General features: G+C 32.1%; 3 protein-coding genes, 1 long non-coding RNA gene and 1 pseudogene across 5 annotated transcripts; 1 reads left to right on the top strand and 4 right to left on the bottom strand.

Annotated features, from left to right (window-relative positions):
• Positions 1 to 6,507: 6,507 nt before the first annotated feature.
• On the bottom strand, positions 6,508 to 10,983 carry LOC114754678 (galactan beta-1,4-galactosyltransferase GALS3-like). The gene is made up of 2 exons (XM_028943478.1): positions 9,644 to 10,983; positions 6,508 to 7,046 (listed from the first exon to the last, which is right to left on the bottom strand). The coding sequence occupies exons 1-2, from the start codon at positions 10,825 to 10,827 to the stop codon at positions 6,701 to 6,703; spliced, it is 1,530 nt and encodes a 509-aa protein (XP_028799311.1). The 5' UTR covers positions 10,828 to 10,983; the 3' UTR covers positions 6,508 to 6,700.
• Positions 10,984 to 34,262: 23,279 nt separating this feature from the next.
• On the bottom strand, positions 34,263 to 37,292 carry LOC114754621 (peroxidase 7). The gene is made up of 3 exons (XM_028943416.1): positions 36,888 to 37,292; positions 35,668 to 36,010; positions 34,263 to 34,672 (listed from the first exon to the last, which is right to left on the bottom strand). Exons 1-3 carry the CDS (start codon positions 37,290 to 37,292, stop codon positions 34,263 to 34,265), a joined length of 1,158 nt encoding a protein of 385 aa, XP_028799249.1.
• Positions 37,293 to 45,701: 8,409 nt separating this feature from the next.
• LOC114754646 (pentatricopeptide repeat-containing protein At5g55840) lies at positions 45,702 to 89,343 on the bottom strand. The gene is made up of 10 exons (XM_028943439.1): positions 89,302 to 89,343; positions 89,134 to 89,205; positions 74,478 to 74,536; positions 74,083 to 74,207; positions 72,628 to 72,697; positions 72,344 to 72,428; positions 72,159 to 72,266; positions 51,156 to 51,279; positions 47,051 to 50,582; positions 45,702 to 46,076 (listed from the first exon to the last, which is right to left on the bottom strand). The coding sequence occupies exons 1-9, from the start codon at positions 89,341 to 89,343 to the stop codon at positions 47,305 to 47,307; spliced, it is 3,963 nt and encodes a 1,320-aa protein (XP_028799272.1). The 3' UTR covers positions 45,702 to 46,076; positions 47,051 to 47,304.
• Positions 89,344 to 103,362: 14,019 nt separating this feature from the next.
• On the top strand, positions 103,363 to 107,062 carry LOC114754677 (uncharacterized). Of its 2 annotated transcripts, none has more exons than XR_003741227.1 (3): positions 103,363 to 103,697; positions 105,048 to 105,142; positions 106,436 to 107,062. It is a non-coding gene; the product is annotated as an uncharacterized LOC114754677 (long non-coding RNA). The 2 variants fall into 2 exon arrangements; XR_003741228.1 differs by having other exon boundaries at positions 105,048 to 105,147.
• A 16,469-nt stretch (positions 107,063 to 123,531) lies between these two features.
• LOC114754645 (probable histone acetyltransferase HAC-like 1) lies at positions 123,532 to 129,398 on the bottom strand (annotated as a pseudogene).
• Positions 129,399 to 144,179: the final 14,781 nt, after the last annotated feature.

Here is a 144,179-nt window from a genome sequence, read left to right as displayed (position 1 = left end):
GGCCAAAAAAATTAGAACGTTTTGACTTCACAAAAAATGTATTATTAGCCTATGAGGTCATAATGACTTTTTTTTTTTGGGTAAAACAAAATAACCATGTATTCACATTATCACATACGGAGGCTATGGCAAGAAACGCGAGCTTTGGCCACTTAAATAAGTAGTTTTGAGTTTTGAACTATTCCTCTTATTTTTAATAAAAGAGCTAATCAAGGAGTTAGTTATGATCCTAAATATAAAATCTTAATTCGTTTCATTTCTTATATTTATAATTTATTTTAAACTAATTTATCAAATATATAAATTGATATACAGTCTAATATTATACGAGTGTTTTAAAGAGATTAGGTATAATATTCGTTAGAATTAAGCAATTATTTAGTTTTATTATTATTTCGAATAAATTAAATATTTCTTACTTTAAATAAGAACTACTTTAATGAAAGTGCATCTTTTTTATAGGCAACAACATAGCTTGGAAGGGTATACTCTTTTTAATATATATATATATATATATATATATATATATATATAAAGAAGGTTATACTCTTTAACCTCAATTTCAAGCAAAGTTTATACTCCATTATTATTGCTGGGTTGAACTTCTTGTTCCTCACCCATGAAAGCTGGTTCAATCAAAGTTTTTTTTTTCCCCCTCAGTTGACGTACGATTCAGGAAATTGCCTGAGAGGATAAGCAAATTATTTTTTATGTAATTGGTAGGAGTTAATATAATTTCTTGTCTCTCCAATTTACTCTCATCTTGATTTTAATCTCTCAATCTTTTTTTATTCAAAATATTGATCCCTATAATTTAATAAAAATCTAGATCATTTTGTCCCTTAAAAGATTAAGATATATATATATATATATTGTTTGAAATGTGAGAAATTAAAACCAAAATTCATACAAACTTAAAAGATCAAAGATTATATTAACCATAATTAGTATAATGTATTGAACCAAAAAAAAGTATGGTGTAATAGGGCGCGATGAAATTTATGGATTATACAATTTTTTTTGCCAACGGATTGTACAATATTTCGTTTCTTTGAAAAATTTAAGTTACATGAGTTTTTCAAAAGAATATAAATCAAACCAAAATTTTCGAGTAATATCATAAATTTTTTATCTGTAAAAAAACTAAAAATATATTTAAACACTTTTTAAAAAAATGTTATAACATGAAATTATGTTATCCTAATTGAATCAGAAATTCAACTAATAATCCGCTAAATTAAATAAATTTATTTTAATTCAAAATGTTCCCAGAAGTAAAAATCAGTGAAATTTGTGTAAGAACTGAAAAACACTAGTGTAAATTGATTAAAAAATAAACAGATTTTTATTCAATATGAGTAATTCGATATTATTGTCATCAATAATATATTGGTAAATAAATGTATGCTAATTTAGAAAACGGCTCACTGTTAATAAATTCATAAAAAATACTCCCTTTGGTTTTATATATAAGCTTCAAAAAACTGAATCATATTTAACAAACTAGAAATTAAAATTAGTTAAAAATAATAAATATGTCAGAAATGGATTTTCCCCCCTAAATTTGCCCTTATGTTTATTAAGAGAGTAAATGAAAGGTAATAAATGAAAAAAAGATGAAAGAGAATATATGAGGGTAATATTAATGAGAGAGAGAGAGTATTAAATATAGTCAACTAAGGGCAAAAGAGGAACAAAGTAATAAATACTCAGACAAATTCAAAAATGAAGCTTATATTTTGGGTTAGGTCCATCTCCAAAAGTAAAGCTTATATATAAGACCGAAAGGAGTAATACTTTTACTCTTTAATATAAGAGTTAATAGAATGATTAAATTTGGTTATAAATACTACCTCCGGTCCTAATTATAAGAGCCAGTTGACTAATTTAAGGAGATTAAATAAGCAAGTTGAGTTAGTTTTTTCCTAAATAACTGTTATCTTTCTTAAAATATCCTTATTAATCAAGTATATTGACTAGAATTATCATTGTTAGAAGGACTGTTTTGAAAAAAAGAGTATAAATATGAGAGACAAAGTGGATTATGATATTATATTTAGGATCAAAATAAAAATCAAATAGGGTCTTATATTAAGAACCGGAGGTAGTATAAGATTTCAATAAACTTTATCTTCAATTCTTTCCAAACTATCCTCACTAATTGTAAGAGCTTCTTACTAAAAGTTAACATAATGCACATGATTAAAAAGAATAACTCAAGAAGACGAACTGATATATCCCTATGTTATACCATGTTTTTATATAGAATTAAGGGACTTTATACTATTCAAAGGGCTTTAAAATGAAGTAAATAATCAAATTTTAAATTAAAAAATTATATAAATTACTTGTTTAAAATGCATTTTTATTATATTTTTATAATTTTCCTTTTGGAAGTTACCTTTACTTTGATTTCAGGGAGTATTTCATTAAATAGAGAATGGACCCAGATTTTAAAATTGAATTTTTAGAAAGCTACGAGCATAATTTGGGAGACGAGATTGAAGCGTTACTGCAATGAAACAAGATAGAACAATATTCTACCCTCAAATTTGGTTAGAGTAGCGACGGGCAAAACATTAATTTCACGAGCCGAGAGCAAAATGGTCATTTTACATAACTAAACTTTAAAAACAAAAATTTGGGTCCCGTGGAGTCTATATTTAGTCAGCCCATTGGAATTAAGAAAGAATTTTCTAATCATCTAATTGAAATTATTAAATATCTAATCAAAATATCTCCTATCTTTCTTCCTAAGTCAAGATGTCCCATATCTTCCAATTATTCCATTTTTTCTTTCATGTAATTCATTAATTTCGAATTATTCACTTTTCCCACAACTTAAATCATGCGAAATCATCTTTGAGTTAGTGACTATTTTTTGTTTTATCCACTTGGAAATTTCTGCAATGTATTTGGCCAAAATGGAGATCAAGGAAGCCTAGGAGAAACACAAAGCCATCTACACTTACACATTCAAAAGCATATATTTGGCTTCTCCTTTGCATCTAGTTGTTTATTATCTTCTTATTATTATTTTTAATCATTATGATGTCATCTAGTTATATGTGTGGCTAGTATTCTTCGTTCCTAAAAACAAGATAACGTGACTTGAGTTCCTGTTTATATTATGGAGTTTGTTAATTTTAATATGTCAATCCACGTGTGTTGCTTTTATTAATTTCCTAGGTTATAATTTTTATTTTTATTTTTATATCGATTGTTATTAAATTTGTATTTTAGTTGAATAATTATGTTTTGAAGTTTTCAATGAATATATTTTTAGTTTTCTCATTATTTATATATGTTCATATTATAGTTTTTTATTTTGATTTGTACAAATAGTTCATGTTTTAGGATTCTCGGTAGATAACTCTCTTTAAGAAACAATGTATAATTGTTTGATTGAATTCACAAGCTAAATGATTTCTTTAACCAGCAAACTAAGTACTTTTTAAATGATTAATTGAAAGATGATTATATACTAGCTTTTTAGGTATAATTATTAATAATTAATCGTGGTTTAGATGTTATCTAGGGTATTTTTTTTGACTTAGTAATTATTTTTATACAAACTCTTCATTCTTTTGAACTGTAATAGCCATTCATTAACGTTCTTAAAAAGTACATCATTCTAGTAAAATCCTAATTTCTTTAGCTTTCTTGAAATTTTCATTACTTTCCTTTTATTTTTTATAATTCATTTTCTTAAAAACATCAATTAACTTTCTTCCCTGCACTCTCTTTTTCTTACTTTGCATCATGTTTTTCTTAATTAAAAGGTTTTCGAAATTTTAACAAAACTTCTCATAGAGAGATGGCTTAGATTAACCTCTATACTATATATGATTAATTTAAATAATTAATTTGAGAGCTTACACAACAAAGTGATTAACTGATTTTCTTAATATTATTAAATTAATTATCTAATTCTTATATTGAGAATATGGGTAGTATAATTCATCTCAAAATTTGGATGATACATCAAGTGCACAATTTAGTTTTTGAAAAACTTACATATAACTTTTTAATAAGGTTGAAAACTAGACCAATCAAATTATTAAACCGCATGATGCAGGGATTCAAAGAGTAGAGGTTTCACCGTATTTAAACTGAAATATGCCTCATTATAATTATAATTATATAACATAATTAAAATACACAAAAATGTTCATATTTAATTTTAAAAAAGAATTAATCCAAAAGTAAATAAAACATTCATTTATAAACACACACATTGCAATAAAACAGAATTATTAAAGCATAAATATGATATAACGCTATTTTTTCTTTTGTTTTTTTACATTGAAAATGACATTGTTTTAGGCTCAATAAGATGAGAAAACAAATATAAAATCCAACCTGATTCATTCATCCAACTTTTTAACTGGACTCATCAGAAGGTTGGTTTTCTAATTCACCAATTCAAGTTAAATTTTAATAACATACTCCCTCCGTCGTTTATTATAAGATCCAATTTTTCGAATAAGTTTATTTTTTTTATAAGATCTTTTTTGAGTTTGTTTGAACATTTAATGTATTATTACCTATTTTACTCCTAATTTAATATATTTAATATATTTTCTTTCTTCATTTATCTCACTATTATTTTCTCACATCTACCTATTTATATAGGGGTATATTTAGAAAAAAATTATATTTACTACATATTAATTACTTTTAACTAATTTTAGTTTTTTTTAAACTACATAATTTAATTAAAAAAAATTTTATAATAAGAGGCGGAGTAGCACTATTTTCTAATTATGCCAATATTTTGTTAGAACTCTTTTTTCTTTTTTCGGCGGGAGTGAATACTTGCAGGATTCTTGCGAAAGTAAAATATGGCCTTTTGGGGGCAATAAAATAATGATGGGATAGGAGGGATAATGATTGAATGCGATGGAGTTAGCGAAATTTGTATGAAGTGTTAGTTAGAAGACATGACACGAGAAAGCGCGGAGATGACAGATGTCATGCACCCCCATGCCTTCTTTTTTGACTTGTCCAAAAGCAAACCCTTACTTTTTTTTTTTTTGCGTTCTCCTATTCTTTTCCATTTTTTTTTTTTTGGCCAATTATTCTTTTCCATTCTAGAGTACAGAATTTTCTTTTTCATATGCAAAGAATTACGCAAAAGATAGGGAAAGAAAAAATGGGGGAAAAATAAAAAGGAGGGGAATGGTATACATTTATTGAGGAATAATAATAAAGATCCCATAGAAAAATGAAAAAGATAAATACAAGGTGATGGTGGTCCCGGATTAAAGGAAACCTGTCTGCTTTTTGTAAAACATAGTAAATAATTGAATTACTATGTAAATTAAAAATAATAAATATGTAACAATGCAACTTATTTTTTTTTCCTTAAAAACACTCTTATTTAAAGAGAGAGTAAGTGAGTGGATAATTAATGCAGTGAGATTAATCAATAATTAATTTGTAAAAAAAATGAAAAATAATGCCTAAAATTTTAGATAGATTATTAATGTGTCATAGATACAAATATATAGATAAATAGAAATTAGTTCTAATTCTCACATGATGAAAAAAAGTAAAATGAATCAAGAAGAAAATGATCCGTCCAATCGTTATACATTGCTAAAATTTGAAAATAAAATAATTGGAATTTCTAAATAACCAGTTAAATCGCTATAGTAGTTAAGGTGAATATAAATTTTATTAGTAAAATAGGGCTTATAAAGAGTCCATTTATTTTGAATCTCCAGAAAAAATAAAAAAAAATGGATCCCAAATTTGTTATGGATAAGATGGGGAGTACTTTTTTGACCGGTAAGATGGGGAGCGCATAAGTAACTTATATGTTAAAAATAGATAATCTTATTTAATAGTCATAAAATGAGATTATATATTCACGGATATCTAAGTTTAGGTAAAGTATCAAAATATTGAATTATCAAAACAATGAAAAAAATAAAAGAAAGGAAAAGGACAAAAAAAGGGATGGTCCTGTGCTTAAAAGGAAGCCATACCCAGTCGTAAAGCAACAGAACAACGGTGCCTCTTCCCACTGTATGTCGCAACCACATGTGGTATGGGGACTGGGATTCCCTGGTCCCCCCACGCCGACACTATTAATTATATTTGTTTTATTTTATTCTTTTAATTTCATTTTTTTAAAAGAAAATTAATATGATAAGTTTGATCAGTTTTATCATTGGAATGAAACATTTAATTTCCGGAACATTCGTGCATGAATTGTATTTATGCACATACAAATTATTACAAATATCAGAATTTTATTTTTCTAAATAAATTATCACGCATTTTTCCCTACTATTCAATACAGTGTATGTACTACATATAGGCTGCTGGTCAAAAAGATGTACTGCATATAGGCATTTCTCTCAACTCTTTTCATTCATTTCCAACTGCAAATGTTATTTGACAAGATACAAATATCATAACTAAAAAAATAATTTTTTTTCCAGAGAGAACCAAAGGACACATTTGATATATAAATAATTAGACTAAAAAGAATTATCATAAATAATGAAACAATACCATATACCCCATCTGTTACCTATAACCAAAAAAAAAGCAAAAAAAAAAAACTACATACAGAGAGAAAAAAACTGAATGAATTTCAACTCTACCATAACAAAGTCAAATCATATATTTATACCAAAAAAGAAAAAGAAAAAGAAAAAGAAAAAAAAGTGAGGACTCATCATAATCGTCACTGATGAACGTTCTGTAACCTGGAACCGATCATTTTGAGCTCAAATTTCTTGATAACGCCGGCGATGTCTCTCATGGTGGTATCCAAAACGTAAGGGATTTTCTCGTGGTAGAGATCTGTGGAATTCACAAGCATTTTGCAGGTTTCTCTTCGGGCGGCTATGGTTCCATGGTAGTGATAGTATTTAATTCTGCCCTCTGTTTTGTGAGTTGTTTTCCCCATCAAGTTCTGCGACATGTGAACGCCCGTTGCGTACACATTACGAGGTTGTACCGCGTACTTTCGATCCCTCCTTATGCCTCTCTTCACGTCTTTGTACACTAACTTCTCAAATCCCCACTTCCTGCATTGTTCCAATTCTCTCGCAGTTATTATACAACACAAATACTTCAAAGGCAAAAACAGAGCATTTAAATGCACTTTTACCTACTGTTTCTGGTTCTGAGCATGAGAGCTAAATGAAAAACTTGTTTTAGTTTTGAATGTAGGACATTAATTTAATCAATCTCATAAATTTATAATTTATTCTCCGAACGGCCCAAATGATTGCTCGCACTAAAAAGGGTTCATTAATGAGGACAATTTCCCATGCAAATAGTTACTAAAAATATGCTTTACAAAAATTAACCCATAGTTTTTATAACAATTAATTTAACTAATTTTTTTAATTTTTCTAAATTAATCTAACATCTATACTTAAAGATCAGTCGAAATATTTTTTATGTAGGGAATAATTTGCACTTGAGCCGCAATAAGCAGAGTAACACTATCTTCTTTGGTTAGATAAATTGCTTAATAGAGCCTAAGAATATATTACCTCCGGTTCTAATTATAAGAACTTGTTTATTGCCTACAAACGAGGTCTTATAATTAGGACTGGAAGTACTACCCTTCTAGTCCTGTTTATAAAGCACTTTCAACATATTTCGCATGGGTTAAAAAAAAACTTTAAACTTCATTAACTCTTATTTAAAATACAACAACTTTCTAACTTTACCCATATTTAATTTATACAGCTTTTTTAAAAAAAAATCATCTACACTATAATAAATAAAAGACAAAATATACATCTATACTAAAAATTTAATAAGATGACTTATAAATAAGACAAAAAGAAAAAAACCTTCTCCCTTTCTTAACAATACGACCAAAGGAGTAATATGGTAAAGCTCAAAGTTGTAATTAAAAGAATATATATATATATATATATATATATTGTTCAAAATTGACTAGTGAAAACCGTTTGTTTTCAGAATTTGGGTTTGACCCAGAGGTCAAAAAAAAATGCTGAGCCGTGTCCTGGCTCAAACCTGTCCCGTGTTCCTAAATAATAAAAACATATAAATTTATTAAAAATATAGATTAGTTATTTCTGTTTGCAAACAAAAATGTAAAAATACATAAACAAATAGATTGTTTTAAAACATATTTTCTCACAACCTAAAAGTTATCATTTTCAGATTAAAATAGCTGCAACTTCAAGCATGACACAAATATAATTTTTAAACAGAGGAAACATTAAAACCCCCTAAAAATAGAAACAGAGCGAAACCCTCCTACAATAACACACAAACACACACACACAAATACACAGTTATACACAGATCTAAAAGTAGAATACGGGGGAGTACAGAAATCTACCACAACCTAACCTATGGTGATTCCAATTTCTCTATCCCTCTTCAATTACAAAGAAAATTCAAAGTCCCAAACGCGGTAGATGTTATAATCAGACAATCTGTAAATGCAACCATACATTCGACAGCTCAGACAATACCTTTGAGACTTTGTTTTCTTCAACACGTGACACCACAAATAAAAATCGAACCACCCACCACCACTACTTGCCAGATAGATGCATAACTGTTATTGTGGTGATGTTGATGCATCCCCATAATTAAAACCTATATTTAGTGGCACGCATGCCTACAAATCAGTCATATTCAATATTGATTTGTGGACATTGTTAGTAAAATGTCTTATTCTAGACCCAAATGTCAAAATAACCAATTCGACTCAAACAACATGGAAATCTCTTAATTAATGAGTAATGTGTAAGTTCTACCACTATGAAGATTTCGTTAATTCGGTTAATGAGTAACATACAAGTTCGTCTAAATGGCCAACTAGTTGATAAGGATATGACTCATTCTTACAAGTTACAGGAGTGTGAGTTCAAATCTTATTAATAGAAGCATTGAGAACTAAGAAGTGGAACTTAGAATCATCATGCGTAACCCCAAACCTAACTCACCAACACTTTTATATGCCTGGAAAATGTTAATCTAAACACAGCATGCTCATATTTCTGCTTTGGGTTTCTTTTTCTTTTTCAATTACTGTAATCCAAGTCATTTTGAAAATTTATACTGCATCCATCTATCTTACTAAAGAAGACAATATTGGTGATATTATAGAATGGTTGAGAATTTTCAGCAACACAGTTCAGATCATTGACCAAGCAAGAAGAAATTGTTATTTTTAACAATAAACATGGTCCGGCACTAGGGAATTTCTAAGACACACATGACAATAAAACTATTGTTTAATCCTAATTTTGACACTACATGTCAATGCGCGTTAGGAGGATAACACATGACACATGAATGGGTCTAATAGTTCCAAATTCATCAATCATCTTGTTCCCCGTCCTCTGCCTTCTCTTTGAAAAACAAGACAATTATAATCAATAATCAGTGCCAAATGCCCTTTATTGATTGTTCCATGACGTTAAGATTCAACAAAGAAAATAAATATCTATTTTGGACATAACCATAAACCCATCTAGATCAGCTCTGAATTTCAAATTGAATCTAACTCAACTTGTTTGATTAATTCAAACCCAAATTCGGTTCAACTCATAGCAATCAGACAAGATCTCAGATTACGAATGGAAACAGTAAGATCAGAGACAGATAGAATGACAGATTGTGAAAGTACCTGTAAGTTTTGCCGTAGTCTTCAGAGAGGCAAATCTTACTGCTCATAGGCATCTGTTCAAAGGTGAATTGAGAATACTCAGAAAGTGAATCCAGAGCTGTTTTGATTGTGCTTTTAGGTGGCACATAAATGAACTCATCAACATCAAAGAAGAACATCCACTTGGCCACAAACTTGTATCGATGTAAACAATCATTCACCACCATGAATTGATTGTGATAATACCCATCAAATCTCTCTTGATCCCTAATATCCTGCAACGTCACATACCCAAGTTCCATCCATGGCTTCAAAACCTCAAGAACTTGCTCATGGACCCCCCCTGCATCGTGTATCACAAAGTGCGATCTGGGTCCGAAGAGCCTGACATGGTAAGCGATCCATTCTCTAACTCTCTGGGGATTCAAGTTTCCGTACAATGACGAGCCACAGTAGAAGTAGTCGTACTTGGGCGGCGAGGTGAAAATGGAAACATCTAGACCTCCCGGCGACTCAGTGAGGACCTCCATTCTATCAGTGAGGTTAAACTTGGTGTCGCCGCCGCCGGATGTGGAGGCGTAGAGGACCAATTTTCCACCGGAGTTGTCGACATTGACGGGCTCCGAGAAGGTACAGTTCAAAATCACCACCGTGTAGACATGGCCGTAGCCCCAATCTGGAAGCATCTTGTACCCGACGGTGGTTATGGGCTTTGCGGTGGTGTTCACGCGCGGGGTCCACTCACACTCATAGGTCGGCTTGCTGTAGACATGGAGAGGCTTGGAAGAGAGTCCTACAATGGCGAATGTGTTCAGACCTCCTCTGTAAGCACCCATGGTGATGAAGTTATAAGCTGCAGAACCATAAGGATTAAAATCCCGCTTGATGATTCCATCGTCAGAGGCCGGCTGTGTCGGTGACGGTGACGGCGGCGGCGACGACGGTGGTATAGAAAGCAATCTAGATAGCTGGGTAGACTCCAAGGATTCGCCAGAAGAAGAAGGAGGAGGAGGAGGTGGGCCTTGGGGTTGGGAGACCCGTGAGATGCAAACTCGGAGATCAGAAGCAGAGAAGGTGAAGCGAGAAGGAATGAACTGAATAAGAGTCGCGATAGAACAAAGAACCAGAAGAGTTATGAGAAGAAGCTTGAGCTCAGCTGTATAGTTGGCTAATACACCAACAAACAGTTTCTTCTCTTTCGCCATTGTTGCATACAGCTTCTCCTGAATCTTCCCTTTTTCTCTGCTGTGAACAGAGAAGGTGGTGGGGTTGGCGAAAGAGAAGGGAAAGTGTTTGTTGTTTATAGTTGTTTTGTGGGGTGGGTCTATATAATGTGCTTTGAAGAATTTAGATTTAGAATTATTGAAGAATGAAATTAGGGTATTTGGGAGAAGAAGATTATGATGTCATATGATTGATGCTTGATTGAGGGCTGTTGTTGAACTGTGATATGAAGCCCTCCATCTAATATGATTTGTAAAGAAAATGAAATTATTTTATCCTTTAATTCAATTTTTTGTTAAAATATTAATTGATCTCTTTTAATTTTTAATTCTTCATTATTCATTTCTAAATGCTTTAAATGTTTAAATTATTTAAATTAAATTGATATTACATGAAATTTATTTTGTTATAAATATATAGATAGAATTATTTAAAATAATTGAAGCAAAATATGTAGATTGAAAAGAGAAAAGAAGAAGCCAGGAAAATGAAATGGAAAATTTTAGAATTTTCAATTTCATTATTGTAAATTTCTCTCCAAAACATAAATTGTCTAAAGTTCTTACGAAACATAAGGAAAAATGTCTATATTGAAGTTGATTTTCAATAGAAACAACAACGTTGAATTGGGTGTTTCCATACCACAATTACGCTATCTCTGATTAAAGTAGATTTGATCATATATTATAATGTAAAGATACTCTATAAACATAATGGGAAAATTCCTTAATTTTCTCTTACACTTATTTCACGCATGTGCTTGATTGGGGCGTTTGTGACAGCGGTAAAATCAACGATTTTCTCAACCCACCTTTAATTAAATTAAAAAGAAAAGCCTTTTTTTTTTCCAAAAAAGAAAAGCCATTAAATACGGACAGATTACAAGGAGAGAAATTTGCCAGGAGGAGTGAAAGACGGCGGAACGGGCTTGTTTATCTGAAAAAAAATAAGGGAGAATTACCCCCAAATTCCTTAGAAGTCATTCTACGCTAAAGTTCCCCAAAGTCGTCACAAGTCACAACACACTAAATTCAGAGTGTTAAAATTAAAGCATTCTTAAAAAATATTCATATTTAAACTTATGTTCTTCTCCTTATGAAGATAAAATTATACGATATCTCAATCAATAGCTTGTCAGTAAATTCCACATTCTCTTTGTTGTAATTAAATTTTTTTTACTTGGATAATTCTAATGAATTTGTGGTTAATTCTGCCTGATTTTTTTTTTTTCAGATAAATAAACCTGTTCCTGAAATTTTCATATTACACTAAATCCCACGTTCTCTTCATTGTAATTAGGATTTAAAGCAGAGCTACTAAAATACTCTCATTTTTCCGGAAAACAAAACTTACTCATATAATGCAACACTACTTCAAAACTCTTCCCAGGGAATTAGATATGGAACTTTCAATAGGAGCAACCCACCCATACAGGAATGGGCCTTGAAGGGCCACGCCCACAAGGGCTTTCCCTTTAGAACCACATAAAAGGGCCTTCCTTTTAGAACCACGTATCATAAACTTGCGATACTGTCAATGTTCAGATTTCAAACATGCCAGCTAAGGATCAGCCCACAGACTTTTTTGTCATTGTAAACATTTTTATTTTTTTAATTGTTTGAAATACAAAAAAAATAAAAAACACTAAATCCCCTATACTTCTTGATTTAAAACATAAATTTTAGTGAAATAAAGTGTTGAATTATTCTTCAAACTTTTGAAACTAATGTTTCATTGATGGCATATGTTCTTTTATATATAGGTTATTGGGACTTGGCTGATTTTGATTTTAATTGTTCTGGACTTCTAGCCTTTTGCTTAGCCTCTCTTGCAAATTAACGTGTATGTGCCTGTTTGGCAGAGCGTTTAAGGAGGAGAAAAGTAACTTATAGAGGTGATGTCATATATGTGTGTTAGGAAATTGCTTTTAAACAGTATATTGCTGTGCGTGTGCGTATATACATATTTCTTTGATCCTTAATATAAGATATATTTAACTAATTTGATTATATTAAAGAAGTTAGGTAAGTTAGTTAATCATAAGAAAAGTGACATATTTTTCCTAAAACACCATAATCATCTTTTTTAATACCACAGCTCCTTCTTCTACTTGATTATGGTTAATGAAGTATCCAAAAGGGTAATTTAAAAAAATTGATAAATATGAGAAATGGATTTTATATTTAAGACCAAAACCAACTCAAGAATTGAATCCTATATTAAAGATCGGCAAAGTACAAGTTTATGTTGTTTTAATCGATTAATTAATTGGTTCTGTGATTTGTTGATGCCGTGTATATATACAAGTTTAGGTGATGCAGGGACGCTCAAAAAGCAGCATCACGTAGCTTTAAAATATATGCAAAAATATGTAATGGTTCTAATGAAAAATGATCACATATTAGTACTAAAAATGACAGTGCTTACTATAGAGCCGTCGCATCTTGTTTTATTACTATGACAATTAGGATATAAAAACTGTCATGTATTTGTTTTAATACATGACAATTTTTTTTTGGCCATTTAATACATGAGAATTTTAAACCATCATGTATTCATCTCAGAGGATAAATGACGCGCTTATGCATGACAGCTACAACCATCATATATGCGCAAAATTAGCCAACACATATCGACAATTCTATGGTAATGTTTGGAGTTAAATTCTTTCTAAAATCGAAAAATCAACATTTTTCAGAAAAGGTGTCGATTCAACATCTAAACTTAATTTCAAAAACTTAAAAAAGTCACCTATAGCTACCACTTTATACTCTTAAGATGATAATATCCGTTACACAATAGCCTTAGTCGGATGCCAAATATTAGAAATGGCAACGCACCTAAGAGGGGTAAATTGAATGTTGGCAAATTTTAGGATTTTTTAAAAATCTTCTCACAACTGTGTTTTTAAGCAAATTCAAGATTTGAAACTTGTTTGCGAGAATGCTGAACCAATTTCATAAGTACAAAGTGTATATTGAAGCTTGAAATTGAACTACAAAGTTGTCAATACTTGGTCAAATTTTAACGCAAAATAGAGTATAAAATTGATGTGATGTAAGATCTGCCTAATTTTAATAAAGTTATATGATGCAAATTTTTTGTTATTTCTAAAAAATACTACTTTTCTTATAGGTTTTTTACATTAGGCATGCCAAAATTACACGTGTGTTTCATTCTCTTGCAGTCATTTCGAATGTCAATAATTTTTTTTTGCAGTTAATAATATAATTTCTTAAAACATAAATTCTCCATGTATTTATAGAAACAGTGGGAGCGGCGAAAGAGAAGTTTTTTTTTACTTTTATTTTTTATTTTTATGGGTGTCGTTGGAAAAACAATGGGAGGAGGGGGTGGAGAGAGTTGTTTTCTCTTTACTTCTGTTTTTTTTTGGCTGAGTGCTAGTGGACTTTTTACCGTTAAGAATGAGGAAGCAAACAAGATGATGACGTTGGGAAGCCCTGCCGTGCACGGTGCAACAGCCAACAGGTCCCACCGTCCCAAGGTCCAACCCACCAGTTATCTTTTTTTGATGTTTTTTTTTAAAAAACCAGAACAACCCACCAGTTGTCTCGTGAGGCTTCTCTCTCTCTCCCCCCTAAAAATTAGAGTATACTCAAGTCATTTTAAATTTAAGACTAATATGTATTAGACTGAAAGCGTTAAGATTAAAACCGTCTCAATAAGTATGCTTATCAAGATTTAAACTTGTGTTCTTCTCCTTATGAGAGTGAGACCACTTAACATTTCTACTAGTAGTTTGTTTGTTCTCATGAGGCTTCTCTATTTTAAGTAAGATTTGGTTAATATGCTCGTTTTATTTGTCAAATTAATGAATAATTAATTCCACACCCCTACTATATGTATATTATGTCATTTTTACTCTTGTCATTTTTTTTTTCTCTTCACTACTTACTATATCTTTTTCTTTAAAAATTTAGCTTTTTTAAGAAAAAGTTAATCAATCTAACCTTATAAATTCACGTTAAATTTTTTTATTACATCCTTGTAGTTTTAAATTCTCTAAAACCATCCTCATAAAATTTGTCAAATATTTTGATGTGTTATTTTGAGTTTTGATTACATATGAAAATTGTCAAATAAAATTTTTGTCATTACAATATTACATGATGCTGCATTGCTCGGGATGTGTTTGAAAAACATTTAAAAAAAATCCTGAGTTTTTAACGGATTGTTGTGATCATTTTTTACCCTCCTTTTTATATCCATAACGGATTAAATTGAAATCACATTAGATGACGTAGGATAGCATTCACTATAATTCTACGCAGGACAAAATTTATGTTAAGTTGCTTATATATATATATATATATATATATATATCTCTCTCTCTCTCTCTCAAGTTAAATTCTCCAATTACACTTGTGTTTTTATAATTGTGAGTTGTTAAAATGCGTATCACTTGTAAATTGACTTATGAACACTTGTAGATTTTTGTAACCACTCTTATAATTTACATTATGATTTATAAATATGCATACATACACTTATTATTTTACTATTGTTAGTTATTAACTTATAAATACACCTATGAAATGTGGACATTTGTTATATTGCTATAGTTAGTTATTAAAATGTATATATAAATTTGTAAATTTATCTATGAACTTAACCAAATGGATAAAGTAACTTAATCTAAGTTTGATTTCATGTATTGTATGTTAAAGTGCATCACATATTACTCAGGAAAATGACAAATAAAATACCTTTAAAAATACAAAATGCCAAATCAGTTACTGTAAAAATCAAAATACCATATCAATATAGGTGGACTAATTTGGCATTTACAAATTTGTGTAAAAGATAATAATGTCATCAAGCAATTAACAAAACAAAAAGGAAAGCAGAGATGAAGTTATGACAGTGAAAAGTGTGGGAGGCCGTAGGAGGAAACTCTAGAATTGGTAAAGCCGCCAAAGAAACAACACAAATTGTATTTTAATGCTAATCTTCTCCTCTTTTCATTGTCATTTAGGTGGGTTGCATTTGTAGGCAAGTGGGTTTTAGATGGGGAACGAGGTGAAGATGGAACATTATGGTAAAGTGATGAAATTCATATTTGATTACTTTTTCATTTTTCAGGTGTGCAGTGTCTGAAACTCTCATATAGACAAGGATGTTGGTATCTGATGAAGGGTTAGACTAGTTAGTAATGTGGCATGCTGGAAGCCATTTTATGGGTGGCATGAAGATAAATAGTAAGGAGAGGTGGAAGTCTGTAGTTAATAGCTAAGGTGGAGGTGTAAACAACTAATGTGTTGTTTGTAATAGAGAAGGATGGGTTTTGTTATTCATAGTGAGAAATAATTGGGGAACTAACAATTTCATGAATGCTTACTTGGTTTTTGTATATTTTTATGGAAAATGATATCTATTGGCGGGTCAACTTTTTTGAATAAATTTAATTGTTATTTTCATGTTGAAGGAAAATTTACTACTAGAAAAAAAGGTCTTCTAGACTAATTAAAATAAATATTTTACACCAAAGTCACGCCCGGTGTAGAAATGACTGATTTTTTTAAAAGTTTCCCTTTTTACACTAGTTTTATAACTAGTTTGGAAAAAGAAACTTTTTAAATCGGTTATTTTACCAACCAATATACCTATTTGAGATTTTACAGGAAAAAAAGTCCACTTCTTAGACCAGCTATATTTGTTATAGCAGGTATAAGAGAAGTGGGTATTTTTTAAGTAATTTTTTTGTTATATTGGCTAATTGTTTTTATGCCATATGTTTTTTTAAGTTTTATTTCTTTTGTTTGCTTACTCTATTTCATCACTTGCAAAGAGGTAAAATAATTTTTGAGTGTTGGATTTCATGGATGTAATTTAACTTGGTGTCTGTTTAAAACTGAAGGCCAGTTCTTTTTGCAAGGATTGGTGAAGCTGAATCTTGTACCTCTTGGACTGGATGCTATTGTTTAATAATAATAGGCACTTTGATTGTTAACATTAAAATTGAATATACAGATGTTCCCAAGCTATTGTTCAAGGGGGTAAAAGGGAAGAATCTTATTTGATGAAACAATTACAGAATAGATTTGATTTTGAATTGGTAAACAACATTTGGCGTGATTGATTATATTAATCAATTAGAGTAAGTTTTGTTCGCCAAGAAAACCACACTAAAGGTCTTGTTTCTCTCTGCTTTGGTTTCTTTTGCAATCAAAACCCACCCTATTCAATCATAATCAAACATATTGAATATAGTTTATTGCAAACCCAAAATTAATCTATTATACTTAATTTCTTTAAATAAGAATCATTCCATTTTTTGCCCCAACCAATAGCTTAGGGACATCTGCATGTTCTACTTTAACCCCACAAGGATCTAAATACCTAAGCTTAGTGAATCTAGTACCCAATCTAAGAGTGGCGACATTCAACCTTAATAATGCTCACAAAAAGAACTGGATGTTTGTTGGAAGCAAACTTTGTGGTTAAATTTCAATTAACATACATCTAACACTTAGAAAAATTATGCAAGCCCTCTCAAGCTAGGGGCAAAGCAACCAAAAAAAAAAGTGGAACAAATAGAAGATAACAATCCAACTAGCTAGTATATTCCATATCTATATTTCAAATAATATTTCAAAAATAACAAATAGCAATAACACATAAAGATGATGCCATCAACAAAAAACCAACAAGCACCTAATTGAGCTTTATACTATTATAAAACCATACTTCTAACCACTTAAAGCAAGTTAACAATTAAGTAATCAAGGAAGCTAACAATAAACACACTAGCAATAATGTTAGGGCTTAGGGCTCAGGCTTGACAATTGAAAGAATGAGTTATGAAACATCCATCATTTCATCCACTCTTAAGTATGCAATCGGAGGCATTACAGTTCAAGCAAACCATGAATTAGGCCCGTATATTAAACTCTTGTCTTTTAAATTATCGGGTTACTATTTATTTGATAATTTCATATTTTTGGTATAACTTTGAAAATTCATAACTAATAATAAAAAAATTATATTAAGGTGATTCAAGTCTTCATTTAAAACTCTTTTAATTCTCTACAGGAAAATAATACTCACTGGCTTTATTTACTTACTCGTTAATATTATAAAAATTTGTGAAGTTGCACTATTGATTTATTTAAACAATGAGGAGAGTTAAAGACATATACATGTTATTATGCAATGACTTTCCCTTAATGTTAATGTATGTTTTCAATAATGCCATTAATATTATGTAATGATGATATGCTTTCAAACTTAATATTTTCATAACATAATGACATATTTAAAAATTATCATATATTAATCATAAATCACATATGACTATGACATGCTTCAAATATTATCACATACACAATGAATGAGTTCATAAAGTTACATAAACATGATAAACATGTCATACATGCAAGCAAATACCAAGCATATTAGAGTAGGATAAAGTTTGCTACTTTAAAGCTTTAGCTCCTCTTGTTTCCTTTGCTTTCTATATCTAGAGCTTTACTATTGAAGCTCCCAATTCCACTTCCATAATGTCCAATGGCCTTAATTACATCAACACATTATTGGCATTTATTCAATGGAGCCATGATAACAAGCAACATTCATACTTTGCTCTCTTTAACATACCTTTAGTTTTTGGTCTTTCAATCCAATCTTTCTAGAATTAATTTCACATCCTATTTTTTCATAATTTTGCATATAGAATCTATTTTCAAACTCAAAATAGAATTCATTTCCAAGCTCAATATCAACAAAATCCAACTCCTTCTCCCTTGTACTAGCTTGGTCGAATACTTTAGGGTCTTGGGACAAAATTTCATTTTCAATTCCCATATTTCCAAACTTACTTTCTCACCTTTACCCTACATAATTTTTCATTCTAAAGACATTGGAAGCATCAAAATCATCAAAATCTAACCATAACTCAAACTTGAGTCTTGGCAAAAATTATACAAAGGTTAAGGAAAATTTGGATTCTTTCCAATTTCATTACAAAACCACTTGATTACTACTCTTATCTTTCTCTTATTCATTAATGTAAATTCAATCAATCCTTTTCATGGCTTAAATAATATTGGACAGCACCTTCCCTTAGGGTTTTAAACTTTCAAAACTCATCAAAAATCATAACCAAGATTTGTAATACATAGAGCATCATAAACTACATTAAAATCCGTAGTCTTACCTTATTTTGAAGCTTAGTTTCACTTAGTTTCTCTTCTTCTTCCTCCTCCTCTTTTCCTCCAAATTTTCATGGCCTCCCTTGCTTTCCCTCTCTTGGCCAAAAATCCTCCATTAAATGGGGGGAGAGGAGCTATTTATAATGGCTTACTTAAAGTTTTACCCTTAGGGTTAACTCAAGAGACCATGCCATGTGTCCCATATTTATACCATGTATTCAAGTGTCTTGCCAAGTGTCCAATTACCGTGCCATGTGTCCCTCTTCTAATTTCTCCCATGTGTTCTTAATCAAATTGAAGAGTAGTTTGAAATCTAAAGGGTTTTCTTTTCAATTTTTCCCTTTAAAAAATACTACTATTTTATCATTACCTCACATGAAAATAATAGCAAAATGGCAGGAAAATAGGGAGAAATTCATTGAAAATCAATCCCTAGGTCATTCCTTCATCAATCTTACAATATTGCATTATATCGGGTATTTTTTCAAGTCCTAACTACCTGACAGCACTAACATGTGCTATGTTACCCTTTTCCTGTAATTATTCTTTTTTTAATTATAAATAACTTCATGAGATATAATAATACCAAACATTAGACAAGAGAGCCTTTAGGGTTTTTATGCCTAAAGAAAAATATCAAATTATTCAATTTCAACATAACTTTGGCCAAATATTTTCTAATGTTCCCTAACTCTGAAAATTTATTCCTCTACATCATTCACTCTTTTTTATCGAGAAAAATTTCTTTAACTTTTCTTAGACCAAAACTCGACCTGTAGATATCTTTTTTAAAGATTTTTTTGGACATCCCCCTTTCTATAAAATTTGGCTTTAAATTATTTTAAAGCTAGCCTCTTTACTTTTAAGGGTCCAGAATGATTTTATAATCTTAATTTCTTAAATAATTAACTCCCATTTTGTTTGATTATTTGAGGCCTCCTCAATATTATTTTTCTATAATTACTTGTGAATTTTTAAATTTAGAAAAAAATCTGGAATTCGCTAGTAAATAGTAACCTAAGAATCAAATTTTAAAATTTTAATCTACAGGTTTATTTCATGATCTGCTTGAACCATAGCACTTTTGGACTCATACTAAAGGGGAATTAGCCAAAATTTTCATAATTAGCCAATTTACTAAAAATCCATTTTAGGGACATTTTCATTATTTTTAACCTTAAATGGGCCCTAATACCTCATTTTTCATTTTCTAAAATTGTCTTGGAATATTCAAGCATACTTTCCATCGTTAACCTTTCTGACCTTTTTAAAATTACAATTAGGTTCCTGTTAGGGTTTAGCTTTAAGATTCATCCCTTTAAGGTTTTTAGTATAATCTTTGGCCCATATTTATCCCCATTCCTCTTACTTATCTTATGAGACTTTACTATAGTCTCTAACTTCCTTATTCCTTAGTTTTAGAAAATGTTCACTTTGCAATTTAGTCCTTATAATCATTCTATCCTTTTTAAAGAATTTTTTGAGACTCTTGCCAAAAGAAGTCTGGTAGCCTGCCTATTTCAGGTTATTTCTTACATTTCTAGGCTTAAAATTTAGAATGTTGCAAGTTGCATGAGACAAGAAAGAGCAAAATATGGTTAACAGCTAAAGCATGGCTTAAACCCTTTGATGTTAATAGCGAAGATGAAGATCTTGCACAGAAGGAAAACAAGAATCAGGGCTTATCACAAGTGGCTTAAGGAAGAAATAAGACGGGGATGATGAACATACCTTTAGTGAGAATAGGACAACGATGGTAATGGGGATAGAAGGGAACGTCGTGAGCACTCCATGCCGTCGAGTGATACTAGCTTGAAAGAGAGAATACCTGTTGATTGTTCTATGAGAGCACAAAACTAAAACACGTAAAAAGCTACATATAGCTATGGCAAACTATTTACACAAGTTAGACCTAAAAATTGGTGTAAATATAAATTTTTACTCTAGAGGTTGAATAGTTGATATAAATGTTATTTAATACATCAAAGGTGTCAACAACTGGTGTAAAAGTTACTTTTATACACTTAGGTGTTTATAGCTAATGTAAATTTTAAACCAGTGAAACCTAGAAAACTCAAATCTCATTTATTTTGTTCTTAAACCAGTAAACCATTTACATGTAATTGAATAAGAAAAAAGCACAAAATTGACAACCACAATCAAAAACACAAATTTTTTTTTATTGATTCATCGGGGACTAGGTGGCCATTACAAAACATTTGAAAAAAAATTTACATTATATTTTATAATATATATTATCTTAAAAAGAAACATACTTTGTATTATTATGTAACCAGAGGAATAAGAGGAGGTATCTTCAAAGGAGAAGGCAGAGGAAGAGTCATCTATTAGATCATACTTGATGTCTCTGTCATCAAGTATAAGGTTGACTTTAGTGTTAAGGGCGTAGTAATTGGTAGCGAGATGTCGTAAGCACCACTTAATGGATGCGAATATCATTTGTAGCTACTTAAATGGCCGTGAAGGTGTTGGAAGAGGTGTCTGGGGAGGTAGGAAAGGAGGAAAGGAGGTAGAGACAATGGAAGAGGAGGGTGAGGAAACAAAGGATAAACATATAAGGTTTTTTTTGCACTTCACCATAGTCCCAGTGATGATGAAAGAAAATGATAGAGAAGAATAGTTGGTTTTTGAGTTTAAATAAATAGTAATAAAAACATGATAACCTTTGAGCTTCAAACATGTTTGAAAATAAAAGATATAGGCTTATCTCTTTAGTTTCTTGATGTTCGTATTATTTACAGCAGTTATTTATTATAATCAATATACATGACCAAAGTTTACATTGGTTTACAAAATGTTCACTATAAATAATAATATTTACACCAGATATGTGCTCAACCAGTGTAAAACTTATATCGCTATTTACAAAAATGTGACCACCTTATTTGTTACACCATTATCACAATGGATGGTATACATATGATTATGTAAATAGAGTTTTTCTAGTAAAGTTTGTAGTTAATAATAAAGGCGAAGTTCTATATAGTAGGGCCAGTATGAGGGTAAGAAGCATAAAAGAAGGGATTATACTTGAAGATTTGATAGCAGTGATATTATTATGGTTTGTTATTGATGGTAATAATTGTGAAATAAAATATAAAGTAAGCTTTGGTAATAGAACACCAATAAATTTAGTTGATGTTCAGTATAATGATAGATATGGGCAAGTATATGTGGCATGTAAAGGGAGTCAGAATATCGCTAAAATAATTGAAGACCTAGAAAGGTAAGTAATAATTTATCGGGTATGAAAAATAGTATTTCTTATACTATTATTGATATGGTTATTTAAGTTGTCGTTGTCTATATAGCACTGAGAGATTCTTGGGACTCTCATAACAAAAGTCTCTCTCTTTGAACAATTAGAAAGTGCATGAACTAGTGTGTAATGAAAATGTACTTATTTTGGTTCCTAACATATAAAGCTACTAGAGGATATCGTAACCTACATGCAGAGTATGTATTGCAACCACACTATATCCTGAGATGAACTTTACAAAATGTTTATGAAAAATAGTATTTCTTATACTATTATTGATATGGTTATTTAAGTTGTCGTTGTCTATATAGCACTGAGAGATTCTTGGGACTCTCATAACAAAAGTCTCTCTCTTTGAACAATTAGAAAGTGCATGAACTAGTGTGTAATGAAAATGTACTTATTTTGGTTCCTAACATATAAAGCTACTAGAGGATATCGTAACCTAACATGCAGAGTATGTATTGCAACCACACTATATCCTGAGATGAACTTTACAAAATGTTGGGAATTGCTTTTAGGATAAATCAAAATTTTGCCCCTATAGAAGAGTTTAAAAAGTCAGTGTACAAGTTTATTATAACATATAAGTTTAAGTTCAAATATGTGAAGAAGAAAAATTGGACAAGATATTAGTGAGATGTAAGATTAAAGGTTGTCCATGGAAGCAGTAGGAAAGAAGACTCATTTCCTATGTGTGATAATATTTGTAAATCAACATATGCACTATTTGCAAGATAATCTCCAAGTTACTTATGGTGAAAGATCTACTTTGACATCATCAATTATACTCAATGAGGTAAGGAATCACATTGACAAATGTCTAAATGAAATTATGAACACCTTTAAAAGAGACTCTAGTGTTAACATAACATATAAGCATGTATATTGAGCTAAGAAAAAGGTATTAGAGGAAATATATTGCAAACCTAAGCAATCATACACATTAATATCTTGGATTTGTCAATTGTTAAAGAAAAATGATGATAAAACTATAGCTGAATGGGTGGCAAGTAGGAATAACATATTTAAGCAAGTTTTCATATATTATGGCTATTCTATAGAAGGTTTCTTGGCTGGTGCTAGGCACCTACCATACATAGACAGAAGTCATTTGAGTGAAGAACATTGCTTTCAACTTTGACATATGATGCTGATAATGAATTGTTACATTGTGAAGGAAAAAATATACAAGGATTAGACATGATTTTTGCATATGATCAAAAATATTATTGGATCTATAAGTGATTAACTTTGATTAATAATTAATATTATAATATAATTTGTGTTGTTTATGTGATTTCTAACCATATGATAAAAGATAAGGGGTCATAAATGGAGTAATGCTAAAAAAATAAGCTTAGCATTGATAAAGGTGTTGGCTTTCTGTCATCTAATTACAAAAATGATTCATTGGCTTCTATAGATAAATCTAACTTGGATTTGGAAGAGGATGTTGTGACTATTAGGTACAAAAAGTATAATCCAGATGAGATATGCAAAGGCTGTATCTTTGAACTTGGAATGGATTTTACTTGGATTGATCAATTTAAGAAAATTGTAAGGGAATATTCACTTATGAATGGATAGGAGATAATATATATTAACAATAATAGTGTGAGGTGTCATGTGAAGTGTGTACGTAGTGAATGGCTAATATTTGTGAGTAGCGAGAGGGATTCTATGACATATCATATAAAGACTTATAATCCAAGACTTACTTGTGATGTAACTTTTAGTTCTAGGAATGTTTCATCTAAATGAGTTGTAGCGCTGGAAAGATCAAAAGTAGAATGAAGACAAAAATATGAGTTTTGGAGATGTAATATCTACAATTAGAGAAGATTATAGGCAAATGTGCTAACCTTAGGCTTATTGAGTATAAAGAAAGGCAAAAAATTTATTTAAGGTGATGTTTGTAAATGAGTATAAGAGATTGTGGGATTACAATAATGAGGTCCTTCCAAAAAGTCTTGAAACTACATTAAAATTTTTTGTCACATCGTCTATTTATTGATAGACGGCCAAGATTCAAAAGATTATATCTTTGTTTGGATGCAATGAAGATAAGATTTTTAATAGCATATAGACTAGTCATTGGCTTAGATGGATCTTTTTGAAGGGACCTTGTGGTGGAATATTGTTAGTTGCAATGGAAAGTAATCTGATGAGCAATATTTTTCTTTCAGAATAGCTATAATTGAAAGTGAAAATCGAGATTCATAATCATGGCTTGTAGATCATATTTTAAATGACATAGGAAGAACACAAAGAAGGGTCTTTATTTCTAACCAACAAAAGGTATTTAATATGTATTTCTATTTATTTTAACTATATAAATTTATGTCTCTAGTGCTTTAATAATTTTTTGTTATAGGGATTAATGCCAACTTTTGAGTCACTTCTTTTTGAAGTTGAGCATCGCTTGTATGTTAGGCATTTATATGCCAACATTAGGAATAGATATAATTGTGGAAATGTGATCAGAGATTTGGCATTGCAAACTATAAAAACAACATATGTAATAAATGGAAACAAAAAAAATGCATGAGTTGAAAAATAGATCTAAAGAGGCACATGACCATTTGATGAAGTTCCCTCCGCAATGCTAGGAAACTCCATTGAATATCTCATATTAAAGTCATCCAATGCTAGGCATTTAGAGGCTCAAGAACTTCCAATCATTGGTTTACTAGAATAGACTTACTCTTACATCATGACAAGATTTCAAGAAAATAAAGAAAAGTAAAGAAATTCAGAAGTTATGAAAGTGTATGCTCAAATCCAAGGCAAATATTAGATAGAGAAGTTAGTGAGTCACAAAAGTCAGTTGCATGACAAGTAGGAGAATTTGAATTTGAGATATCATATTACTCACATAAATTTTTAATTGACCTTCCAACTAAGTGCTGTACTTATAGATAGTAGAACCTGACTAGCATACCTTTCAGATTTGTTACAAATTTTAGAGTTGTGGTTGAGTATTTTAATTATTAGTCTACTTAAGATTTTACTAACATATTACTTATTACTAGTATCAATTTTAGGGATGCAATTAGTCTTATTTGTGCAAAATTGAGAAGATCATCATGATTTTGTGCATCCCTACTTAAAGATAGACGTTTATATTGAATGTTACTCTCCTATGGTGAAACCAATTGGATAGGAAATTTGGAAACAAAAAATAAGGAGGAAATAGACCCTCCTTCCTATTATAAAAGACTAAGAAGAGCTTCAAATTAAGAAAAACAGTATCTGGTAAGCCTTTCCAACATTATAAGGTACGATGGACAAACTCACATTTTTATTATACTTCTTGTAAAAACTATGTGCATAATAGAAGAACATGCACTTTAAGAAGAAATTTGCAGAAAAACTCTACTAGTATGACACTTCGATCACAACTTATGCAATAGAAGATCCTTCATATTTTGAACAACTTTAAGTGCATACTTTTATATGCATGCATGGTGTCTGTATTTTTGGAATAATTGTGGATGCACTTTGAACTTTTTATGATGTACTCAGCACTACTGTGGATGTATTTATAAAGTTTATGATATATTTGGGATCATTATCTTGAGTGAAATATTAATATTTTCTTATTTATTTTTTAAGACAAAATGTGACAATTTGTCCCCTTTCGTTATTTTCATTTGTCTCAACCCATACTCATCAAACAAATTATTATTAATTATATTTGTCTTTACCTAAATAGGCATTAGAACGGTATTAAAATCTACTAAATTCTTACCCAAAGAGGTATAACCCTAAACCTTACAATACAAAACTACATATTATTACATAAATTATACAATATCCAAAAATAATGCGCTTATAAATAGTCCAACTTCCATAATATAGTGCATCTTTGATTGATTTGATTTTTCTTGCTTCAATTTCTCCCATTCAATCTTAAACACCCCAATGTAATCATGGGTTTCTTCAAGTACATCTGCATGATCCCCTTGCTTTGTATTTAAAATGCAAATTAGATTTAGCCATTAGTGAAATAAACCATAACAACAATGCCATCTAATATATTCAATTAAGGCAGGATAAGAAAGATAAAATATTGAGCAATTTTTTACCAAAAATACAAGGCATCAATTCTGAAAACACCAAAACTTCATCACACTTGTTATCATACACCAATGGTCATAGCAATTTGTCCATATTTAATTCAAATCTTCAAATAATTGTAGCCATTAAAGTAATATCAAAACACACTTCCACTCAGCAACTAATGTCAGGTCATTATAATTTTGGAGAACTTCATAGAATAAGTCTAAACATACCAATCCACCTTCATTATCATGATCTAAATCTACAGATTTTGCAATTGGAAGAAGAAAAAACTGATGATATTTGGAACAAAATTAAGCTTCTAACTAAAACAAGTTTCACTTGAATTTCAAGACCATTAGATGGAGAGTTTTCTCAAGTTCAAATTCCCATTAGTTGAGCCTTGAGAATTAACAGGAATATCATCCAATTTGAATTTTAGATTTTCAAAATCATAATGACATTATCCAATCTAGCAACTCTGCAGCTATTTAGGCGAACGTTAAAATATCAACACCCATATTTCATTCCAAGAAAAAAAATATAATAACTAATAAAAAGAGTTCATAAAAATTTTGTTGATACCAAGTAATCAAATTGGGAAGTTGCAAAAACTATGATGAAGATGCATTATTTTATTGCAGCCACAAAATTAGGAAGTCTGATGGTACAATTAATTTAATTATTTATTGGAAACACAAATAATTTTGCAAAATCATCAAGAAAGTATAACCATGCAGGACCTAGATGAGAAGGGGGCAGAAAACACATAACTCACCATTTGAAGAGGCTATTGATAGAAACCATGGGAGCTAGAGGAGAAACAAGTGATAACCTTTGGATAAGAGAGTCACGATGGAGAAGATATGAGCAATAAGCCTAATTCCCTTCCTCAGCTGAGAACACGGAACCCTCATGATTTCTTCTGTGATTGGCTGTAAGTTCCTTCTCTAGTTTGTACACTCAAAGCCTTAGCATTCTTAGTTCTTTTTTCCCTTCCAGCTAATTCATTATATGACGTGTACACTGAGTCATAAGTTTTTTGCCAACTAAGTGACAGATCATAAAAGGCAAAAGTGTAAATGGCCCAAATATAAGAAATTAAGTTTTAAGTGAGTTAAAAGTTTAGGGATTGAGTCTCATCGAGTCAAATTTGAAGAATTGAGTTATAAATGAGTTAAAAATTAAAAGACCAACAAATTAATTTTTTTTTTGTTTTTTGCTATTGTCGTTTTGCAATTTTTCAGTTTTCACCTATTCATGGTCTAACTTTGAATACTAATTAAATACTACCTCCAGTCCTAAATAGAAAAGCTAATTGACTAATTTGAGTAGATTAAATAAATAAGTTAAGTTAGTTATTTGTAATAAATAGGTGTTATCTTTCCTAAAATATCCTTGCTAATCAAATTTATTGGCTAGAACTATCATTATTAGAAGGACTATCTTTAAAAAAAATAGAATAAATATAAGAGGCAAACCAAAGGTAGTACAAGCATAAAGTATGAGGACCAAATAATACAAGGCCTATTTGTTTACCTATTCTGAAAATAGTTTTTTGTTTTTAAAAACGAAAAAAAATCCTGTTTGGCAATTTATTTTTACTTAACTATTTTTTTTAAAAAAAATGGAAACTTGTTTTAAAAAACTAAAAACAAAAAACAACTTTTAGATGTTTTTTAATTTTTGTTTTGGATTTTCAAATTCCTAATTGAAAATTTTTCCCCACTCGACTGCTTGAAAAATTGAGACCTTTCCTGACTCTTCTTCTTTGCTCCCTTGATGGCCATTGGAGGGCAAGAGTGCTCGCCAGCTCCTCACCCTTGTGCTCACCTTCTCCTCGCCCTCCCCTCTCGATGCTCAGTGCTCGCTGTCTTCTTCACTCGGTGCTTGTTGTCACATCTTCATTTTAAACCCTATTATATGTCCTTTAGAATCATTTGAAATCGTTACACGATGCTCAAAGTAGGTAAAAACCAAGATTTAAATTTTTTATTTCGGTTACTATTCATGTAACCCCTAAAAATCGGGTTAACTTTGAAAAATCATAACTAAATGTAGAAAAATCGAAACAGAGTGGTTCCAAGTCTCACGTGAAGCTTATGAAATGATTTACATAGAAAAAATATTCACAGGTATCAATTTCTCACAGATCAATACCAATTTCCACGCAATTATGTACTGTTCATTTGGTAAATTCTAAAATTTTCAGTATTTTTGCCCAACTTTGAAAGGGCATAACTCTTTTCACAAAATTCCAAATTTAATGATCTACTACTTGATTTAAAGCTAAAAATATGATCTATTATTCTGCCAAATTTCAAATCCAGATTTGAACATTTGCTATTTGTTTCGTATGCACCAAGTTTGGTCCTTTTTAGTCAAAGGTTATCCCCTATTTACCTTTGTTTTGGCTCTTTCATAACCTTTTACCTATCTTTAATCATTTGGGGTTTAATACAAGCTTGAACATACATTCTACTATGCTTTCACATGTTTAAACATAGACATACATGCTTGGCTCCCCTTAGGAGCTATTATCCAACAAACATTTCCAAAGTCATAATATTACATAACAAGTTTCAAAATTTACACTAGGTTACATTAATTGTTCATTAGGCCTTTGGGACAATTTCTTTTCCTTTTCCCTTGCTTGCACTTCCTCCTAGATGGTGTTAAACATAAGAGTGAGATTTCAAAGAAATCCCAGTAGCATAGAATCACAATTATCATGCATTCCTGCAAACACTACGTGCAATGCTTTTGTGCATTTATCTTGTTTATATGTTCATGCTTTTATGCCATGGAAAGTAAGCTATCATACACATATTCAATGGACATAATACCAAGGCAACATAATTCAAACATTGTAATCAACATTTGCAATAAAGCTTAGTCACATCATGGCACACATTGCACACATGCACATTAACACATCAATGTAAGCAAGAAAACAATCAAAGTGTAATTCAATGCTACCTTTTGGCACTTGGTTCTTGATTTCCTTTAAGTTCAAGATGTTTTCTTGAGGATTTGGCAAGGTACCTATCAAACCAACACCAATGCTAATCATTCAACAATTATTCAAACACATTCCCTATTACTTAAACATTAAACCCTTTTTCTTTGGATTTTTTGGCCTAATTGTTTTCCTTTTGATTCAAGAAACCTCCTTGGCCATTCCTACATGGTTTTTCATGTAGAATTCAAATATCAAATCAAATTTTACAAATCTAATCCCTTTCTTAAGTTCTGGTCAAAACAGAAACGAATTTCATAAGGTAGATGTCAAAATTTCCAACTTTGATTTTTAATGCTTCCAAATTCAATTCCTCCCCATATGCCTACACAAAAGTACCCAAGGAACTCAATGGAAGCATCAAAATCCAATCATAAGTCCATATATTCAAGATGGTTGAACACTTCCTCTTAGGTTCATAAATTTCCACATTTGATTCCAATGGATTTGAACATACTTCCTTAGCATAGTCCTACATAAAATCACATTTTAAATCTATTGGAACCATTAAAACACATGGAATCCAATCCTATTCTTGAGTTCTTGGTTGGGCCGAAACATTTTTGTTGCACCCTAAGAGGTTTTATTTCCATAATCCATTCCAAAACAGCACCAAACACAATAACACAAGCTCATAATTCAAGTTACTATCCACTCCTAGGACTTTCAGCAAAACAGAACTAGAACAGCACCTCTTCCTCAATTTTGTCACGGTTTGGCCATTGAAAAAGCATCAAATTAAAGCCTAACCATACCTTAAGGAGTCTTGGATTAAATCTTGATGATTAACCTTGGATTGGAAGTGATTTGAAGAGTGTTTGGAAGCCAAGAAGAAAATTGTGCAGAACCTCCCCTCTATTGTCCCAATTCTGTTCGAATTTTGAGTGCATTGTGGGGGTATTTATAGACCTCATTTGCTGCCCAAAAACCTGCCCTTGGGCAGCTATTTATGCCCCAAATTAAGTGCAAAAGTCGGCCAAAATGAAGAATAAATCCTAGCCACACATGCTTTGACTCACTTTCTAATAGAGTTGATCCAATAGTTGAAAATTTGCCCAGCACACAAGCCACCTGTTATGGTCAAGATGAGCACAAATTTGGGCCTTGTTGGATGATAAATAAATGGTAAAAACTGATTAGGAAGTAATGGAATTGGTTAGGGTAATTTTAAAAATTATTTGGTCCCATAATACCCAATTTCTTGCCCCCTATTAGGGAAAAATAGCTAAGGGCTTCCAAAATTCCATTTATTTTTATGATAAATCCACATTTATTCCAAAAGTGTGATCTGGAAGTTTTGGGAATTTTTCAAGACCTCTAGATATTTATTTCACATTTTCTCCGAAATCGGGTCTATACCGATAGGAATTCAGAAATAAATTCCCCATAAATTATTTCCTGCATTTTCGATGCTTGGAAACAATTTTATAAATTCATATATATTCCTAGGGAGTGTATCCATATTTTTAATTTAATTTTTGGAGTCCTTAGGTAATTAAAATAATTATATCACTTTAATTCCCCTTTATTTTTCCCTATTTTCCCAAAAATAATTTTTTTTGGGAATTTTCACCAAAATTTATTTTGGGCTATTCTCACTCCCAAAACATCATAGATGACTCAAAAACCCCTAATTCCATCTTTTTCTATTTTTAGGGAAATTTTGAGAACTTTTCTCAAAATTACCGTTTTGCCCCTAGGGACCCGATAAAATCGGTTTCATCCCATTTTGGGTTTTCATGCTTTACTCATACCTTATGCTTATCAATCATATCTCATTTTGCACATTCCCATTACTAGGGTTCTAAATTTTGGGATGTTACACTTGTTGTCTTCTCTGCTTGGTGCTTTACTGTCTACAATCTCTTTCATTTTCCCTCCTTGGTCCTCAATCAGTGAATCATTAGCCTCTACTCTTTCCTTGTCTGATTATTTTAGTGGGGTTTCTATCTAAAACTTGATCTGCATCATTTAATAGATTTTTGTGTAACATTTGAGGTCTAAATATGAATGCCTCTAGAACGAGATCGTATTATTCGAAGAATCTTTAATCCTCAATTTTAATAGAGTCATTGATAGTGCTAGAGATTTTGTTAGGTATTTGGGTTTATATACTACTTACCTTTGCTGCATAAAAGTTGTGTTCAGGTTGGAGCTTAATCTTAGTATTTTTTTTTACATGTAAAGTTATCGATTTAAATCCCTCCCTGTATTCAGAGTAGGCTTGGTTAAGAGATACTCTGTTGCAAACACAAAAGCTAAGCGAGCTTTGATTGCTCATTGGTAGGGGATAGTAAAGAACCTTGGGAACTTTTATAATACTTTAAAAGCAAATCATGATATTAGAACCTCTTTTAACATCCTCGTCCTTATTGCAGCAATGGATTAGTTTTGCTTGCAAAATTTCTAGTTTCTTGCATAAATCTAAGTGAATTTTTCACACTAAATACATGACTATGATGAATCCATAGATGAATTCATGTTTCATGCATTTAGTTTAGAGGTATATGTAATTCTCATGGCAAGTATGTATATATTTTACTCTTGTATTTCTTATCTTTCCTTTTAGTCAGCTTAGTTTGACTGAAAATACATTTGCTCTGATTTTTTTATGCCTTGTGCTTCCTTTTGACAAGTTCCTCCATTTTCAGTTCAGAAGGTATTCACTCAAATATTTTCTTTATCAACGTCCACCTACTCAACAAATTAGTTTATTGACCTTGCATTGTTTATTGTATGGGTTATTGAAATTTTCATATATTCAGGTTAGTGCTTTGCATTTTTTTTTTTTTTTGCCTTCATGTGTAAGAGTGATGATAACCTTTGAGGCTACCTGCAAATGATTAATTTTGTTCCATATGATATGCACATCAACAAATGATTTTCTTTGAAATGATAGATTAATTTGCAAAGTATGTTGATCAAACTACTATATTAGTTTGTGTTTAATATTTGTGTTTGGTTTTAGCTATTTGCTGTAGGAAATGTAAGATATGGCCCTTACTTTGTTATGTATTTTCACAAAAATGATTCTTTTGCTAACATTCTTTATCTATTATAGATGACAACTAATGGAAATATAGAGCTAGAAAACTCACTTTGGCCAAAGAATGTTATTAAGTAGTGCATTGATATTATGATTGAAGAGGTAACCAAAGGAAACATGAACAATGGTGTGTTTTCATCTAAAGTTTGGAAAAACATCTTAGAAAAGTTGAATGCAAACTACCAACACTCTTTTAGTTTCAGCCAAATCAAGCAAAAGTTTAATAAATTGTGTGCAAAGCATAGAGAATTTTCTTAATTGTTACAACACACTAGATTTAGTTGGAATGCTGAAACAAACGCATTTACTGCTATTACAGATTGAAATGTAATTATAGAGGAGGGTTGGAAGAACTATATTGCGGTATGTAATTATATTTGGTAAGTGTGTATTGTTTACCAAGCCAAATGTCTTCATTTTCACTAAAATTGAAATGTTTACTTTGTAGGTACATCTTGAGGCTAAACAATTTAAGAAGCATGGACTAGAGCATTACAGATTGTTGGGCATACTTTTTAACAAAAGCACTGCGATAGGTGTACTTTATTATGCATCTACACAAGATCCACCAAATTTCGATGATGAGGTTCAACTTGAAAATGAGCATCCTCACTCTAGAGTCCATGTAAACCTTGATAAGGATGAAGATGACGTTGCCCCTAACATAGTTGAGTGTGTTACACATAGTATAAAATGAAGTATTGAATTCTCTGATAGAAAGAAAAAGAAAGAACCTAGGTCTATGCAAATAGGAGAAGTAATTCGAGCATGGGTTGAGGCATCTAAAGCTAGGGGTGAAGCTCAACTTGCTAAGGCTGAGAGGTGGAGGTTAAGGAGTCAAGCTAGTGTTGGAACCCCATCATCTATTAGTTGTTCTGTTGTTGATTGTGTTGTTGTGCTTAATGAGATGGATCTTCATAATGATATTTATGTCAAGGCAATGAAACAATTTACCCTCTCAGTTAACAGGGAGTTGTTTATAGTTGTGCTATGGAGAGGAAGAAGGCATGGTTGGAAAGCTTATAGAGATATACTACTTGTAGTTTTATATATGGTGATGAATTATGTTTAGTGATAATTTTATGTTAATGTGAACTATTTTAGGGAGAGTTTTATTGTTAGTTTATATGAACTATGTGTATTTGACGATTTGATATTAATTTATGCCTTTTGTTTTATTATCTTACAATAGTAGTTTGTATAATTTTCAATCATATGCCTAATTCGTTCTTTGTATTTTACAATTGATTGATTTTATATAGGCCATGATTATAGATTGATTTTATGCACAGTGGATGTATATACTTTTTCTTAATTATAATAGATATTTTGTTTTGTTAATAGTAGACAATTTTGTGTTGTTTATTTGTCATTCTATTTGATTTTTATTAAATAAGTTTTTTTACCAGCTTTATAAAGTTAGTTTATATTATAATAAGTTATTAAGTGATTAATTTTACACTTTTTAGGTTGATTTTAAGAATAATTTTTAAAATTAATCATCCAAGCAAATTTTTATGTTTTATTGTTTTTAAAAATAATTTTTAGAAACAATCAACCAAACATTTTTTTTTTGTTAAAATTTGTTTTCGAAAACAGTTTTTTAAAATTGTTTTGAAAATAAAAACACAAAAAACATATCCAAGCAGGCCCACAGTTATTTTTCACTTATTTTCTTTGAAGTACTTGACGCAATAATTTCATATTTTATAGTTCACCGAAGAAAATAGTATTGAGAAAACAGAAACGTAACTGACAGGATACAAAATTTAACAAGGAATTAAACAGTGAGAAAAACACTAAACAAATATAAGAACACATGAAAATGAATAAAATCAGTAAGCATTGACAGAATTACAGTTTGTTCTGATTTGTCCATCATCATCATCAGTAAGCACACCAACATTGCCAAGCTTTGCCATGGAGACAGCAAACTGGTGGTTAAAAGGCGACGGGTCTGTGCCGACCAAAGCCGAAACTAAAGGTGAGGTTCTTGAATCAGCGTGCAACATTTGATCTGAGGACAAGAGTGCCATGTTCTTCTTGAGATTAAGGTAGTAGACAGGGTCGAATGTTGTTGGTGTGGTAGCATCAAGATGAACATATTCTGATGCCCATCTGCACTTTCTTTGTAAGAAGTCAACGTACTTTGGATCCATGGATGGGTCTGCTTTTCCAGTTCCCTTGTAGTTGAAAATCCTATCTTGTATGGAGCCACAAGATGCCCTCCCAACGGTATGAGCTCCTGATGAGCACAAAAAGCCACATGGTCAACGTCAATGAGAAGTTATAGAGTTCTTTTTTTTGAAAAAATACATATGCTTAATGCTAATCCGATCCAAATTTCTCATTAGTTATGTGAAAATTACACAATTTTCTTTTCATAAAATAATGCTTGAATCGAACAAACATCTATCAAAATATACACAAAATTTTCTAAAAGAAAAATGAATGTGCATATGTAATTTCAAAAATTCAAGGTGGCCTAATGTCTTTATTATTATTATTATTATTATTGATATATTTTTTCTTCTTTTAAATTGAAGGAAGTTTGTATAAGGTTTGTGTAATTTGGTAAAACAAAAGGGAGGGGTCTGGGTAATTCATCAAACAGTGTCTTTCCAATTTAAAGCATCAGATATAATTTATCTATGTAGTTTATATGACATTTTGTATACAAAAATTTTAAAATATGCTCCTTCGATCCTTAATATAAGACCCAATTAGTGAGTTGGTTTTGGTCCTAAATATAAGACCCATTTCTCATATTTATCAATTTTTTCTAAATTACCCCTATAGATATTCTCTCAACTATAATCAAGTAGAAGAGAGAGAGGGAGTATTAAGAAAGATGATTATGGTGTTTTAGGAAAAATGTGTCACTTTTCTTATAAGTAACTAATTTACCTAACTTCCTTAATCTAATCAAATTAGTTAAATGGATCTTATATTAAGGACCAGAGGAGTATTACATTTTGCTTACCACCTAAAGTTGACCGAAATTTGATTATGTTTAGATCATCAATACATTTCGAACCAGTATTTTATTTTTCTAATTAATTTAGTCTTGAAAAAAAATTGACATTGACTCGTAATTATAGCCATAGACTACTATAAGACCAAACCCGCAACACTAAAATGCACATGGAAAAAATTTTATATCTTATGAAACATATTTATAGGCTAATTTGCAAATGCTGCATGTACAAAAGCTTTGTTTTATTTTTCTAAATTGGTTACCTGAGAGAACGACCAAGTCAAGCACGTTCAAACCCTTAGATTGGAACAATTCAAGCAAAGAAGTAGTGTCTTCACGACCCATCGGTACCGTCTCAGCCTCCTCGGCGATTGAAATCCGTCCATCTTTCCGGCCATAGGGCAGCACCCAATACGGGCCACCCAAAGCTACGGTGGCGTCTCTTGTTGCAGCGGTCAAAATGTCAGCACACGACACCGTTTTGGGACATTTCTTCTCCAGCTCCGCCTTGATGTCATCTATCACTTCAAAACCTCTCAATGTCTTGCTCGCATTTGCTCTCCTTTCACTCGTTTCATGGTTTAAGAGAATAGAGGCATCACATCCCTGTACGTTCATATATATATATATATATATATATATATATAAATTTAGAAATGATCATTATGAAACTTGAATAAAACTGTACAAAACAAACATTTTAATAAAAGTCTATCTCCTATCTGATAATTTTTTAAGGGAAAGCAATTTCACTGTTTTGTTGAGGAATAATACTATGATTCGAAATACCAACGTAATTAAATATTTAATTTTAGAAAATATTGTGTAATTTTCAAATAGAAATTGAAGATTTTCGTAATTCAACCAAACTAAAATATGTCAAAAGAAATGGACAAAATTAAAAAGAAATTTGTGCAAACTTTTTTTTTTTTTGGGGCCGTATACCAACAAGAGAGATTTATCTCACTCAAAATATAGAGGCGGCAAAAGATAAATTAGGTTTGCTTCATATAAAAAGAAAAATAGTCAAACTAATAACTGCTTATTTAATGAAATCTAGTGTACACCAACCAGATTGTTGGTGTTCACTTTTTTTAATCTTTAAAAAATGTATGTATAATAGGTGTTCAAAAAAGAGGGAAGATAACAATAATTTCATAATAGCTCTAATTTAATAAAAAATTTATTTTGTATTCATGAAAATAAACATTAAGAACTAGATGTAAATTCAGAACCATTATGTGAAGATTATGAAATAGCGGGATGAGTAACAAAAAATTACAATCTATATAATTAAACGATTTCAGATGAATGACTCGAAAATATGAAACATTTTATATTCATGTAAGTGGATAATTTATATAAATTCCTTAGACCCAAAAAAAAACTAACATTAAATTTGTGAAAATCATAATGTAAACAGAGTTATTAATAGATACATAGCATGTGATCCAATAAGGGGACGAAGTAATTTTAGTCTTACCCTCACAAAGCAATCATGGAAATGCAACCTCATGAGACTGGCGCCAAGTGTCCGATCCTTCTTAACCCATTCATTCACTTTCCGATGCACAATGGATTCAAACTCTGCACAAGTCTTGCGATAGTGACCAAAGGATAGGAGATTATCCAGAGTGATTTCATCCAAGTTCGGTGCCTCCAGGGTGAAATCATCATCATCACCACCATCACCATTATCGCCGCCACCTTCAGGCCATGAATTGTATTCCTTATCGCTGTCACCTTCTGACGGCGGTGAACTATATTTCTTATCTTCATCACCACCACTGCTATGAGCATAGTTATTAGCCGAGTTTGCCGATGAAGCTAAAACGCAGTAAAAGGCCAAAAGAAGAAGCAAGAAGAAGCAGGTGAAAGAAGATGACATGGTGATATTAAACTCACCGTCGTCACACCAAATAGATTGATCGATAGAGAAGATATGGACTGGGCACTTGTTGTCCGTAAGACATGTATGTATATATGTGTGTGTATATATATAGTGTTAGATTATTGTTGTTCTTTTTAATATGTAGCAAAACGGAAGACTTTGAGATATTGTGATTATTTTATTGGGACTGTGCAGAAGCAACGTAACGACGTGCGACGCACATAATAACTCGGGCAATATATCATGCTAGCATGTTCGCAAATTCAGATCAATTTATATCTCTCTCTCTCTCTCTCTCTATAAATATATATATATATATATATTTATATATGTATGTATTATTGTGGGTAATTTATTAAGAGATGCATACTTATAGGTTTGCATGACTGTTCTTTGTTTATTCTCTTTCGCTTTCACGGGTTCTTGTTTAGAAACTTATTTTCATGTTTCTCAAAGGAAGGAACGAATGATACCCAATAATATGTGTGTGTGTAGAGTAGTGAATATGTAATATAATGATTAGTAAATTATGCTAATATGTACCTCTTTAGTGCTAAATTGAAGAATTAGGCCAAAAATTTTATTTTGATCTTAAATAAAAGATCTCAATCAATTTTGTCTTTCAAATTTATAATTTTTTTAACTCAAAGTATTGACTAAATATAGTAAAGGCTTTTTATTAAGGGGTAAATATAATGGAATGTTCTAGGACCACATTTGTTAGGAAAAAATAGTTTAATTAGTTTTCTTAATATCCATAGATTAGTTACTTAAATTTTAATATTTGGAGGGAGTATTATTTTTCCAGTTCTATTAAAATATGATAGTCTTTGGGAGTATTATTTTTCCAGTTCTACTAAAATATGATAGTCTTTCTTTTTTTTACTTTTAATTTTTATGTCTACAAAAAGCAAATAAAAAAGATGATGAGCTGCACAAACTTGTGTTAAATTTACCTTAAATAATTGCTAATACTTTTTATTTTATTTTTAAGACTTAAACTAACTCATCCTGAAGACCAAAAAAGGAGCACAAAAATTCATACGCAAACACCATGGGCTATGTCACTGTGTGGCACTAATTTGTTCTTCTTCTTCTTTGACAGCTTATAGGTATTTCTCACTAGAATAGCTGGCGCAACATCTTGCCTAGTTATTCTGAGGCACCATTTAGATATTAAATATGGACACGTTTACTCACGGGGATTTCAATTTTGATTGGGATGGGTTCCAATTGATCATGATTTTCAGCAGGCCAAAAATAGTTTAAATTGTGCGTTTTTATTTACCTCGAATGTAATGTTTTTATGCCAAGTACATATATTCTCTTCTTGAAAGCAATACTATTTGATGTATTATGGACACCAAGAGAGGTTGAAGCAATGAGTGAGAAGCCCAACAATAATTTGGTGCGTGAGGAAAATGGAGGAAACGAAATTTTTTTTGATAAGTTTAATTTTAAAAAATTAAGAAGTGAGATTAAAAAATTTTAAATAGTTTTTTCTTACTTTTTTATCTTGCATATTTTCTTCATCAAAATTTTATAATCCTACTTTAACAATTTTTTTTTAAATCAAGCTCATTAAAATTTTTTCTCTCTTCCAATTTCCTCATACCAAACATAGGGCAAGGAAAGAATAATAGTTCAAAAGTTAGTAACTGCTGAATTAATATTACCTCAATCATGATTAAAAATATATAATTTAATTACAATAACAAAAAAAAATTCATATATAATTTTGAAAAGAATAATATCTAAATTAAAACAGACATAATTTATTATAGTGAAAAGAACATTTGTGTATAAATTGTATATAATTTAACAAAACAAAGTTACTAAAAAGGATAAAATACTATATTTATTTAAACTCAAAATAATGTTATCAAAAGATGGAGTCATCAATTCACTGAACTAATCAACTGATCGGAATTGGGTTTTGATGCCATGAGCCACTGCATAGGAAGAGTACTCAAAACAGTTCTAGCGTTTTAGCCTTTCACTTCATTCTCTGCCATATTCCAGTTTTCGAAACCTTGTAATTATTACTTTTTTTTTTTTAACCAGCCTTGTAATCATTACTTTCAGTCAATTAATATTGTTTTCCACTTGATAAAATGTTTCAATTTGAATCTTTAGTTTGCAGTTCAATTTTAATAAGAAAAATGGTAACAAAAAAAAAAAGAGTGAAATGGAAAAATTACGTACAGAAACCTATTCATAAAAATTATTATCAAAACTCATACTATTGTTGTTAAAACCCATAAGAATGTTATCATGGGGTCCTATTTATAATTTTTTTATTTTGTCGGTCTTTTTTTGTCACTTTTTCATTTTTATCTGCCGTGGCAACAAAAAATTAACAACTTGAAAACTTCACAAATGTTGCATCAAGTTTTTAACTGTAACATAATCAAGGGAAAATCTCAAAAAAGATATTTAAAATGTATTAAAAAAAAATTACAGAGCTGAATTTGCATAATATCATATTAGGATGGGTGGACCAATTTGAAATATTAAAATATTATAAGAGACGCTATTGCCCTTAAAATATGAAAGTGAATTATAACAATTTTTCAGGCATTACTTAAAGCAAATAAGATATTAACAAAATGAGTAGAATATTTTGATTACCCTTCTAATTTGCATCAATTACATAAATCTTCATTTTATTTTAAAAACATACAGTTTAGTCTAATCAATTAATACTGTTAGGAATATTTTAAAAGATTCTAAAAAAATTATTTTTCACTAAAATTTATATTAAAATAAATTTTATTTATTATTTTACCCCTCATTCTAATAAATCACTAAATTATATTTTATAGTTACACAAATTTTATTTAGTTAACGTAAACATAAAAGACTTGACTTGATTAAAAATTTGACCAATCATCTCAATAAATATATATATGCACACACTTGACTAAATACGTTTATAAATTCTTGTGAAAAAAATATGTTTAAAGTTTTTGAGTTATAATTTTAAAGAATTTATAAAATATTTTGAACTCTAAACAAAAACTATGTATTCAAAATATGTTTTTATAATTTAAAAAATTAATAAAATAAATAATTTTTAATGAATGTGATAAAAATTTAAACTTATAAAATTTTATGATTTAAATCAAAATTAATAAATTTTATAAAATATTATAAATTTAAAAATATAGAGTATAATTATTTTTTAATTTTATAAAAAATATTTATACAAAATATAAATGTCTAAATAATTGTTATGTTAAAAATGGGTATTTTGGTTAAAAAAAACATTAAAGTCAAACTTAGTGGTCAATTAATGATTTAGGTGGATAGAAATAAAATCTTAAATATAGAAGAGAGGTTTGTATAACATACATTTTAATTTTAAGGAAGATTTATATACGTTTTCAAAATAGAGGGAATATTTCTGTAATTGAGATAAAATAGGACGTGGCCGGTGTATTTTATTCTAACAAAAATTATTCCTCAATAACAACTTGTATTGATAGTTCACACTAGAATAAAATTAAGGTCCTAAAACTTGAAAATGGATTATAATAAACTATTAATAAAAGTTAATTTTTAGCTCACAATTGGGTAAATTAAATTCTTAAAATATGAAAGTGATTGACAATAATTTTTCAGGTATTAACAAAAATTGATTTCTTCATAACAATTTTTTATTAACAGTTCACATTTACGTAAAATTAAAATTCTAAAACTTGAAAGTAGATAATAATAAGCTATTAACAAACTTAATTTCTCAATAACAACTTTTATTAACAGTTCACACCTGCTAAAATTAAAGTCTTAAAAATTGAAAGTAATCGACAACAATTTTTCGGGTATTACTTAAAACGAATAAGTTATTAACAAAATTTGACTTCTCCATAACAACTTTTATTAGGTAAAATTTAAAGTTTTAAAACTTGAAAATGGATGACAACAGTTCTTCAAGTATTGCTTAAAACAATTAAGCTATTAATAAAAATTAATCTCTCAATAACAACTCTATTTGCACTGTATAATTTTTTTTCATATAACTCAGGAATAGTGGCATCTTTTAACATTTTAATATTTCAAATTGGTCCACCCATCTTGATATGGTATTATGCAAATTCAGCATCCTGATTTGTTTCTTATACATTTTAAAAATCTTTTTATGGGGAAGCCTTAGATTAGAATCTACAAGCTGTTGGTTGAGGTAATAAGCGACCTCATTTCTGTAAGGAGAAAAACACATATTCAAATCCTAAAAAACACGCTTGTTAGAGGGAAAAAAAGGAGCAAAAATCCTTTGCATTCTAAAACTCAAAAAAGGAAACCTTGATAAAAAAAAAATATTTGTATTACCGGATTTGATTGCCACCATTTATTAAGATACGTTGTTTTCTTTTGTTGCTTTCAATTTTTTAGTTGTACAACACTGATTTTGTGCTGTGTGATCTATACTCATTCCATGTTTAGTAGGAACATTAACGGTTGCGTTAATTTTTACGATTTTCATCCAATTGTTTCTTTTGAAAAAAAAATCATGATTTTAATGGTATAAATAGGTAAAGAAACAAATTTCAAATTATACAAATATTCCCCTTAATTTTGATAATTTACATAATATTCTCTTATATTTTCAAAACTTATACAATCCTCCACAGAAACAAAGATCAAATTAAACAATTTTTGTTAATTTCAACAACTTACATGAACCTCTCCTAGCAATTGAAATGAGACTTTGTTAATGGTCAATATCAATATTTTAATGATTAACATTAATTTTAACAGTAGGGATTGCTACAATTTGAAACTTTTGGAATAAGTTCGTACTTAAAAAAACTTTCAAGTCACTAGTGCTTTTGATGAAAGAAAACTTTATGAGCAAATTTGTACCTTAATGTAATTTTTTTTTCGGTTTCATCATACAGATATAGAAGTATTTTGAACAAAAGTTCACATAATTTTGGTAAACATCATAAAGTACATACAACTGATTCATAAAAATTAATTACCACAATTTGCCTGCCTTTGGGAAATGATGCTATGCCGTCAACCCCCCGCCCCCCAAAAAAACCTTTTACCTTATAAAAAGATGAACGCTTTACAACTTAGAAGGAAATTATAAAACAAATTAAGCATTAATATATTGCATTCTCCAAAATGGTACCAAAGATTCATTATATTTTCTGTTTTTTTTTTTTGACCCTTCAAGATTCATGATATCTTTCAGTCATCAATTAGAAAATTGCACATGCTTTGTGAACATGCAGTTCTGGGGAACGCGTGAATATAAAGTCATATATAAACCCTTATAGGTTAATGTATTTTATTATCTATCAACCAAAAAGAACTAGAGAGAGATTTGGAAAGGCAAATTGAAATTGCTTCAGAATGGCAACAAGATTTTCTCAAGCGTTTATGGGGATTCTTACATGCTTTCATCTAGTTGTTTCAACCTCAGGTAATTATTCTAGCTTAATCTCAATTTTCAAGTTATGAATGGTTTCTCGTGTTGTCGATCAAATGTGCATATGAATAATAGGTATAAGGGGGGAAAAAATATGCGGGTCCCTGTAATTTTATGATATTTTTAAGGGAAAATTTCACTGTAGGACAGTAGAAGACAATTAATCTCAAAGAGCCCCCAAAACTTTCTGAAATCTCACTGCAGGACCAAGGGGCCAATCTGATATTAATTCTACAAATGAAATGACGCCACTACCCTTAGCATCAGGTGAACCAGTCCACATGTGAACGGACTGATTCCACGTGTGAATATATGTATTTCTTCTGCAAATTGGCTAGTTCCCCTTGCAAATGCGATCTCCTGCACTTGTTCCCTCACGGACACATGCTTCAGGTGAACCAGTCCACATGTGAACGGACTGATTCCACGTGTGAATATATGTATTTATGTTGCAAATTGGCTAGCTCTCCTTGTAAATGCGCTCTCCTGCACTTATTCCCTCACGGACACATGCATCCGGTGAACCAGTCCACATGTGAACGGACTGATTCCACGTGTGAATATATGTATTTCTTCTGCAAATTGGCTAGTTCCCCTTGCAAATGTGCTCTCCCGCACTTGTTCCCTCATGGACGTATGCATCAGGTAAACCAGTCCACATGTGAACGTACTGATTCCACGTGTGAATATATGTATTTATTTTGCAAATTGGCTAGTTCCCCTTGCAAATGCGCTCTCCCGCACTTGTTCCCTCAAGGAAGTAAGTTTCTACTAGGGGCAGTGGCGTCATTTCGTTTGTGGAATTAATATCAGATTGGCCCCTTGGTCCTGCAGTGAGGTTTCAGAAAGTTTTGGGGGCTCTTTGAGATTAATTGTCTTCTGCAGTCCTACAGTGAAATTTTCCCTATTTTTAATTATATGTAGTTTTTTTTATTAAATCCCCATACTGTTTTTAATTATAGGTATTCGTAATTTGTTAATTTATAAGAAAAATAATGTTGGTAGCTGATGATACAACTGACTTTCACTTAACATACACTTGAGCTAATTGTGCCACGTGAATATAAATAGAATAAGAATTAACCAGACATTGTATTTTTTGACATTTTAAGGCGACATTGAGTCCACAAAAATTCTGAATACCTGCAACTCTTTCACAAATACTTTTGGATCAAAAATGAACCTGAACCCCTCTATATTTTATATCTCCATAAATAAGTGCGGTCTATTGTGTCGAACAATGCAGGGCAATTACCAAGTGATATTGTTCCTGATGAGTATTTGGAATGTAACGGATGGGATTGCTCTGAGCCTTTAAAATGTGATCAAACTAGCTCTACCAAGGGCTATCTAACTCAATTTCAATGTTGCTGCAGAAAGAATGCTGTGGGGCATTGAATTATATGACCTTCATTTAAACATTATATGATGAATAATATTAATAACGAGGATGTTGGTATGTTCATGTGTCTTTGTTCATCACCATTTGGAGAAGCTAAATAAATTTCAAGCGGGGAAAATTATGACAGACGTCGTTACAACCTATTAAATGAAGGGGGGAAATGAATTTTAATGGAAAGTTCATGTAAAAATGAGAGTAACATCCAGATAATGAATTAAGAGACCCTTCAATATTAAGCTCTCTTGCAAAGCAATTAATATGGCCTCGTCTGTCTCATGAAATTCACAACATTTCGTAAATTCATAACAAAAAGTAGAGGTATGAAATATTGAAGTTACTTTTGTTGATAGTTTCAAGTTAGCTGCCCAGGCAAATATGAGCTGCTAGCGTAGCAGTACCGGTTGAACCATCATGCAAACTCACTAATGGCTCAGTTTGGGTTCAACCAGGTTGGACCAAAGTCAAGGTTCTCGTGTACTGCATGCTTATTTAAATTAAGCTAGGAATAGCAACAAATTGTTGATTGAAATTATAAACAGTCTCATTCCATAAAGAGGAAAACCTTAATACTCCTGATTCGATAGAGATTAGTTTCAAATCTAAAGTGATTTGAAAATATTCTAACTTGTACCAAAGTCCAATTCATCTCAGTTGGCAGCTTGTGGGGGCCTTATCCGCAATCATGAAGGCACTTGGGTTGTGAGATTTTCTTATTAACTTGGCATCTATTCTCCCCATGAAGCCAAGGAATGGGAAATGTTAAAGGGTCTCAACCCTGCAATCCAAATGGGTTTCAACAATCCTATAGCGGAATCTGATAACCAGAATTTAATACACTCACTCACAGATTGGAATTCTCACTCTACAACTTGCTCGACAACTTTGCTAGAGGTGAAGAGGTTGCTTTCTCTGCTAACAGAAGCTCATCTCCAGTATGCTCTAAGAAAGTGTAATGTTATTGCAGATGCTCTAGCCAAGATGGGTTTCACTAGCACGGTCATCTATAACACGAATCCTCCTAACTTGAGAACTCTGGTGCAGAAAGATTTATTGAGATTGCAATCCCCTACTACTTAAATTTTCTCTTTTAGGCTTTTTGCCTTATTGTATACCCAAAAAAAAAAAAAAATTAAGCTAGGGATAAGTCTGCACAAGGTAGCCAGAAATTAGATCAGGAACCAAAACAATTTTTTGTAAACCAAACGATATTTTGACTTGATGGAAATGTACTTGAAACATAAAACAAAACGTATAAAAATAAAAAATTTGACCCTATCAAAGCTCAATATATTTTCAAACCATAATATATTATTTCATTGAAGACTTCTTATATTATAGTATTATTATGTTGACCATTAAACTTATTATGAATCTGTTTCTCATATATAGCAAAATTGAAGAACTCTTATGGTTCTGAATTGTATTTATTCGAATAAAGCAATAGGGTATAAATAGGTTACCGCAGCCTCATCTAAATGAGGGTAGAAGGCCAAAATCTTAGGGATAGGACTAATTAGGGTTAGGGTTTTGAGGCCCATGGCCCAATCTTTACTAACAAATCTACAACACAACAAACACAGTATGAATAAATGTAACCAAAGGATCAAGTATGATCATCATGAAGAAAGTAACCTTAATGCATGCAAGTTTACAGAACTTCTAACGGCCTCTCCCTTTCCAAAATAAGATCGGCTTAGAACATTACTCCAACATGTCTTTGCCATAGCTTCTCTAATGGAACTGCTCTCATGATTAGACTCTTCGATTCCTCTTTGTCTTGAGCTTAACTGCTTAAGTTGCTGGAGTGTAGAGCAATCACAAGCATCAATCTCCTTTCCAACTAAATCTTTAACAGTCACAAAACACTAGCCCTTTTCCATCACTGTCAACCAAATTTAAACCGTGTATAATTACTGAGATTCTGCATGGACTCCTGAAACTGATCAGGCAATAAAAAGCCAGGACAGATTAAATTCCTTCTCAAGAATTTGAAGTATCCCGAATAAAGAAAATCAAAGTACATGCAATACATCATGTTTACAAATTTGCATGAGATAGGGGTTGTTTTCAAATAAAAAATGGACATCTATCATTTCACAACAAAAATACAGGCACGAGAGAACTACATACAAACATTATGCACCTCCTCTCTACCAAAAGGTGGATGAGCAAAAGAATTGAAGTCAGAAATTTGCTCACGATCTAACTTAGCCAACCAATCAGCTTCTCCATTTTCCTCTCTATACAGAAAATTAACATGCAAATTCCTATACAAAGGTCTTCTAGAACAGTCAATAATATCTTGAAAGGGATGATGACCATGGTTGCCTCTTGTGATTGTTGATATTGTACTTGCACAATCACAAAAAACCTCCACAGATCAATAGCCTTTCAACCAGCATAACTCTAAAAGCCCATAGCAATTGCGTGAGATACAAGTTCCAACCAAGGTTATCCAAGGGTAACTGGTAGAAATGAAAACTTTCGGTATTAATATTCAATAATCCTCTATAGAAAAGGGAAACTAAAAGCAACAATGAACTGTAAACACACTGAAACAAGTTATGACCCACTTTTCCCCTCCTTCAATAAACCTTGCCACACAAAACAGTAGGCCCGCCCATCAGTAACTTTTAAGCCTAAAAGGCTAAAAAAGGACCAATAACACCAAATTATCCATGTGGTGCCAAAACATTACCTAGGGTACTGAATGGAAGAGCAAAAGAACACACAGACCATTATATACTACAGCAGTGAAGCATATTTTGGAAGTTTATAACTAGAAAACTTACATACGCAGCTAGAGCCAAAAGTGTGGACAGTTGCTATGACGTCAAAAGCCTCATTTTGACAATAGGATATTACTAACTTCAACATCAGCACTAACATAAATTAATGAACCATGGCAGTTACCTGTATTCGGCATCTCCAAACAAGAATCTGCCAGCTAAAGACTACTAGTCTGTCCTCCAGATGCCTACAGATAGATACATGAGGAACTCTTACATGCTGTAAATCAGCAGGTTAACCTGAGACTAATTAATACAGCACGCCAGTAGTACCATCATGAAATTATCATCTCATCCTCCTCTGCCAATTTGCATTATTGACGAAGGAAAGGCTGCATATGATGAGTCAAGCAAATTGTTAACTTTATGCTTAGTTGCTCATCGTTTTCTCCCTCTATTATGCCTCAAGAAATTCAACTTTTTCCAGGCAATCATCAAAAACTCATTCAATCGATTCGTGCCTCCAGACCAATCCAAAGGTACCAATCCTCTATCCTGTAAATCCTTTAAAAGCTTTTCCTTTTCAACGTTAAAATTTCCATCACAGGCAGAACAAATAAGAACCGTGTAAATTGATAAATTGGGCCACAGATGCCTTTGCTTCATTTCTTCATAAAGTTTGAAAGCAGCCATAACATCACCATTGGCACAAAAGCCAGAAATAAGAACATTGTACGCAGCTACATCAAGCTTCATACTACAGCACTCCATTATACTTCTCAGGTAAGAAACCTTCTCAAGGTTACCTTCTTTGCAACAAATGTGCATCAGAGTAGTGAAAGTAGCAACAGTGGGAATCATCTGACTTCGAAGCATGAAATCAAGAACTAGAATGGCATCTTCAATATTCCCAGAGGATGCAAGCCCCCTAACAATTGCACTCTCAGCAACATCATAAGAGCAGACACCAAGTGTTTTCATCTCATCCTTTAGCCTCATTGCTCCCTGTACATTTCCCACTCTACACATGCCATTTATTAAAGTGACATACTGTCTACATGTAGGAATACATCCAATTTCCAACAAGGAATGCAGAATACGATGGGCTCCCCTAAAAGCGGAAACTCTAACTAGTCCATTGAAAAGGGCATTGTATGTATCAACACTACACGTAACTCCTAGCCGTTCCATTAGATCTACCACATCAAATGCCAATTTTATCTCATCCTTTCCACATAACTTGGTAATAAGCATGTTAAAAGTATAAGTATGAGCTACTAAACCATCAATTGTCATGCTTTTCAAAAATTTTACAGCAACTTCCAATGCATCAGACAAACAAAGAATAAGAGAATGCCATGTTAACCTATCAGGTAGAAAACCTTGTCTGATCATGTCTTTATATACCCTAAAACAATTTGTCATGGCATGCGTCTTGGCATATCCATGCAGAAGAATGTTGTAAGTAGCCAAACTGAAAGATAAATTTCTGCTCCTCATGTCTGAAAGGATATTATTTGCCTCAACCATTTGTCCCATCTTTGAATAATGATCCAGAACCACATTGAATGCAATAGTGTCGAGCTTAACACCATTGTTCAGCATCTCTTCAAAAGTAAACAAAGCAACTCTAGAATGACCTGCCTTAAATAAACCACTAACTAACGCAGTGTATACAGCAGGATTTGGTGTTAGTAATCCTTTTTCCATTGCTTTCTCTGACAAAATGAGTGCAGCAGCTAATTTACCATTCCTGCATAGCCCAGCAATAAGACTAGTATATGTGTAACTGTCAGGAAGCAAATTATTCATCACCATCTCATTTAAGAGACCAATTGCATCCAACAAATTTCCTGATCTACACATCTCAGAAAGTAATGTATTGTAAGAAACAGTATCAATTGCAGAAGGTTGGCAGTGAAGTCTATGCAAGAGGCTTTTTGCCTCATTAATATGTCCACCGATGCAAAGTCCTTTCAATAGACTCCCAAATGTAAAATGGCTTGGAAAATGGCCAATAGTAATCATTTCATCTAACAAAGAAAAGGCTTTTAACGCATCACCCAAAACCGCATAACCATTTATGATACAATCAAGAGTAATGCAGTTGGGATCAAGACCCATCCTACTCATGTGATGCATGAAATACTCAGCCTCTCGAACTTTTCCACTTCTACAAAGACTGGCAACCAACACATTGCATGTAAAGTGATCTGCAACATGACCTTTGCGATTCATCACTGCATATGCATTTAAAGCCTCTCTTGTGTTCCCCGTTTTGCAATAGTTGTATATTAATGTTGAGTACAGAATGCAGTTTGGCACAATTCCTGCCTTATACATTTTACACATTATCTCCTTTGCATTATTTATCTTCCCCACCTTTAAAAACCCATTTATAAGCACTGAAAATGTGACAACATCAGGGTCTATAGAATCTTTCAACATATTATTTAGCACCAGCACAGCTTCATTTAGTAAACCATTTTTACACATACCATCAATAATTGCTGTATAACTTATACACTTAGGTCTCAATCCATTCAACCTCATTTTCTCCAGAATACTGGAAACTAGGCCAAATTCAGCATGCCTGGATAACCCTTTCAGAAGTGCCCCATAAGTCATTTCATTAGGTCGTAGGCCTTGTGATTCCATCAAATCCAAAAGTCTCAATGCTTCACCAATATTACCCTCCCTACAATGCCCATCAATTAAAATATTGTAAGTGATGGAGTTTGGTGATAAATTAAGTAATGACATCTCATCAAAAACACAAGTAGCAACTTGAATCTTCCCCTCCTTAACAAAGCCGTTAATCAGTGTATTATAAGTAATCGCATTAGGATATACATCATTCATTCTCATCCTTTTCAGTAATAGATAACCTTTTGCACTCCTTCCATCCCTACACAAACTATCAATGAAAACATTATATGTACAAACATCTGCTATGATGCCCCTTGAGGCCATGTGGTCAATCAGTTCAGACGCTGCTTTATACCTTCCTTTCTTGCAATACCAATTCAGCAGAGTATTATATGTAAATACAGTTGGAAAATAACCACTGTCTTCCATTTTCTTTAACAGATAACCAGCACTTTTAAACTTCCCTTCTTCACATAAAACATTTAACAATATGTTCAGTGTAGCAACATCGGGATGAAACCTACTGGCCAGCATTTCTTTGAAAAAAGACCAAAACAATTCAACTTTCTGGTCTTTTACCAATGACCCTAGCACCATGTTGCAAGTGGACATAGATGGCTTTAACCCACGTAGTCCCATCAATTTGAAAGTATATACAGCATCTCCAACCATCCCTTCCCGTAAACAAACCCTAATTAGGAGGTCAAAAACAGCTGGGCTTGAATTGCAAAAGGGGTATGTTTCCATCAGGCCATAAAATACAGAGTTAAAACCAATGGGCATGTGTAAAAGATGTTTTAAAGCAGACTTAGCAAAGCTGTACATTCGAGCTCTAACTAGTATGTGTGTTGTAGTGCACACTATATTGGTAACATGATTGAGCTCCAAACCAGGTTGCCTGATGACCCATTTAAGAAATTTCAGAGCTAACCTTCCATGAACAGGTCTGAGGGCAGTCAATCTGTATTTCATAAAATTCAGTGACTCCCAACGGTCGATAGTCAAAATTGTATATATACTCTTCTCCATATCTGAAACTGTTGAATCCAAAAGGTACAAGTTTGACTCTGAATCGAATGCAAAAAGTAAAACAATGAGGTTCAGAAAGCTTGATTTACAGGAATCATAATCGCAGGTGTGATTAATGAAAGAGATAAAGGGGCAAAGGAGCCTACCTTGATTCAAAAAGAATAATTACTTGCAGATACTTGTCCTCTCCACTGACAACAGATGAAGCTGCCATCAGTCTCAGTATTAGGATCACTGGTCATCTAGTAATCTGCTTTGAAGTCATTGATAGAAATTCTACAGAATCATCATCACATGATAATTAATTTATCAACTGATGCCACAGACAATTCAGATTCCATAATCTGGCTTCCTAAAAATATAAATACAAAGAGGCTATAAAGATTTTTCTCCCCTAAAAAATTATGCTACGCTGGACACTGTTTGTCTTCCTTATTGTTGAAAATTAAATCTTCAGTCTAATGAACACAAAAAGTCTAACATAGCTGTGAATTTGATGTCTGAACCTGATCAATCAACCTTCTCAAGACTCCTACTTTTATCTATGACATTCATCGTGTGTTTCAAACTCTTACTATTTTTCCAAGACTTGAAGTGGATCAAGGGGTTACCTGATTTACGATAGGAAGCTCTGCCAATGAATTTAAAGAGCTTTGTTTGCTGAGCAATCTCAACCACAGCAGAGCTATTTCTTCTCAGGAGAAGTTTAAGAGCCATGTTATCACACCCCCAAACCTGGAGGTAAACGAACACAATTTACAATGGAGTTCATATGTCTGTCAGCCTACAGAACCAAAGGTAATTAAACCATGACAAAGAAAACTCCCATATAAAATATAGGAGGCTTCCACCAGATATTGACCAAGCCTGCCCTGAGATACAGGCCTTTCCCGTTTAATACAGTGACCCACTATCCATACAGATTTTTACGAGCCATGCTCCCTACATGCACCACACACTTAAAATCATTAGAGCCATGCCATGGCAACATGACAAAGGGATAAAGAATTATCATCAACCTTAGTTGTAGCAAACGTTATTCCTTATTTGCATCAATTTCATTCTAGCTCACTATATCATCTACACAAAAAAGTACATTGCCTGCCCAAAAACCCTCATTCAATAAGAGAATGGAAATATGGTAACTCATTCAAGATCCAAGTCGGATTAATGTGTTTGACCTCTTGGATTCTTATTCATCACAATGCCTAAAACTACTTTCAATCTTACTCTATTTATAGTAAATTAAATATAATGATAGAGCATTTACATGATACTGAACAATATAACTTGTTACTAACGACACAGTAAAATCAAGTAACAAATTCTGGACTTGATTTTATCTTCACACTATAGTAGACGCGAAACTCATGAGTCATGAGGTGAAGATCAATGAAGAATAAGATATGATAGATACTCCATCTCACTGTCTAGGGGAGAAAGTTTTGGTAAGAGTATTAATTAACACTGATTGTGAGAGACCAAAACCTCAATAACTTTCTGCTTCAGAATTTAAAATTTTAAAAACCACAAGTAACCAACTTTAGTGACATTTAAATAACTTAATCATCAATATTAATAAATGTTGAGCTTTTGGGCTGAATTCCAAATTACTGAATCAAGGGTGGAAATATATGTAGCCCAACACTAATAAATTATCAAATAAAGACTAAAACCCCACCAACTAAGGTGCGACTTGAGCTCAAAAGTATAGGAAATAATAAAACATACTAAATTCATTAGGCGAATAATTTGGGATGATTATCAAGATTCACATTAAGTAAGGAACATAGAGCCAATTAAATTCAAACTCCACTACAAGAAACATTGAGTAAGCCACGGAATTACCAACTGGATTCAAAATTACCAATGGAATTTCTGACAACTATTCCATTGCTAATTTTTCTGTCACACATATTTTAGCGACAGAATTTTTAATTCCAATGCTAATTTACCCACGCATTTCTGTCAGAAATTATATCAGTAATTAGTGACGGATTTTGGACAGAAATTTTCCCTCACAAATTTCCAACGGAATTCCGTCGAAAGTTAGCCACGAATTACCACAGAATATTCCATGGCTAATTAGCCACGAAATTCCGTCGGAAATTGTTGATGGACATCTGATGGAATATTGCATTATCTAAACTTGTGCAAGCAGGAGGTGGCCTAGGGTGGAATAAATTGCCCTGATAAGGCAGTGAAGAAGATAAAAACGAAGGGAAAAAATAGATAGTTTGGTAGAATATGATAAAAGATTATATATTTTATGTAAACTTCTGCTCCCTATATAGTATCATAATTAATCAAGCTTTGGAAAAAAAAATTGAAAAGGAGGACGAAAGGAAAAAATTCGGGTTAAATCAAAAGGCGCAAGATTGCATGTCTGTATTCAAATTTCAAAATGCTGTCGCATTTAATAGAACTCAATACAAGTTGATGTATTATATAGGTTCAAAACTTGAAGATGGGGCCTCATTTGAAATTTCAAAACGTGGTAAAACAAAATAAGAAAGTTGACCCTTCAAAAGGAATAAAGAAACAATGTAACACAGCAATGTCTTTGCCTTTAATGCGAACAAGAGAATCCTGAGACTTTAGTTCGCTTTTCGTCAAATTCAGACAGAACTACCTGCAGTCTCCATCAATCAGTAGAGCAGAAGTATTATATAGTTCTAACTATAAAGAAGCATGTGAAATCCCGATCTAAACATCTACATGCCGCGGAAATATTGTATAGTTCTAATTGACAGGTATACCTTTAGGAGGCTCTGGATACCATGTGACTATTACGCGGGAAAATGATGAGATACGTTCTCATCAATGAAATCAATATATATACAGACACATACACTCAAAAAAAATATATATATAGACACACACTTATATACACACATACAAGAGTGTTTGGGAACTATGTACATCACAACTCTAACACTATATTTGGTACGGGTTTTTCAGAGAAGAGAGGACAGAAGCTGCTCCCCTTCTTTTGTTTGGCTAGTATAATTTTTTAGGAAGGGAGGAGAGTTGCTCCCCTTTCCTTGTTTGATTAAGATATTTTTTAAATAGAGAAAGAATTCTTCTCCCCTCCTCTTTTTTTCTAGCCTTCCCTTTAAAAGTAGGGTTTTTTTGGAAAGGAAATGAGAGATAAAATTTTAAATTTCAAGATTAACCTAACTAAAATACTTTAATTCCTCGTATATCTTTTTGATTTGTTAACCTCTAATCAGTCGTAAACATTTTTATATAAGACAGTTCTTTTAAACATCTAACAAAAGATTGTTGAGATAATTGTCTCCAAAATTAGTGAGCATTGTTAAACTTTTTTTTTTCTAATTTCAAAAAACCGTCGGTATTTTCTTTTATCTTCAAAAATTTTACTTTAATTGAAATTTATCACTCATAACTTTTTATTTTGATATCCTATATGTAACTGTCTTATAAATTAAAATTGGTGAATTACATTATATATACAATTATATCTGATAAAATAAAAAAGTAAAAAAATTCTTTTAAATTTTATGAAGTTAAAATAGTAAATTTTTTATTAGAACAAAATAAGTAAGGTATTATTAAAATTCCTCCTCCCCTTTTCTCAAATCAATCCAATCCAAAATATTATTAAAATCCCCCCTTCCTTTCCCCTCTCTCCCCTCCTCTCCCCTCCCAGCGTAACTGAATACATTGAGATGGTTATATGCTTGTCACTAATTGCAATTGCAAATTCATTCCAGAAAGTCAAAAACCAGGCACTCTTTCCCAAGCATTGAAAAAATTAAGGTCCACGAATTCCACTCCCTCAGTAGAGCAGAGAAACATGAAACTTACCTATTGACGACCCACGAGGGAGGACCCACGAGCTAGATGAGAACAGAGGAGGAGGGGAGATTAGATATGAGAAACTAGAACTTCATCGTCGAATTCGAGGGGAAGAGCTGGAGAGTAAAGTGGACGGCGCTGAGCTTCTGTAATTTGGGAGTGGGACTGTCGAGTGTCGATGGACATATCTGAAGGGGGGGAGGAGTGGACGCCGGCAATGCTCTGGCTAGTGAGGTGAGCTCAAAGCTGGAGTGGAGGCGGAGTGGACTCTCGTTGGCCGGCTGCTGCTAGGTTAGGCGCCGCAAGCGGATGAGGAAAGAGTTCTGAACAGAGACACGGAGCGTGAGCCCCTCGTTTTTATTAAGATCGGGATCGAAAAAATACGTTTACAATAAGTAATTATTATCCATACGAATTGTCAAATCCTATTTAAGAGGTATTTGGATAAATCATGATTTGAAAAATAATTTTGTGAAATAATAATTCTGAAAAGTAAAAGAGTTTGGATAGTTGTTATCGGAAACACTTTTATATATGCAAATTACTAAAAAAGACATAAATTAATATGATAATTATATAAGAGATAGATTTTATAATATATTTTAATTTGAAGGAATAAAATTATTAATAAAATAATTTTTACTAACATAATTAATAATATATAAGATAATATAATTAACAAATAATTAATATGTGTATATATTTATAAATTACTCCCTCCGTTCCTTATTATAAGAGACATTTGATGCTTATGGCATGTTCCTATATATAAGAGACACTTAAAAGTTGTCTCTACTTTTTTGTGTTGATTTCCTATTTTACTCATATTTATTATCTCCAACTCACACTCTCTCTCCTTCCCACTTCTCTTTCTTTTAATAATTTAACTATTCTCTCTCATGCTCTCTCTCCTTATTAATGAGAGCATTTTTGGAAAAAAAATTATACTTTTTACACATTAATTGTTCTTAACTAATTTTAACTATTTTTTATCAACGTACTTCGGTTATTTGTCTTTTATAATAAGGAACGGAGGGAGTATAAGATTAAATATGTTTATAGAAAAATAATTATTTTTTCCTAACAGAAAAATATTAATTTTCTTTAAATCTTTTCTGGTAGAAAAACTGAAAAAAGAATAAATAACAATGTACTACCTCTTTTTTGGTCCAAAAAACAACAACATACTACTTCTGAACAGTAAAGGACCGAAGACAATATACTACCTCTAAACAGTAAAGAACTAAAGGGGTATATATGTCTAGTCAAAATACTTCTTCCTAAAACCAACTGACACTCTCCTATTTTTTTTTAGAAGCAGATGCAAAATGCTTCTCACAAAACCATAGTTTTAGCGTCAAAATCATGGTTATTGATTTCTGATGGGTGTTTGGATACATTTTTTCCAAACCATAGTTTGGGATGATACCCAAACACCCTTTTGCTAAAAAGTCACCTATATTAGGTATCTTTTCAATATATATTTTCAAACACAATCCCAATTGTTACCCCTTAGTCTTTATGTTTCGTATCGTGTTTAATATACATTAACGTCCTCACTGTTTAACTTAGATAGCTCCATTTTATTTTAAAAGTTTATATAGATTTTTCTTAAAATCAAAATATATATTATACAAACTTCTCTTGTAATTTTGAGATTCACTTTCTATCAACCCCATCAATAAATAATGAGATTGACCCACTATTTTGACGAAAATGCCTTATCTTAACACAAATATTACTTAATAATTATCATTTAATCATATATCTTTATTTGAAATTAAAAAAACAATTTTAATACATATTTTAGTATTTTTATTATATTATTAAATCGATTACTATATTATAAATTTAATTAATTTTATATACACAAATTTTTATTTAATAATAGATATAAATTTTTAATCTCATAATTATATATATTAGCTGAAAATGTTTTATAATTGTATATGTGTATTTTCAATTAAATTATAAAGTTGTGACTAAATTTAGTGAAAATATGAAATAGATTATTAATAAATATTAATATTAAAAGATAAACCAGAGATTTAATATAATGAGTGGTAAAGTAATAAACAAAATTTATTGGGAAAATTGCAAATAAAGACCCCTCAATATATAAAATAGCAATCAGGGACCCTGAATTTGAAAAATTGCTCATAAGGACCCGATCTCAATTTGCAATTATGAAATCATGGCCAAATTACCAAAATACCCCTCTTTAATTTTTCTTTTTCAAAAAAGAACACCACTGCCTCGCCGGAATCCGGCCGCCGGAGCTCCGCCACCTCGGCCGCCGGAGCTCCGATGCCGGCGGCCGTATTCCGGTGGCCTTCCTTTATTTTTTTTTTGAAACTATTTTTTTTTTAAATTGGGGGAAGTGAGGTTGGGGGGATTTGATCCCCCAACCTCATGCTTCCTAAAATTAAGAATGACCATTGAGCCAACAAATTTTTGCTAACATTATAATATAAAAAAAAATATAAGTTAACTCATTTACTCTTGTTCCAGGTGATAACAAGAATACATTTGAAAATAACAAGTTCTGATTATAAAATAACAAGTCTGGGATTAAAATTTAACAACACGTTTTTTTTATAACAACACACTCTGTTGTAGGTGATAACAACAATACATTTGAAAATAACAAGTTCTGATTATAAAATAACAAGTTTGGGATTAAAATTTAACAACACGTTTTTTTTTATAACAACACACTCTGTTGCAAGTGATAACAACAATACATTTGAAAATAACAAGTTCTGATTATAAAATAACAAGTCTGGGATTAAAATTTAACAACACGTGTTTTTTTATAACAACACACTCTGTTGCAGGTGATAACAATAATACATTTGGAAATAACAAGTTCTGATTATAAAATAAGAAATCTAAAATTAAAATTTAACAACACATTTTTTTATAACAATTAATTATTTTATACTTTTGAAAAATAAATTATTTATAACTTATAAAAAGTATTTTAAATCTATTTAATTTGCTAAAAAAATAATTTTTATCTCTAATTTATAATCAAAATTTGAAGTGTAATTTATTATAGATTAAAAATACTTTTTTATTGTTCAAATTTATAAATAAAATTTAGGGAAAATGACAACACACTTTTTTAATTTTTTTTAAAAAATTTTTAATCTATATATCTATACAACTCATTATAAATCAAACTACTTCTTATAAATTATAAATAGTATAATTTATTGTAGATTAAAAATACTTTTTGATTGCTTAAATTTATAAATGAAATTTATCTCTAATTTATAATTAAAAATACTATTTTTTTCTTTAAATATAAAAACTATTTTTAATATTTAAAGAATGAAATAATAAATTATACTATAATATTTAAATACTTAATAATAAATTTTAATATTTAAAGAATGAAATAATATAAAAATATTATAATGAGTTGTATAGATATATAGATTAAAAATTTTTTAAAAAAAATTAAAAAAGTGTGTTGTCATTTTCTCTAAATTTTATTTATAAATTTGAACAATAAAAAAGTATTTTTAATCTATAATAAATTACACTTCAAGTTTTGATTATAAATTGGAGATAACAATTATTTTTTTAGCAAATTAAATAGATTTAAAATACTTTTTATAAGTTATAAATAATTTATTTTTCAAAAGTATAAAATAATTAATTGTTATAAAAAAATGTGTTGTTAAATTTTAATTTTAGATTTCTTATTTTATAATCAGAACTTGTTATTTTCAAATGTATTGTTGTTATCACTTGGAATAAAATGTGTTGTTATATAAAAAAAGGGTGCTCTTAAATTTTAATTCCAGACTTGTTATTTTATAATCAGAACCTGTTATTTGCAAATGTATTGTTGTTATCACCTGAAAAAGAGTGCGTTGTTATAAAAAAAACATGTTGTTAAATTTTAATCCCAAACTTGTTATTTTATAATCAGAACTTGTTATTTGCAAATGTATTGTTGTTATCACATGCAACAGAGTGTGTTGTTATAAAAAAAAAACGTGTTGTTAAATTTTAATCCCAGACTTGTTATTTTATAATCAGAACTTGTTATTTCCAAATGTATTGTTGTTATCACCTGAAACAGAGTGTGTTGTTATAAAAAAAACGTGTTGTTAAATTTTAATCCCAGACTTGTTATTTTATAATCAGAACTTGTTATTTTCAAATGTATTGTTGTTATCACCTGCAACAGAGTGTGTTGTTATAAAAAAAAACGTGTTGTTAAATTTTAATCCCAGACTTGTTATTTTATAATCAGAACTTGTTATTTTCAAATGTATTGTTGTTATCACCTGCAACAGAGTGTGTTGTTATAAAAAAAACGTATTGTTAAATTTTAATCCCAGACTTGTTATTTTATAATCAGAACTTGTTATTTTCAAATGTATTCTTGTTATCACCTGGAACAAGAGTAAATGAGTTAACTTATATTTTTTTTTGTATTATAATGTTAGCAAAAATTTGTTGGCTCAATGGTCATTCCTAATTTTGGGAAGCATGAGGTTGGGGGATCAAATCCCCCCAACCTCACTTCCCCCCAATTTTAAAAAAAAAAACAGTTTCAAAAAAAAAAATAAAGGAAGGCCACCGGAATCCGGCCGCCGGCATCGGAGCTTCGGCGGCCGAGGTGGCGGAGCTCCGGCGGCCGGAACTCCGGCGCCGGCGGCCAGATTCCGGCGAGGCAGTGGTGTTCTTTTTTGAAAAAAAAAAAATTAAAGAGGGGTATTTTGGTAATTTGGCCATAATTTCATAATTGCAAATTGGGACCGGGTCCTTGTGAGCAATTTCTCAAATTCAGAGTCCCTGATTGCTATTTTATATATTGAGGGGTCTTTATTTGCAATTTTCCCAAATTTATTCTACTATTATTTTTTTATTAGACAATATGCTTAAAGAATCTTTTCAGAATATTCTTTAATAGTCTTAATGGTTTGAACTGAAATGTATATTATCAAAATAAAGAAAAGATCCATGTAATTAAAGCAAAATAGAAAGATAGCCAAGGTATTTTACTTTTAATCTTAATAATTTTTCCAAAAAAAAAGTTTACTTTAGATAGGTTTTTGTTTTTTTAATTTTAACTCTTATAGAGTCTTTAAAAAATTAAAATATATATACACACTGGCTTTAATAACTTATATCAATTTTTTAAAGGTTAAAATATATATTTAGTCTTTTAATTTTATACAAGATTTTAATTTAATTTTTTAAGTTTAAAAAATATTTTTTCTCCTTTAATCATAAAATCATTAGGTGTAAATAATGATTTGTTGTAACAATCATAATTTTTTTGAAAATTAAACTTAATATATTAGTATTTAAAAAGTTAAAAAATATATATAGCCTGGATTTAATAACTTAGGTTAATTTTTTTCTATAAAAAAATATATTAGCATTTAAAAAATTTTATCAACATTTATGACATTAATATCATCTTTTTTGTTAATAACTTTAAATTTATAAAACCAAAAGTATATTTTTTTAAAGTTAAGGGATTAAATTGAAACCCTATATAAAATTAAAATATTAAATAAATACTTTAGCCTTTTATAAATTAATCTAAGTTATGATTTTCTTCATTTTATAAAATTGATGTTTTTATCAAAAACAAATTGGATTAATTTTATAAATTATAGAAACTTACTCAAGCCCTACTTCACATATCATCATAAAAAATTAGTCACATATAATAGGATTCGATTACAAATCCTATTAGATATAATACTGATTTTAAGATAACTAGTTTCAAGATTGCAAATCTTATTCTATGAAGGTAAAACTTTTCCCAATCAACCAAAAAAAAAAAACAAGAAGAAGAAGAAGGCAAGACTTGGCAAATAGAGGCTGTTATTAAGGATATTTTAAGAAATTTACAATTCACAATGTTAGTTTTTCATTGTCATCATAATAGACATGTCTAGCAGTGTAGTCTTTCTATAGATCATCTTGAATCAACTCTCTGAACAATAGTTGGTCCATTATTTTATCTAAAAAGAAGAAAAAGACTACAAAGGCTTGCTATTATGGCATCATATACTCGACCGATTCCTCAGTCCATAAATTTTTTTTATTTGCACTTTAAGGCCACTCATAACTCCTTTTATGTACTCTACTTCTGTATGATAATTTATTAGATTCTATCACATACCAATTTTAAGTCACAAGAACATCTTCTTGTCTTTTGCTCAAAGAAAAAGGTTATCAATTTGCATTTCTTTTATGCATGATATTTCTCCACTATTGCACAATACATTTCGATGATGCTCAACTCTTTTTCGAATTATGATATTTGTTCTTCTAATAGAGACTTCCTTAGAACCTTTTTCTATTATTTTTTTTTTTCATTTTTAGTTATTCTGATGTAGTACGTTAAAGTCTACTATTTAATATACACACACATATATGGATTGTTTTTTATTTAAAAAAAATCCTATTTTATGATTTAATCAATATATATAATGTTGTCAAATATTAAGCACTATTACCATGAAAAAAAGCCTCAAACAAAATTTGGGGTATATAATTATGCTCCCTAAATATTCTAATATATGTAAGTATGTGTCTAACCATCTGACTCACCGGTCTAAGTACTTAGTATAATTACATAAACTAACTCAATCGTGATACTCGATATCAAGGCTAATCAAGTCTTGTCAAATTTCTTTCTAGCTTTCTTTTTTCCAAATTAGGTAGAGGCAAGTTGAACTGGGTTAATTAGGTTTTCAGCCCCATTGTTTACTCCTAATGCACACTATGATAGCATTATCATCATCGTCATCATCATTTGCCATCCATATGGTACGATTATTGATTCAATGAAAACATATTAATTAAATAAATTTTCATATATTTTAATAACACTAATGAAAATAGGTTTTTCATAGGGAAATGGCAAAAAAAGACCACCCAATATGTGAAATTGCTAAATGGGTTCCTTAATATAGAAAATTGCTTCAGCAGACCCCGTACTAAGTTACAAATATGAAATGATGGTAAAATGTCTAAAATGTACCTTAGTTATTTAGACTCTTTAATGAAGGTAGAGACAAGAAATTTAATGGTATGAAGGCTAGGGAAGGAAGGGTTTGTGTGTGTGTGTGTGATATTGGGATTGAAGAGCTTCCAATATTGGCAATCAAGTGAGTAACTTATTGACTAAACTCTTCTTTTATTCTTCCCTCTAAGAGTTGTGAGTTGTGATATTCTTCATCTCTATCTTTGTTGTGTGGGTGGGTAGACTTCAGGAAGAGAGGGAAAGAAAGGTGTAGTTGAAGATGAAAGATATTAGTTGTAGGAAGTTGTGGTTAGTTTGAGGTGGAATATTTTTGTTTTTCTAGTGTGATCACTAATCTGTCATTTGTAGTGCGTGGTGTTGGTGGTGATGGTGAAGGGTTAGGAGTGTAATGGTTTGGCAGAGTGTGGGTGGGATACTGGCTGTTAGTTTGAGTGTGAAGTTTTAGGTGTTACAGTGGAGGGAGGGAATGAGGATGCCGTGATTTTGAATGTTGAAATTGTCAAGCCCTAAAGTGATGTTGGGAAGAGAAGAGGTCGCTGGTTTTTATTTTGTTATGTAAATGATTGAGTTGATGGAATAAATGTGTAAATATTTATTAGTGAAGCTTATGTATTGACTAAATATAAATTGTTGTTGCAGGTTAGTATGAAATGAATTTCAATAATGGGATAAGCTACGGGAAGGAATTGTTATATTACATCCACATTAGTGGATATTTTGAAGCAAATGATAAAGGGGGAGTTAAATATGTTGAAGAGAGTGTAAGGGTCACCAGTATAAAAGAATGTATAATACTAGAGGAGTTGTGTGGAATAATATCACAATGGATAGACAATAATGGTAGTGGATATGAGATTAAGTATAAAGTCAAGTTTGATGAGAGTGCATTGACTGATCTTTGTGATGATGGTGATATCTCCAATTTGTTTAGATATAATGACAGCAGTGCTCATATGTATATAGGAGGGAAAAGGAATGACAGGAAACCTAGAGCAATGGATGATACAGACATATAAGTAATTATGTTTTTTAATTGAATGTTATTATTTGCTAATAGATTTTTTCTACTTCGTATAAAAATGTTGTAATTATGCTAATGGTATTGCTGTCCTAAGTTGTAATTTCTATATCCAAACTTGTTATTAGTAGACATATCATTTCCATTTCTAAACTTGTCATTTAGATATGCAAACTTTTTATTTGACTAAATAGTGGTTTTCATATCTAAACTTGTTATTTTGCTTACTAAAGTTGTAATAACCATATACGGACTTGTTATTTAGATATGCAAACATGTTATTTTGCTAACCAATTGTTTCTATATGGAGACTTGTAATTTGGCTTACCAAAGTTGTAATTACCATATGCGGACTTGTTATTTAATTATGCATACATGTTATTTTACTAACCAATAGTTTGTATATGCAGACTTATTATTTTAGTTACTAAAGTTGTAGTAACTATATATGGACTTATTATTTAGATATGCAGACATGTTATTTTACAAAAGAGGAGTTTTCATATCCGGACCTATTTCACTTACTAATGTTGTAATTACTATATACAAACTTGTTATTTTCATAACTAAAATTGTCATGTTCATTAACATAGTTGTTATTATGATAATTAAACTTGTCGTTTAAATATGGGCATCCTAACTTGGTAGTATGGTGGCAAGATTGAGAATTTATTGGGACTTTCACAAGAAATGAGTGAAGCCCGAATAACCTTGGTAATGAATATGAGCTAGCGAATGTTGAGAATGGAGGTGAATGCCTGACTTTTGAAGGGGTGGATTAAGTCAGAGAACTATGTGTAGTGGTTTAAGGAGTCAGGAAACATTAATGGGTGAGATGAATTGTATGAAATGGGCATGAGTGTTTGTAGAAGTGGGCCAATATATTCCACATGCTATTGCTTTTAAGGAAGCTACGTACAAGTTTAGTATTGCATAGAAGTTTGCAGCGAGATATGTCAAGAATAGTAAGGGATGAATGTGAGGCATAAAGTAGAAGAGTGTCCTTGGAAGATATATGTAAATGCTATTGGGAAAGACACTTCTTTATTACGTGTGACTACATTTTGCAATAAGCATATTCATTCAGCGCAAGACAATTTAATTGTGACTTATGGTAGGAGTGCTACTTTAACATCATCACTAATAGTTGAGGAGATAAGAGACTATGTTGAAAAATGGCCTAATGAGATAATCCAACCTTCAATAGCCTCCTAAAGCCTATCCTCTCAACCCTCTCCCTTAAGTCTTCATTATTATTCATAAAGTGTAGTAATTTTCTTAAACCCTTCAGGGACACTCAAGTTTGAAATAATAGAACATGTTACTTTTTCTCCTCTTTTCCCTTTTTGCGGCCTCATTTTCTTTGCCTCCTTGATGTACCTCATCTTCTCTTCAGCAGACAAAGCTTTTCATATATTTGACACAACATCTATTTTTTCTTTGCCTTTTATGTTAGGGTCAACTATTGTGGCCAAAAACTCACTTTTGAATAACAACCAACCATTGTGTGTCTTTTTGGATCCAGAGGCTCCCTCTGATGCTATCTTCCTTTTCCTACAAAACATTCAACATACAATCGTTCACAACCACATTTACTAACTAACTAACAACTCTGTTAACAATCTATTTTTTGACTAACAACCTTCTTACATCACCACTATTAATTTCTTATTTCGAAATATCAACTTGTAATTTCCTATACACAAGTTGTCAATTTCTTAAACTAAACTACTTGTTTTCAACTAGTTCTCATTCTTGTTATTTCTAATCATTAACTAGTCATTTACAATTATCAACTTGTTATTTCAGATTATAAACTTCTCAAATTGTCATAGTCAGCTTTCTTATTCCCAACTTGTTATTTTTAATTATAAACTTGTCATTTCCTATTATTAACTTGTCAGGACCCCATGGCAATCTTGTTCTTCTCAACTACTCAATAACTTGTTATTCACTACATTAAACTTATTATTTTTATTAGTAAGTTGTCAACTTCACACTTGTTATTTCATATTATAAACATGTTAATCCCCTTACTTAGCTTGTTATTCTGGACTTTACAATTATAAGTTTAACATACTTTATATTTTCATTACTGACATTGTTAAATACCTAGTTTCATGTTGTCATTTTAAACCAGACAAACACTTTAACAACTCTTTAATTCAATTTACACTTAACCAATTTAATTCACACTTTACCCATTCCTATGTCGTTATTTCCCAAACTAATCTTGTCATCTTCCTTGTTAGATTTAAGGTTTTGATGATAAGAAAATGAGTATTCAAGTTTCTCTACATACTTGTTATGTTAATCGATCATGGGTTGATCGAATATGTGATAGATAAATCACTACATGTTATGAGTTCAAATACTGTTAAGATTTATTGATCATGTGTTAGATAAATTACTGTGCTACATAACCTGTTAGATAATTAGGTTGTCTGATCACTTGTTTGATCATTGGTAAAAATGTTTTAACATAAGTTCTTTCAGGAAATGATTGGTCACTTGATAGATAATTTAAGTGATTGATAAGCTATCCGGTAAAGAAGATAATCTTTCTCTCTATTAACAAAGGGTTTATCAATCCCCTTATTAATTAAGAGGTTATCAATCATGTGTCAGATAATTGGTAAGTTTCTTCAACTCTCACATTTTTTGGAATGCTTTATGAATTATCGATCATTTTATCAATAATCTGCTTATCAATAACTTGTCCTGTAATTGTTTGACAAAACTCACTTTGTTGTTCAATCAGCTATTCAATCAAGTCTCTTTCTGGAAATCAAGTTTTCACTGACAATGATCAATCACTTAATCGATAATTTAATTGTCGATCAGTTAATTGATCAACGTTATGCTTTTTTTTATTCAATCTAAGTCCTTTAGAACTGCTTTTTGATAAATTATTTGATCAAGGTTTTATCAGTAACTTTTTAGATTAATGAAGTTCAAAGTATCTTTACATAGTTACTTATTTTATCGATAATTTGTTTGATTAAGTGTTTATCGAACATTTATTTGATAAATTACAAACACTTTTTTTTAAAAACTATTCTTCACGATAACCTTTCAGAAAATATATTTTCATATTATCTTTAAGCTTTTCTTAGCCTTCATTATTCATCTCATTTTCTTATAAAAAGCAAAGAAGGCATCTAATGATAAAAAGAACAAACTTTGCACTGAATTTAGAAGTACTTTCTTTGCTAAAATCAGTTTGTCTATATTTTATCATTTATCGATCACTTGGTCTATAAATAGTTAATTCATAATGATTTTGATAAATATTCTCTTCTTCTAAGTCTGATTCCCTTGCTATTAATTGATAACCTTATCGATCAAGGGGTTATTAATCAAAACTTTGATCAAATTAATTCTTTGATTCTTTGATATTTGATCTTATGATTTTCATATCCTATATCAATTCTAAGAATTATCATTTCTTCTGATATTCATTCATATTTATTTGAGAAGAACACTTACACTTTTATCGAGACACTTCTGTAGATTACGAAGCACAACGATTATATTATAGGCTCAACCTACTGTGTTAGAAGCATTTATTGTGAACAACGTTGTAACTGCCAAAGACATGCAATCAATACTCCAACAGCTACAAGCTCTTGTGTCTAACAGAAAAATGGAAGTCTCTAACTATAAATAAAACAAAGAGCATTGAATGAATTGAGCTACCATCTGTGAAAATTAATTCTCACATTCATTACTCTGTTTTTACATTGTGAGCTTCAATGCTTATCATATATACTCTGTGAGAGAGTCTATGATTTTTTTTACTCAAATCTGTGAGTGACTCAAGAGTATAGACACTTGAGGGGATTGCAACCTTATGGGTAGTAAGATGGAGTGATTGAGAGTGACTCAATTGTTGTATTGAGGCATCAAGAGCTCGTTGAATCTTAGATCAAGTGGTTAAGACTAAGCTAGTATAATCTCATGTGTCATTTTTCATCTGTTCATACTTAGTGAAATCTTTCTAAACCTATCTCCATTGCTTTATCTTATTAGTTATTTTATTAAGTCAATTTTTTTTATATATCACCCAATTTACTACCCTTTTAGGTGAAACCGCCACTAACATTCTAACTAATCTTGTCATTCCCTTACCAGCCAAACCCATCCATCGCACATGTTCTTTCATAGAAAAACATATATATTTCAAACTAGGCATTTTTTGCCAATCAATCACAACTTATTTGACAACAAAATTAGTACATACTTTCATGCCCTAAACGCATTCCCTCTCCTCAGTATATCACATTTGCAACAACCAACCCAAACAAACCAAAGCATTAAACCTACCACTAGATTTAGTCGCTAAATGTCATTATTAACTCTAATGACCAAATGCCACAACCATCAAATGTGTGATGATGCCTTTACCTTCTCCCCTACCTTCAACAACACGGACAGATCACTACTCACTCACTACTCCATTCACTTCTCCCACAGTAAATACACACTTCTCTCACATAATACTCCTCTTGCCGATACTGTTACTGGAAAATGGAAGCAACCTCCTGCGTGAAAATAGACTGAGTGCAGAGAAGAGAGAGAGTAGAGAGACTGAAGAGAAGTTATCGAAATTAGGGGAGAGAAGTAGGCGCGTGAATAGCATTTTCTTTTCAAATAGCTTAGGGACTTTTTGGACATTTCACCATCATTTCATATTGCAATATAAGACCAAGTCTACTGAGGCAATTTTCTATATTAAGGAACCCATTTAGCAATTTCACATATTTTGGGTCTTTTTTTTTTTGCCATTTTTCTTTTTCATATCATGATCATTATAATTGAATAAAATTTATTTGAGAGAGAATTAATTAAGAAAAGAGAGAAGCAATCTACTTCTAATATGAAATCCCATGATACCCGATCAAGGGAAAATGGGTTATAGGGGTTTGCGAGTCAATGTTAAGTGGTCTAGTAATAACCCATTATTGGGCTGTCCGGTGATCCAAATCCAAGCGACTCTTCCACCTCTACCTCCTAACAATTTCCTCAGTCTCCATAGCTTTTGATAGCCATTTTCAAGTTTCCCTATACCACATTTGAAGCTTAACAATCATCAAGCGTTGTTAGGCTTCATCTATCGTCAGCCACCATCTTGACACGATAAGCCATGAGATCTGAGAAGGGATTTCAAATTCAGCGTCGAAGCTGAACAAAGAAGGTGAAGTCACGATTCTTCTTAGTTCTTAGAGACTACGATGAGGGAATAAGGAAAACAAGGAATGTTAAAGATGGAGGAAGCATTTGAGGTGCTGTGGAAGAAAAGTTTTAGACTTTGAAATATCAAGATGAAGAAGAGCTCACATTGAAGAGTAAGAAATAGAGGGGCTCAAAACGAGTATAAAGAATCCAAGGAAGAACACAAAAGGGTGACAGGAACTTGACTCTCATTGAAGATTTTGTTTCCATTTTCTTATGCAACTCCAAGATGCTATAAATTTTGGAATAACATAACCTTAATTGTGTTTGCTACCTCTTTACTATGTCAACAAAACCAATTACGTGACATGCCATTGCTAATGTGGGTGTAGGATATTGATACAAATTTAAACTCATAAACTTTTCTCTACAAAATTATGGCTTGAAATTACAGAACAGGATTGAGATGGGTTTGGTTAGTGAGATTTGGTTGTGATCCAAAATCTTTAATTTTATTCACTATTAATAAGAATGAGAAAGAATTTTGAATTGAACTTTGATCCAGATTTCAATTGACCTTCAAATCAAATGTATCAAATTTCTTATAAAATAACCTGTTATTACTTTATCTATCATTAGATTAAATATTCCTCTCTCTTTTTGATCTGGTTGGTATGCTCTTGCTTCATATTCTGAAATTCCATACAGCAATATTGATTTGATGCTGTAGGTTCATATATGCTTTAGATTACATATTCTGATTCTACATGTAAAATTTCATCTTCTAATTCCACCGGTAACTTATTAATTAATAATTAATATATTTGAGGTTTTAGTTTTTGTTGTTACTAATAATATATTAGTGTGGCTACTGAATTCCATCGATTATGTATCTTTAATATCTGTTAAATAAGACTTAATAATTAGGCCCTTCTTAGTGTTATTGACTTAATTCTTTGCTCTACTTAATCATGACATCTATTTCATCATATTAAATTCTCCAAGCCCTACATCTGTCATAACATTGAAGTTCCACACTTGAAGTTCTACCATCAGGTATGTTTACTCACTTGAAGTTTTATCATAACCTTCTATTTATTATTGTGAATTTTGAATTGATATGAATACACTTCTTGTGCCAACCTCCTCCTACATGTATCTATTTAGATTTGATTTTTACAGATTTTAATTCTGGTTGTTGAGATTTGGTTGTTATCTAAAATATTTAATTTTATTCATTATTAATAAGAATGTGAAAGAAATTTGAATTGAATTTTTATCTGGATTCATATTGAACTTCAAATCAAGTGAGTCTAATTTCTTTGTGCTTCAAATAGAATGAAAGCTAGAAGGCTGATTTTCTTCATTTTGCCAATCTAGAGGCATTCATTTCCTAAAATGCTAATGTTTAAATATAGTGTTCATGCATAGAGACAGGATCAAAATAACTCCTCATTTTAGAATTTGTAAACCCACTGAGTGGAAAATTTTCTAATCTCATGATGTTCAAATTAGCCTATTAGTAAGTTATGCCCATGTCTTGGAAGTCTTGAATCATCACCGTGTCAATTTGTTGGGTTCAAAATGGAAAAATTCGAGATCATTTCAATAGAGTTAAGATGAGAGAAAAGAATTTAAGAGCATTTTATTCATTGTACTCAAATATTTATGTAGAGAAGTTGACAACTTCTTTTATATTTTAATGTGTGCTTTATGAACTAGAAGTATTTTATAGATTTAAATCCCACACCTTACAATATGTATTTACATATGTGCCTAAATGATCTGCATTTATAATCTATATTGCGTTTGAAACTTGAAGAAGAAACTCTACTCTTTTGGAAGCTTTCCTGTATAGCTTGCGTATGACCTTGCTTTTCACTAGTCCATTAAAAAGCTTTTCATTGGGACTTGACCTTTGCTTTTCCTTCAACAGGATTGTGAACTTGGAATGGATTTACAATGTGTGGAATGGATTTTGACAGCATTTAAGTTGTTAGTTATTTTTTATTATGATGCAAAAAATATTTTCCAGGTAAAAAAAAAACAGAGAGGAATATTTAATCTAATGCTCTTCCTCCATCCTATATATCTGTGCATATATTGGCAACCTCCATCCTAAATATATCACATAATCTTTCTAATTTTCATCCTATTTTATAATATATCCTATTGTACATGAGGTTCAATACCTAGTATGGTGTCGAAGATAAGTAGAAACAGGAAAGTTATGTCAGTTATGTTTTTCTCTTTCTAGTATGATTTACCTTTCATTCTTTTAACCATGGTAGTTCAATTATTAAGCATAGGAGGTAGTATATTATTAGGCCATACCAGGCTGTGCATAGGGTATGAACGCGGCAGGTACTTTTTAGCCTCCATGCAATGTTTTTTATTATCACTCCTGATGAATTAGAATATGACCAAATCTACTCTCTAAGGAACTATATTGCATGAAAACAAATGTTTTGGAAAAAAAAAAATCAACATGAAAACAAATGTGTTCTTTTCCCCAAAACCTAATCAGCTTTCTTACCATTTTTAATTTGAACTTCAAAGATGCCTCTTATCTTTAACCCCAATTCATAAAATGCACCGAATACAATAATCAATAATTTAGACTAGTCTTCATACATGCCTATCACAAAATAAATTAACGTCTAATCATGTCAGATTACTTATCAATATATAATAATTATATATTTTTTTTGGTTTTATATTCTTCTTTTCTTCATACACTTTAAAATTTTTAACGAATTTTTTTAAAAATATTGACAAATTAGTGTGCTTCATAAAATTTTTTCTGATTAAATTTTGATTACTGTATTTTGTTTCTGCTTCTTTTCTAAAATTAATTTTGTCATACACATTTTTATAGAGATTTTTATTAAAAGAATTTGTCGTTTCTCTCAAAATGTGTCTCCTTTATTGTAATTGGCATACTTATTTTTAAATTTTTTTGATATAATCAGCTGAAATAGTCATAAATAAATTACTGTGGAAATTAACAAAAACCGCACAGTGTATGCCCCCCATAAATTGGCAATAAAGAACCCCCAATCTCGCCAAATATTAAATCAATACATATTTAAATAGATTAGCCCTATATCACATCAAGCAAATCATAAGTCCATAATATAGCAATGATGCAACAAAGAAAAATTGTTGACTGAAGCCCTACCTTAAATGTAGGCGCTGGAATAAAAGTCGCCCATGACAACACACAAATGTCTAGCGCCAATGGATGCACCCAGCCTCATGTGTTGGCTACAGGCTACTTAGATGATGGTGACCCCGTTTAGGAGTGTCAATTTTGTGGTGCCTTACTTTGGCTCAACGAGCACCTCAAGTGTTGCTCTTCTTCTATATACCCCAATTTTCTCAATTTGCTGCTGTCACAGCAAGGTTGTTATGCCTTACCTCTAGACACCACCAGAACAATTTTGGAAGCTTTTCTTTCAAAAAGAACATCCAAAATCTAAGAACTTCTTGGCAAACATCAGAGCATACAATAATATGTTCTACTTCACTTCTATCTGAGGAAAGATTGACTATTGCCTTAACTCCAGCGGAGGCGGCCCTTACTCCTTCATCATGTCCGGACAGAACTATCATTCTTGGGAAGCTTATTGCCACTTAAAGGAGGCCCTCTTGTGTACTTATAGTTGTCCATTTATGACACAGACAACAAAATAAGGAGCCGGATGGTAGCGATTAGGTATGTCCCCCTCATGCTGCTTACGTCCTCTATTATCATGTTTCCCCTACAGCACACTTCACAATAAATCCCTTGGCCCTGCATTGCAAGCACCATCCAGACAAATTGGGTGTTGATAAAGCCATTACTATGGACATTAAAGATTGTCTTAACTAGCATAATGCCCTGGTTAAGAAATACCATATGGCATCAGACATCTTTCACCGAGACAACATTGCTAAAGTTAGGATACCGCTCCTCAAAGAATCAAATGATAGAAACAAAAATTATGAGCTGCCCATAGCGTCGGAGGTAGCTGCGTTGATAGTCAGAGATTTTGATAATCCATATGTTAATAGAGACATAATCATAAAAAAAGAAAGCAGGCTCCTTGAAACACGTCTATGAAGTGTACAAGTTGTACTTGCCTCTTCAATATCCCCTCATCTTCCACTATGGCAACAATGTATTCATACCAAACATAGAACATAACAAAGCATCTCTTATTAGCACCAAGAAGAAAAAGTACATCATAATACAAGAGTAACTAGCTTTCAGACTGATGGACAGAAATATAAAGGAGTTCGCATTACTGTACTCTAGGAGGTTATTATAGCAACTCGTTGTAGATGGCTTTGTAATGGTCGAGAGTGAGAGGCTTGACTATATAAGGAGACACCACAAAGAGCTTAGGGTTAACCTATACAAAGAACTCACTGACATAATAACAGGGGCAAGACATACGTGTCTAACACAACTAAGAGGATAATCTTACCTTCTTTCACTAGAGGTGCTAGATACATGATCCACAACTATTGAGATGCAATGGCCATATGCAGATGGGTAGGATACCCAGACATCTTCTTAATCTTTACCTGCAATTCAGCATGGCTACGATAACAAGATTCTGCCAGAAACACAAGCTTAGCCCATCTGATCGACTCGATATTTTGACAAGGATGTTTAGCCTCAAACTTGTAGCACTAATGAAATACATTAAGGAGCAAAAAAATATTCCACAAAATCAAAGCAAGTAACATTACAACCTCCCTTTAATCACCTCTCCACAAAGTATGGGGGACTTAAACACTCCGTTTCCAAAAACCATCCAACACAATATCCCCACCCTCTCATGGATACAGAACCTATAGTTAAATTATCACATTTACTTCTGCAACATCAAAATACACCCCTATCGTGTGCTAATATGTAGAATTTCAGAGATATATACAATCGAGTTCCAAAAGCGAGGGTTGCTGTATGCACACATCATGATGTTCATAGAGCTATGTGACAAACCCAAAACACCTAAGGACGTCAACAGAATCATCTTAGTAGAGATACCTGACAAGGGCACATACTCGATACTGTTTGATCTTGTCACTAATTTCATGCTGCATTGACTTTATGGCGGCTCCAATCAAAAATCACATTACATGAAAGACGAAAAGTGCTCAAAGTACTTTCTTAGAAGATATGCGCCGCACACAATAGTAGACGATGAGGGTACTTCCCACACCACAGGAGGAACAATGGAAGAACAGCTGTGAAGAAAGGAATTCTACTGGACAACAAATATCTCATACCCTATAATGCTCAACTGTTACGGCTCTTTCAGGGCCACTTAAATGTCAAAAAGACAAACTACTCAAGGGCTATCAAGTATTTGTTGAAATACATCAGTAAGAGCCATGACCGTATCATTACAGGGATCTATCATAATGATGAGCTTGGCAGTCCATGACGCGATTTTGATGAGATCTCACATTACCTTAATTATAGATACATCTGAGCTTGCGAATATTCTTATTTGACATCCACCATAGGTACCCCTTAGTTGAGAGGCTGAACTTCCATCTCCAAGATCAATAAGTCATTTTTTGCACATCCAATGATGAAATGCCTTCACTGATTAACACGCCACGGGTGAGGGAGTTAATATTTCTCGAATGGCTTACTAAGAATAAAGAAGACTCATTTGTAAGAACCTTAACATAGGCCAAATTCCCAGAGCATCACACTTTCAATAAGCAAAATAGGGAGTGGAAGATGTGCTAAAGAGGCTTCTTTATTGGTAGATTAGATCACGTATTGCCATCGCAAGGTGAGGCTTACTAACTCTAAGTTTTACTGACTAAGACAAGAGGGCCACTTAGCTACAGAGACATCAGGACATTAGACAACATCATCTAGCCAACATTCAGTGTAGCGTGCTACACACTAAGGTTACTTCAAGATGATCAAAAGTACATCGACGTAATAAAAGAGGCGGCCTTCTAGGTCCAGGTTAATACCTCAAGAGATTCTTCATCAACATACTCTTATGCCATTACTTGTCTGACCTCACTTCAGTCTGGGAGCAAAGCAAGCATCTAATATGTGAAGAGCTTCTGTACATACCATGCCATGACCTATGGCATCAAGATAAAATAGATACCACTCAAACTATGTTACACTCACACAAAATTCTAGATATATGATCCACGCCTTGCACCCATACCATGTAGTTACCTCCACTAGTGGCATCCATTGTTGTTAGATGTGCCTAGCCATGACATCGCTTACTTTTTTTTGGTCTGCAGAAATATCAATCATTGACTTGGATAGGAAGGAGGATGGGCTGATTGAGATTCATAGGTTACTCCTGAAGAATGGCAAGTCACTAGATGACTACCTATCACTGCTAAAACTAAGCTCCACCAAATTTTTAGACACAACAAATAACTTGCTACTCCAGGAACTTAGCTACAATAGAGATGCTTGTGCCACAGATGCCACAAGGTTAGCAGCGTCACTAACAGATGAGCAAAGAAAGATATTCCACGAAGTCCTCAATACGGTTAATAGGATAACCAATGGGTTCTACTTTATTTATGGTTACGGGGGCACTAGCAAGACCTTCATCTGGAATACCCTGACCGCGGCTATATGAGCAAATGATGACATGGTCATCAACATCACATTAAGCAGAATAGCAGCAACTCTATTGCCATCATGAAGGATTGCTTATTTAAGATTTGTGATCCTCATTAACATAAATGAGGGCTCCACATGTAACATTAGCCACAGTCCCCCTGTGTTCCATTTGCTATAGTCTGCAAAATTAATCATTTGGGATGAGGCGCCAATGATAAAACGACATTGTGTGGAGGCTGTTGATCAAACATTGAAGAATATAATGAGATGTGACCTACCGTTTGGTGGCAAGTACGTCGTCATAGGGGGCAATTTCAGGCAAATATTGCCTATCTACCTAAGGGATTACGTGCAGACATTATAAACGTAACTATAAACTCATCCGCTTTTTGGCCAGCATGTAAGTTGTTCAAGCTCACTAAAAACATGTGCCTGCAATCAGCATCAAAGCCAATAAACCAGAAAAAAGGTTAATGGTTTCTCCATATGGTTGCTTGATGTTAGTGATGGTACAATTGGACTGCCCTATGAGGGTACGACAAACATTGAGATCCTGGGTGATTTCCTCATCACTGACTCCCTCAACCCTCTCCACTCCATAGTCTCATCTACATATCCTACACTCTACTAGAACATCACACATCTAAACTGCTTCACAGAAAAGGTAATTTTAGCCCCTACAATCAATGTCATCAACTAGATAAATGATTACATACTATTACTCCTCCCTGGAGACTCTGTTTAGTATGTGAGCTCTAACTTCATCTCCAGTATCGATCAGGACAACAACTCATTCTAAGATCTATACTCCACAAAATTCCTCAACACAATAAATTGCTCTGGGATGCTAGCCCATAAGCTCTCTTTAAAGGTCAGAATAGTAGTTATGCTATTATAAAATATCGACCAGTCTGTAGGCTTGTGTAACAGAATAATTCTATATATCACATATTTGTGTAAGAACTTCATTAGGGCAGTCACATTAAACGGAACGAACACAGGTGACCAGGTCTTCATCCACCGCATGGACATGAATTCGTCAGAGACCACCCTCCCGTTCAAAATGACTAGAGAACAGTTCCTGTTCATAAGCTCTTTTACAATGACCATCAACAAGAGATAGGGCTAGTCATTACAAACATTTGTTTATACCTGCCCAGGCCGGTGTTCACACATGGACAGCTATATGTCTCATTGTCAAGGGTCAAGAATATGGACGGTCTCAAAATATTAATCCTAAATTTCGACAATAAACCCATGAATGTTACTCAGAATGTGGTCTATAGGGAAGTCTTACAGAATATGCATTTGGAATGACCTCATTCTCACTATCATAGGTCGACTACTGTCTTTACACTATTGGTATGAGAACTTCCTTCGTTAAAATTACACAGTTGTGTCATGCAACATATTGTAATAAAATGAGAACTATTTACATTTAAGCAGCTCACAGACAGTACTTTATACTTCATCTCCTCTATTAATTTTGAATTAATCAAATAGATTAATGCATACTTAATAGATAGCCTCCATAAACAATAGTTGCATAGGCAGAAGATTGTATCGAGAGGTCTTCTACCAATATTACTCATAGTGTGGTATATTGTGAGGTCTTTTAGAATATCCATTTGAAGAGACCACATAATCCAATTCACGAACGGCCTTTCAACTTCATATTATCAATATGACAACTACCACAATTACATTACATTTAGAACTCTATGACTTCGAGATTAACTTACATTTATGCACTTTAGGAAACCGGATAACCATCCTCATCTCTTATGTAACTTACAACTAAAACAAGCACAATAACACATAACCAGCAAAAAGATTACATGCATAGCAACTATCCATGCAATGCACGGGGAGAAGATCCTAGTTTAATAAAAGAACACTGATTATATTTTAGAAAGACAATATAAACATATCAAATTCTTATGATTTGTATTCATACTTTTTAATTTTATTTCATAAGCTCAACAAAATCTAATTTTAAGAATTGAAAAAAAAATGTATAGATATGTATAAATCATTATCTTATTAATATAATAAATTATTATCATATTATAATAAAAATCAAATTTTCAAAAATTTTAAATTATTGACAGAATAATTCTATCAGTAAATTCTATCGAAACTTCTATGAATAAGTTTATGATTAAAATTTGCCACGAATTTTAAAAAGATTTTTTTAGGCAAATTCTGTCAAAAAATAAAATTTTTGACGAAAATATTCCTATCAGTAGTTTCTGTAAAAAAATATATCAAAAATTAATGACAGAAATTATTTTCATCAATAATCCCACTCCCACTAATGATCGGGTTTTTTTAATAAATAGTATGCAATCACAGTAATAAGACAATTAATTTGATAGGTAACAATCAAATAAAAAAATCCCAGCATTCCCTTATACAGCCAAGAATTTGTTCTCCAGAATTCAAATTAATTTTCCACTTAACTAATTTTTCCTAATATTAAAATAAGTACGAGAAGTTACACTTCTCCAAATTGCCCAGAAAAGAACTCACTATTAATTCATCATCTATGGTGAATGTAACATATAAGCAAAAAAAAAAAAAATCGATCTAAAAGTCATGCATGCTAGAACTTCTAAAAGTTTCTAGGAAAACATAAAAGCGATTCTAAAATGGGGTAGTGAAGAAACGAATTCAGATTTCTTTCATCTCGTGCTTTGCACGTGTGACAGCTTTAGATGAAAAAGACAACAGATACACAAGAGCACTGGTTAACAAGATAGGGATATCAAAAGCGGAGGTTTTACCTAAACAAGGAGAAGATGAGACAAGCAAGAGAAAGAAGATCCAATGGCACGGGGACTATAAGCTAAGGAATTCTCGTTAGACTAGAGCACAAAAAGAAACCAAAGTGATTTCTCTGCCACTCATCAATCTGCCCAATGCGAGGTAAAGAAGCTCTAAGGAAAAACAATGGGAGAAATTTAGGATTAGGGATTTTGAAGTTTGAAAATTCAAAGTATGTAGGAAAATCACTATGAAGAAATCTCAAAAAAGAAATATAATTAAACAAAAAATTTCATATAAGCTAGAAGCATATAATGACAAGTTTTAGTCTAAGAAATGACTTTTACTTGTTATTAAGAGTTTTTTTATCATATTTTTTTGAGACCTCACAATAATTTTTTCAAATATATATTAGTCTTTATGGTTTTACTTGATCTTTACTTAAACTCTATATTTTTTTTCAAATGGGTCTTTACAATATCCTCAATTATTGGTATTCGTTTTATACTCATCATCTATTAATTAAGGCTAATGTGGATAATGAACACATGTAAGTTGTCACAAAATTTTAAAAAAATAGAAATAAAAAATTATTATTCTCATGACCCTCATCTACTGTTGCATCTATATAGTTTTTAATTTATTTTATTTTGATTCTATTTAAATTCATATGGCATAATTAATTAAGATCTATATTGAGCAGCAGCTATATCATCTACTACTAACGCCATTTCTCTTATAAATTAAAAAATTACGAGTATAGACACTAATACCTATAATTGATGAAATTATAAGGACCTAATAAAAATATAAAAACAAAAAGATAAGATACTTATCAGGACTTAATTATTAAGATCCTATAGAAGAGTATATAATAAGAGAATCGAACAACAAAGGAAAAAAACTAATTTAGGGTTTATGGTTAGGATATAGATCAATGATGAAAAGGAAAAAAATAAGTCAAGAAGCCAAAAAAAAAAAAACATATGCAGTTAGAACATCAATTCCTTTCCTAGGAAAGCTTTGTCATGGAGATGAGTTGTTTTTCTATAACAAACGTGATTCAAGGAGCCTAAAAGGAATATGAACTAGCATATTTTGAAATCCAAAGAAGAGGATGGCTCAGAGTCATGATAAAATCAAGGGGGAAAATAGACGTGATGGAATAAAAATTTGTCATCATTTTCATTCTAGAAGTTAGGAAGAGAGACATATTAACTTGAGTCAAACATTGCAAAAACTTGCAGAAATCCAACCCAAGAACTAAGTCTACAATCCGAATCATCAATCGCATATGAAGAAACTTATATTAAGATACAAAGATTAACAAGACTAAATCCAAGAGAGATAGCCACATGAGGGTAGTGTAGTGTATCACCCAACTCGTATTGGGGTTCTTTCACTCAAATATACTTGTTTGATTACCTTCTCATATGCCTGTAGTAGTTCTAATTCTTCACTACCAATTATCCATATATTCAAGAATCAAGAGGACTTTAAGCTTGTAACATTAGAGTATGGAATGAATTGTAAAAGAATGCGCGAAAGGGAAATGATTAAAACAAAATAATTTGAAAATCAAGAGGATTAACAATGTCCAAATGCTGAACAAGTCAACTTATTGGAGAGAACTAGGGCATAAGGGCCTATTTTTATATTTTTAACCTTTTTGAATTGTCATATCAATGCTCTTCTAACAGGACAAGATGAGAACATCCCAAAATTTTAGGAGAATTTCATTAAACCCCTTTTACAAAGATTTAATTTCAAAATACTCCGAAAAGAATCTAAAATGCTAGTGTACCCTATAAGGGCAAATTAAAATTAAATTGAGAAGCTAAAAGGCCTAAATGACCTTAAAGGAAGAGAAGAGGAACACTTCCTTTAAAAGAGAGAAGGGAGCAAAAGGAAGTTAGCATAGCAAGAAATCTAAATCTCCAAGCTCAAGCTCTGTCATCAACACTGCTCTTACAAGGTAGTAACCACCTTTCTCCTAGGGTCATCACTGCTATTCTCAATAGACTTAAGTGCTCAATCATTCTTCCCATTGGTTGTCATTCCATGGTTGCTAGTGTGCACAAGGAAGTTGATAAATTGAGAAACCCAAAGTGAGTCTTCAATCTCATTAAGGAAAGTCAATTGTTATTACTTGTTTTTAAGATTAGGAAGGAAATGCTTTAATCATTGTTCTTATTGGTCATCATCTTCTTCAAATTGGGTCAAAGTTTGAGCTTTATTTTTTTTAATGGGTTTTTATTCCATCTTTTGGTTTGGTTATTGAGTATTGTTGGTGCATGTCTCTAACTTAAATTGTTGAAGTTAAAGTTAAAGAATTTATGAGTATTGTTGTTCCCGTTTACTACTATGTATGGTTTTTATGAGTGTATTGGTGTATGTCTCTAGTTTGAATAGTCGAAGTTAAGAAATTTAACAAGTAAAGTTATTGATGGTATGACAAGCACAGTAAGGAAATTTACAACAACAAAAATTAGTGCATTAACAAGTGAATGGTAGGAATTTCATAGTTATTGGAATAACAACTGATATTAGGTAATTTACAACAAAAATTAGTGCATTTACAAAGTAATAGAAGCAATTTTATGTTTATTGGCATGATATAGGAAGTTAATTAATTTACAACAAGAATTAGTGCATTTACAAGTTTATTGAAGTAGCAAGTTGATATTTACTAGTATGAAAACTGGATTAGAAAATTTACAGCAAGACTTAGTGTGTTTACAAGGTAATGGAAGCAATTTTATGTTTACTAGTATGATAATTGAAGTTAGTTAATTTACAACAAATATTAGTTTATTTCAAGTTGGTTATAGCAAGTTGATATTTACCAGTATAACACTGAAGTTAAGCAATTTGAAACAAGAATTAATGTATTTATAAGTTTATTGTAGCACTTTCATGTTTATTTATGCAACAAGTGAAGTTACATGCCATGGATTTTGATATATTGTTTGATGTACTTATTAATGGCATAATCATTATTGTGTGAAGGCTTGTGAGGATGGTCAACAACAATATACATTAGTACAAAAAAAAAAACCTTTTTTGTGACAATTAAGAAGAATTTTTCACTGTGATTTTAGAGGCGCAGTGATTACTGTTGACATAAAAAATTGAAGATTCCATGGCGATTATTACTCGCCATGAAAAGGCACCCTTCATGGCAGTTTTTATGAGATAACAGTCATGGAAAGGCCTCAATAAATGGCATTATAGGGCTCACCTTTCACGGTGGTTATCAAAATAACCGTTAGGGAAAGTTGAAATTTTCCTTTATATAACTTTTGTTTTAATTTGTATACAATCTCCCTATAATACCAAACCAAAACAAACCAATTTCAGCAAGCAAAACAAACCAAATTAATGCAAGACTAATTTTAAGCTAAATCATAATTTCCAGTAATCTGAATTTTAAAGAATTCAATGCTAAAACTCAAATCTAACATGAAGATAACTAAAGTTTTCAATCCTAATTTAACTAAACCTAATAATTAACAACTTAACCAATTCATATTTCAACTAAACCTAAAAAACAATGAACTAAAAAAGCCCTATATTGAACTATTAATACTAAAATTTTGAACTTCAGCTACGCTAAATGTTTATCAACCCATATTCTCAAGTAATGTTCTTGACAAAGCATTCTTCAGTGAGTTGATTTAATCAACTTCATATTCCACACTAGGTCAAAATGTTTATAAATTAAAAGAAACAAAGTCATTAGTCAATTGGATAAAAAATGTTTTAAAAAAAATTAAAGAATCACATTGTAACTTCTACTTACCCTTCTAATTTCTCAAGCAACTCCTATCTTAATGATGTCATTCATATAATGGATCACATAATATTCATATTCAATACTCCCAAATTAACAACATTACTAGTAAAATAAAAAATAGAATTAAATATACTAGAAAACATTTAGCTTTATTATCTAAAAAATTTATAAACATAAAACTTAGCTTAGAACAACTTACTTCTGGGAGAATTGATGTTGGTTATGGCTTTTTTTTTTCCTTAGTCATTACATTGAATCCTTAAAAATTCCTAGCAACAATAAGGGGAAAAAAATGATATTATAGCATGTTTTTTAAACTTTATATACCTAATAAATTTATAAACATAAATTCACATCTCAATAACATCCTTAGTTTTGTCATTTGGTGCTCCATAAAGGGAATCAAACTAGTAGATGATATTATCATAGGGTACAAAAACAAGAAAAGTCCAATAATAACTATAAGATACAAATCACGCTAATTATAATTTTATATAATTTGTGTGTATCCCAAATACAATAGTATAATTACCTTTTAATATAAGGTGAGAAATATAGTGTTCATGGTCTCGGTTAACATGGTCATCATATACTCTAACCTTGCTTATGGATTGTTTGATATTCCCTGTACGTTTTAAGGACACATGAAGCCATACGTGCCCTTATTTCCTTTTTCCATATAGATGTAGATAAAGTTTCTATTGTTCAAATGAGAAAAAAGTTAGGATGTACATAAGTATAACATAAAATAAGAAAATAATATTATAACTTACAAAATAGCTAACTATATGAAGACTGCATCCAACTCTTAAAAGATGAGGAACTCATTGAGATGCTTTTTGTCAATGATGAAGTCATATGTTAGCTCTAAAACCATAACCCTTAGTGGCATATTAAAACTAAGTGGCTAATCCATTTCTTGCACCATGAAATAAAACAACGCTAAACTTTCAAATCTAATCATAACATCAGCATCAAAGGGCTTAAGGGTAAGAACTGCATTCTTTGCCACCCTCTTCGTTGTTGCCGAAACATCTTTCAATTTACTTTTTTTAGTATATGTTTGGAAGTGTAACAATTTGAGTAGATCATGAAACAAGTCCATTGGTTGAAAACTTGAATTTAATTTCTTAGGTTACTATTCACTATTAAATTCCAAATTTTCAATTCAAATTTAAAAATTCATAACTAATTATAGGAAAATCATATTAAGGTGCTTCAAAATTTTATCTGAAGCTCTTTCAATTTTTATAGGAAAAAAATTATAAATCTGGATCTTGCCAATTTATACAGTTAATTTGTGAAAATTTATTGTTTATTTGGTAAAAACTATACTTTCCAATTTCTCTATCCTAATTTTGAGTAATTATAACTCTTAGCACACATATCCATTTTAAGTGATCTACTAATTATTTTAAAGCTTAGGATGTGTACTTTAAGAATACCAAATTTCACATGTAAATTCAATCGTTTGCCTCACTTTCATCACATCACAAATTCATGGCTCATTTAGCGATAACTTATCCCTCTTGCATTAATAATTTATATTCATTTATTTCTTGTTTCATAATCATGCTTACACTGCATAATTCATTCTCATGCACCAACATATCCAATCTTGTATTCTATCATCATCATCATTTAACATCACATAACATTATAGCATGTCCATTCATTTATTGACATACAAATTGCATAATGTATTACAATACATTTCCTGAATTTTTTTCTCTTTTCCTTGCTTTCACTTCATGGATCCCTGTGCTTGCTCATTAAAACCTATTAGAATTGGTTAAGGGAGGGTGAGATTCAACATAATCTCAGTAGTAAAAAGTTATCCATGTGATGCTTGGTGGATGACGTGTTTGGTTACATGCTTATATGCTTATAAAATGACATGCTCTAATGCTCAATGTTTTATTCATACATGAGCATGGAATATACAAGAAATAAAGAAACATTCAATCTTTTATAATCTAAACCATTATCAAGCAACATCAATATATAAGTATACATATCAAGCGCACAATAAGGGTAAGTTTACTACTTTGTAACATTAAGCTTTCTTTTGCTCCCTTTTCCTTCAACCAATCAGGTTGCTCAACCTTGCAATTCATCTTTCTTGATGTCTCATGGCCCTAAATTCATATTGCATATCAATAACCAATCCATTAAGACCGTAAAAATCACTAATAACCCTTACTTTCAAATTTGATTCCTCTTTAACTTAAATTTTTCCTTTTCTTATTCTTAACTTCTAAAATCATTCTCTTGACCATTTCCCACTTAATTTTTCATGAGAAAATCAAATATGAGCTTGGATTTAGCAAAATTCAACTTCTTCCCTTTGAATCTCACTTGGCCAAGAGGTTAGGGTTTGGAATCCAAAATTTTTATTTTCAATTCTAATGTTTCCAAACTTATTTCCTCACATGTACCCTACACAATTTTTCATTCTAAACCCGTTAGAAGCATCAAAATCATCCAAATCCAACCCTAGTATCAAGAATCAGCCTTGGATAAAATATAATCCTAGGTATATAGCCATGAAATCTTTCACAAATCATCTCAAAATCACTTGATTCTTATTCCTTTTAAACCATTAAACATGATTCTAGCATCAATCAATCTTTTTCATGGTTTAAACATCATTGCACAGCATCCCAACCTAGGGTCTCAAACTTTCAAAATCCATTAAAACCATGGCTAAGCTCAACAAGACAAATGGCACGATAAATTGTATCAAAAACCATACTCTTACCTTGTGTTGAAGCTTAATCTTGCATGGTTTGTCTTGATCTTCTTCTTCCTCTTTTTTCCCCTTTCAGTTTTTGGCCTCCTCTCCCCCTCTTTCTCTCTTGGCCGAAAACTTATACAAATGGGAGGGGATGATGTGTATAATACCCTAATTAGAACTTGGCCTTTGATATTGATTAAAATTACAAGGGTTGTGTGCCTTATGATCTAACCATCCATTTAACTCTCTTTTAAGTGTACGAATCCTATGGCTTCATGCTTGATCTGTTACCATGTGTGTTTAATCTTCCACCCTCCCTTCTAAGCTTTTCGTTAAGTGCACAAATCTCTTGCCTTCTAGCATAATTACTTGCCATGTGTACTAATTACAAAGAATATTTAATTCTTCTTCCAACTAAGAAACCATCTAATCCCTTTCCTATCCTTTCATCAATTTGGCAATAAAATAGGGAGGAAAAATGAAGAGAAATTCGTGCATAGCCTAACCTTTAACTATTCCTCTATTCATCTTGCCATTTTACATCATACCAGGTACTTTTTGGGGTCCTAACTTATTTAGTACCACTGGAACATATTCTGACACCCTTTTCTCATAAAAAATAAGTCCACATGGCATTATATAATATTTATAAAGAGAGAGTGATACTCTTCCTTTGTTCCTTTATTAAAACATTTACTAAATTTGACCAAATTCTTTCTACCGATCCATAATCCCGAATCACTATCTTTGGGTACCAATACTACCTTTGCATCATAGGAAACTTCTCTAATTTTTCTTAAGTCAAAGGTCAACCCATAAATAGTTTATTTTAACTCTTCCCGGATAGTATATAAATAGGCTTTAAGTTGTATTTAAGCCAATCTCTTTACTTTCTAAGGATGAAATCATTTTTAAAACTTGTGATAATTCCTCAGGTATTTATTTCCCATTTATCTCTGATTATCTAAGGTCTTCTCATATTTTAAATAATTCAATTTTGATTAATTTTCATAATTGGCCAAAACCCTGTGAATTTCATCAATTTACTCCAGGGGTATTTTTGTCATTTTCAACTTCCTACGGGCCTCAAGATCTCAAGTCTCATTTTTCTAGAATTGTTTAGAATTTTTCCAAAACTTTTGGGCATACTTTTCATTATTGTCCTTTTCAACCCAAAACTTTCTAAATTTATAATTAGGTCCCTTCTTGGATTTAGTCTCAGGAATCATTTCATTGAGATTCCCAGCATAACTTTTGGTCCTTAATCATCTCCAATTCCTATAATCAAGCTCTTAAGACTTCATCAGAGTCTCTAACTTACCTATCTTGTAGTACTAGAAAACTTTTATTTCGTGATTTAGTTCCTAACAATTTTCTTGTCCTTTCAAGGAATTTCTGAAACTCCTACCAAAAAAGGTCTGGTAGCTACCCATTTCATGCTAATTATGGTAGTTTTAGGCCTTAAATCTAGGATCTCTGCTCAAAAAATTTCATCCTAGATGGAAAACATTCAGTTTTGGGAACATGATAAAGGGGAGATGCATGGGATGAGAGCAATTACAAGAGCTGCTATAGAAGAATGGGAAAAGAAAATGGATGACATTGAAAAAGAGGTATACAAAATAAAGGAGGTAGAGTCGGAAGGAGAGAATAAGAAGATCTATAAATTCATATATTTCAATTGAAAATGAGATTTAAGTTACTTGAGAATGTGTACAAAATTTTATTAAGGCATTTTGAGTTGGAAAACTCTACTATTTATTTTGGTGAGATGGACTAATTTGTATATATAGAATTTTTGACATCTCAATTTTATACAATCGTTGGTTGTAATTATGCAAATTAGAAACTCGTGAAGCAACCATTAACAACAATACATGAATTTATAATAGAAATTTGGTGATTGATAATAAAGATAAGTGACTCTACAACTAAACTGATGCATTCATAACTAAAAGCATGGGTGCTATTATTGACAATTGAAATATACAAATTTGCAACCAAAATACATTAATTAACAAGATAAATATGACCATTTTCAACAGAACTAATTAAATTCACAAGTGGAATATATTTTACAAGTTTGAGAGATGTTATATATAATTAGAATAAACTAATTTGCAGCCACAATATGTCGATTAACAAGACAAATACAACCATTTGCATGTAGATATGACTAATTAAATTCACAAATGAAATATAATTTACAAATCTAGGAGCTATCCTTCATAACTAGAATATGCCAATTTGCAATCAAAATACATTGGTTCACAAGAGGAATACACCCATTTACCAGTTGAGTAAGCTTATTTATATCAACACATATGCATAATGGGAGACAATTATTCATACATTTACATAGTTGTCATTGTATTTTTCTTCGGTTCACGATGGTGGAATAGTCTCTATTCACTATATATTGAGATAACTCTAGAATACTTCCCAACTTCTTCTTCCTTTCTTTAACATCTATTGTTCTTTCTAGTTTTCTAGAAAAATGGCAATTTTGTGGTGTGAAAATTCGTATTTGTGTTGTAAATTCAAAGTTTTAATTGTAAATTTATACTATATTCTGATTGAAATTGACACATTAATAATATGTAGCAATAAGTGATATATGACTAGTAATAGTATAAAGCAATTATTTTGCATCTTTCATGTTGAAAGGGAATACGTAAAGACCTTACTTATTAACAATTGTAGCTTCACTTGTGAATGGCCTTACTTTGACTATAAATTTCCATATTCCTCTTGTGAATATACTTATCTTGGTTGTAAATTTCCTTATTTTATTTGTGAATGCTAACTCCTTCATTTATTACTAATGGCAGCAAATCCATCCCTCTCGTGAATCACTAATTGTGAATTCAATTAGTTTACTTGTTAATACCTATGTTTAAACTAACTTATCTGTTTTGTGAATCACCTAATATTTGTTGCAAATTTCTAACCATCAATTGTGAATATGCTTAGTTTAGTTGTGATGCATTAGTTTAGTTGTAAAGTCACTTATCATTATTGTGAAAACTTGTATCTTTGTTGTAAATTTACTTAATCTAATTGTTGGCCTATATTTATTGATAGTTTTGAATAGTTGCTTCACAAGTTTCTAATTTCTGCAATCACAACCAATAATTCTATAAAATTGAGATGTTAAAATTTTTTACGCACAAACTACTTATGTCACCAAAATAAATAACAAAGTACTTTGAATCAAAGTGTCTTAACACAAACTTTTACAAATTGTGAAATAACTTAAACTAGATTTTTAATTAAAATATATAAGTTATTACTTTCTTTTCCACTGTGTCTTCATTTGTTCAAGTAGTTTTGCAGTAGTATCTAGCTTTGAATTACATTTATTAGTAATAAGCCACTCCAATAGCTCTAACTTCAATGAAAGAGTTGTTCCTATGGAACAACAATAAGTACCATAATTAGCTTCACATATGTAGAACATTAAAAACTCAAAATAATGCATAACTTTGGTTGTTACGCAAGTAAACATGAAATTGCTACAATCAACTTGTAGATGTACTAAGTTTTGTTGTAAATTGCCTGACTTTGATTGTTACATCAGTAAACATGATTTTGCTACCATTACCTTGTAAATGTACTAATTGTTGTTGTAAATTGCCTAATTTCAGTTGTTACAATAGTAATATGAAACTGCTATAATCAACTTGTAAATATGACAAATTTTTGGTGTAAATTTTCTAACTTTTCTTGTCATACAAGCAAGCATACTTGTTAATTTTTTACTTTAATTATTAATTAATGCCAGAGACATGCACCAACAATACTTACTCACAAAACTTAGAAATTGCAAAACAGAATATATTACTGAAAGCATAAAAAGACATTGCACAGTAGTGACTATAATTATTAAGAAATATCAATGACCAATTGAAAAGAGTGAACAAATTTGAATTAAGAAAATAAAGCTACAAACTTAAACCTTAACCCTTTTAACACTCACATGTTCCGATCAAATGGTAATAGTGTTGACATTCTTATATTCTTATACTTGTTAATCTTTGATTCTTTGAAATTTGTATTAAATATGGCAAGTTTCTAGATATGGTAATAGGAGAAGCCTTAGTGTTGGTGATCCATGTGCCATAGGCTTCCTTCACAAATAGGGTTTTGTTAAAGAATCACTTTTCCTTACAGCAAATATATTTCTAGGGAATGAAACAATGCCTATAAAAAGAATTAATAAAGATGTGCTTCATATTAGTGAAGATAGCAATAACTACATCACAGTTCATGCGTCTCCATGAAAATTATTTTAATATCAACTTCCATTTGAAAACGCTATAATGGAATTATATACTCTACATGAAAGGTAGTATACAATATACCTAAAATGGTTAATGGCACATTATCGACATGAACGAGAGGATTGAGATTTCTAGTGAGAGAATGTGAAAATAATACAAATAAGAAAAGTGTACCTAAGTATAGAGGAGCAAAACTATTATAGAGAAGTGAGATTTCTATCGAGAGAACACAAACACACATGAAAAATGTGAGAGAATGCAAGCAAATATGACTACTCAGCCATCTGAGAATGTGTTAAGAATGCTAAGAGAATAGGGTACAGAGAATGCAAACCAATTTGTATGCGGCAAAGAAAATTTGGATTTGATCATAAGAGTAAAACCCTATCAGAACTTTTTCTCCCCCCCCCCCAAAATATTAAAGGTAGTCTAGTCCTTTTTCTTCTCAATTTAATTTCATCTTGACTGAAGAGATTGCAGCAAAATTTCAGAGTTGTTAAGTGACAAATAAAAATTATGTTGCTACAGTGGTCATTTAATGAAAATCTCCCCAAAAGTTTTAATGATGAGACAAAAGTGACTAGGATGGGATTGGACATCTTAATAAGGAAGAATTAATTTGAGACGTGTACAAAAAAAGATAGCAAGCTGATGGAGTAGAGTAATATTATAAATAAAGTATAAACCATGCAAGGATATACATATGCAATGACATAATAGAATATGTCCTTCCATCTATTGCACTCTACCTTTTAGCTTCCTAATGTGGATTTTGAGCATTTGTGTTGTATAATTAAGGCCAAAAGTCACTCCACTCACTTTAAGTTAATGGGTCCCCTCCTCAGTTATGCCCCCCATAAATAACTATGGTGTGATAGGTGGTTATCCAAGACTTTATGTCAAATTCAAACCACAGAAAATAGAAAACTACAAGGGCTTCACAACGTGCCAAATAGTATTATCGGTAGTATGGCATGCTGCACAGGCTTCAAAACAAAAGATTCCTCCTTTTATGTTTTCAAACTCTATTATAACCTCAATACATAATTACAATATCAATTACGACATGCCAATTTTTTTCAAAATGAAAGGAGAAATATTTCCAACCATTTACAACACATCTCCTATTCAATTAATAACATACTAGACAAATATTATAGAAGCAAACCCATTTCATGTATATCAACATACTTCCCACTTTAAAAAAAGTTTGACACAGGAAAGTACGTATTTTTTAATCCCAACTAAGTTATACATATAAGGAAATTAACTTTATAATTTCATTGAGAAGTAAGGGTAAAGAAAACCTTACAATCAAATTTATACATAGAAAGTAAATTAACTTCAGTTACCTCAACTTCAAACTTAGATGCTCTAGCTTGAGCCACCAAAGACTGCTTGACAAAGTTTAAATACAAGCTAATCTACACCACACACAAATCAAACATTCCTTAACAATGTAAAAAAACAAAGTCTGATGCTCACTTCTTATAACTCCCATCTATTCCAACAACTCAAACTTTTGTCTCAAATCCAATTCCACAATCTAAGATTTCAACCATTGTCTCCTCATCTAAAATGATCTAAAGAAAACCAAAGTTCAACCTCAACAACATCCTTCCATTACAAATCCCAAATTACATCTAGAATTTTTAACCTTCAACATGCCTAATATTGCAATCCAATTAATATCAACTTAAACTAATTAAAACTCTTATCTAACTCCAATAAACAAACTCAATCCATAAACGACAATTTAAATCAACACTTCATGAATTTCTATCTAATCCGTCTTTAAACAACAAACCCTAATCTCAAAATCATATATAAATTAAGTTTTGGTCAAAACATCATACATTTCAAAAATCACAAAAGCCACAAGATTCGATGTTTCAAAAATTCTAAAAATCCAAAAGAAGAGGATAGAAAACAAGTTAGATTCACTTATTTAAAGGTTTGAAACCTCAAAATAACTAATGATGTAAGTGAATAGCTAAACAAAAATTATAAATAACTTAAAGGAGGTGCCTCATTTATTTATTTAAACATGTTTAAAATTTGGAGATGCGGTTGTTAGTTATTAAACTATTATAGTAAATAGCTAAACAAATATAGTGAATAGCTAAACAAAAGTAATAAATAACCTAAATGAGGGGCATCATTTATTTATATTAAGGAGTTTGAATTTTGAAAGATCTTGTTGTTAATTATTTAACTGTTATGGTAAATAGCTAATTAAGTGTAATGAATAACTAAAAAAATTGTGAATAACATGAAAGGGGGCCTTATTAATTGCTAAACTATTATAGTAAATAGCTGAGATGTAGCGAATAGCTAAAGAAATGTCAAAAATAACTTAATATTTTTTTACTAGCGTTGAAAATAACTTATAGTCAAAGTTAAGTAGTTAATTGATATATTATTTTGCATAATGTCAATAATAAAGTTTGGTAGCTCAACGGTTAGTTACACTTTTGACATCTAAGCAGTGGTGGAATCAAATCCTACCTCCCACCAGTTGGCAGCCTTCTAATTGCCATCACTAAAGATCAATGGGGAGTAGCTGATGCAGTGGTCGCTGGTGAGGAGGTTGTGAATTTAAAAAAATAAAATAAAATTAGAAGGCATTTTTATCTTTTTTATAGAATTTCAAACATATCATAGGGATTACGAAAATTCAGTGCACCATTATGGGATTTTAGTATTTCAAAGTTCTTTTTTCTGTCATTTTTCCTCATGTTAATGCCTTCAATGTTTCATTTAGTTTTGTACTTAAACTTTATTTGTTGAATGACATTTGCTATAATAATATAATTACTATTACGCCCTTTGCCCCCTTTTACTCCCTTTGTCCCCTTTTTATAAGTAACAACTATCATATCTCTCAATATAAGCAACATTTGTAAATTGTCTTAACTATTTGTAGCAAATTTCTTATTTCGCTCCTATTAATTACTTATTTTAATACTTAATATATTTATTATCTCATTTTTTAAATAATTATCTCTCTCCTTTACACATTCTCTTTCTTTCATAATTATCTTTATTATTATAATTTTCTTATTCTCTTTATTATACTCTCTTCCCTGTAAATAAGGGTATTTTGCAGGGGAAAAAAATTCAATTTCTATCTATTTATTATTTTTACCTGATTTTAACTAACTTTTTAATCTACGTGATAGAGTCTAAAATTACTTACAAAAATGATCGAAGGGAGTACTGTAGTTCAAAAAAGTGATGACTATAATAGCAATAAAAGATAGCGGCAAAATTATCTTTTTGAATGTGGGTCCACTAAGAATCTGGCTTCCCTCCCACAGTGGTGGGTTGCATTGCATAGAAATGGAAATTGGTTGCCACTAGAAAATGCCCTCCCACATGAAAGATCCTATAAATGGTCTTTGCTAATGAAAAATGAGTTATTTTCCTTTTCATCACAACACTTGACAAGCCTTTATTTTGCTGTTTTTTCCCCCTCTCATCCAAATATGGAGAAATTGACTTCTTTACTTATTTCTTGTTCTAGTTTTTTTCCGCCTCTTTATGCAAATAGAATATTAGTGTATGCCCTTTTAATTGAATGAAAACGGTATCCAACGGACTTTTTCACTTTGTCAGCGGTTTTTTCGAACCCGAACTTTTCTCTCTCTTAAAAACTGTGCCATTGTAGCTCTTACTCACATGGAGGATTCTGGGCAATGGAAAGTACCTCCAAATCGACCCTCCGATGACTTAACGCTAATTGATTTCAATAGCAAGAACAAAAAAAAAAGAAAGGTGCAATCGCTACTATGGATACAGATAGGTTCGCATTACTGAACAACCAAGTGGTTCTTGAGGACCAACAAAAATAGACATCACCTAGAAAGACATCTGAAGTTACAGATAACTTGGCAATCACTGTTAACATGACAGAACACTCCATTTCCATAAAAATCCAAGAAAAGGAAGAGTCACCTTCCCACCCAGATGACAATAGGACTATAAAGAAGGTGAAGGCACAGCTCCCACACATGCAGGATGATACAAATATGTTGTCTTACGACCCTATCTCACACCCTGATAATGAGGACAAGTCAGACTCCGACCCTATCGAACCGTCAAAATCCTCAGCCCCCCTTGTTCAAAGACATGCTATTGAACTGAGCCTCTAAGAAGAAAGAGGAGAAGGATGATCTCGCCTTGCAGGACCGGGATATCAGTGTAGATAGAACAAGGCCCTTTCTATCCATTGCCTTTTCTGCAAGAACCCATCAGCTCCTAAACAAAATATGCAGTCATTATTAAAATGTTAGGGAGAAATATTAGATATGATGATCTCCGAAACAAAGTAGCTAGTCTTTGAAAAATCACAAGCTCGGTCTAGTTTATGGATTTAGAGGGTAATTGCTTTATTGCCAAGTTCAGTAACGAAAAAGATTCACGGAGTTTTGCTTAGGGGACCCTAGGTCATTTTCGGACACTACCTTACAGTCCAACCTTGGTCTCCCGACTTCTTGCCCCTACGCCATATGGCTTCACAAGTCATGGGTTGGATCAAAATTCCAGTGTTGCCAGCAAAGTATTACAAGAAGAGCGTTATTCGAGCGATAGGAGGCAAAGTTATGAAAATTGACTACAACACAGCATCAGGGGTAAGAGGTAAATTCACCCACATGGCAGTTCTCATTGACCTCTCGAAAGTGCTCACCTCCAAAATAGAAATCGATAAACAAGTATTCTTTATAGAATATGAAGGTCTCCCTACGATTTGCTTCAAATGTGGGCACTATGGCCATTTGGAAAATGTCTGTCCCCTGAACCATGATGTGTCTAAGATGGATTTGGGACCGTCACCTACTAGCGAAGCACAACCACTAGAGGTACGTTTGCCAAATGCACTGGAAGGCTGTGATGCCTTGTACGGCTCTTGGCTGCAGGTAGCCCCACGAGGCAGAAGGCAAGGAAGAGTAGACAAGAAGGAACCACCAATTTATTCACTCTCAAATCACCATCAAAGAATACTCCAAAGAGTTCTTTTTTACTGCTATTTATGCAAGTCCTAACCCGTAATTGTGAGTTAAACTTTAGTCCGAGCTCTCTAATCTTGCTTCAGATCAGTCCTCTTCATGGATCCTTGCAAGGGACTTTAATGCCACGCTACATGCTGTCGAACGCTGTGGAATAGGGCTAAGGCAAACCAAAAGCTACCCCCTTTTTCAATTTTTCTATCAAGATAACGAAGTCCTGGACTTGGGTTTCTTAGGCCCAAAATTCACTTGGAGGCATAGGTTGACTTTGGTAGGACTGGACCGAGCCATAGCCAATGTCTCCTGGATACAGCTCTTTCCCAACTCTAGTGTACACCAGCTGCCCCAAATCAATTTAGACCACAGACCTTTACTAATTCGACTTGGGCTTAATCAATCTCAGGTCACTCAACCTCGGCCTTTCAGATTTCTAGCAGCCTGGATCCACCACCCTCACTTCTCCGACTTAGTGAAAGACAATTGGAGCAATAGTCATAGCCTGGTCGAAAACATCGATAATTTTGTAGAGGCAGCGTCGAGATGGAATCAGGAGGTCTTTGGATCAATCGGGAGGGAAAAAAAAAGGCTCAGAGCTCGCCTGCTAGGAGTACAAATAGCTAGAGAAAGCAGCCTCTATTCCTCACACCTCAGAGACCTTGATTATGCTCTACGCTTTGAGTATGAAGATGCCTGCCTGCATGAGGAGCTTCTCTGGCTTCAGAAATCACGAAGTAATTAGATATGTCTGGGAGACAGGAACACAACAAGGCTCGTATTAGGAGAAGAGCTAATCGCATTAATTCTTTAGAAAATGCCAAAGGGGACTAGATCACAAACAGTGAGACTCTTACACAAATGGTTCAGGATTATTTTCTAAATCTTTATTCTGACGACCCTGCTAGCCCTGAGGCCTATCTAACCTGAGGTAAGTTTCCTCCTTTACCTTCACACTCCCATAGTTCCTTATCTACTGAGATTACTGCGGAAGAGGTGAAACAGGCACTTTTTGACATGAAACCTCTCAAAGCCCCTGGAAGTAATGGACTTCATGCCCTCTTTTACCAGAGTCAGTAGGAAATTGTTGGTGATTTTGTTTACAATACTGTAAAAGATATTTTCAATGGTGGGAATATCAATCCTGTCTTAAACAAAACACTCATAACCCTAATCCCCAAGATTGAACGACCCCAAACTCTCAAGGATTTTCACCCAATTAGCCTCTGTTCGGTAGCCTATAAGCTGATTACAAAAATCATTACCAATAGACTCAAACTAATAATACCAAAACTTATTCTGCCTTACCAAGCTAGCTTTATTAAGGGTTGAAACATTACAAACAATATTATTATTGCCAACAAAGTCATACACTCCATGAGGAAAAAAAGGGCAAAATTGGTTGGATGGCCATTAAAGTTGATCTAGAAAAGGCATTTGATCAGATCAAATGGAGCTTCATAGAAGACACCTTGCGAGATGCCCAATTCCCAAAGAGGCTCATCAGGCTCGTCATGCATTGTATCACAACACCTTCCATGCAAGTTCTTTGGAATGGTTCCCCCTCTGACTCATTCCAACCCTCCAAAGGAATCTGTCAAGGGGATCCTTTATCACGGTATATCTTTGTCCTCTACATGGAAAGACTTTCTCAAGCCATACAAGCTAAAGTCTCTGCAAAAAATTGGGAAACAATCAAGATGGGGAAGAATGGTGTTCTACTCTCCCACATTTTCTTTGTTGATGATTTAGTCCTCTCCAGCTCCACTAACATGAGACAAGTTGGACTCATAAAAAAAGTCCTACTGACTTCTGTAACTCCTCAGGCTACTCGGTTAGCCAGACTAAAACACGAATCTTCTTTTCAAGGAATGTGAAGAGATATGAGGCCAATTCCATATGTGACTTCCTTAACTATACCAAGACGAACCAGCTAGGTAAATACCTTGGAGTGCCCCTGTTACACTCTAGGGTAACTAAGGATACCTATCAATACATCATTGATAAAGTTAAGCTAAAGCTCTCCAATTGGAAAGCAAGAACCTTGTCCCTAGCAGGCCGAGTCACAATAGCCAAGTCAGTTCTATCCACCATACCGTATTATGCTATGCAAACTTCAATGCTAACAACTAATTACTACTCCAAAATTGAAAAGTTGATACGCCAATTTATTTAGGGTACAGACGAATGTCCAAAGGGAATTAGCTTGGTCAAGTGGGAAGAGATGTGTCTGCCCCAGAATAGTGGAGGAAGTGGCCTCAGGTTAATGAAATCTCAAAATTGTGCTTTCCTAGCTAAGCTTGGATTCATGCTCAGAAGCAAACCAAATCTTTTATGGGTTAGGATTCTCAGAGCCAAGTATGGATGGCACCCGCTGACAAAACCCACTTTCAAGACCAACTCTTGTTCGCACACCTAGAGGAGTATAGCAAAAACTTGGCCAGAAACGTACCTGGGTATAAAATGGAACCCAGGCGATGGGCAGCAAGTAAAGTTTTGGAAGGATAATTGGATAGGTAAGCTAGGCCCACTCAAGAATTTAGCCTTCTTGGACATCAATGAGAACCAAATGGGGGAAACCATTTAGGAATACGTAAATGAGAGTGGTCAATGGCATTGGCATCTTTTTCAAGAAAAATTCCCCAAATTCGTAAATCTATTAATTGCCACCACACCCCCTCTAAGGCGAGATGATGGGGATGCTAGCTGTAGTTGGAGTCTTAGCTCCAATGGAGCCTTCTCGGTGTCCTCAACATATCAAACAATGGTAGATGACCTTAGGAATGATCAACAAGACTGCTAGAAGCTCATTTGGAAATGGCCAGGGGCTCACCGAATTAGATCCTTTCTTTGGCTAGCCTACAAAAATAAGTTGCTTATGAACACAGAGAGGAAGCAGAGGCACCTAACTCTAGATGGGACTTGCGAGCTTTGTGGATCTAAGGACGAAGATAGTAACCACGTGTTCTGTCGTTGCCCCCTTGTCGTAGCATGTTGGAAAATGACCATACCAGCAAGCAAACTCACTCAATTCCTCCACATGCCTATACAGAGCTAGTGGACCCACAATATTGACCCCCACCGCACCAACCAAAGATGAACCCTACTATTTGGTATCATTAATTGGAAGCTGTGGGATGCAAGGAACAAACACCTCTTTGCTGGAGAATCTTTTGGGGCATCTGAACTATTAGTTAGCTCTGATGCTTTTGTTAATCACACTGTTAGAGCTAGAATTGTTAACGACATCATGAGGCTGCCTCACTAATATCTTTTACTCTGTTTTCTTTTGGCTTTCTTGGTAGGCTTTGTCTTGTTGTACATATCTTGCAACTCGTTGACTCTCTTCTTTGAGTAATACTTCCCTTTTCATTCAAAAAAAAAATTGAATGAAAACAGTAGACTCCCTCCTAATTAAATGAGAAAGATAGACTCTTAGGGGAAGTAGTGGTGGGAAAGTTTCTGGAATGGGCAAAAGCCAGATGGAACAATACTGCATCTAGATAAAAGGCCTACAAATCATCAACCTTTTTTCTAGGAGAAGAAGGAATTATGGTATATGAAATGTTAAAAAAGACTGAACAATTTGATACCGGAAATGAATTGGTAAATCAATGTCAATCTAAAAGCCTTACTGTAACATCCTGAGTTTTATCGGGTTCTTAATAGCCTCTTTTGGTTGATTTTGAGGATAGATTAGTGATTTAATCTTGATCTGGGTGTTTGGGGTGAATTTGAGGTATGTTGGAGGAATAGGTGAACGTACCCCTCTCAGGGTATGTTCGCCGCGGCGCACCGGGAGTTTCAGAGGGGAGTGTCTTTCGGGAAGGTTTCGCCGCGGCGAAGGTAAGGGCATGTCGCGGCGAAGTTCTTCTGGGCGAGCGAGAGTTTCCTCTCTGGAAGCTTTCGCCGCGGTGAAGATTGGAGTTCGCCGCGGCGAAGTTGGATTTTCAGGCGAGTAATTCCTCTCAGGATTAGTTCGCCGCGGCGAAAGGTCGCGATTCTATATAGTCGCGGGAGGGTTCAGCGTGCGAAAATAAGAAAATCTGAAGGAGGAGAGAGGTGCTCTGCTAGGGTTTCGAACTTTTGGCTTGGAGGAGACATTTCTAAGGATCCATTACCTCAAGTAAGTGATTTTAACCTCTAATCTATCTTCTTGATTGGAATTTATAAGGATTTATGGTGAAACCCTAGGATTTTCTAGGTTGTGTTGGAACTGAGGTTTTTGACCGATTGTTTTGAGTTTAATTGATTGCATTGGGTTAGTTTAAGTATTTAATCGGTGTAGTTTTCTTGGATTTAAAGAATCTTGAGTTTTTGGAGTTAGGGTTTATGGAATTGGATGATTTGGGATTGAGGATGATAATGTAGAGATTGATTTTGAGTTTTGTGAATTGGGTTATGTTAAGGAGGGTTAAATTGGATGTTTAATCGGTTTAGATTTGTTGTTGGAACCTTAATTGCTCAAATGGGATGTTGGAGGTTGAATTCCTATGGTGGGTCCTTGAGGTTTGAACTCTAATTGATGCTTGGAAGGAGACTTGATGTTTTAATAGACTTTGAGGACTTTGGAGTGTTGTTTTGATAGTTATACCCTTTGAGTTGGGTAGAGTTTTGATGGGAGATGGGAATTTTGTGTCCCCAAGTGTTGTGTTGACCACATTATTAGTTTGAAAGCTAATATATGATGGTTGTGTGTTTGTGTGCTTGTGTAGACCGGTTGTGAGTCTTGGTCGTGCACGGGGCCACATCGTTGGTTTGTTGTTCCTTACTCAGGCGAGAGGTAACCACTTTCCAATCCTTAGTATTTGCTTCTGTGGTATTGTGAGTAAATTGTGTTTTGTGCTCCAAATAGTAATTGTGTTCAAACTATATGTTGTATATAAGAAGGGAAAACCGTCTTGTGGGATTTTGGTTTATGATGAATGAATTTTTGGAATTGTGAAAGATATGCCACTGAATGAGATTAATTGTGAAATGATTGTTACTCTTTGCTTATGATTTGAGCATGATGCATTAATTGGGAATTGGTGAGAGTTTTGTCTGTTACTACCACGTGGTAAGGCCTCCATTAATGCATGATGGTTGGCTCAGTACGTCCCCTATAGTGAGGGATAGGCCTTTTGGCTCCCTACATCCCCCAGAGTGAGGGATAGGCCTTTTATGGCTCCTTACGTCCCCCCAAAGTGAGGGATAGGCCGGCTTCGGCTCCTGAAAATCCCCCAAAGTGAGGGATTTGGTTGATGGGATTGCATCATTGCACTTGCATGAATTATTGTGGCTATCATTATATTATTTGTGAACTGCCCCACTTGACACCTCACGAGCACCTATTTAATAGTACCTAGTATTGGAAAGGTTGGTTACTGGGACTCCGTCTCACCCCGTGGTTTACAATGTTTTCAGGTGAAGTTTCTAGGCATGCGCCTTCGGGAAGAGATGCAGAGGCTTGAGCTTGGTTAGCTTTAGGCCTCTAGCCTTTGTTTATGTATGAATACGTTGTATATTGTCACAATTAGGGTCCTTTTGAAATATTTGATTACCCGGCCTTGTTGTAAACTGGAGAGAATGTATCTCCTTATTTCGGTTGGCTGGAGGCCATTGCTAGTGTTTTATGAACTCTGGATTCTATGGTTGAAAACTATTTAAATGGGCTGATTTTGATGTATGTGTTACCCGGGCCGGAGGCTCGGAGGCCCAGTGGATATGAATGGATTATTGTAGTTGCATGCAACGTCTTACGGGTTGACCCGAGCTTGAAAGTCAATTTCTAAAAATATGAAATTTTCCTTCTACTATAGTAGCTCGTTTTAACAGCTCTCCTTTTCTACCATAGTAGTGAACTTTATGACGAGTTATGATGTTTTGGGAGGTTAAGGGTCTTACACTTACAGTGGGTTTTTTTTTCTTTTTTTCTTTTTTTTGGGGGGGGAGGGTGGGGATATTATATACATGGTGCGTGTGCGCATGTTGTGAACTCACCCGTTTAACTCAGTAAACTCACCAATTTCACATTTTATAATAGCAAATCCTATCTTAGTTCGACCAACATACGTTCTAAATGTTGTATTTTATAAAGAAAGTCTTACCAAAAAAGCCTGAAAATTATTAAATTTTAAACCGTGAATTTATATAAAAATGTGTCCTTATTTGCAAGTAAAGTGTAGTTAAAAGTTAAAAATTATTAAAATATAGGAAACAATCCAAACTTGAGATTTAGTAATTTTTATATTCATTTTGTGTTTTCCCTTATACATATATATATATAAAGCAATTTATTACAATATCAGAATATATAATATATTCCTTTCGCTCCTAAAAATAATATAGTAAGTAATTGAGGGGTCTATTTTAGAAGAAGAGTGCACGCAAGTAAAGGCTATTACTTATTTTATTTATTTGATTCATTCTTACACTGCAATATAATAAAATATAACCCAGAAATTTTTGCAACACCATTGAGAATCTCCTGATGGACTTTCTTCAAAGCAGAACCCTCCCTTGGATAGTCCCCTTTTAGTGCAAGCGTCGTTGCATTGCATTGATCATTAGATTATCCATATAAAGAACAAGGCCCTATGCATAAGAACTGTGGATCATGACGAGTTATTCCATATGCTGGCTCTGCATATTATCATCCAATATATAAATATACATATATATATGTATAAAGTACTTTATTAATAAACTTGGTTACAAAAAACAATTGATCTGATTTTATCTTTACTTTTGAAACATGCTTTTTTTTTTGCCTTGACTATTGAAACATGCATAAGCTTTTAAAAATGTAAAATACAATCACGCAATTTATTTTGTTTATTTTTAAAACATAATATAGAATTTTTTTGCAGCCAATAGATAATTAATTACATATCCAAATCGTCAATATTATAGGGAGAGTCGTCCATATTGTTTTTAAAAACAATACAAGCAAAAATTTGTGTACTTTAATCTTTGTTCTAAAAAGAAAGTTGTGTATAGACATTAAAAAAAGCATAAACGAAAAAATTGTGCAAAAGTCAACAGAAATATTATAATTGAAAGGAGATTTATATGCCTGGGGCAAATATATTTTTGTAACTCTTAGTTTCAATAGATGAATCAACAATAATAAATAATGATAGAAGTTTGTAGGGTACTGAAAATTGGAATAATTAAACCAGTTAGAATAGTAGTTCAAGAGTTAGTGGTTTAAGTTGAGGCCAACTCAAGATTATTAGTCATAATTAAAATAATATTCAAATAAAAATGTATAAAATATTAACATCCTTTAGTATTGTTGAAAATGTTGAAGCTGTTGACACGTTTGTGCGTGAAAAAAAATGTATATTGTTTACTTGTTTTTACAAGATGCATGTAATAACTTTGACAGAATATAATTTTGAATACTTGTATTTTGAGGGGGGAAAACAAACAAAAGAGAAAAGGATTTGATACTCATAGCATGAGAACTGAAATTAGGAAAAATAACAAAAAATATCTACTAAATTTCAAAATAATAAATAAGTGATTTTGACAAATTTTGACATGTTAAAACTATTACTGGAGTAGTAAAATCATTATTCAAAAAAAAATTATTCAGAAAAAAACTAGTACAAGAATAATCAGCATGACATATTTATCTTTCTGAAATTCAATACGTATTTTTTGCCATTTTCTGTTGAAATAAGAATAATTACCTGAGGCTAAAAACAAAAGAAAGCACATAAACATTGCAGTGAAGAGATGGGTTTGAGAAACTCTTGCAGCCATTTTGACACAATTTAATTTCGCCGCTCTAATCTCTTTGATACAGTGTTATGGAAAGTTAATGCTGTATAAGCCTCCATATATATAGAGGGCAAAACTTAAATCCATTTGTTTACATCCATTAAGTCCGTGGATATACATGTTCTAGAACTGTTATGTTTTGCTTATATCTTTAATAGTCAACTGATTAAATGCAGTAGATGCTGCATATACTTGTAGTCTTATATTAGACAAAAGTGTACATTTATTTTTTTATTATTTTAAGAAATATATTTTTAGTCCTTTTAATCTTAAAATTATTAGTATTAAATGATGTGTTTCTATAATAATCATGATTGTTTTGGAAATTAAGCTCAATATGTTAGTATTTAAGAATGTTTTATTGACATTCAAAATCTTAATATCATTTTTTTGTTAACCGGTTTAGAGGTAAATGACTAAAAATATACTTTTTAAAATTAAATAACTAAATTAAAATATTATATAAAATCACTACAAAAAAACAGTCTATTAGCAACCAAAAAAAATTCCGTTGCTAATTTCCAACGGAATATTTTCCGTCGCTAATTTCTGATGGAATTTTGACGGAAATTCTATCAGTAATTTTTTCGACGAATTTGGGACGGATTTTCAACAGACTTTAGCGATGGAATAGTTCCGTCACAAATTCCGTCAGTAAATAGGCTTAGTGATGGAATTTTGCGACGGAATATTCCGTCGCAAAATTCCGTCGCTAATTTCTACTCCTATTGTGTGACAGATTTTCCGACAGAATTTGTTTCCATCACAAAATTCTGTCACAAAATCCATCGCTAACATGAAATTCACAAAATTCTACATTATGATTATAAAATTTGAAAAATTTATATAATATAACAGTGTAATTATTTAGACATGTATTTTAACAATTTATATATCTATATATATAAAATATAATAGTTTAATTATTTATACATATTTCCTGTTGGGAAATAGAAGAAAATTGATATCCTTATTAGACACTTTTTTGAAATTGATTATATTTTTTTGAGCTTGTGAACTTAAATTAAAAATCTGAATATAATTCGTAATATGATTTTATTTTCTTGTTACAATATGATTAATTTTTTTGTCAGATTGCTGCTCTTTCTTTCAACATTAGTGTCAAATAAGTGTCTTTAGATATGATAAGATATGTGAAAAGTTTCTTTAGATATGATGAGATATGTGGAAAACGTAAAGACATGTTGAACTTTAACCTAATTGATAACTTATTTAACAACATATTGAAATATTATTTATTGACTTATTTCCATTGAATGAATAATAAGGGCGCCATAAACTATAGAGTTAAGTTGGAAACCTAATAACGAGGTCAATTTAACTCAATTTGCATATACTTGATCTGTTCGAAAAAAAAGAAAGTTCAAAAGAAGTTTTGGCAAGGTTAGTTTAGATCCAAAAGCGAGTATGTTGGGTTAGCTTCATTATTTGACTAAAGTACTCAACTGATGGTCCATGTTATTAAATATAATCTATAGTGTGTGTGTGTGTCCTAATTCTCGTTTGCGACTTGGAGTAATAGTAAATGCTCATTTGATAATGAAATTATATATAAGAATATTTAAGATAAATAAGGGGATGGTAAAGTATAAAAAGAGAATCAATATCTTGAATTTCTAAACCAATAATTATAAATATTTTTAATTTCTTTTTAGTCATCTTGAAATTGAGAAATGATAATTAGAAAAGAAAATTAGAGATTATAGAGTAGATCTAAGACTATAATAAGAAAAATCTTATTAGATCTAAAAATTTTATTAGAATATTATAAAAAGCTTGACAACTTTACTTAAAAAAAAAAAATTCATCCTGGTAGCATATAAGTTAGAGATTCTGCCCCTATCATTATAATCCTGTGGATTAAATTTAATTTGTAAATTTCATATTTAAATATATCTATATTTTATTGTCAAAGATTTCAAATATATTTGTATTAAATTTGATAAAAATATTTCGAATAAACTGCGGTTTAAATCTTTATTATTGAAGTGTCTTATATTTATGTTTTTTATTTTAACATTATTATATTCTTTTTAATGCTTATTTCTTGATATATCTTATATTTATATCACTATATATATGTATGATATTAGTTTAACATTATTGCACAGTATTTCTATATTATTATTACTATTTAGGTTTTGAGGTATGTATTAATTTTCTCTAATTACATGCTTAGATGGGAAAAAAAAGGAGGGAAAGTTGAGAGGGAAGGTACTGAAAGATAGAGTGTGTGAGAGAGAGATGTGATATAATTAAAAGTGAGATAATATATGTGAGAGAGAGGTATTATAATTAAAAGGAATAATTTTAATAATTAATTTATCATTTTAATGCTAAGTATATTTTCTATAATAACAATTTTATTTTATAATTTTTTACTGAAGAAACATTTAATTAGATTTATATCTATATGTGTATGAAAAATCTTGCCCCTCCAAAATATTCGCATGTTCCCTCCGTTTGCAAAGGTAAAATTCATTTTCCCTCCACAAATATCACAAATTTGCTCTCTTCAGGATTTTTTTTCTAATTTCCTTCTTTTAAAAAATTACAAGAATCGCAAGAGGAGGAGCCAAACCACTTCTAAGGGTTTCCTCAACGCCTAAGGGTTTATTTCTCTAATGAAACCCCTTCACCATCGTCTGCCAGTCCAGCAAAGGCACCTCCAATCCTCCACTCCTACTCTTCTTCCATTTCCCCTCCTCAGATCAAATTGCGCCTGAATGTGCAGGTTTTGAGACTCAGAGTGTCGGCCTTCTGTTTGTGTTGTTGTGTCCATTCACATTCTTTGGTTTCCTCTTCAAAGTTTAGATTCTACTCCGTTTTGTCAGCCTCCTTTATGTTCATCGTCAGCGTTCAGATTTGTCACTGGGTAGCTTCTTGGCATTCTATTTCTTGTTTTCATCTTCTGGTTCAGATTCCCTTTTAGATTTCATTTTATTTGTGGGTTACTTTTTATTTCAAGGTTCAGATCTCCCTTCTAGTTTTGTTGAAAATATTTCTACTGGTACTAAGTGACTGCCTTTTAGTACTACCTTGACTAGTGACATTGCACAGGATTAGTACTTCATTTGGTTGATTGGATTCTCTGCAAGTCATTCTGGGAGATGGAAAATGAGGTACACATTTAGGCAAGCTTTAATGTATATTGGTCTTTGATATATATGCTTTTTTATTGGAGTTTTATATTTGTTTTATATTTATTGTTGTATACAAACATTTGTAATTCCCAACCCTTATTCGTAACTTCTGTAAATTAGGCCTTTTTGCTTTCATTTGCTTTTTTTGGTTATTCGTTTTATATTTATTGTTGTATTATTGGAATTGGCTTCTATCAAAGAAAGCTCATTCTTCGAGCTATCAAAGTACAAACATCTGATTGTGTTGTTGCTTCCATATTACGTTCATCATAGTCGGTAGATGAGTGTTGTGCAATGGTGATGGCACAAGCATTTGGTTGCTCTTGATGTAAAACTCATGAAATGAGAATGTTGCAAGTTAATCATGTGTAAAGCATCCTAGTTTGTTTATTTGCATTATAGATTCAATTACCTAACTAAAAAAATCTCCCCTCATGTAAAGCTGATATAGATTTCACTCTGATAGTTGCAATGCTTCAAGGCATTTGGTCACTTATGACGAGCCTGTCAGTGTAAAATATAAATGAAGAGTATTGCTTGGATATTGCCAAAACATACTGGAATACTATTAATCTAGCAAGCAGATGATGTATTAGACTCATCATGATTTAAAAGAAATTAAAAATACTTGTAGCAGGGGAATCTTCATTGAGAACCTCATGGGGACCAGTATATCGATACTAACATGTATCAATTGAATTCCACCACTAAACTTATACTTTTACAAAATTCTTTCAATATGCATGCAGTTTTAACACTAAAACTTTAGCTCTTTAATTTATTATGGTTTATTAGCTTTAATGATTTCTAATTTTTTCCTGATTGTATTATTAATTTTATATTGTTAGGATGTCATTTCATTAGGATGGTCAAAGATACTATCAGATTAGAATCTGATTTTGAGTTATTACTACAAGCCTAGCCCCAACTATATGCATTGATCATTCCAAAGGAAATAAACAAGAGCTGAGATGTTAATCTCTCAGCAGATTACAACTTAAAAAGATTGCAAACATCTTATCCAAAATGCCTATAATTTCAGCCTCAAACATTATGAGCATTATTACCTGAAACAGCAAAACACTTTCCTACTGATTGAGCATTCCATAACTATTATGCAGATTTACATCACTTTTGCAATACCATAATTGGGCAAATACATGTAAAATCTGTCATTACATGAGATGCTTGGTTGCTTAGAATATTAAGGGACTTATGATGTACGTATATATTGTCTATATATAGAGTTACCAATTATTGAAATGCTTGGTTGCTTGGTGAGTGCTTTTTTTTTCTGGTTTTAATTTGTTGACTTGATTGTGTGTGTAGGGTTGGATTATAATAATTTGACATACAGCAGCTCCTTTGATAGAGTTAGATAGAGGTCTAGTGGCAACCCAAACACAAGTTGTAGAACTATTCAAGTAAGGTGACCATTTAACTGTTAGTTGGGTTGATGTATAATGTTTTGTTTTTTTTATCTAGCTTGATATATGTTGTTTGATTGTTGTTGGTAGGTAGTCTCAATACATTCCTATCTCTTACATTTTTCAAAATCTTTTTCAGTGTTTTTTTTTACCTTCAAAGCTATCTATTAATGATTGTTTAGCAAGTCTTGTCTTTGGTAGGAGTTGTCCTTAAATAAAACTTGTTAGTTTCTTCATATACAAATGTTGACATTTAACTTTGCTTATTCATATATGTATGTGTGTGTATTTGTTTGCCATATATATTACTTGTCTTCTCCAATTCTTACATATTATTATTGCACACCTCTTTCTTAGAATGGAAGGCCCAGAAAATCAAAGATGGATGTACAATAGAATAGATCAGTGCACTAAATGGGTTGCAATAGAATTTGAGCAAGGTGTACAGGAGTTTCTTACTTATGCAATGCAATCACCTTATGGCCAAAAATTGGGGAAGCTTAGGTGTCCATGTGTGAAATGTAGATGTAGGCCATATCTCATTCTCGATGAGGTGAAGACACATATTTATAAATATGGATTCATGCCAAACTATTATATATGGACTAGTCATGGTGAGAGAAGTATAGAATATCATTCACCCATGTCTCCAATGCTAGGTGGACCACTTGGTGATCAATTAAGTCAATATGAGACCATGGTGATGGATGCAGCTGGGCCGAGTCTTAGGGATAACTATAATAAAGGTGTTGAAGAGATGCCAAATCCTAATGCACAAGCATTTTATGACATGCTACGTGCTGCAAAACAACCTTTATGGAAAGGTTGTGAAGATGAATCTCAACTTTCAGCAAAGCGATTGTTATACAACCACTCCATTCACTTTACACCTGGCTAGAACTCGCTGGAAACGAATAGCTGCCACAAAACACACAGTTAGCCTCCATCACATGGCACTGTGTTTTGGGCGTGGGCTAAGGTTCTTCAATGAACATATTATACGTAGAGACACTTGTTTTTCAAAGATTCAATCATATAATAATGTAAAAGTTCAACTTATAATGTGTTTGTTAGTACAACTAATATCAAATACTTGAAAATTAGACCTAGATTTTGTCATTGTTTAGAATGCTTAGAGATGATCATTTTATAGTTAATATTAATGTTATTGTAGACTTTGTAGCTTAGGCTATGTGATTTTTTTTGGCTTTTCTATTGTTTAGTGATCATACCAGAAAAAGATTTTTCTTTAATCTGACTTCTCTTCATTTTTGTTGGGAACTATGTTAGGTGCATTCTCATGGTATAGGAGTTCATACCACGCAAATGGTCTTACCATTGGAAATTGCAGAGGACCCTGTTTACATTAATGCCAAGCAGTACCATGGAATTCTGAGGCATAGGCAATTACGTGCCAAAGCAGAGCTGGAAAAGAAGCTAATTAAAGGAAGGAAGGTATTCTGGCAATGTATAGCCGATATGGTTTCCTTTTGTTATGTTTGCCCCGACTAAATGTAGAATACGACTTGGTCAAACATTTTCTCAATGTCGACATAAAAAAGGATGCTATGAGAACAAACACTTATATAGTTAAAAGCCACATCCAATATGCCCTGGGCTGGGAGGGTGACGATGGCAGTAAGTTGTGCTTGTTGCCAATTTCTGTTTTGCATTACTTATTATGCCTTTTTCTTCATACTTGAGGCTTCGTGTAGGACTATCAGAATGAGCAAAGTGATATGAGTGGCTCATTTTGCATTACTTATTATGCCTTTTTCTTCATACTTGAGGTTTTAACCTTAATGTTCTTAAATTTATGACATTTTATTGTATGGGATTATTTTTAAATTCCAAATTGTTTCTTATAAAAAAAATTGAACTATTTGCAGTTTAAAAACTTTACTTATTATCATGAAATTTATTTCTTTCTAAACAATTTATTAAAAAAACCTATTTAAAAAAATAACTGAAATTTTTTTGTTGCAAATCAAAAAATAAGCATAACAATTGAAGAAAAAAAATTTGCGACTGATTTGCAAGGAATTTATGTTGCAAATTCTGTAGCAAATGTGTGTGAGTTAGCGACGGAAAATTCTGTCACAAAATATAGCAAGTTAGCGACAGAATTTTCCATCGCTAAATGCGGTACTTTGTGATGGAATATTCGGTCGCCAATTCCGTGGCAAATAACGTAGAATTAGTGACGGAAATTCTGTCGCTAAATGCAGTATTTAGCGACGGAATATTCCGTCGCAAAATTAGTAACGGAACACAAAGTCCGTCGCTAAACCCATTAGTGATGAGGTTGTTTGCGGCAGAATATTTTCCTTCACTAATACTTTATTGATGGAATTCCATCGCTAAATTCCGTTGAAATAGATTTAGCGACGGAATTTATGTCGCTAATTTCCATCGCTAATAGCTTGTTTTTTTGTAGTGAATGAAAGGACTAAAAATATATTCTAGCCCATTTCTGCAATTTTTGTTTTCGTGAGAACCATCTATGAAATTTTATTAGTTTTATTTTGCGATACCTTAAGTGTGAGATACTAATCCCGAAACTTAAGTAGACTATTAATGACAGAGAATCTGATCTGCGCAAGGGATATGTGGAAATCAAAATAAAATAGACTACTGAAATAAAGATAGCAAGAAAGTAATAAACCTCAAAAGTGAAAAAGAAAAAGGAAAAAAAACAATGCTTGATGTACTAAAAATAATATCAAGGTGCTGAATGTATCAAATAAAAAAAGATCAAAATGTTGGATGCACTGTAAAAAAAAAAGGATATTGGATGTATTTAAGAAAAAAGATCAAGATGCTGGATGCATCTTCACTCTTCAAAATTTACAATTTAAATATGACTAGTAAATGACGCTACACAATTTATAAGTGGGGTTGGAAAGTTGAAGAATTCAAAAATCTGGAGAATAAAAAGCATGGGTAATTTGGTATTTTGCTTAATAGTTTTGCAGGTTGGTTCTATTTCGTCTTCTTCTCTTATCAAGAAAGGGAAAGATTGCTTTTTCTATTAAGAAAACAATGCGTAGAATAACTAGCATGACGCATCATACTCAATGTAAACCTTAAATGTGTTCCTACAGAATCAAACGCCATTAGCCTACCAAGGATTAATTACGTATACAAGGGGAGGAGTTAAAAGTATATCAAAATCAAATCAAGAGCATTAAACGTAGGAGTCAAGATACCAAAGAATTGGGTCTAACAGAAGAAATTAATCCTTCAAAATATGATGAATTAAAATTCGAATTCATAATTCATTGTCATGAATTAAATCACATTGGCTAAGATGGTGAAGATGGTGGCAAATACATGTTTGGGATTACTACTTTCACAAATTACTTTTGCATTTTATGAAACAAAACTCTCCTCATATATGTATTTTGTAGAGCACAAAATCATTTACAATAAGTTAAATCAAAATCTTTTGCTTCTCAACCCTTTCTTGTAAGTGCATATCGATGTTAACTTCTGTGAGTTTCCCCAACATGATGAGGCCACATCATCAATTGGTTAATCGTGGTTTTTAACACATGTACATACAATTGCTAGGTAACTTGCCTTATGAATCTAGAAAATAACTCTTGTGAATTTTCAAATTCAGCATTAATAATAACATTAATTGATTACCCTGTATTGTCAAATTCAATCGTCAATTTTCGTTACATAACTATTGTGAATTTAATTGGAATATCACTAAATTCATTTTCGTGATATGTTTTAAAATTCTTAATTTCTTTTAATAAGATAATATCATTTTAGAAGATTATTCAAATAATATTTATAATGGTTAAGATTGAAATTTATCCCAAGTACTAGGCATCCAGAAGTTTTTTCTGGGTGCAAATTTACTTCTAGAAGTTTAAAATTGTAGTAGCTAGTTATTGTCTTCTATTGTATTAAAAAAATAGTTAATATTACTATTTTAATGGTCGGCATTAGTTTTTTAACTATAGGGGATAATATTGCTATGATTTTAAATTTTTTAGGCAAACTTGCACCCAAAAAAACTTTTAGATATCTAACGCTCCTAAGTAAAAATTTACGGAGTAAATTTATAACTTAACCCTATTTATAATACATAATCCTTTCTTAATTCACGATAGCATTAGGCAACTAATTGCAATTGCAAGTTTTTTCAAATTTAAACTTTAACTCCAGATTTATCCAAATCTAATCTAGATGATCAAATTTAATCTCAAGGACAGAGATGAGATCCCGCACCAAGCTGTTAGGTTTAAGAGTGTCATGTTTTTTTAGGATTAAGCTACAAATTTGTTCCGGAAGTTTTCATTCAAGAGTGTTGGGTACCCAGAAGGATTTTTGAGTGCAAATTTGTTTTGAAAGATTAAAATCATAGTAATATTGTCCCCCTACCATTAAAAATGTTAATGATCAATATTACTATTTTAACGGTCAATGCTATTTTTTTAATAATACATCGTAATATTACTACGATTTTAAAATTTTAGAACAAATTTGCAAAAAAAAAAACCTTCAGGTGCTCAGTATTCTCAAATGAAAACTTTTGAAGTAAATTTATACCTTAGTCTTTTTTTAAAAAAAGGAAAAAAAAAAAAGAAAAGAAAAACGTTCCACTTCTAGTATATTCATTTTAATATTCTCCTATCTTTGAATTGGCATATACATTCTTTGCGTATCAGATTTTGTTTTGTCATTAATAGCACTTTACATTCATTCTATCCTTTTGTTTTGTTTCAAGTATTTAGATAAGCATTATATTTAAGCATGGTTTGAAAAACTGGACTGGACCCCATTGGCCGGTCTGGTTTTTAGTATCTTATCTTTAAGATATAATGTACTAATTAATAATCTGTATAATTAATTGCATTTAATCTAATCATTTATAATTAACGATATCTAGAACATAAAGTTGTATGCTATTGAGAATACGTGATCGATCTTGATCTTCTAAAATCCCTCTTATTTTCTTCTCAAAATCTCATCTCCACCTTTAGATAAAAAATGAAGTATTGAAATTTGATATTTTATAAATCTATTATTACAATATTACATCAAAATGAGAGAGAAGGTGGATATCTATTTGTTAACATATTTGTTAAAATATTAATTTTGAACCATCTATTTTTTTTTTTCCATTTAAGGGTGGAGATGAGATTCTAAGGGGAAAAAAAATGAGAAAGAGGAATTCTAAGAGCAACCAAAATCATAAAGTTATATATAAAGGCCTATACGTCATTGAGTTTTATTATCCATAAATCAAAAAATCAATTTTGAGAGGCAAACTGAAGTTGAGAGAGAATGGCATCAAGAGTTTCTCACACATATCTCTTCAGTACGGTTCTTGTATTCTTTCTTCTTGTTTCTGCATCAGGTGATTATACATTCTTTTTTCCATTTAACTTAATTTATGTTATTGCTTCATACATGAAAAGATTTTAATTTTATTTTTATATTATTGGATTATCATATGAACATCACTCAAGTTTTTAATTTTATGAAACTGAGTGATACTGTGTCAGACTAACAGCTAAGCTCTTCAAATCTCCATTCATATTTCATATGAAATACAGTTTTTGTACGGATTCATATTTCTAATGAAATAATTTTTTTTAAAAAAGTTTTGCACGGGTTTATTTTGGAATTTGAATCCTTCCCCCCATAATTTTTTTTTTCCTTTTCTTCTTCGCGTTCCTTCTTTACACTTGGATTAAGAATTATATAAACAATCCTCTTTTGGGAATAAGATAATTTTATGTAACGAAAATTTTTAAGACTGTTAATACTTATTTAATGGTAAGGACTACCGAATCTAACGGCAGAAATTTAGAGGATTAAACAAAATGGGGAAAAAAAAAGCTTAGGAACCTGATTTAAAAGGATCTCCGACTCCAAATTGATTTTTCCTATTTCTTATAATTAAAGTAAAATATAAAAATAGTCCGATCGTTTTAGCTTTTAGATTGCATTTGAGCACTTGAGAAATATAAGCATTGAAAATTAAACATGATTTAATTCCATCTAGATGTTGGTTTGAAAAAATTCAAGGCAGATATATATACTTCATTTTTAAGGTTGCGTATAATCGGAAGAAGTAAAGATATTTGTAAAAATAAGTTTTTAAAGGAAGGAAAAATGCCCATATGATTTTAGCAAAACTCAAAATATCTATTCCTTCAATCCCTTTTATTATAAAGCTTTTAAAAGAGATTTGTTTTATCCTTTTTCATAAGGTACCATACAAGACATTTCTTATTACGTTTTTCTTCATATTTTTCTTATTCATTATTATTGTAATCGATTAATGTTTTTAAAACTGGTCTGGACTTCTCAAAGCATGTGAGTATTGTTGAAAAATTTGTTAATTTTCAGAGTTAAAGGGTTTTAAAATTCTCTTTAATTTTAATAAAACTATTGAAAGTAACTTATACAACACCATTGAGGGAATATATAATTACTCAAATCATTTTTATTGAAGTTTTTTTTTTTTTTGCCATCATCATTCTTTTTGAACTTGACGATATCAAATATACTAATTTTATTGGAAAAAATTAAGTGAAAAGTTTTGAAACAATATTAATGAAATGCCTTAGTGATACTAATGCAGGACCAGCAAGCGGATTCACTGATCCACTATTAGCATGCCAGGGGCCATGTTCTGCTGCTTCATCTTCTCAATGCAATCTATTATGCCTTAACAAGGGATTCCCAAAGGGAGGGAACTGTGTTGCCATGAGCGTCTCAGATCCTCCTCAATGTTGTTGTACAAAATAATTGTCATCTCAAAGCTAGTTGTTATATATGGATCAATAAAAACTTTATATGATTTTGCCTATTTATTTTTGAGAAAATTTGGAAGAGTTCTCATTAGGAAAAAAATTAGGTCAAATTTATTATTTTTATTATGTCAAATTTTCTAATCACACATGGCTAGATGATTTTTTTTTTGGTTTTGTGTCAACTTATAATTAAATATTATTAAATGCTAATATATATTTGAAAAATAGGATACATAGTCATGTGTAATTAAAAACTCACATAATGCACATAATGAACTTGATATAAGTGTTGTCCCTCTGTGAAAAATTTTAGACTAAAGTATACTTTCAATCCTTTAGCTTTATATAAAGTTTCAGTTTGATCACTTAATTTTTAAAAGTACACTTAACTTTTAAAAATATATGTTTTGCTATTTAACCTTAAAAACCTTTAACAAAAAAATGATGATGCTTAGATATTGAATGTTAATAAAATATTATCAAATATTAACATTTTAAGTTTAATTTTTAAAACAATCATGATTGTTTAAAAAAATATTATTTTCAAGGTTAAAATACTAAAAATATACTTTTTAAAGTTAAAGAACCAAATTGAAATCTTATAAAAAATTAAAAGACTAAATATATATTTTAGCCAAAATTTTACTAGCAAGAATCAAGTCCTAATTTGGGCTGAGAGAAATACGGCACTTCACAGAGATCTCGTCAACAATCCGGAACAAGTCATTCAAGATTTCCAAGGCTCCTTTCACTATCTTGCAAAAAATTTTAACTGGCAAAGCTTTTCATACAATCCTAATATTTTCAATGTACCTTCTTCTTCTCCTTTGTCCGATTATGAAATTCACAGCATTCTCGACTCTGCACAGGCTTGGACTATATTCATGAGAATGGTTAAATTTCAAAAGCACACCTCTTGTGTTGCTACAGTTTTACTTGGTCAAGATGAAACCTAATCCTTTAAAGTGGTGAAACTACATTCTTCTAATCCTCATCTTTTTTGCATCTCCTATCAGAAACTAATGTTGCATTGGATTAATTACTCAAGTAGCTCCAATTTTCTCAGCATCTTTGAATCATTTCAACGTTGTTTCTTATAAGAAGAATTTGCTCAATGATCTACTTGGTCATCCTGTTTCTAATGGCATCTTGGCAAAAGATGTTAGTTGCTTTAGTCCTTTTCTAGTCACTCTTTTTACACAATTGATGTTTTACTCATTTCCCTTTATCAGTGCCTTTGATGTTGACCTTAGTTGTATAATTCTAGTTTTCATATACAATTTATCTTTTTATAAAAAGAAAAAAAGTCCTCCCCACACTAAAATTTTCAATGAGGGATTTTTTCCCAATTTATTTATTTTTTTCTTCTTTTCCTTATTCAATTTCGTTCATTTGCTATTGTCAAATTCAAATTACCACCATATAATAGCATCAGCAGCCATAGCAATAACACAATTAAAAAATGTTACAAGGACACATTATTTTCTTTGTTATTTAAATTTGTTACATTATTTTGGGAATAAATTACACTCTTGTTTTATACTGTCTACATTAACAAACAGTCATTTCATATGTTGAAATTAATATACCAAACATTATGTTAATTCTATAGCATACTGCTAATTTTATACTAAACATTCAACATTTGAACATGTTAAATTCAATACTAATAGATAGAAACTAACACATACAAATAATAATGTAATTAAACAAAAATTCTGATTATTATGAAAATAATGAAAAATATCCCGTCGCTAATTGAATTATGTCAGAATCGCGTTGCTACTTCGTTGTTTTTTGTAATGACGTGGCTTTGAAGAAAAAGAAAGAGGTGGCTTTGAATAAAATAAGGGAGGGTAAATGTTGTAAAACATAAAGCATTTACCTATTCCTAATTAGTCTCATGGACTAGTTTGGGATTTGCTAAATTTAGTGAGTCAATTTGAAATTTTGATATTATTGAAGGATTTAAAATGGATTTTCCCTATACTCTGTTGCTTGGGGAAATTATGATGAAATTATCTCAAAATTAGAAATGAAATGTCAAATGTGTTGGAGTTTCAGTGTATGAGTGTGTCAGAAGAAATCCAATATTACTCAAGATTGAGAAAATCTTAGTAGTGTTTATTAAGATGTGAGCTTGAGCTAATAAAATGGTTAAGAAGAGGAGTCTTTAAAACTGACTGTTAGAGATGACCGTTGATGTATTTATATGTTTTAATTAGTCAGTTTTATTCTTTCATAAACCATATTCAATGGCCTTAAAATGTTTTAATTCACTTTAATTAATTGTTTAAAAATTGCTCTTTTAATTGTCATTAAAACCATTTTCAATTATCATATGGTAGCCCAACGATCATATATTATCTGCCTATAAAAGGCAATGTATGGTGCATAGTCAGGTGTGTAGAGTTCTACCCCGAGCTCTTCTCCTCTCTTTCTTCTCCTGAGGTTTTAAATTTCTGTTGTTATGTCACTTTGCTCTATGTAAGAAGGGTTTAGTCAATCCTGGGGAGTGCTGCCTTTTATTCTAACCTGTGTGGTAAAATAACTCTTAAGGATAGTGTCTTTAGACACACTCAAACCATATTTTTATTATTTTGGCAGGTGTTGCCAACAATCTTAAGAGTTACATCACACTAAAGGCACTACACAATCGCAGAGTTAGTTGTTTTGGCTCATCAACAACAAAGTGATCATATAGGATACTTATTGGGATCTCACAATAGAGAAAGCCCGCCAAAATATACCGCTCTTCATCTTGATGACAGTATTGAGACAATAGTAGATGAGTGTTAAGCTCATGAACCTCTGGTAATTGTAGAGGCCAAGGATGACTTGTGAGTTGAGTTTTAATGCAAATGGGTAACCGGGCACAACCACATAATATGGTGATCCATACTGGTGGTAGACGTGAATCCGATGAAAGCATATATTTGAGGTAGTGGGTTCGATGATGTATATAAACAAAGCTGGGTTATGGAGCATGAGGACTATGGTGATTATAACCACCGAATGCCAAATTTGCTTCTGAAACCAAACTTACTTAAGATCTCAAAGATACTGCATTTTGGGCAAAAAGTCCAGACATGAACACCGTTATAACAGTGGACGAGCTGTAGGCGTAAATAATGAATGTGCTATGGTAGAACATGTTTCTGTGAAGATTACTTACCATTTATGCGTATTAGTCTTCTCTCTCAGGTACGCACATGTCAGATTTAAAGTATTAATCAAGTATTGGTGGGCATATATAAATAAAAGTAGTTTTTGCGTTGTGGTACATGGTATCAGTTGGCATGCAGAAGAAACTTTAATGAGTTTAGTGCACAAGGTATTTCAAAGGATATTGTTCGTTAATCTGCTTATATCAATAATTGACTTTACTATTGAAAAATTAATTGACTTTTGTAACGGTGGCATAATATCTAATTCTTTTATGTGGAGGTTTTGTTGTCTTGGCTAATATATACTGAATTTAGTTGCTTGCAACTTCATTGTTACTCCATCAACGTCATCTCTTATTATTCATCATCAATTTGCCCTTGGTTTCATGGGTTTTATAAAACATAGTTTTATGATTTTTTAAGTAAACATTAATTTTTGAAGGAGCATTGCACACGACCCCGGTGGATAGGGACTTTTGTAATTGGGTTGATAGCCTGGAACTCTCTGACTTAGGCTGTGTTGGCCCTTTCTTCACTTGGAAACGGGAAGGTTGTGAAAGTAGAATTGACCGTGTGCTCTCAAACTTCAAAGCCAGAGAGGTTTATACTGATGCTATCGTTAAAAATCTCCCTTGGTTTAAATCAGATCATCGGCCTATTTTACTCCAACTTCGCCCAGGTTTGGTCTCTAACTCTCACCCTCGTCCTTTTCGTTTTAATGCACCTTGGGTTCTCCATGATGATTTTAGCAGGTTAGTTAAAGATCATTGGAATGCTCATATCAAGTGGACAGACAATGTTAACTCCTTCACAAATGAACTTATCACTTGGAGCAAGACAACATATGGGCATTTGGGGAGGAAGAAAAGACAATTAATGGGGAGACTAGAAGGTATATCTAGATCTGTTAAAGCCTCCGGGACATCTTCCTCTCTAGAACAGCTACAAAGGAAACTTTGGCTTGAGTTAGAAGAGGTGCTTATTCAAGAAGAATTACTATGGGCCCAGAAAACGAAGTGTGATTGGTACACTCTCGGTGATAGAAATTCCAAATACTTTCATGCAAGAGCTAACGGGCGTAGACGTAGAAACAAAATTGAAGCTATCATGAAGGAGAACGGGGAATGGACTGATAATGTAGAAGAGATCAAAAAAGTAGCTACAGGTTTCTTCGTGTCCCTCTTTCACGATGAGGGTAGTGACGGAATTATCCCTGGAAACAATGTTTCTTACCCACCCATTGACAATGAGATGCTAAAAGACATGGCCTCAGAAATTACTAGTGCTGAGATTAAAACTGCTCTCTTTAACATGGGTGCTTTGAAGTCTCCTGGACCTGATGGTTTGAATGCTCTATTTTTTCAGAACCAATGGGAAGTAGTGGGTTCCTCAGTTATCAATTTGGCCAAGCAAGCATTTGTGAATCCTGAGATCATCTCTAATATTAACCACACCTTCATTGTGCTGATCCCCAAAAAAGATCACCCAGAGACTATAAGAGATTTTAGGCCCATTAGTTTGTGCAATGTGATCTATAAAATCATTACCAAGGTCGTGGTGAATAGAATGAAGAGGTTCTTACCTAACATCATTGCCCCTAATCAGTGTAGCTTTGTGCCTGGTCGGACGAGTTCGGACAATATCATTGTTGCTCAAGAGGTCATCCACTCGATGAGAAACATGAATGGTAAAAGAGGCTATATGGCGATTAAGATCGATTTAGAAAAAGCGTATGACCGTATCTCTTGGAAATTTGTGTCGAGTTGCCTAAATGAAATCAAGATGCCTGATATGATAAAAAATACTATCATGTCTTGCATTTCCTCTCCTTCAATGCAGATCTTGTGGGAAGGAGATAAAGCCAATTGCTTCAATCCCTCTCGGGGACTTCGCCAAGGAGACCCACTCTCCCCATACCTCTTTGTTCTTTGCATGGAGAAATTGGCTCATATCATCCAAAATGAAATGAGTAATAGTCGTTGGAAAGCTATTAAACTTGGTAAGTCTGGCCCTCCTATCTCTCATTTATTTTTCGCTGACGATTTGTTGATTTTTGCAGAAGCTACCCTCGAACAGGTGGAGGTCATCAAGAGTTGCCTGAATATCTTCTGTGAAGCTTCTGGGCAGAAAGTCAACCAAGGGAAAACCAAAGTGTTCTTCTCAAAAAATGTAAACCACAATAGAAAAGCACAACTAAGCGAAGCACTTGGTTTCTCTTGCACTACTGACCTTGGGAAGTATCTGGGAGTTCCCTTACAGCATGGAAGAGTCTCAAATATGACCTACCAATATATCATGGATAAAGTTAAAAGACGCCTAAGCAGTTGGAAAATAAACTGCTTATCTTTGGCTGGCCGAGGCACCCTTGTTCATTCAGTGATTAATGCTATACCATCCTACGCTATGCAGACCGCTTATATTCCAGACAATACTTGCAGTCAGATTGAAAGAAAGGCACGAGATTTCCTTTGGGGTTCATCTGAGGATAAAAGGAAGATGCACCTTATCTCTTGGGATGGAGTCTGCAAAGGGAAACAGCATGGGGGATTGGGCATGAAGCACATCAAGCAACAAAATCGAGCATTTATGATGAAACTTGGATGGGGCTTAGTTACAAAACGTGACTCACTTTGGGTCAAGGTGGTTAGGAGCAAATATGGATGTGGGGATGACCTCATTCCTACTATTAACAAGCAAAGAGCAGGCTCCAATATATGGCGGGGAATCAAGAATAATTGGGATCATGTTGAATCTGGCTTACAGAGGGTATCTGATCGTTTTGGAAACATGAAGGCTCGTTGGAAGTGGAATAAGACGGGGTACTTTACAGTTAAATCAGCTTATGAATCCCTCAACCCCCGAAATAATCCGGATCATAGGAACTGGAAGAGCATCTGGAAAATGAAAATACCTCAAAGATGCAAAACCTTCGCTTGGCTACTCTACCACGAGCGACTAGTTACGAATAAACGCAAATATCAGGTAGGCTTGCATCAAAATGGCCTTTGTGATCGTTGCCATCAGGAAATAGAAGACGAGCTCCACGCCCTCCGGGATTGTGCTGATATTAAAGCACTCTGGATTTCGATCATCAAGCAGGAACTTCGGCATGGTTTTTTCTCTTGCAAGCTTCAAGAATGGATTCGCTTGAATATGAGAGGAAACGTTGGGAAGATGGAGACTGAATGGAAAAGCTACTTCGTCATCATTACTTGGCTCATATGGAAAGCTAGGAATGATTTTACTCACTCCAACATAGTCACCGATTTGAACACGATGACAGCAAGAACTCTTGCGATATTGAACTGCATGCGCACTACAATAACGAAACTTAGGGGCATTAATGTCAGCTCCCCCCAACGCTTGGTGATTCAACAAAATGAAGTAGACACAAGAGGCAGACTAGTGCTGGAGGTTGATGGTGCTTACTCAGCTTACCGGGGACGCTTAGCGTGTGGAGGAATCCTAAGATACCAGGACCACAACCTTGTGGAAGGCTTCATGTGCAACCTGGACCACGGTGATCACTTGACGGCAGAACTCTGGGGCTGTTTAATCGGATTGAAACGGGCCTGGGATCTTGGAGAGAGGGACATCATTCTAAGAAGCGACTCTTCGGAGGCTCTGAAGCTCATTGCAGGGGATGACAACATGCTACATGACGACAGGGGAGTGATACAAGAAATCCAGACAATGATTGCATGGGACTGGCAAGTCGAATGCCAAGTTATTAGTAGAGACACAAATCAAATGGCAGACAAGCTTGCTAAGGAAGCGCTGAATGAAGCGAGAGGCTTGCAAATTCTAAGTCCTGGTGCTGTGAAGACAAAGACGCTTCATGCTAGTCCTTAGTTTTTTTATGTTCTTCTGGTTCCTGTTTATCAAAAAAAAAAAAGACTATTTAGTTAAAAAAGAAAAAAAAAATCAATGAATGTTCATTAATGTTCACTTTGGCGTACATGGGGTGATTTCATGGTTGTCTTGTTGGAAGCTCTAAAAGCTAATGGTTATCTTAAAAGATATTATTAAATTATATTAATTTTCATAACCTCCATACTTAAAACATTATTAATGTTGACGGTTTATTGCTTTACATTGATGAGTATGATTCATTGGTGAATTTAGTTCTTTCCGTTGGAGTCTTGGAGCTTCAATTGCTTTTGATGGATGAATACATTAAATTGATTTCAATAACATTCGTTAGATATGTTGCCGATAGTCCTCTAGAAGCAAATTTAGTTTTGTAATAACTCATACACATGGTGGCGTTAGGATTACTGCATACGAAACCATTGTCATTTATTTGTTTATTTTTCATCATAAAAGACTTTCGGTTATGTAGACATTAACAAGATGTCTACCTCGTATTTAAAAGTGATGAGTCATTTTGAAGTGGCTACGAATGCAAGCATTTTAAGTCTTGTCATGATTTAATTTGGTTTGTATATGGTATTCTTTATGCGGTTTTGGTGCCTTTGTGGTTAATTTATTTTAAGAGGTGGCATGAAGACATGCATTGTTGTTTTAGTGATACTGGGAAATATTTGACTAATATTCAAAATATTTAAATGTACCTGAAAAAAAAATTGTGTTTCAGTGCGCGCATTGATTTAATTTTAAAAAAAAAAGAGAGAATATAATTAAGGGGATGGTACAATTTGCATATTGACATGCAAATAGTCATATAGTTGTGTTGCGGATATTTTAACTTTGGAGATCTTGTGACAATCAAAATGATATTTTCTTTTGATTCTAACTTAATTTGAATTTTTATTGACGAGATTATTGATGAGATATGAAAATAAATTTTTCTATGTAAATGAGATATTTCAAAGTGTGGGGTGCCTAAGATGTGAGGTACGTTACAAAAACAATATTGGTGGAAAAAATATGTTTTAAATTATTTCAAATTGTGTTAGTCTTATTTTGCAAATCTCAATATGTATGCTATGGTCTGGGGAAAAAAAAAAGTGGAGGCTTTGTTATTTGCTACTGAGAGCAAATTTTGTGAATTAACAAATTTTTTGTGGCTTGAAAATTACATCATTTATTTTGTGTGGAGATAAATGTGCTTTAATTTTCATAATATCATTATTTGTGGATAAATAATTTATCTTGATATAAATATGCATGAGTATGCACAACTATTGTGAATATTGAATTTTAATGTGGATATGAAATATTATGTTTTTAGCTTCAAAATTTACATAGAAGCATAGGTGAAACAAATGTGTTTTTGAATGTTTAAATCATAAAGGTAGTGACAAAATCTCTCAAGTTGAGAAGTCTTTCTAAAGGTTGGTACCTAAAAGCCAATATGTGAATATTTCTATGATATTTTGTTTGAGATAGTTGTACAGCTCAATCTACATATGCACAAATTTTTTAAAATTAGTTGCATTAAATTAAATTAGTTCCATTGATAAAACCTGTGTTATAAGATTGAGCATATGTTTAAATAAAGTCCTGCAAGGGAAAATTAAATATCTAGGAGTACCATAAATAATGGTATCTTGTGCGGTGGACTCCTGGTGTATTCAAGTACATAGATGTCAACTGTATTTCAAGTTGTATGAGACAATCCACGAGTAATCATTCATCTTTAACAGTGATTGAAGGCTAAGCTATTGAAAACTTCTTAGCAAATATTTCGATGTAAAATCGACACTTAGTGTCAATGAGTTGTGATTGCCAAATGGCAATAATCATTGTAGAGGAAACAATGGTGCAAGTATATATCGTTTGAGATACTATGTGAATGAGTTAGTTTTAAAATGGTAAAGTTATCTCAATTGATTTTGTAAGGTCAAAAGTGGACTTAGCGGATCCGTTAATAAAAACTTCGGGAAAGAAACAGATTTTAGAAACATCAAGGGGAATGAGATTTAAGCAAACATAAAATTAACAACGATAGAAACCCAACCTTTGTGATTGGAAACCCCATGAAGAAGATTCAAATAGGAAAAACAAGTCGTTTGTTAGTTCTACTAGTACTATTGTAAATTCATAACCCCTTCCTATGATGTGAGAAAGTGCTAGAATGCATTTCTTGGCAAGACTGAACAAAAGCTCTTAATGATTTCATAATCCTACGAAATGGTGTGCTCATTGCAAGCACGCTTAATGAAATCACCTCTACGAATATAGAGTAGGGCCGCTCCTATGAGATCACGACTAAATCTCTAGAGCATTTGCTTAGAATTGGGCACGCACATGCCGTTATAACGCGCAAAACCACCGTTAACAGTGGAAATTATGGGGGTATAATTTGACTCTTAATGCCTCTAGTACATAGCGAGAGTTGTTGGTTCATAGAAGCAGGCTTCACTGACATCTCTGTGTATTAAGTGTTATTGTTCTAGGTCTGATTCATAGTCCAAAAGACACCAGATACGAAATGGCTATACTCACGTATGTAACTCAGATGATAATGCTCCTTTTGACACATGTGGGGGATTATTGGAGTTTCAGTGTATAAGTGTGTCAAAAGAAGTCTAATATTACTTAAGATTGATAAAACCTTAGTACTGTTTACTAAGATGTGAGCTTGAGCTAATAAAATGGCTAAGAAGAGAAGTCTTTAGAATTGACCATTAGTGATGAACATTGAAGCATTTATATGTTTTAATTAGTTAGTTTTATTCTTTCATAAACCATATTCAATGGCCTTAAAACATTTTAATTCACTTTAATTAATTGTTTAAAAACCACTCCTTTAATTGTCATTAAAACCATTTTCAATCACCATTATGGCAGCCAAACAGTCATATATTATCTGCCTATAAAATGCAATGTATGATGCATAGTCAGGTGTGTCAAGTTCTACCCCCGAGCTCTTCTCCTCTCTCTCTCGTCTCCTGAGTTTTAAATTTTTACTGTTCTGTCATCTTGCTCCACGCAAGAAGGGTTTGTTTAATATGAGGAGTGCCGCCTTTTATTCTAACCTGTGTGGTGGAATAACTCTTAAAGACAGTGTCCTTGGACAAGACTCAAACCATATTTTTATTATTTTTGTAGGTGTTGCCAACAAAATGTGTAAAGAAAATTTGTATAACATGCATTTTATAGGAGATGTTTTCAAAATAAATGAGGAGATTTTGTAAGTTATGTAAAATAAAGAGATGTTTAATATATTTTGCTAAAAAAAACTTATTTAATTGTACTCAATAATTAAGTTTTTTAACTACGAGAGAAGCATGACTCCTAACTTCACAAGGAATTAAGAGTTTTAATTTAGTGAACTAACAGAAAATAAAAGAAAGTTTTAATATTTTCCCAAAAACTTAGGGCTTGTTTACTTCTTCTTCTTTTTTTCCCAGAAATGTATTTATGGAATACAAGTTAAAATTTATCTTGATGAGCTTCATATTAATATTTTAATAATATATTGATACTTTATCCTATAGCACGTATCAATCCATAAGTGAGTATGTGAATTGGTTTCTATTAAATATTCATGAAGTTGTGACGTTATGACAGTAATTCCCGACATACAAGCTGATGAGTCCGAACTTTGGTATAAACTCACATGCATAATGTTCCTTATAAAATCAAGGGAAAATGGCAATTAGGTCCCACTCAAGGGAATTAAATACAAAAAGGTCCTTTGAAATCATAAAATTATTTTAAAGTCCCAAAATTTTTTTTGCATTAAATTTTTTTTGTTTACTTACCAAATTACCCTTCTTTTTTTTTTTTAAGTTTGCATTGACAACTGAAAGAGCAGTGATTGACAACTCAGGGTGCAAGGATTGACAACTATCGCGACTGGTTTGACAACTTATGATGTGATATGCTGAGAAAATGTGTTGTCAAACTAGCCGCGATAGTTGTCAATCCTTGTACCCTGAGTTGTTCAGTTGTCAATACAAAGTTTTAAAAAAAAACAAGAAGAAGAGTAATTTAGTAATTAAACAAATAAAATTTATTGCAAAAAAGTCCCTTGGGACTTCAGAATAATTTCATGATTTTAAGGGACCTTTTTGTATTTAATTCCTTGAGTGGGACCTAATTGCAATTCTCCCTAACATCAATCGCTTAATCTTGTGGCTAAGGTTAATTATTATAATAGTATTATAAATATTTAATTTGATCAATAAGTCTTAACTAACATAAGCAGAAATGTAAATATTATTAACTTTATAATTTTCAACATGTTCTCACAAAAAAATCCCTGACCTACAAATGTTTCACCTTTAGTGAGGACAAATACAGACTTTAAGTAAAGGTGCATAAATTAAATTCTTTATAATTCCTAGTACATAATAGACATATCTTAAAGTAAGAGTTTTTCTAGAAATGAATTCAATTTTCACAGTCCTGTTACCTTTGACTTGGACATTTGAAGCATTTTCCATGTGACTCACATCCCTATCTTCCTTCTTCAATGTTTTGAAAAAGTTATTGTTCTTGCACACATAGCATGTTGTGCTAGAGTCTACCTACCATGATATTCATCATTATCAATTAGGTAGATCTCAGAAATTACCGCCATAAAATTGTCTATTTTTGTAGAACCCTGCTGGTATTTCCTGCACTCAGTGCAAAACCATCGCTTTCCAGACAATATGGCCTTATGACCAAGGAACAAAAAACCGGACCGGACACTAAACCGGTTGAGGTAGTAGTTCAAGGGTTAATGGGTCAGACCGGGGTCAACTCAGGATCAAACCGGTCATATTAAAATAATATAATTTGATTAAAAATGACAAAATATAACAATACTAATAATTACTAATAACAAAATATAAAGAAATACAATAAGAATTTGATTGTAATAATAATAAAGTACAACAATATTGAGAATTTTGATCTTTATAATTTTTTCAATAACTAAAATTAATAGTTATTGATGCCAAACTCATCATCAAAATTCATTTAAATCTATAATAATTGAGATATTAGGAGTTAAATGAGAAAAAATAGGATAAATATCAATATATTTATTTAAACCGGTTCATTACCGGTTTTCACCGGTTTGACCGGTTCAATCCGGTTTGAACCGGTCCCCGGTTTAGCTTATGAACCGAACCGGACCACTGACCGGTTCACCGGTTGAACCGGCCGGTCCGGTCCGGTTTTTTTTACACTGCTTATGACAAAGCGTGCAAGTATACTGCAATTCGACTGTGATGAAATCTTCCTTGACGGGTAATATAGTTTGGCCCAACTAACGGAAGGAAAATGAAGATATCAGATTATGATATTAGATCATGAACTACTGAACAACTCGATATTTAATGATTTTGGACTTTTTTGCTGGCCAACATGCTGATATTTTTTCTACCAACAATGATATGATAATTTATAAACAAGACACGTGAACAAAAATATTCCTTTGATAAAGTTCAGATAAGTTATATAGTCCTAGATTTGTGATTGCATCCAGAACCGAATACATTTCTCTTTTGCAGCCATGATCCCTAATGTGCTTTCCTGTCTCGTTTTATTCAGTCTCTCATATCCAACATCAAACCACAAAAAGCATATTCAGCTTCACAAATCCAAGAATTCAAAACTTATCTCCCATGTATTACAGTAAATTCCTTTCATCTAGGTCCCTATGCCTCAATATGCAAAATTAACATTGACTGTTCTAGTTCTTAAAGATCACGCGAGACTTTGGTCACAATAAACTCAGAAGACCATATTATGGTCAAAGACCTAAATCTTAAAATCACTCTAGAGTCCCATTTGAAACGTGTTTGAATTCATCTAGTTGCTTGACTAATTTAAATGTTAAAAGCCAACTAAGAAGCTATTTTGGCAGTCGTATAAGACGACCTACTATGCAGACTAATATGGTGAGAGATAAGAAACACTTACTTTATGCATCATCAGAATGTCTTTAGCGGTGTCTTTTGAAGTGTCTGTATGTCCCATTGACTTTAGAGCTCTTTTGGTCAATACTTGTTTCAACTTTTTGTCTTACTCTCCTGTTCAATTTTCTTGATTTCATTCATAACAGCACCAGACCAGTAGTCTCCATCAAAGTTTGGCAAACGAGCAGCTGTCACCTTGGAGTTGCATTTTTCAGCAGAAACAAAGAATTTGGTCAAACCAACTACAATGTCTTCTTCATTAGCCTTTCTTAACATTGAATGATACCTGCACAAATTGAACAGGCCTAGTAAATACCCAATAATCATGAGCAGCAAGGATCACAATCGAACACAACACACATCCATAAAGATTGAGAAAGAAAGAAATACCAGCGTCTTAGTTTATCACTCTTTGGGGTTTTCTGGCTCTGAGGATGGCAATATAGCACATGGTTTTCCCCTTTTAAAGGAGGACAAGCCCAAATGTAACATTTTTCAACACCTCGTTTCTTGCAAAATTCAAGATATCCCATCTAAAGATAGCAAAATCAAAAAAACAGAATCAATATAAATGCCAAGAAATATAATTAACTTTGAATATAAATTTGAAGAGGATAGATATACCGTCTAACAAAACCTAGCAAAAGGAATTTATGATCTACCTGCCAATATTTCATGATACACAAATGCACGAAGAGCTTCCCCAGTCGCAGTCTATCTTTGAGGCCTAAAATGCTTGACTGAATCAATATATGAGCTGTACACACAACGATGATTTGGGTGACTACATTCTGAGCTAAACTCCTGGACAAAAGCAACGTAGATACACACATCTACTCCCTCTATATTCTGGAACAAAAGAATAACCTGCAACAGAAACTGACGTGTTAGTTCTGACCATTATAAAGAGAGGGCTAGTCCTGAAGAGGTCGCTGAACAAAATTACTCACAAATCAACATCTCAACTTACTTTCGATGTATATGGGAACTCTGGAGGGTAACTATCCTCAGACAGGACGTCAAGAAACTCCTTTTTCACTTTTAATTGCTTTTCAACTGATAGCACCACCCTTACAGTAAGATTTTCCGCTCCAGAAATCTGCAAACCAAATGCATACATTGAAAATTAGGAAATAGAGTAGTTAAAAAATGGAGAAAATATAGAACTTGTTTACTACTCTTTCACTAGTTTGCTTGTTTACTGGAAAAAATAGTGTAACATAACATAATTACAAAATTTCTTATATACATATTTTTCAAATAGATGTTCACAATTGTACTTGTGCTGCAGTTTGCTCCATACCTCTTCAACATTCTTTCCTTCAACTTTTGCCTTGTGCGCTTTCTCATGTTCAAGACACAAAAAGAGCCTTTGCTCTACATGGTCACTAAACTTGGTCCTTGGCAAGTCCTTAGCACCAAAAATAGCAGTCCCTAAGGGTGTACGAATTCCTTCTTCAATTTCTTTTGAGCAGTATTTGGGACACACATACTGAAATTTGCATTCTGAATTCCTCTTATCGTTGAAGAGCGCACATATCTGATGTTGCCACCTCTGACATTTGTCACATTGGACCCACTAGAGGAGGTAACATATGAAAGGTGAGTTTATCATTCTCTATCCACTATACACAAAAGAATTATAGGGCATAAATAGCTAAGTTACCGCTTCTTCAGTAACAATCGTTTTTCTTACAATCAAGTACTTTCTTGGGAATAGATACCCCATTGAATTGGATAGATTCACCTCGAGAATTTCTGAAACAAGGGGCGCAAAAGCACTGTTCTGTATCAATCTCTTCTGCTCTTCTCTGGTAAATGTTTGTGTTTCTTTTGATGAGTTTGCCACAAGATAGGCAACAGATTGGCACTGGTGCAAAGAAAAGCTTCTCCATTCCACACAACGCGCATGAGTTATCATCAATTCCAATTTCTTCCTCAAGTATAGTCGGTGTCAAAAGATGCATTAGATGTTAAAAAGTATAAGGAAAAGGATTCATATGCCTCTAGTTAACAACCTAAACTGTTGAATTGTAGTCTTTGACGCGACATCAAGGTCTCTATAACTAAATAGAGAAGGTATGATCCTTGCAAATTTCCATTCTCTTGGAATTTAAATGAAGTTACATTTCAGCATAGGGTATGTGAATTTGTTCTTTGTTAGTACTTAAAAATCTCAGATGGCTTGTGTGAGAAGGTATGCTAGAAACTATGATAAAAACTATTCAAAAGCCTTTAAGTTGAAATGGTTGTTTATGTTATACATATAGAAAGAGTCACAACATATAAGGACAACAGAGTGAATGCAAAGATCAAGGTGCAGTAAGCTGTCATTGAAGCTAACCTACCAGGTTTTAACAGAGGAGATCAACTGGCCTTCCCTTCATACAAGGCAGTCACAAAAATGAGGAATTCTCACATGAAATCGGCATCAATTTAGTAAAATACAAAATGTAACCTTAACATAGAAGAAATTAGTTAAAGGAAAAATAAATACATGAATCCAAAGGTAGAGTTGATCAAAATACATGCAATCCTTATGAAGGTTAATCACATCCAAGGATCAGAGAAAGTTGCATGAAAGAACATCAAATTAAAGAAATTAAAATCTTTAATATATTCTCATATATATATATATAGAGAAAGAGAGAGGGTATTATGAAGGTAATGGCGATTGCTAAAATGGTTTACTGACCTGACCAAAACCCTGCCTTAGACTCATAATGTGTTCCTTTATTTGATCATATGTGAACGTTTCAGTCAAGGAAACACTGCTTAAAGTTGGTTTTGAAGACTTTTCTCCATTCTCCAAATCAGATTTTGGCTCAGTAATTCCATTTGCATTGTTTTTAACGGACTGTTTGAACTCATTTCGGCACCAAAAATCATCTACATCGGCAATAGGATCTTTCTGGAGAGTGCGCTCACTTGAATTTGAATTGCCAACATCACTCGGTGCATTACTGACTGTCAACTTCACATCATCAATGTTGAGGTATCAGTCCTCCAATGTGTTACCAGCTTCTATGCCTTCAGAGGTAGTCCCACTCTTGTAAGTTTTTTCAAGTACATCATAGGAAACACCACTTATTATTGGATTTGCTTTTGAAGACACTGTTCCCCGCTATAAATCGGCTTTTGGCTCAATAACTTCTGTAGTTTTCTTCCCAGCCTGGTCAAACCCAACTCTTCCCTGTACACCCTCCATATCAGCACAAGAATCTTTTTGGAAAGCTTGGACACTGAAACTTGATCCTTTAACAGCATCCATTGAGCTTCTGGCTATCAGACCATTGCTTTCAAGGTATGACTTCTCCAATACACCATCAACTTCTGGACCTTGAGAAATAGTCTCATTATCAAAGTTGCGTCCAAATACACCACCTGAAACAGTCATTATTTTTGGATTTGAAAACTCCATTGCCTTTTCCAAATCAGTTTTTGGCCCAATAACTTCTTTTGTAGTTTTCTTCCCAGCCTGGTCAAACCCACCTCTTTCCTGTACACCGCCTATATCAACACTAGGATCTTTCTTGAAAGTATGTTTACTTGAATTTGAATTTGATCCACTATCATTTTCCCCAATGTTTCTGGCTACCTCATCATTGCTTTTGGGATATGCATCCCCTAATTTACGACTAGCTTCTCTTGATTCAAAAAGAATAGCTTCTATGCCAGTCACATTGTTGTCTGTCATGCTAAAATATGCAGAATCTTGTTTTGCATTCGTGGATGATTCCATATTGTTGTCCGTAACTTTGGAATAGATAGGAAAGAAAGATTCTGGTTGTTGCTGCATTTTTGGAAGCCTTTCAGGAGAATTGGTTAGAACCATCTGGGAATCCCATAGTTTATAAATATCACTATTGCTCACAGAAACATCAAAAGTAGCTTCTATTTTCAATCTTTTGGCAGGTGGTGAAATGCCTTCCAAGTTGTCATGACCTCTCACAGTGGAATCCATCGTCATGATGTTTGAAGACTCTGAACTACGACAATCATCACTTCTACATTCATCAAAGTGTCTTAAAGCTATCCCTGCAGCTCGATTAGAACCATAAAGGCATGCTGAACTTGCTGAAAAACATTGTTGACCTACATTCACAGTTGTTGAAGGAAGCTGAGATTGATTCAGTATTTTCTGCCCCTGCAGTTGGCTGCAAGGTTCATGTTTACTTGCAAAGCAGGGTCTTGACTTGGCAATATAAGCATTAGCACCCTGCACATATGACGACTCAAAACGTCAGAAGTTTTGTTGACTGTGCAAATTCTGGGGCTGATACTGCATTAAGTTATTGACAGTTGAATACTGATAGCAAGGGTTCTGGGCAGTAAAATTATTCAAAGCTTGAGAAGCTCCCGTTCTCACAAATGGAGAGATCATTAAATTTCCACGTATAGACAGTGGGGATTCTCTCATTGTAGTGACAAAAGGCGAAGATTGATTTCCATCGTACTTGCCCCAATCCTTCTCCATTGCCATGGTAGTAATTCAAATGAGCAAACATGATTAAAATAGGAAGATTTCATGCCAAAAATGAAGAAGTCTGGGGGAAAAAAAAGGTAACCATAATACAATGATCAATAGTTAGAAAGAAATCATGTTAAGATTATTTAAGATGCCCTGATCTCCCTGTTGATGCTGTAAATGGGAGAAAATAGGTTTGGAGCTCGAATTGAGATTGCTTGTTCCACCAGGAGCATTAAAGTTAGAAAACCCATCTGGATCAACGGATCTCAGAAATGATGAAAAGTCATTGTAAGGAAGAGTTCTCTCATTGCCAACAGAAGCATGAGACTGCCTCCCGTTGGAAAATTCAAATTTATTAGTATTGTCCACATTGGCCTTGCTAAAATCAGTGAAATTTATGTCACTAGCAGCAAGCATATGCAAAACTGGGTCTGCTTGATTTCTGTTATACCAAGCATGTGATAACCCAGAAGAGGGTCATAGGTGTGGAAGTATTGTAACTGTTTACTTGTGGACTGAATATTGTCCCTTGGAGTTGGTTCTGCAATCGTTGGGCCAAGGTCTCCTGATTCTTATACTCATCCTACAAAATAATTTTAAAAAAAAATGTCATTAAATGGCCAGAGGTGCTTTATCTAAAATTAAAAGCCTAATTATTAAGCAGACAAACCTCTGAAGCAGACAAACCTCTGAAGCAGCATGATTAAACAGTTCTCTTTCCACAATCGTTGTAATACTGTGTACCTTCTGCTGTGCCCCATAAGGAAGACTTGTGGAACTGAGAATAGCAGAACTGGAATAGAATTTAATTTATTAGTTTCAACTCAATCTTATATAAAACTACATGCTTCCAGCGATATTTTAACATCTCTGTTCCTAAATTTTGGAAAATAATACAAATGCATGCTGATGAGAAAACTAAAATTACTTACATATTCCTTTTTATTAAATTTCGCAAATTGTTGATTCCCGCTCTTTTGTGCCAGTCAGTGGAATGGCCAGCTTGATTTCTTAAATATAGATTGTAATCTGAGGCATGCATCTTCTATGAATCAGCAGAAACCAGAAGATGGCCGCCCTACAAAAGGAAATTATTATCATCACAGGTTGGTATAGCCACCACAAATGCTTAAAAACTTTTAATTACAACTTAACAGACACAAGATTAGATAATCATAAGTTGAAGAGAATCGATTCAGGTTGTATTCATATTAATACCCAGTAAAACCAACTAAAGAGCATTACCATTCTCAGGTGTCTTGACCCTAGACCATCTTCATTCTAGTAACAGATTTATATGTACAGGGTAGCAGCTCCAAACTCATTTTATGTGACTACTCGAAAGTTCTAAGCATGCAGAAATGACAAAAACACTAAGGCAATTTCTAAATCAGTTTTCACATCTTAGTCTGTCTCCTCAAACGAAACCATCCCCAAATCCGTCTATAGTAGGATTTATGAGCTCTGTATCTAAACCAGACACGAGCTTTAACAGTGGTCCAAGCCAAGATTTTTACTCCAGCATGGGACAGCAGATTCAACATTTGCTACGTATATGAAGTCATTATTATTACCGAACTTTTGAATCACCTAATGAACAATGAATAATAAAAAAGAGAGACCCTTGTTACCGCACATCACTGTAAGGTCACTAAATTTTTTTTTTTTTTTGGGCAAAAAGGTCACTCAATATGAAACGCCCGTTTCTTTCATCTTATTTCAAAAATATCAATACGTATAGTAAATGAGCCACCGAAGTGGTCGCCACCTTCATTTTTTTGGTTTACAAATTACAACTACTAACTATTCAGTATTCAATATCTAATATTTGATACTACAAAATAAGCATTTGGCTTCAAATAAATAAATGATAGGCCTTCTAGAGTAACTTTTTTCTATCTCAAATGAGAACTTATTTAAGGGTTATTAAATGCCTTAATACTTGACCCAGCACCACCTGAATTCTTTAAACACTCTCATCCGCGCTACTTGCATGCACTAATACTTAACCCGGTTCAAGTAAAAACACTGAATTATTCAAAATATAAATTCAGCATTCTTAATTGTTTCTGGAGCTGCAAAAGCAGACATTCCTTTAAAGTTGAACCCCGTAATTCAGCGGACCCAAAAGAAGGATCCTCTAATTAGGTTTAATTTGTCTTAGTTAGGTCACTCTCACGGAAGTAAAACGGGAAATCACATGGACAAAGAAATGCCATTGAATTAAAATTAGGGTTTAGAATTAGTAAATAGAAACGTCAACAAGGAAGATGGAAACGACTTAAGAAAACTAATAGAGAGAAGATGCGGTATAATGCAGGGAAGAAAGAATATGGCTTAAGGAAGGCACCGTGATCAAGAAAATTACGTTGTAAGGGTCATAATTAAACCCAAAAATTGCGCAAAGAAAATAGTTGTATTTAATAAAGGGTTAAGGTGCACCCAGCACTCCGAACTATTTTTCCAGATACACCCAGTGTCCTAAAGTAATTTTCGATGCATCAAATATCTCAAACTAATTAAAACGGTACATCCATATCTCGGGCTAACAGAAAAGTTAAGTTTGACCGTTATTTGCTGACTCAGCCGAAGGTTGACTGACATAGCGAACACGTAGGCGTCTGATGTGTATTATTTTGATGAGTCAAGGTGCGCCCAGCACCCCGAATTTTTCCAGGTGTGTCTGCCATTTAGGATTTTTCAGTCAATCTTCAGTTGAGTTAGTAACGTAACGGTCAAACGAGATTTTTCTGTTAGCCTGAGATGTGGGCGTACTGTTTTAATTAGTTTGAGACCCTAGATACACAAAAAATTACTTTAGGACACTGAGTACACCTGAAAAAATAATTTGAGGTATTGGACGCACCTAAAAAAATAGTTCAGGATACTGAGCACATCTTGACTCATAACCCTTTAATAAAAATGAAAAGAAAAAGCAAAAGCACATCTAACAAAGGCAATAATCCCCCTTTTCGTTCACTCTCTGTCACTCTCCCCTCTCTCCTCCCGCTCCGTGGTGGACCCCTGGTTTTCTTTGCTAAATGTTAGCGCCCCCAATCTCTGAGAAAACTCCGATTAAAGAATGATATTTACTAGGGGCCAACTAAATAATAACTATTTTAAATATATTTATTAAAACTTAATTTTAAATTTATTATAAATTATTTTTTTAGATTTACAATTTATTTTTATTTTTATAAACCAATTTATTTTCATATCGTAAAACCCAACTTTATTTACACTACTATCTGTTGAGTATTTTTTTTATTGTTTGGACGAAAATAACGTAATCAACATTTTCAATTGAAGAAACTTTCATGCTACTAAGCTATAAGATCATCCGCAAAATAACCTGACTTTAATCGCATCAACTTAAAAATGAATTCAACAATAGTTAGTTTATTCTGTAATTCAATTGATACTGAGCATCATTTTTAAGGCTTTTTTAAACGTAAGATCGTAGATTCAAATTCTCGATAAGAGATATGATATGTATATGAGTTATGAACAAAATAAACTAACGATGTTGAATTCGGAAAACCCATCATGTTGAATATTATGAATATTAAGAAAGACAAGGAAGTACTTTATCATGCTTGCTTGTTAGGATAGTTGTGATCGAGTAAAATCTGGCTGATATTCCTGGGAGACCAGGTGGTGTAAATTCAAAGCACCCTGACAAGACCCTAGAGGAAAAGAGAGAGCCGGAATATAAATTATAAAATAATTTACTTCTGCCTCGCTCAGTCGCTCGTACGATGGAGATATGGGATAAAAATGATTTCAAGGATATATGGTATCGGACGATAGGATGATTTTATCGATAAAACTTAAGTCGCTTTACTTGTGTTTACTATGTGTAATTTTCTAATTAAATATTATCATATGTGATTTTTAGTCTTAAAAATAATGGTTTAAAAAATTTTAAATTTTTATTTATTTGAATTTTTTATTATTAAAAAATATATGTTGTATTTGATTGGAGAATTAGACTTAATAGATATAAGTAGATGAACCTAAGTTTTATCCTAATTATATGTGATATCTGATTCGATTAAATTCTATTAAGATTTTGAAGAACAGTATTTAAAAATAATAATAATAATAATAATATCTTCTTGAAATCATTATGTGAATACATTTTTTTATTTTTGCAATATTATTACATTTTTAATGGTATTATATTAGCATTATTATACATTTATCTATAACTATAGTTTTTCAAGGATTTTATATATGCATATTCATATTTTTAAAAGGAATGAATAACCCAAAAATATTTTACAATAGCCGTGTATTTAAAATCCATCAATAATCAATCCAATGAATAATAATAAAATATTTTATTTTATGACTAAGTCAAATTGCTTTTGGCCAAGAAAAAAGAAGTCAAATTTAAATAATAGATAATAACTGAGTCATAATAGATAAATTTATTGAATTAAGAAATATTTCACAAATGTCCAGTCAAATTCAAAACTCCTTCTACTCATCTATTAATGTCTTCAATTTAAAAATAAACCAAGACTTGTTTTATATATATATATATATTCTTTTATAAAAGTCTAATTATGAAAGTTATATATAGGTCTAATTAATAAGCATCTTGACGTTTTATTTTAGACTCTTCTAAAATCCAAACTAACAATGATCCAAATGTGTGCGTGAATGTAGTGTGTGTGTGTGTGGAACTTCCGTTTATTCCGTTTATTGGTGCTCTAACTTTAAAGTGACAATTAATAAACAATATCACCGATATTCAGTACCGATAATAAATAAGGGAAAATTACGTACAGGTCCTACAGAAGGCAATTTACTACTCTGAGGTCCTATGAAATGTCAAAATCACTGACAGGTCCCAAAGGACCTCAGAGTAATATTTTTGATTTGTAAAACGACATTACTGCCCCTCATATTCCAGATTCACATTTGCTCTGTCATTGTGATTTACAACCTCAGCAGCGACTATTAACTACCCAATAAGAGGGCGTTAACAACCCTAACAGTATTCGTTAACAACTTACTTTATAGAATCATATAACCTCCACATAAGAGTAAATTATAACCAAATAGTATAATACAACAACGTTAACACTAAAATGGGAAGCTTTTTGATATCATTAAGAATTTTAACTACACCCAATAGGATTATAGCAACATTTTAATGCGAATATCCATTTACAACCTCAATAGTGAGTATTAATAACCCAAAGAGAGCTGTTGACAATCTAGGCAGTATCTATTAACAACTGACTTTATAGGATAATATAACCTCTAACAACTATATAAGATTAACTTTAAGACTATTTAGTTATAATTTAGTTAGTTATAGTTAGAAGTTATATTATCCGATAAAGTTAGTTGTTAACAAACACTGCTAAGGTTGTTAACAGTTCTCCTTAGGTTATTAATACTTACTGTTGAGATTGTAAATGGATTTTTGCATTAAAATGTTGCTATAATCCTATTGGGTGTAGTTAAAATTTTTAATGATATCAAAAAGCTTCCCATTTTAGTGTTAAAGTTGTTGTATTATACTATTTGGTTATAATTTACTCTTATGCGGAGGTTATATAATTCTATAAAGTAAGTTGTTAACGGATACTGCTTAGGTTGTTAATGCCCTCTCATTCGGTTGTTAATAGTCGCTGTTAAGGTTGTAAATGGATTTTCGCATTAAAATATTACTATAATCCTATTGGATCTAGTTAAAATTCTTAATGATATCAAAAAGCTTCCCATTTTAGTGTTAAAGTTGTTGTATTATACTATTTGGTTATAATTTACTCTTATGTGGAGGTTATATGATTCTATAAAGTAAGTTGTTAACAGATACTGCTAGGGTTGTTAACGCCCTCTCATTGGATTGTTAATAGTCGCTGCTGAGGTTGTAAATCGCAATGACAGAGCAAATGTGAATCTGGAATATAAGGGGCAGTAATGTCGTTTTACAAATCGAAAATATTACTCTAAGGTCCCTTGGGACCTGTCAGTGATTTTGACATTTCGTGAGACCTCAGAGTAATAAATTGCCTTCTGTGAAAATTGTACGTAATTTTCCCAATAAATAAGCCATTGAAGTGGTTAGGCTAAAAAAATCACTAAAAGCTTCTACTTATTTTACCAAAATAAAAAAAAAACCTTAAAAATATCATTAACTTTACCTTAAAATTTAACATCTCAATTTTATTCCTATTTAATATAGTATGTACTTTTCAAAAAACAGCAATCTAAGTGTATGATAAAATAATATATTTATGTTTAAAATTTAATAAAATGAATTATAATTAAGACAAAAAAAACATTTCTTTTTACTTTGTAAATAAAATCAATGGAGTAGAGCTGGATAATTGGTAATATGGACTGGGCTCACAGGTTCAACCTGCTAACTCATAAAAAATGACAAGTTTAAGTTAGCTGCAAGCCAACCTGCCTAGAGAAGGGCCCTTTCAACTCACAGCGCCAAATCTATTAAGTTATCTCACTAACCTACATTTATTTTTTTAAATTTTATTAATTATTATAATTATATTATTATATGTCATATCTCACTTGAAAAATTAAAAAATATGACTATATCATTTATTCAGTGTTTTCAATAAATTATTTCAAGGAGAAATAAGGATTTCATTATACTTTTGGTATGTTCAAAAAATGTGGCCGGTTGGCTTGGAGCAGGAATGTTTGGTTTGCATCGCCACCGCGCCAACTTGCAACTTGTAGGTTGCCCGTATTAGCACCCATTTAGTTTTATCACTGTATATTTAAAAATTATTTTCATATTTATTCTTTTTTAATTAGAATTAAATAAAGATAAAATTTAAAAAATATTAAATATACCACTAATGACTTATATTTGTGACAAAACTTTTTCCTACAATTCACTTGCATTTAGGATGAAAGTATTTATTTTGATCCTAATTATAAGTTTCAAATAACTAATTTACGAATTACGAACAACTAGTTAAAATTAGTTTAAAATAATAAGTAGATTAGAAGTATATTTTTATTTTCACGTGTGCCCTTATAAGAAATAGGAAAAATTATTAAAGAGAATATGTGGGAAAAATGTGATAAGAGATAAATAATAAAGGGTAACATTCAAAAAAAAAATTATTAAATATTAAGACAAATCCAAATTGAAACTTATAAAATGGACCACACCCATTCTCAAATTTGAAGCTTATAAATAGGACTAGAGGGAGTAGTATGTTCATAAATGATAAATCTGTTTTTTTTAATAAATTTCATAAATCTATTTTTCATTGAACTTAATAATGCTCAAATATGACCACGTGGCACCGCATATAAATCAACATTAAATAGTTCCATTCAATTGTTGACCAAACCAAAACAAATTCAATTAAATTTCATTAAAAAGATGATCACACAAATTAATTAACCACACTTAATATCAGTCCAAAATGAATCTAATTTCTCCCTAATTCGTTGCCAAAGCATCCCTACAAAAACTTGGTTCTCGAGAACAGTACTCCACCAGCAAGAAATTTGAAAGAGAAAATGAAGGTGGGAGCTATTCTCACTCTATTTCTATTTGTTCTCTCTCTTTCTGGCCATCGCACTCGAGTTCAAGGTATGATTATGATTTTTTTTAATTACTCCTTCGATCTTATTTGCTTCTCTCATCTAATTTATAAATCACTTTCTACATATTTTATTTAAATTTAAAAAAAATTTAAATCTTTTTAATTATATCTTAAAGTTTAACAAACGTGCGATTTTATTCTTATTTAATATGTAGTATACATTTCATGAGAACAAAATCTATACAATAATAAATAAAGGATAAGATTGTATATTCATATGAAAAAGATTAATAATATGATTTATAAATAGGATAAAAAACTTCTCTATTAATACTATAAATAGGACTAGAGGAGCACTCCCTTCAGTTCAAAATATAAGATAGATTTTATTGGAGGGACTTAGTTTTTTTAATAAGATAACATTTATTTTTGTCTAAGCATTTAATGACTTTTTTTTCAATTTTACCCCTAACATATATTCTTTTGTTTCTTTGATTTATTTATTGTATCTTTTGCTTATTCTCTTTATTAATAAGAACATATTTGAAAAAAAAATATATGCCTTACATATTTATTGTTTTAAACTGATTTGGACCAATTTATTAATAAACATAAATGGATAAAGTTTATTTTATATTTTGAACTGAATGGAGTATAACGTAGAAAAATGTTATATGTCACATCGTTAAATATTTAAATTTCTAACATGCATGTATTATTTTATATATATATATATTTCGTTTATTATTATGTAAGTTGTTATTTTGTAGGAAAATGTATATATTAAATATTTGGTAAAACATGTTGGAAATGACTTATAAATAATAGAATGAAAGGAGTACTAACATAGAAACAATTAGATAACATTTTTCATAACTTGTTTGATAATTATAATGTTGTAATATAATCAATGACTAATTAAGATGTTACGCAGATGGAACCAAGATCTGCCATGAGAACATGACAATACCAGGAAGCCCTTGTGGTGAGTTCGGATGGTACGACTGTGTTGGGGCCTTCATGCATGAAGAAGTATGGATCTCAAGCACAGGTTTCCCATTGCGATTGCTTAACTGTTTGTTGACCAATCTCTCTCCCCCCCCCCCTCTCCCGCCTCAAATGTTGATCAACCATATATATATATATATATATATATATATAAAAAATAGTACTGTCTCTGTAAACAAATAAAATGCTCTGAGTTATCATGCCTATCATATACTACCTCCTGTCCTAATTATAAAATTTTGTCTGTGGTCTACAATATTTCATTTTTTTCACCTAATTTTGTAATGTCTTTTCTATCTTCTAAAGTAAACTCCGTTAACAAAAAGTGATGACATTGTAATTTTAAATGCTAGCATAACGTTTTCAAGTGCTACTAATATATTAAGTTAATTTAATTTTTAAAATAAGTATTTTTATTGTTACAAAAATATTATTATTTGGACCAACAATCCTAGAAAATGCTTTATATAACTAAGTCATCGAAGTGGCTTTTATAAAATTAGATGAGCACAAGGGCACTTTTGATCTCAAAATATAAGTTAATTTAGAATATATTTGTTGCATTTCATTTATACCCGTGCTCTGCAATGAACATATAACTAATGTAATACCACCTCTGGTTCTTAATATAAGAGTTAGCTAATTAATTTGAGTAAATCAAGAAAGTTTTTTAAGTTAATTATTTGTAATGAATGTGTTTTACTTTTTCTATAATACCTTTATTAATTATGTGTGTTAGCTAAAATTACCATTTGATGGAACCCTCAACATGCGCAACTACTACAATGAGTGAATAATTACTTTGAAAAAAATAGATAGATATGATAAACAAAGTAAATTAGAGTCTTATATTTAGAATTAAATTAAATGTCAAACTAAATTTTATATAAAGGACCAGGGTAATACTACTCTTTCTGATACTTATTATAAGAGACTAATAATTAATTCACTAATGTACCAATAAAAATGGTTAAAATCATTAAATTTATCATAAAATTCAAGTGATTTATAATATTACTATCATTAACTACACTAAATTTGAACATTGTATATTCATATTAATTTTTACTCTCTTACGCCCTTATTAAATATGGGTATATATGAAAAAAATATATTTAATACTGATTGAAATTATCAGAGTCTTATAGAAAGAACAAAAAATTTCTTCTAGAAGAGATGTTATAATAAAGATGAGAGTGAATATTTTCTTGACCAAAATAATTAATTAGTGTAATATGATGTTTGAATTTAATGCAATTAATAAAGGTAGCGTGGATAATCATTTATTGTTGTTAGACAAATTTAACAAATTTTCTGTCATCACTCATCAGATAAATTTAATAATTAAATTAATTGTTACTTCATTTTTATAATAAGTGGTTAGTAGTTAAAAGTAATTTATATTAAAAATTGAAATGCGTAAAAGTATCAGTTGCCCAGCATGGATCAAAATAGATGAGCAGCAAAATATGGGTAAGGAATTATGGAAAGTTGTGAAACTTTAAAATAGAGTTAATAACTTTTTAAGCGTTTTCATGATTATGGTTAAATATGTTGGTAGTGACTTCTTATAAATTGGATTAAAGTAGTATAGTGTTTATTATTTGTTATTTGTAGGGAGAGATATTGATTCTTTTATTTGTCACTTGTAACTTTTTTAACGTTTCATTTTCAATTCCGCCACTGTTAATTATAATGAAGATGAATAAAGAGGGCATGTGGGAGAAAAAATATATTAGTATTTAATGTTCTCCTTAATAAGGGTAAAAGTGAAATATTTTATCTATTTAATGTTCTCCTACGTATGTGAGAAATTCCTACAGGTGAAAAATAATAAGAACCGGAGAGGTACACCGCTTCTATCTTCATTATAAATAACTTGTAATTTATTTTCATACATCAAGGATTGAATTAAATATGTTTTGAATTCATAAAATTTTTCAAATTTATTCTTATTAAAATTCTCTCTCTACTCCCCTGCTCTGATCTTATTTACAAGATAGAGAAAGAATATTTTTTTATTCTATTTATATATCATCTTATTTAATTTTTAACATGAATGTACTGTTTTGTCCATCATTGATTATAGTATAGACAATTATTTTTTTAAAAGGCGTATAGTCACTTATAGAAAAAAAGTTTGTTCCTAAATATAAGTAACTTGTAGGGTAAGTAATGAACTTTTTTCAATTTTACCCCTCTTAACTTAATAAATGCTGAGAGAGATAAAGTAAATAGATAAGAAAAAATATAAAACATATTTTAATACTCTTTTTTTTAATAAGAACAAATGTGAAAAAAATTATCGATTTCTTGATGGGTTGGCTTGGGGTATAAATAACTTATAAATAGAAATGGAGTGGTATATTAAATAAAGGTAAAGTTAAAAAGCTATTATATTCAAAGGAGAGAAAATGCATTTTCAGTTTTTTTTTTTAATCTGGGTAAAACATGCTAAGAATATCTTATAAACAGATCTAGACGAGTATATTTTTACAAATCATTCTCACCCAGCTTCCTTTCTCTCTCTCCCTTTACAACAAAAATTATGCTACCTCTTATCTTTAATATAAGACTTCGTTCACTCATTTGGAGAGATTAAGAAAATTGGTTGAGTTAATTATTTGTAGCAAATAGATGTTAAATTTTCTAAAATACCCTTATTAATCATATGCGTTTGAATTTTCCATTAATAGTAACTCCTTAATATATGTAACTACTATAAAAATTATTTGATAGCAAAATAGATAAATATTATAGACAAAGTGGATTGGGATCTTAATTATATTGAAACCAAATTAAAAGTCAAACTAACTCTTATATTAAGGATTAGAGGTAGTATATAGGTAAAATTAAAAAAAATGATCATTAGTAACTCTTCAAGTAACTTATATTTAGAATCAAACTTAATCTTCTTCTATAAATAACTTAGAACAAGCACCAAAGTGGTAGGACTAAAACCTGCGGTTGTAGTGGATGGGATTAAGAAATATTTTTTTTCCTCTAAATATGCCCTTATTTATTAAGAAAGTAAATAAGAGGCAATAAATAAAAAAATGATAAAAGAGAATATATGGGAATAATATTAATGAGAGAGATATAGTCAACTAAGAGCAAAATAGGGAAAAAAAAATGCGCGGACAAACTCGGTCATCTCTTTCAGCCTGAAAAAGGGAAGAGCTTTACCCTGCAGAACTTGGAAGACAAATCATGAAGTTGGAAGCAGTTTTTCATTCTTTCCTTTGTTCTCTCTCTCTCTCTCTCTCTCTCTCTCTCTCTCTCTCTCTCTCTCTCTCTCTCTCTCTCTCTCTCTCTCTCTCTCTCTCTCTCTCTCTCTCTCTCTCTCTCTCTCTCTCTGTGTGTGTGTGTGTGTCTCTGGCCACAGCATTCTAGTCCAAGGTACACTTTTCCAACCTGATGGTGGTGAAGTACTTACATTGTTGTTTAAGTTTATTTTTAATATATGTACTACCTTTGGTTCTAAATATAAGACATCGTTTGTAGCTGCAAACGATGACTTATATTTAGAACTAAAAGTAGTATTTAAAATTATTATAAACATGCCATGTTTGGAATAATTAATGAAATATTTGCATGCAATCATGGAAAAGGTGATCCGAAAACATGTCGTGAGATGTTGACGTTAACAGGGAACTGTGGTGGCGTAGGGCTTGACTGCGATCTTGAGTTCATAAGGAAGTATGGACCTTCAGCAAATCCTACTAACTGCTCCTGCACAAACGTTGGACCCCAACGCCGAAGCGAATGTGATATTGCTTGTCATCAGTGAAATATGCGTATGTGTAATAATAACAGGATTATCTCCATATCTAAATAAAAAAAGTAGTCTTTTTTTTTTAATATTGTTTTTTTCTGGATCTTATCATAAGGTATTCGAACAACCAACTAATTTAGTTCTGAGCTCATGACTGCTCCTCCCAATGCAAGTGTCTCTCCTGAAATTGACTAATTTAGTTCAGAGTTTGTGACTACTCCTCCCAATGCAGGTGTCTCTCTTAAAACTCAAACTTGAGACCCAGAAGGACTTGGTTGGAAGGTAGAACAATGTCCTAGATATAAGAGCTAGTTGACTAACTTGAGTAAATTAAGAAAATGAGTTAAGTTAGTTATTTGTAATAAATAGATGCTTTTTTCCTTAAAATATTCTTGTTAATCAAGTTTATTAGCTAGGATTGCTGTGATTAGAAGAACTATCTTGGAAAAATAAATAAATATGAGATACTAAAACAAAAGACAAACAAAATCTTACATTAAAGACCGGAAATAGTAGTATCCTTGTCCACCTATAATCTATTGGATTCCAAGTGTGCATTAGTTTAAAAATACATTGCGCTTAAGGCAAAAAAGAAAGAGAAAATCATTATAAGATTCCAATTTTCAAGGAAAAAATACAATTGACTAAAAAGAAAGATATATTTTGGGGGAAAAACAAAACAATACTCATTTAATGCAACTAATTTTACTAATTTTTTTAAGGACAAAACTTACCTCCAGTTGCTTATATCTACTAGAACCAGTTCTCCAATTAAAAACTGCCATCTGGATTTGTTAAACAGGTTATCATTTAACTGTGTTTATTTTTTCCATCTCCGTTCAAGAGCGCAAATCCCCAGCAAAAGCCACAACCCCCCATGCTGAGCCATATCAGTCATGCTTGTTATCACGGTTGAAATCACTTATAAACATGTTTTACGTAAGTTAAAGCAAAACTCTTTTTACATATTTACTTTGTATTCCATAAATTCCAATTAAAAAGCTACTTATAACTATTTCAAATGGCTCCAATGTCGGCCTTTCATTCTATCTCATAGGCATAGGATATTGCCGGAGGTGCCGTTGCATGACCCGTTTGAGGGAAGCTCGAGAGGAATCGGGGCGCCCATCAAGACTAGTAGGGTGGATGGTTTGCACCCAATTAAACTTGATTGTTCTGAATTCTGGTGAATGTAAGGAAGAGTCTGATTCTGGCAAAGGAGATGATTCAGACCTATTTGGGGATGAGATTAGCATGCAAACCGATAGGAAAAAGCAAGAAGATCAAACCTTTCATGAAGACGAGCCATTGCCGTTTGAAATAGGGATGGTCGAGTTAGAACAGAGAAGGACGTAGTCGAAACCAGAGCAAGTATGACCAGATCGATCAAGATGGAAATGACGGTGGCTAAGATGTAAGCCATAGTCAAGAAGGTCGCTGTCGACTTGGATCTCGGTGGTGGAGAGCTTGGATTGTTTGTCTGCTTTTCTCTTTGTTACGTTAAGGGTTGAGGCGAGACATAGGCTTGTGATGAAAGTCCAGTGACAGTGGTTGCCTGTGTCTCAGTGAAATCCTAGAGCACGAATTGATTTTCTCTTGAACGAAGTTGGAGAAGACGACAAACTGATTTTCTCATGAACAGAGGATGAGAAAAGATAGACACCGTTAAATGGGTCATTTAATGAATCCATATGGCAGTTTTTTTTAATGGGAAACTGGTTGCACTGGATATAACAAACTAGAGGTTAGTTTTTTTTTTTAAAATTAGTTATCTAGCTCTTATCATTTTGTTCCCATGGCTATTTATAATTTAATTACAAGAAAAAAGTTTCTTTTTAAGTATAAGTCATTTGTAAGATAATTGATAAATTTTTTCTAATTTTATTCCTATTGATTTAATAAATGCAAAGAGAAATAAAGTAAATAGAAAAAAATAAAATTATAAGTCACTTCTATCTTAAGCTCACAAACCAAGAAATGTATTGAATTGATTTTTTTTCGCATTTGTCCTTATTAAAAAAGGATATTAAAAAATATGTTTTATATTTTCTCTCACTTATTTAAATCAACAAGGGTAAAACTAAAGAAACCTCATTAATTGCCCTGGAAATAACTTATATAAGAAACAAATTTTTTTCCTACAAATGACTTAAAATTAAAAATAGAGTGGTATTAGAAATTGTAGGTAGCATCATGGAAGTGCAGACATAGTACATATGCTAAAATTTGTTTTAGTTGGCAAAAACCTAGGCATGACGTTTTATTTTGTCACACATCACATTCACATAGGCACACTTTAATTCAAAACCTATTTCAAAGCTGTTCTAACTCCTAACTTTCACTTCTCTCCTCTATCCAAGTTAATTCGAACCCCTCATCCTCCCTCACTCTCTTCCCAGAGTCCCAAGCTCATCCCCTTCCTACAATTCTCTCTTTTGATATGCCAAATCCCTCAAATGGGTC

The sequence above is a fragment of the Neltuma alba genome, unplaced genomic scaffold (genome assembly GCF_004799145.2).
Source record: "Neltuma alba isolate B1F8T4 unplaced genomic scaffold, ASM479914v2 tig00010174_pilon, whole genome shotgun sequence".
Taxonomy (NCBI): Eukaryota; Viridiplantae; Streptophyta; class Magnoliopsida; order Fabales; family Fabaceae; genus Neltuma; species Neltuma alba.
Note: the sequence above shows the minus strand (reverse complement) of the source record. Positions and strands in the feature narration are given on the sequence as shown.

Excerpts from the sequence above, each read along its gene's own strand:
- LOC114754678 (XM_028943478.1), bottom strand. The coding sequence starts at position 10,827 with ATGGCGAAAGAGAAGAAACTGTTTGTTGGTGTATTAGCCAACTATACA. Across the intron at positions 7,047-9,643 it reads GACTACGGCAAAACTTACAG|GAAGTGGGGATTTGAGAAGT; the intron begins GTACTTTCACAA and ends GGAACAATGCAG.
- LOC114754621 (XM_028943416.1), bottom strand. The coding sequence starts at position 37,292 with ATGTCATCTTCTTTCACCTGCTTCTTCTTGCTTCTTCTTTTGGCCTTT. Across the intron at positions 36,011-36,887 it reads TCCATGATTGCTTTGTGAGG|GGATGTGATGCCTCTATTCT; the intron begins GTAAGACTAAAA and ends ATGAACGTACAG. Across the intron at positions 34,673-35,667 it reads TGACTTGGTCGTTCTCTCAG|GAGCTCATACCGTTGGGAGG; the intron begins GTAACCAATTTA and ends TGTGCTCATCAG.
- LOC114754646 (XM_028943439.1), bottom strand. The coding sequence starts at position 89,343 with ATGGTTGAAATCTTAGATTGTGGAATTGGATTTGAGACAAAA. Across the intron at positions 74,537-89,133 it reads CATCTAAGTTTGAAGTTGAG|GTAGATAGGCAATATTTGCC; the intron begins GTAACTGAAGTT and ends GTAATCCCTTAG. Across the intron at positions 72,698-74,082 it reads ATATCTTTCTTTGCTCATCT|CCGCCATAAAGTCAATGCAG; the intron begins GTTAGTGACGCT and ends TTTTGATTGGAG.